At 48.5% G+C, this 144,179-nt stretch overlaps 2 protein-coding genes and 1 long non-coding RNA gene across 3 annotated transcripts; 2 read left to right on the top strand and 1 right to left on the bottom strand.

Moving 5' to 3' along the window:
• Positions 1 to 17,785: 17,785 nt before the first annotated feature.
• Positions 17,786 to 21,526, bottom strand: LOC143975725 (E3 ubiquitin/ISG15 ligase TRIM25-like). Its single transcript, XM_077478226.1, has one exon. The coding sequence runs from the start codon at positions 21,489 to 21,491 to the stop codon at positions 19,233 to 19,235; it is 2,259 nt and encodes a 752-aa protein (XP_077334352.1). The 5' UTR covers positions 21,492 to 21,526; the 3' UTR covers positions 17,786 to 19,232.
• A 14,913-nt stretch (positions 21,527 to 36,439) lies between these two features.
• Positions 36,440 to 95,604, top strand: LOC143975724 (uncharacterized). The gene is made up of 3 exons (XR_013272411.1): positions 36,440 to 36,552; positions 76,727 to 76,780; positions 95,546 to 95,604. It is a non-coding gene; the product is annotated as an uncharacterized LOC143975724 (long non-coding RNA).
• A 7,581-nt stretch (positions 95,605 to 103,185) lies between these two features.
• Positions 103,186 to 141,526, top strand: LOC143975723 (proteinase-activated receptor 1-like). Its single transcript, XM_077478225.1, has 6 exons — positions 103,186 to 103,200; positions 105,288 to 105,335; positions 112,950 to 112,967; positions 115,729 to 115,782; positions 124,424 to 124,477; positions 138,701 to 141,526. Coding segments are annotated over exons 2-6 (1,146 nt in total). The 5' UTR covers positions 103,186 to 103,200; positions 105,288 to 105,334; the 3' UTR covers positions 139,720 to 141,526.
• The last annotated feature ends 2,653 nt before the right edge of the window (positions 141,527 to 144,179 follow it).

Raw genomic sequence — 144,179 nt, 5'->3', positions numbered from 1 at the left:
AGCAATCGGAAAACAACAGTACAATAACTCAAAATAAAGGGGCGGGTGGGTGGGCAACTTCCACACTTGTGACCCACGCTTCCTGTTTCAGCTCCTCCCCCTCCTTATATGGCGCTCCGCCCTCTCCTCTCTCTCTCCTGCCGCTCCACCCCTCCCTCTTTCTACTCTGCAGTTTAACCCTATAAGGGGCTACCTAGCATTTGTCATGCCAGCCCTGCACCTACGTCTAGCCTGCGTTTCCGGGCTTCCCTTGACCTATGCATTCGGTAATTACCCCTTCCGTAAGTTTTCTTACCCATAACTGTATCAATACCATTTTACCTTTTCCCATTCCCAATAAATAGACCACACCGGAGTTTGGAGTATAAATTGGCCATAGCAGCCTTTTATTTAACCAGAACTTTAACCAAAATAAAATAAATAACTTTAATGTTATAATAGAAACATACTTATATACATATTGCAACAGCAATTACAACTCCCAGTCGTTTGGTCTTTGACGGTACCTCGGTTCCATTTAACGTTACTATTTTCCAAAACCAAAAACCCACTGCGGGACCAAATTTGTACCATACAAGGCCTCCGGTCGTTTAACAGCCCGGAGACAACCCCACCTTCCCGCAGTGTAACCAAACCCGTATCCCAGCCTACCCTTCCGCTGGGATACACCAAAAGGGGCACATACGACCTATGAGCCCCCCACACCGTTCCATCACCTAATTTGTTTTACCCCGTCAAAGACCAAAGACACCGCCACAGCCCGCAAGGATGACCCCTTAGCCTTAAGGGCCCCTCCACACCCGAAGAGCCCGCTCAATCCCCTCCTGCACCCCCAGAGTCCACAGGTCAGTACCCACCGCCGTGAGATGCACACCATCCCCCCTGAGGTACATACCCACATTTACCTCCAACTCCGTGTGCCGTATCACCAACCCCCCATTCCGGGACACAAACCTCCCCAGGGCCTTATTAACCTTAATTCTAGCCTTATTAATTCGAACCACAGAGCGAGCCATACGCCACGCGGTCCGTGCAACGATGTCCGACCAGATCACCACCATGCTCGGAAAATCTCTCCGAAGCATGAGAAAATCCCGTTTCACATCTGACACAATGTCCCTGGTAGACCGGGCCCCCAAATCGTTACCCCCCACATGCAGCACCAACACATCCGGGGGCCTATCAAGCCTGGCGTACCGAAGAAATTCCGGCACCACCCTGTTCCACTTAAGCCCAGGAATCCCCAACCAACGTACACTCGCCTCCCCCCGGGAAATCCCCAGCTGCCGTCCCTCCGGCCTGACATCTGCTCTCCTGGCACCCCAAAAAACATAGGAGTGCCCCAATATCCAGACGAGGCGTTCGCGACCTCCATCTGAAAGGAAAAACAAAAACACTAGAGCAACTATACCAATCCCAACCACGACCCCACCAAAACATCCACCCCCCCCCGCCTGCTCCAAAACATGAACCCAAACCCTGAACACCCCTTACGGCAGATGTGGTCGCACGTACGACCGAAAACGCCGAGATTCCCAGCGCCCAATCCGCTTGACCACCGCCTCGTCCAACCCGCACCTGGCCGCCTCAGTGGCTGCCCCGATGCGGAAGGAGTGGGAGGCGAACTGAGTGCAATCCAAACCCCCAGCCCGCAGACACCTCCGAAACACCGCCACAAATTGAAAACGGGACAAAAAGGTGCCGTCTTGATGCACCAGCAACGGGCCCGCCCCTTGCGGCCGAACCCCCAGGAACTCCGAAACCACCCTCACTGGGCATAACCCCGACCCCGGTAACTCAAACAACCATACATCCACCCCAATCCCAGTCTGATCTGTCTTGGACCTACGCAGCCGCAAACGCACCCTATCAGCCCCCAAGGTCACATCCTGACCCAACAAACCCCCCCCAACAGTCTTAGCAGGACTGACCAACTCCCCAACCCGAAAAGCCCCAAAGAAGGCCAACGAAAAAGCCGCTCGGAACAACCGCACCTCGTAACCCGAAGTGCACTGTTCCCCCAAGCGCCCGCAGACAACCTGTAGAACCTGGAAGGTCACCGGCCTCCGCATATCCCTCCGCGGATTGCCCTTCTTGTACCCCTTAACCGCCTGCTTGACCCAAAAATCCTTCGTGTGATCAACTTCCCCACGCAACTTAAACCCAAACGCCAGTGCCGCAAGCTTGCGCTCAATCAAGGACACCGACCCCGCGCGTTCCATCACCCTAGCCACAAAGCACAACACCAAAAGCCCCTGCTCACCACTCCCACCCAGCTCAGCGTCCGCTAGCCGTGTAAAATCCAACCATTCCTTCCATACTTTACAGTACGCCGCCCAGGTCGCCTTGCTCACCGACCTCCTGATCCAGTCCGTGGCGAGTCCAACGCAACCTCCCAGAGCCACCCCGGGCAGGGGATCCCATCTCTCGCCGCCTCCGGAGCCAACGCCCGAAACCTCTCCCACTGGAATCGAGATAAGGCATCAGCCACGTTATTGTCCACCCCAGGCACATGAACGGCATACAAAAATATGTTAGCCTGCAAACAGCGCAGCACCAGGTGGCGCAGCAGCCGGATCACCGGCTGCGAGGAAGCCGACATCCGATTGATCACCTGCACCACTCCCATGTTGTCACAGTGCAACCTGATCTTCAGATCCCTGCACGACCCCCCCCAAAGCTCCATCGCCAGCACCACCGGAAACAATTCCAGCAGCACCAGGTTCTTCGCATACCCCGCCTCCACCCACGACCTGGGCCACGCCTCTGCGCTCCACTGTCCCCGAAAAAAGGCCCCATAGCCCGCGGACCCCGCCGCATCCGTCACCAACTCCACGTCAAAATTACTCACCGGCCCTTTCATCCACACCGACCGTCCATTGAAGTCTTCCAAAAAAGTCTGCCAAATCCGCAAGTCCTCCCTAAGATCCCGTGTCAACCGAATGAAGTGGGTTGGAACCAGGACACCCGCCGTAGCCCCCGACAGCCGGCGGCAAAATATCCGCCCCATCGGAATGATCCGGCAGGCAAAATTTAACTTACCCAGGACCGACTGCAATTTCCGCAGTTGCACTTTCCGCACGCCGACCAACTCCCGCAGCTCCTGCCTCAGTCCCTCGACTTTGTCGTCCGGCAAGCGGCACTCCATAACCTCCGTGTCTATTTCAATGCCCAAAAAACTCAAGACCGTGGCCGGCCCCTCCGTTTTATCGGCCGCCAACGGCACCCCAAAGCGATCCGCAATGTGTTGCAATGTGGCCAAAAGGATCGCACACACATTGGAGGACGGGGGGCCCACGACAAGAAAGTCATCGAGGTAATGAATCACCGACGCCCAGCCCGACACATCGCGTACCACCCATTCCAAGAACGAACTAAACAGTTCAAACAAGGCACAGGACACGGAACAGCCCATGGGCAAGCACTTGTCCACGTAAAACCGTTCCTGCCAATAACACCCCAAGAGCCAAAAGCTCTCCGGGTGCACGGGCAACAGCCGAAACGCCGCCTCAATGTCAGACTTCGCCATAAGGGCCCCCTTACCGTACCGCCGCACCCAGCCTACCGCCGCATCGAACGACGTGTAAGAAACCGTGCAGGCCTCGGGATCGATAGCATCGTTCACCGACCCCCCTTTTGGGAAGGACAGATGATGGATAAGCCGGAACTTGTTGGGTTCCTTCTTAGGCACCACCCCCAACGGCGACACCACCAAGACCGGCAAAGGCTGCTCCACGAACGGTCCACACATCCTCCCCAAGGAAACCTCCTTAGCCAATTTGTCGCTGACCACCCCCGGATGCCGCAAGGCGGACCTCAAGTTCCTAGCCACCGGGGGAGCCACCTCCAGCGAACACGGAATCCGAAAACCCACCGCAAACCCCTCCCCCAGCACCCGCGCAGCCCCCTTGTCCGGATACCTATTTAGAAAAGGACGCATCCTTTCCACCCTCACCGGGGTTGCTCCCCTTGAACGCAGGGTCCCCAGTACGCTTGCCCCTCTTAAAACAACGGGAGAGGGAGTGAGTGCCTCCGCAACCGGAACACTCATGTTTAAATCGACAGGACCCCCCGAACTTGCAGGCCCCTTCGTTAAATTGCCAGCACACGCCCATCTTTTTTCCGGCCGGAAGTCCAGAGGCGGGGGTACCCCCGGCCCCCCCCTGAAAAAACTGCGAAGGCGTCCGCGCCGACGCCATCAACCGCATCCAAAGGCTGATATCCTTGTGGTCCCACCGAATATCAGGCCGCACCGCCCGCCGCTGCCGAAACTGCTCGTCGTACCGCAGCCAAGCCGTACCCCCATACACCCTATGCGCTTCCCCGATAGCGTCCATGTAACAAAACAGAGCCGAGCAGTGCTCCGGCGCCGTCTCGCCAATCACGCTGGCCAAAATGGCAAACGCCTGCAGCCCATTAGGGAAGGTCCGCGGTATCAGCCGATACCGCCTCTTCTCCTCATCGTCCTTCTTAGAGCTATCAGGCTTGACCCTGTCCAAATTGAACTTCTCCAGGGGAAGCAACGAAAAGATCTCCACATACTCACCCTTCTTGATCTTGTCCCTTACCTCCTGCTTGAGATGCGCCCCCAACGGCCCTTCATAACAGACATAAACCTCACACTTAGCCGCGTCGGCAAGCCGAACCAAATCCACCCGAGCCGCGGCCTCTTTCGCTGCCACCTCCTCCCCCGTACTTACCGAGGATGCTCCCGCCACCGGCGTTTCCTGTTGCGAACTTACCTCCACAGTCCCGGCCACCGGCGCCTGCAACCCTGAGGGCGAGCCCAAAGCCAGCGACCCGAATGCCCCATCCCCTGGCCCTAGTAAAGCACCCCCTCCCTGGGGCACCCCACCCCCCAAAAGTGAACCCGAACTGGACCCAGACCCCAGACCACCCACCCAAGGCGCCACCTGCGGGGGGCCCCCAGAAGCCCCGTCAGCAAACCTCTGCAGCAGATCCTTCAAACCCCCCAACAAAGCCTGCAACGATTCCTGGGTCCCGCCGGAGGCAGGCAACCCGCCCGCCTCCCGCGGCACCACCCCCGCGCGGCCCCACGCCCCGCTCCCAACCACTCCCCCTGACAGACACCCCACATCATCAGGCAAAACATTAGCATGAAAGTGAAGCCCCTTACCTGGCTGCGTGGGTCCCCTCCCGTCAGCCGACCCTCCGGAACCTCCAGCCGCCTCCACTCGACCAAGGACCTCCTCTTCGGAACCCGACAGCTCCCCCTCGGAGCGCACATCTGCCGCGGATGGCATAGGCGTCGCAGACCCTCCGGCCGCTGGGCAGCCCGGGGGTGTAGCAGCGTTGCTGGTAGACGCTCCGTCGTTGCAATAGGCCCGACCAACCATCCTGCCGAGCAAGGCACCCGCACTGCGCACCCGTGCGGGCCCCGTAGGCCTGTTCCCGTCCACCCTCATGGCTCCGCTTCCACTCCTCTCCGACCTGCCCGCCGCGTCTGGTAGCATACGCGCAGGTGTGGCTCTGGAACTCCTCCGCCGTGTCTCCCCGTGCGGCGGCAGCACCGCGGCCGCAAGGGGAACCGTGCTCCCTCCATCAACTGACCGCGCCGGTGGGGAGGGGGTGACCGCAGGCTCCAAACCCCCACTCCCCGAGCCCCGCCCATGAAAAGGATTCCGCCCGGACCCCCCCCTAGCCCCCGCAGATGACCGTTTCGCGGGGGGGGCCGGCGGGTCCGCTATCGGGCTCCTGGTAGGGCGCTGGACTCTGGTGGAGGGGCCAGGAGAGAAGCGCTCCGGAGGCCTGGACCGCCGAGCGCGTGGTGTGGCATCCCCCCCCTCTACAGGCCCCCCCGCCGCCGCACGTGTAATGGCCGCCACCTGCTCCTGCAGCCAGTCCGTCCCTCGCGCTCCCGCCGCCGCACGGAGCCGCTCAAAAAGCTCCTCCATGTCCCCCATTGTAGGCAATGTCCTCCCGAAGTCCCTGGCAGCCAAAATTAACACCCGTCCCGCCCGCAATGCCTCCGTGTAGCCCGCGCTGTACCTGTGCGTCCTTCCAGCCAGGCAACTTCCACACTTGTGACCCACGCTTCCTGTTTCAGCTCCTCCCCCTCCTTATATGGCGCTCCGCCCTCTCCTCTCTCTCTCCTGCCGCTCCACCCCTCCCTCTTTCTACTCTGCAGTTTAACCCTATAAGGGGCTACCTAGCATTTGTCATGCCAGCCCTGCACCTACGTCTAGCCTGCGTTTCCGGGCTTCCCTTTACAGACCCAATACTGATCAATGTTACCCCGCATACTCTCCTCCACCCTCTCATCTCGCAGCCAGCGGGGCGCAAGTCTCCAACCCCCTCTGCTCCCCCTCTCTCAAAGCTGCAGAATGACCTCTAGAGGGGAATGGTCTGATATCCCCGCATGGCAAGTACATTGCCGAGGCTACATATGGAAGCATAGCCGGGGAGCAAAAGGCCAGGTCCATTCTGGAGCCCGAGCGATGGACCGCAGACAGATGGGAGAAGCGCTGCACCTGTGGATTTTTCCACCTCAATGAGCTGCAAGGCCGTGGCTCAGTGTCCCAGATCTGGATCCGGCAGTCTGGTTGGGTTGGAGGTGTCTAGAGTCCGATCCAGTATGCCATTGAAATCACCCGCTAAGATAAGCCTCGCTACCGTATGAGCAGCCAACTTGTCACACACCGCATGAAGCACCGATGTTGGAAAAGGGGGCGGAACATATATGTTCACAAACGCAAACATCTGGGCCTCCACAGCCAATAGTAGTATGACAAATCCTCCCCCCGGATCTTGTTCAACCTGGCAATTAAGGGATCTGTTCAGAAGAATGGACACCCCCCTAGAATAATTAGAATATGTGGCGTGAAAGGACTGTCTCACCCATCTCCTGCGGAGGGCCAAGTGTCTGCTGCCCATCAGATGGGTCTCTTGGAGGAAGAGAATGTGCGGCTTGTGCGCCTGTAGATACTTAAACATTAGCGCTCTCTTATAACGACTATTAAGACCACGCACATTCCATGACTCCAATCTAAGCTCCATCTAGCAGATATATACATAACAGGGTAGCCCACCAGAGGAAGGGGGAGAGCAATCTGCTCTGCCCCCCTACCCCCCAGCCCGCCACCCCTCCAATAGGATAGGACACCCAACACCCACACATGGACAATATTACCTTCATATATATATAAGTAAGTAGTATCAAAGTATGATAATTCAGCAGCAAGCAAACAACCCCTGCCAACCCCCCAGAACTATTGGAACGGGTCAGCTTCATCCCTAAACAAAAAACCGGAACAGTCCGTGCCCAAAACTTAGCGCAGGGCAAGAAGAACTAGGTAGTTCAACCTCCCAATTACCTGGGAAGTGCGACTTACAGTACTGGAGCTGGAGACAGACTCGGGGAGAACAAGAAAAAGAGAACAAAAAAAGGGGGGAGGGGGGACAACGTCCACAGGTGTAAACCTTCTTCTAGTCTTCATTGCTCCGTTTACTCCAGGATGTAAAAAATAATGACAGTAGTTGGCAGGAGAACATTTATACCTATGGTAAAAAGGAAAGACCTCTCAGGACAAAATGCTGCACTAGGCGGGCACTATGAGCCACATCCAAGGGGAAGAGTTTACCGCAGGGTAGAGAACCAGGAGTCCGCCTCCTCCGGGGAGTCAAAGAACTTGGTGGTACCAGCGTGTACCACTCTTAGCCGGCTGGGGTATAACATACTGTAGGGCAGGCCCTTTTCTCTGAGGGGCCGACGGATGTCTTGAAAGGTTTTCCTCTTCTTCTGTAGATCTGCTGAAAAGTCAGGATAGAGGTGGATTTCTGCGTTTTCATACTTGAGATGGGGATTAGGGATGAGCTGAACACCCCCCTGTTCGGTTGGCACCAGAACCTGCGAACAGACCTAAACTTCGTGTGAACTTTAGAACCCTATTAAAGTCTATGGGACTCGAATGTTCACAATCTAAAGTGCTCATTTTAAAGGCTAATATGCAAGTTACTGTCCTAAAAAGTGTTTGGGGACCCGGGTCCTGCCCCAGGGGACATGGATCAATGCAAAAAAAAGTTTTAAAAACGGACGTTCATTCATTCATTGATTAAAAAAAAAAAAATCATGGGGGTTCCCCTAAATTCAATTACCAGGCCCTTCAGGTCTGACATGGATATTAAGGGGAACCCCGCATCAAATTAAAAAAAAAATTGACGTGGGGGTCCCCCTAAAAATCCATACCAGACTCTTTATCCGAGCACGCAACCTGGCGGGCCGCAGGAAAAGAGGGGGGACGAGAGAGCGCCCCCCCTCCTGAACCGTACCAGGGCACATGCCCTCAACATTGGGAGGATGCTTTGGGGGTCTGTGACCCCTCAAAGCACCATGTCCCCATGTTGATGAGGACAAGGGCCTCATCCTCACAAACCTGGCCGGTGGTTGTGAGGGTCTGCGGGCGGGGGGCTTATCAGAATCTGGAAGCCCCCTTTAACAAGGGTACCCCCAGATCCCAGCCCCCCCTGTTTGAAATGGTAAGGGGGTACAAAAGTACCCCTACCATTTCACAAAGAAAGTGTAAAAATGGTTAAATAAGACAAACACACTTTTGAAAAATTCCTTTATTAAAAATAAAAAAAGATTCCAGCGGTGCTAATCCACTCTTACCATCCAGCGACGGATCTCCGGGGTCCAGCGATGGATGATCATATCCAGCGACGGGGGATCTCTCAGTCCAGCGTTGTCCATACATCCTTCTTCTGTCTCCTCTGCGGAGACACTGCAGAGAGCCCAGCGCTGATGTTTCTTATATTAGGAGGGTGGGGCCACCTGTCACCTGACCCCGCCCCCTCTGACGCTGGTGAGGAAAGCTATGGGGTTCCCTAGTGACGTGTGGGTGACCCCACCCCCCTCTGATGTAACGCAGGTTTCCGTTACATCAGAGGGGGCGGGGTCACCCATACGTCATTAGGGAATCCCTGGCTCCCCTCACCAGCGTCAGAGGGGGCGGAGTCAGGTGATGGGTGGCCCCGCCCTCCTAATATAAGAAACGTCAGCGCTATTCCAATGCGCGTAGAATAATTGCACAAAGATGGCCGGCGGAGAGGGCCCCATTGGTGAGTGAATGGATCCAAGTCATCAGTGAATTAATATGGAAGGAGAAGACAGTATATGTAAAAAGGGGGAGTCTTAGAGAGTTCAAAACAATATGGAGGCCTTGGGGAAATGAGATGGGGGATCCTATAGATTAGAAATGAGTAGGAGAGAGATAAGATTAAAACTAAGAAAGGTAAGGTAGACTTTAATTTATGCCATGAGTAAATCTCCCAAAAACATATTAGAAAAATAGGTAATAAAGGAGAGAGGAAAGGAGGAAAGGGTAAGGAGAAGGCTGATCCGGTACCGTTTGGACTCTGATCTACCTGTGTATGACCCAGCTTGCCTAGACTACGCTTTGCCTGATTCTACTCTAGTATCCTCATCTGCAGCGGTGAACTACAAGTCCCAGCTGACCTGCTCTGCTTAGACCTGCTCATGGTATGCGCTCTTGTTCTTTGAACTCTTTGTATAATCAGCACACCTGAACTGTTACCTGTTATCTGCTCCTAGCCTGACATTATCCCGAGCCGTACATAAAGGGAAACCTATCATGAATCCTGAACAGGCTCCGTTGTTTACACAAGAACTTTGCCGTTTATCCCATCAAGCTCAGGAAATGGCCACAGAGCTCACCAAGGTGCAATCTCCTTCCACTACCACCGCTACAAAAACTCCATCGGAACCAAAAATCCCTTTGCCCGACCGGTTTTCCGGTGACCATAAAGGGTTTTGCAACTTTAAAAACAGCTGCAAATGATATTTGAAGTTGAGGCCATCCTCGTCTGGCCCTGAAACTCAGAGGGTTCAAATCATTATCTCTCTACTACAGGGTGACCCCCAGGCCTGGGCCTTCAACCTGGAACCAAACCATCCAGCCCTGCTAACAGTAGATGCCTTCTTTGAAGCCCTCGGGTTGCTATATGATGATCCGGATCATGCTGCTACTGCAGAATCCACCCTGCGTAACTTAAAGTGGGAGTCCGCCGGGAGTTCCGCCGTTTTTTCTTTTTTAAAAGCCAGCAGCTACAAATACTGCAGCTGCTGACTTTTAAAATAATGACACTTACCCGCCCAGCGCGCCCGCGATGTCGGCACCCGAAGCCGATCTCTCGATCGTCTCTCGGGTGCTGCCGCCGCCATCTTGGGTACGGGAATCAGGAAGTGGAGCCTTTTGGCTTCATTTCCCAGTTCCCTACTGCGCATGCGCGAGTCGCGCTGCGCAATAAGGATGGTTCCCGCTGTCCCTGGGATCCGTGTGTTTCCCAGCAGGCAGCGGGGGACCTTCGGAAAGGGGCGTGGATTCTGCAGAAAGGGGTGTAGATTCTGTGGAAAGGGGCGTAGCTTCTGCAGAATCTACGCCGGAAGTGGGTGCAGATACCTGTACTGTACAGGTACCTGCACCCCCCTCCCCCCTGAAAGGTGCCAATTTGGGGGAAGGGTTCCAATGAGCGGAAGGTCCACTTTAGGGTGGACCTCCGCTTTAAAACAAGGAACTACCACAGCTGAAATGTATTGTTTAGAGTTTGGCAGGTGGGCCCCGGAATCTGGCTGGAATGATGCCGCTCTCCGCAGCCAGTTTAGAATTGGCCTTTCAGATGCTATTAAAGACGCTCTGGTCAACTTCTCCTACCCAGCCTCACTGGAGGAGGCTATGTGTCTAGCCATTAGAATTGACCGCCGCCAGCGAGAGAGGAGGCGAGAACAAACAATGGCTGTGGGAAACTATATACCTTCCTTACCACCTGATTATTCCACCTCCAGTGCCAAATCTGAGGAAGAACCTATGCAGTTGGGCTCCACCCGGTTATCTGCCCAGGAACACAAACACCGGGGTAATATGGGACTCGGCTTATACTGTGGCCTGAAGGGTCATATGCTCCGTTTGTGCCCTACACGTCCGGGAAACGCCAGGACCTAGGTGATTGCGGGGAGGTCACCTTAGGTCTACTCTCATCTCCCCAGGGGGACAATCGTATACTTTTACCCGCTGTCATTCACTTTGGGACAGGGGCTCATGAACTGCTGGCCTTGGTGGATTCTGGAGCAGCTGAGAATGTTATTGATAAGACTCTGATCACCTCTTTGTCCCTGGAAACTCATGCTCTAGATTGCCCAGTCCGCCTGATCTCCGTGGATAATCGGCCTCTCTCACAAGACCTAGTGCTCCAATCCACCAACCCTTTCCAGTTACAATTGGGGGCTTTGCATTGGGAGAAGATTTCATGTCTTGTCATTGACTCTCCATCCACTCCTTTGATCCTAGGCCTTCCTTGGCTTCAGAAGCACAATCCTGTAATTGACTGGCCAACAGGAGATATTCTGGCTTGGTCCAATCAGTGTAAAAAGAGCTGCATCCAGCACCTTGTTCAACTTGCTACCTGTCAAGTGGGAATGGAACAGATTCCGCTTTGTTATAAGGACTTTCGGGATGTGTTTTCTAAAGGGATTGCTGACCCTTTACCTCCTCATCGCAGTTATGATTGTCCCATTGACCTCTTGCCTGACACTACACCTCCTCGAGGGAGAGTCTTTCCACTGTCTGAACCAGAGAATCTTGCTTTGCAAGAATACATCCAGGAAAACCTCGCTAAGGGTTTCATCCGTCCCTCCACTTCTCCCGCAGGAGCAGGAGGCTTCTTTGTCCCGAAGAAGGATGGAGGACTGCGACTTTGTGTTGATTACAGAGGTCTGAATAAAATAACTGTTCCCAATCGGTATTCTCTCCTCCTCATCACAGAGTTGTTCTCTCCAATCCAGGGAGCCAAAATCTTCTCCAAACTGGATTTAAGGGGAGCCTATAATCTGGTGCGAATCCGTGCGGGCGATGAATGGAAGACGGCCTTTAACACCAAGGATGGTCATTACCAATGTCTTGTCATGCCTTTCGGCCTCAGGAATGCACCAGCCGTCTTTTACAGAACTTCATGAATGACATTTTCCGGGACATGTTGGGTCTCTTCATGCTTGTATATTTAGGGGATATTTTGATATACTCTCCCAATCTTGAAACACATCAGAAGCATATCTGTTCGGTATTGGCCCGACTAAAGACTCATTCCCCAGCCTGAAAAATGTATTTTCCATGTTAAACAAGGGATACCTGTTGTGGAAAATGTTATATGTATTTTTATATGTATTGTCATAAGAGTCCTCCTGTGTTCATTCTCTAAAAGAGCTGACTGGGGCAGACTGACGCTGGGTGAGATCCGTTAGGTAGTGGAAAACCTCTTGGGATTGGGAAAAAGGTGTTTGTGGAGTGGGGGTATGTCCGCCAGCAAAAGGGTCCCTGTACACTGTACAGACGATGGTCTGGGGGCATATTCTTGCTCTGCAGGGATTGGTTGTAGGCGGATGTGCGCTCATTGTCTCTGCTGTGTCTGATCACCACATGGAGATGGGCAGCGCACATCTGTGGATAACCTTCCATCCACAAGGAGGTGTAGAATAATCCAGGTATACATTATTCTCTGGAACAATGTATATTAAGGATTTCTATCAGTGGAATTATAGTCATCATTCATTGGTTTTGTATGGTTTCCATCACTGAAAGCATTTAGTCAGTTTGTGTCACTGACTATATGAATGTAGACATGTCTGTGATTGGTTCCTTCTTCTGTATTGTATTGTCCTTATATGGGCATTCACATCCTGTGTTACTACTGTGAGGTCACAGCCTTTGTGGGAGGTGTTCAGCTGTTGGAGGCACACCCTCCAGGGCGTGGCTTCCTGTGGAAAGGTAAATAAAGTTTTGGTCGAGGTGCGAGGAGGGAAGAGATGATGACCGTTTGGAGAATGTAAGAATGCTGGTGATGGATCTTTACTGGGGAACCAGAGGGGTCTGGCTGAGGAGCAGTCAGGCTGAGATGGGGGTGTCGGTCACATTGGGGATGTCTGGTCATTGGGATGAATGGGTTGGAAGGTAAGCCTAAAGTATTATATCATTAAGATGGAAATGGGTGCTTATTGGAAGCACAGCAGTAGATGGCGCTGTGTGCATACAGCAAAATGACTATTACACCTTCTACCCTCTGATTATGGCCCATGGAGGAGACCGCAGATTTTATCTACTTTTCGGAGTAGTCGGGGCATGGAGGAGAGCCGGTCCTGAATCCCTTTGACTGGCTGGGAGTATCTACTGGGATTACGCAGCCAGGAAGCCCCCAGAACAGGGGTACATCTGAGGGGACGTTGTCTTACAGATTGTGGAGACCCACCTTCACCAGCCGGGGATAGAGAACTTTTCTTGCCCGGCTGCTCCTCCAGATCTGCTTAATGCAGCGTTTGCCCATTTTGCCCCGACTACCCCCATCTTTCTATTAGTAACTTTTTATACTATTTGGGCTGAAGATGTGCCGCTTTGTAACCTGGATCTGAGCTGGATCTTGGCGGGGCATTTAGAAATGGGGGGTGTGATGTACTTCATGTATCCGGGGCTGTGGAACTTTCTGGGCACCCCGGTGGGCATACCCTGGCTGATCAACATAACATAATGTAAATGAGTCTAGTCTGGCTTGTAAGAGTATTCCACACATTGTTGTTTGTGCTACTTAACCCTGTGTTGATGTTTATGGTAATGTGTATTAAATTGTTAGTGAGCTAGGAGCCGAAAAGTCTTATCTCTCAGTCAACTAGTCTGAGTGTTGATTTAGATAATTATTAGCTCATGTTAATTCTGTATCTGGCTACAGTTGTATTGTTAGAATAAATGATCAGGAGGGGGGACATCCCCTTCTACTGTATTGTAAATACTTGTCATTTTGGTTCTAGTAAATCAGTCCTTGTTGAGCAGCTAAGCAAGTGTCGTCTTGTTTTGTGCTTGTGAGCGGTATACACACTATGCTCTGTGTGTACATTGCTCTATCCTCTGTGTGTACATTGCTCTACACTCTGTGTGTACATTGCTCTATGTTTCGTGTGTGCATTGCTTTATGCTCTGTGTGTATGTTTCTCTATGTTCCGTGTATAAAAAAAAATAAACTGGTTTACAGAGTTCAACAGCTCAAGTTGAATTCATACAGTCCAAGGGCCCAGGGGAGAGACTTATCATTCTCCCTACCTGCTCTTTTCAGACAGCCCTGTGAGTTCCAGAAAGACAGCCTGAAATAAAGCGTATTCAGTTGTTCTTACTATTTAGTAAACCCGTCATTTTGTATGACTCCGGTGTTCTGGGCGCACTTTGTGTCACATGTTTTTTTTGGAAAACAATGATCGCATAAACTGTAAAAAAAAAAAAAGATATAAATGTTTAAAATGTACAAACTTGGCTTTATGGTACCGAGTTCTCTTCAAATGTTACTTTATACTACATAAGACATACTTATCATCTTCTCTTCTTTGCAGCCCCGGCCGCTACAGGAAAAGAAAATGGCGGAAACGTCCCAGTAGAAGAACGAGCCCCTCAGTCCAAAAGATCTTCTGTCTTATGAGACCGGAAATATTTTCTTTTTTTCTCCTGTTTTTTGGTAGGTTATTGATACATTCAAATATCATGCTAGACCCGGGTACTGTGAGGAATACTTTGAAATTTGTATAAAAAGATGACATTAAATATAATCCATATGTTTTCGCGGCCATTTTTTCGTGCGCCCGATCATCAACCATTTTCCCATCGTTTCCGAACGGTCAGGCTACACCCGCGGCCATTTTTTCGTGCGCCCGATCATCAACCATTTTCCCAAAGTCATCCCTCGACTAGAATTCATATGGGAGGTTTCTTTGAGCTACACCCGCGGCCATTTTCCGTGTGTCTGAATACTATAGCGGTGATTTATCAATGGCTGCTACTAGATTTAAATTTAAGTTCCCCTCGTATGTCTAACAGTAACATTATTAACCACTTGCTTACTGGACACTTAAACCCCCCTCCTGCCCAGACCAATTTTCAGCTTTCAGCGCTGATGCACTTTGAATGACAATTGCGCGGTTATACAACACTGTACCCAAATGAAATTTTTATCATTTTTTCCCCACAAATAGAGCTTTCTTTTGGTGGTATTTAATTACAGCTCTGAGTTTTATTTTTTGCTAAACAAACAAAAAAAGATGCAAAAAAAAAAAATCATGTTTAATAGTTTGTTATAAAATTTTGCAAACAGGTAATTTTTCCCCTTCATTGAAGTGCGGTGATGAGGCGGCACTGATAGGCTGCACTGGTGGGCACTGATGGGCTGCACTGGTGGGCACTGATAGGCTGCACTGGTGGGCACTGATAGGCTGCATTGGTGGGCACTGATGGGCTGCATTGGTGGGCACTGATGGGCTGCATTGGTGGGCACTGATAGGCTGCATTGGTGGGCACTGATAGGCTGCACTGGTGGGCACTGATAGGCATAGTTAAGGCGGCACTAATAGGCACAGATAAGGCGGCACCAATGGGCAAAGATGGGCACAGATAAGATGGCACAGATGGGTGGCACGGATGGGTGGCACTAAGAGGCACTGATAGGTACCACTGATAGATGGAACTGATGGGCACTGATAGGTGACTCTGATAGGTGGCACTGCTGGGCACTGATGGGCGGCACTGCTGGGCACTGGTAGATGACACTGATGGGCACGGATATGTGGCACTGGGGTGCAGCACCTTTGTTGAGGCAGATTGTGGGCACTGCTGGGTGGCACTGCTGGGTGCCACTATGGGCACTGCTGGGTGGCACTGACGGGGGGCACTTATTTTTTTATCATCTTTATTGATGAGGGGGCAGGTGGGCACTGGCAGAGGGCAGGTGGGCACTGGCAGGGCTGGCCGGTGATCGCCTTTTTTTTTTCTCCTCGAGCTGTCAGCGTGAGGAGGAATAATAGCCGATTACCGGCTCCGTTATATCACATGATCAGCTGTCATTGGCTGACAGCTGATCACGTGATAAGGGGTCGGGATCGATCCCTTGCACGGATCGGTGATCAGGCGAGTCTCATAGACTCGCCGATCACAGAGTGCGCTGTGCTCGCCCCTCAGGGGGCGCGCAGGCCGCTCGTGCACGGGACGACGTCAATAGAAACGGAGGTCCGCGCTGTAGCCGTCATTCGGCTATAGCGCGGGTCCCAAGTGGTTAAAAACCCAGCTCAAGGCAAGAGAGGGAGGGGGAGGGGAAGGGGGAAGGGGAGAGGGGGAGGGGAATTACGCCAAGAAAACTAGGTAAATGGCAAGTGTCTGCTTAGATGAAAATTGCCGTCTAATGCCTTAAAAATCGCACATAAATCACATAAATCACAAAATCCCAAATTTAAAAACAGAAAATAAAATTACTTAAAAAATGATATAAAAAGTATCAAAATTCCATTTTTTTACACAGGACTGCTAATCACTAGCAATATACCCCCCTAGGTCGGGGCAAACCTTTGTTGGCATTATGGGGGGGTCTATTGCAATGACTCGGTACTTTGTAGCTTGTTGTCATGGAAGAAATTTTATATTTAATCCCAATAATTGAAATATTAAAATTGGATATTATAAAACAGGATGACAATTCCAAGTTACCCGATTGGGGTCAGCTATGCCGGATGCCGGAAGTGATGTCCAAGGCAACACACATGTTTTATATATATGTTATTATATAATGTACACACATAGAATGTCAAAGTACAATAAGTACTGCAAGATGATTGAGTGAAATCCGATAACATCGACTAAAATCATTCCTACAAGTCAAGTGACTAAAATCGGAGATCAGCAGCTGCTAAAAATCACTGATAAAAGAGTTTAAATCAAAGTCTATATACAAGGCTTGGGGGGTAAATGTATCTAAAATAAATATCCACTTGGCTGAGTGTCCTCACTTCATGGCTCCCTCTCCAGTGTTTTTTATATGATTCTATACCCCAAAAGGTGAGGTGAGTGGGGTCCTTGTTATGGTGGGAGCTAAAATGTCTGGATACACTATGTTTATCGAAAACCACTAATGATGTTTTTTACATGCTCTTTTATCCTTACTCTCAAAGGCCTTTTTGTTCACCCGACATATTGTACTCTGTGTGTACAATGCTCTATACTCTGTGTGTACATTGCTCTATACTCTGTGTGTACATTGCTCTATACTCTGTGTGTACATTGCTCTATACTCTGTGTGTACATTGCTCTATACTCTGTGTGTACGTTGCTCTATACTCTGTGTGTACATTGCTCTATACTCTGTGTGTACATTGCTCTATACTCTGTGTGTACATTGCTCTATACTCTGTGTGTACATTGCTCTATCCTCTATACTCTGTGTGTACATTGCTCTATACTCTGTGTGTACATTGCTCTATACTCTGTGTGTACATTGCTCTATACTCTGTGTGTACATTGCTCTATACTCTGTGTGTACATTGCTCTATACTCCGTGTGTACATTGCTCTAAGTTCTGTGTGTACATTGCAATTCATCATACAGTCACTGGTTTGAAGAATGTGTAACCACTAGAGGTGAGATGTGGAACTGCACCAACCTCTCTGGTCTTGCACAGTACTGCAGAGCTCTGCCTCCTTTTACCCTGTAACCATTAGGAGCTCAGGATGGAGGGGTGTTTCCTGTACATTCTGTAGGGGGAGTATACAATGTATATATTATATGTTTGGTATAGGTGTGATATAAGTGTGTCTTATTTGTTAGTAATAATAACGTTATTTCACGCTCCGGATTTTGCTTGATACCACCACACACCCCTCCTCCACCCTTCCTGACAATCTGTGTTCTGGATGAAGGGACCGCACCGTCCTCTCTGCTGTCTTCTCTTCCCAATAAACTTTTCTTTGTAAAATAACAGATTTTTATTAAAATGTTCTGCAGATTTTCATTAATAACACATAGAAGTATTGGGGATAGAGATGATGATCAGATTACACATGGAAATACTGGGATGGGAACGTCAACATTTTACAGATGGAATCATTCACTGAAGAATTTGTACAAGCAGCACATCATTCATTACAAGAGACATTCATTTCTGTTATCTCTGAACACCTTATCAGCTTGTCCCACCTCCAGACCCCCAAATCCCTCATTGTAGAAGAAGGAGACCAACTGTCTCTATGTTCCCCAACAAGACCTTCCAAGGATCCCGAGAACAACAATTTCCTCTAATAACATCTTTCTGTAAAGTCCTTCTAGACAGAGAACCTGTTATTATATAAAGAACCTAACATTAGCATATAAGCACTTAGTCATGTCATCTCATCATTAGTAAATCATGTGATCCCTCCCATCATTCTATCTATATCCAATCATTAATCAATATTCCCATATACAGAGTCAAGGATTTCCACCTTCTGAGACTATATACCCCTCCCCGTCACCTGTCCACAATCCCCGCCCCCTCTACATCATATCCAATATGAACAAGGCTAGCGCTGGCTGTATTCATAGTGATAATCATCACAGCCAATCACAGTGAGGGGGAGGAGCAATCACAGACCCATGGATTGGTCATGTAAAGGAACCTGTGAGGACAGAAATGTAGGAATTCTCATTGAGGATATTAAAGTGTGTGTCTAGACAAATCCTATTGTTCTAGATTTGGATGGAGTGGGGGAGGATTAGAACCCCTGTCAAGTTTGTACTGCTATCCGGGGCTCCATCAGAGAGATTTCCCCTCACTTCCTGTCCTGGTGACAATATTTTATCAGACAGGAAATGAAGGGAAATCTACAACAAGGACACAGACAGTAAATAAGGTCTAATAGGGGTTGTATTCCTCCCCATCTCTACTAACGAAAAGGATTTCTATATCTGTTTGTGTTATTGTTGGAGAGTTCCCCTCACTTCCTGTCTGGTGTTGTCATTGACACAGGAAGTGAGGGAAGATCTCTAATGGAGCCCTGGATCTCAGTAAAAACCTAAAAGAGGTTCTAACCCTCCCCCACTCCATCCAATTTTTTTTGCTATAGATACACAGTGATGGTGGAGACCCCGGGGCCGTCACCCTGATCCTGGCTACACTATGTAGTGTGTCACTGACCCAGAACAAGCATGCAGCCAGTGAAGGCTGAACAATCTGACCTCCTGCATGCTTGTTCCTGGTCAGTGACACACTAGGTAGTGAAGTGAGGTTTAGGATGAAGATGACGGCCCCGGAACCTGCAGCTTTATAAATAAATCCCTCATGTTTCCTGTCCTCTGCTTCCTCCTATTGGATGAGTATTCCACCAATCACCAATCAGATCATCCACCTTGTGATGTCTCTGGGCAGATCTCTCACTGCTGATTCCCCCCACATATCTTTATACAACCTCCCCATACACATACCCCAGCATGGAGGGGCTCAGTGAAGGTGGTGGTGAAGGTGTGGAGATGTCGGATCGGGTCACACAGATCATAAAAGGAGATCCGCCCGGCCTCATAATCCAGATCTATCCCGACTCTCCCACTGGAGACACCGCCGGGTAATGGGGTCTTATTACTGTCATGTATCACTGAGAGATGATTATCAAACAACATCTCCCCCTCCAAACTCCAGGACTTCTTATTATATCCAATCCATGACTGACATCCTCTCCTGTCTATACTGGGGTAACACATCCCGACTATCCAGTACCTTGACCCCCCGACATCCACTTCCCAGTAATGTCTCCCTGAGGAGAACCTCTGACTGCTCATCACCTGACAATCCTCAAACCTCTCTGGTGTTTCTGGGAGATTCTGATGTGATGGTGTGAAGGATGCAGTTTTCCTGTCATCTGATATATGTAGATTATTACCAGCTGTCCTCACATCCAGTAATATGTCTGTAACCCCCGACACCCCCGATGTTTGCTGTAAAGCCCCAATATTTGGTCCTCCAGCCTGGAGGTGTGAGTGTTGTATGGTGGGGGAGGGTTGGGGAGGTCCCCTGGATGGTTGTATGTTGGGGGAGGGTTGGGGAGGTCCCCCGGATGGTTGTATGGTGGGGGAGGGTTGGGGAGGTCCCCCGGATGGTTGTATGGTGGGGGAGGGTTGGGGAGGTCCCCTGGATGGTTGTATGGTGGGGGAGGGTTGGGGAGGTCTCCTGGATGGCTGTATGGTGGGGGAGGGTTGGGGGGGTCCCCTGGATGGCTGTATGGTGGGGGAGGGTTGGGGAGGTCTCCTGGATGGCTGTATGGTGGGGGAGGGTTGGGGAGGTCCCCTGGATGGTTGTATGGTGGGGGAGGGTTGGGGAGGTCCCCTGGATGGTTGTATGGTGGGGGAGGGTTGGGGAGGTCCCCTGGATGGTTGTATGGTGGGGGAGGGTTGGGGAGGTCTCCTGGATGGTTGTATGGTGGGGGAGGGTTGGGGAGGTCCCCTGGATGGTTGTATGGTGGGGGAGGGTTGGGGAGGTCCCCTGGATGGTTGTATGGTGGGGGAGGGTTGGGGAGGTCCCCTGGATGGTTCAGCATTGATGTGACCTTCGCCCTTTGTAGTAGAATGTGGATAGACATGTGTGCCTGGACATTTCTCTACATTTACCCCAGACATGATATCAGATAAACCTGTGTGTAATGTGTGTGAGATCCCCCCCACATCCAGATCCCCCCCATCATGGAGGAGTCTATCATGTCTCTCTCTGTCCTCATCATCTCCATCCTCAGTATCACACAAGTCACCTGTGTCCGATTCCTGTAGGACAGTCAGTGGATCCGTCACGTTACACAGCTCCTCAATGTGACGCAACTTCCTGGACAGCTCCTCCTTCTTTATCTCCAGATCCTGGACCAGATCATTGATTATCCCGGAGATCCGCTCTGCCTGCCCGGAGATTTCCCTCAGGACTCTCTTCTCCAGGTCTTCCAGACGTCTCCTGAGGTCTCTGAACAGGACAGTGACTCTCTCTGTCTCATCATCTGCTTCTCCTTGTACTTTCCTCCCGTGTTCCTGCAGACTCTGGACTCTTTTCTCCATCTCCTCTCTCTCTGTCATCAGTTTCTGCAGAACATTCCTCAGTTTCTTCTTCTTCATCTCAGAGGCCTCATCCAGAGTCTCCACCTGGTGCCCCCGATGTTCTCCATCCAGCCTGCAGGACATACAGATACAGGTCTCATCCTCAGTGCAGTAATACTTCAGTAGTTCCTTATGGACGGAGCATTTCCTGTTCTCCAGGGAAGTGGTGGGGTCACATAAGACGTGTTCTGGTGACTTGCTGTGGACTCTCAGGTGATTGTCACACAGAGAAGCTTCACAATGCAGACAGGATATGACAGCAGGTACAGGAGTGTGAATACAGTGAGTACAGAAGACCCCGGACTCCTCCTGATCCGGATGGGTGGGCTGGAAATTCTCCACTATGTTACGTAGTTTCAGATTCCTCTGAAGGACGGGACGTTTCTGGAAGATTTGTCTACATTCAAGACAGGAATATCCTCCATACCCCTCCTGTGTATCCCACACACGACCAATACAGTCCCGGCAGAAGTTATGTCCACATTTCAGCATTACAGGATCTGTATAAATGTTCAGACAGACGGAACATTCCAGCTCCTTCCTCAGATTTGCAGACGCCATCGCTGAGAGCAGAAGAGAGAATGACAGTGCAATGGTGAAAGTCTCTGACACTCATTAACCAGTGTGACCAATTTGGTACATTCCGTCTCAGGGCGAGGCTGAGATTTATTCTTATATGGAAGAACACAGATAATACATGGGAGGATTCCTGACAATAATCTCCCTATCTGGGGACAATAAATGTAGTACTAATCCCCGAAGGAGCTGCTGAATTGTTCTGGGTTTACCGATTACATCCTCCAGCTCGTACTTGTTGTCCTTGTCTAGGGGTTCCCAGGGTTTCGTACTCGTTGTCCTTGTCTAGGGGTTCCCAGGGTTTCGTACTCGTTATCCTTGTCTAGGGGTTCCCAGGGTTTCGTACTCGTTATCCTTGTCTAGGGGTTCCCAGGGTTTCATACTCATTATCCTTGTCTAGGGGTTCCCAGGGTTTCGTGCTCGTTGTCTTTGTCTAGGGGTTCACAGGGTTTCGTGCTCGTTGTCTTTGTCTAGGGGTTCCCAGGGTTTCGTACTCGTTGTCCTTGTCTAGGGGTTCCCAGGGTTTCGTACTCCTTGTCCTTGTCTAGGGGTTCCCAGGGTTTCGTACTCGTTGTCCTTGTCTAGGGGTTCCCAGGGTTTCGTACTCGTTGTCCTTGTCTAGGGGTTCCCAGGGTTTCGTACTCGTTGTCCTTGTCTAGGGGTTCCCAGGGTTTCGTACTCGTTATCCTTGTCTAGGGGTTCCCAGGGTTTCATACTCATTATCCTTGTCTAGGGGTTCCCAGGGTTTCGTGCTCGTTGTCTTTGTCTAGGGGTTCACAGGGTTTCGTGCTCGTTGTCTTTGTCTAGGGGTTCCCAGGGTTTCGTACTCGTTGTACTTGTCTAGGGGTTCCCAGAGTTTCGTACTCGTTGTCCTTGTCTAAGGGTTCCCAGGGTTTCGTACTCGTTGTCCTTGTCTAGGGGTTCCCAGGGTTTCGTACTCGTTGTCGTTGACTAGGGGTTCCCAGGGTTTCGTACTCGTTGTCCTTGTCTAGGGGTTCCCAGGGTTTTGTACTCGTTGTCCTTGTCTAGGGGTTCCCAGGGTTTCGTACTCGTTGTCCTTGTCTAGAGGTTCCCAGGGTTTCGTACTCGTTGTCCTTGTCTAGGGGTTCCCAGGGTTTCGTACTCGTTGTCCTTGTCTAGGGGTTCCCAGGGTTTCGTACTCGTTGTCCTTGTCTAGGGGTTCCCAGGGTTTCGTACTCGTTGTCCTTATCTAGGGGTTCCCAGGGTTTCGTACTCGTTGTCCTTGTCTAGGGGTTCCCAGGGTTTCGTACTCGTTGTCCTTGTCTAGGGGTTCCCAGGGTTTCGTACTCATTGTCCTTGTCTAGGGGTTCCCAGCGTTTCGTACTCGTTGTCCTTGTCTAGGGGTTCCCAGGGTTTCGTACTCGTTGTCCTTGTCTAGGGGTTCCCAGGGTTTCGTACTCGTTGTCCTTGTTTAGAGGTTCCCAGGGTTTCGTACTCGTTGTCCTTGTCTAGGGGTTCCCAGGGTTTCGTACTCGTTATCCTTGTCTAGGGGTTCCCAGGGTTTCGTACTCGTTGTCCTTGTCTAGGGGTTCCCAGGGTTTCGTACTCGTTGTCCTTGTCTAGGGGTTCCCAGGGTTTCGTACTCGTTGTCCTTGTCTAGGGGTTCCCAGGGTTTCGTACTCGTTGTCCTTGTCTAGGGGTTCCCAGGGTTTCGTACTCATTGTCCTTGTCTAGGGGTTCCCAGGGTTTCGTACTCGTTGTCCTTGTCTAGGGGTTCCCAGGGTTTCGTACTCCTTGTCCTTGTCTAGGGGTTCCCAGGGTTTCGTACCCGTTGTCCTTGTCTAGGGGTTCCCAGGGTTTCGTACTCGTTGTCCTTGTCTAGGGGTTCCCAGGGTTTCGTACTCGTTGTCCTTGTCTAGGGGTTCCCAGGGTTTTGCACTCGTTGTCCTTGTCTAGGGGTTCCCAGGGTTTTGTACTCGTTGTCCTTGTCTAGGGGTTCCCAGGGTTTCGTACTCGTTGTCCTTGTCTAGGGGTTCCCAGGGTTTCGTACTCGTTGTCCTTGTCTAGGGGTTCCCAGGGTTTTGCACTCGTTGTCCTTGTCTAGGGGTTCCCAGGGTTTCGTACTCGTTGTCCTTGTCTAGGGGTTCCCAGGGTTTCGTACTCGCTGTCCTTGTCTAGGGGTTCCCAGAGTTGATAACCCAGTAACTGTAGAGACCGACACTTGGATTCCTTGTTAGGATTTTTATTTTGCATAAAACGATTGAACAAACTCAGTCTCTAAGTTGGGAGTAGGGGGTATCGGGGTATCGGGGTAAAGTTTAGCTCAGGTACTTGGAACTGCTGACTTCAATAAAAGTCTCTCTCTCTGTACACAATCCAGGGAACAGCAACTGGATTCTTTATCTGTTGGATAAATCCTTAAGTTTTGGGTTTAGCAGCCAACAGGTAATTGTGGCCTTTCATAGTCTCACACAAAGACTTGGTTGGAAACTTTGTTAGAACTGGAAAGATAGAAGTAGGAACTTTTCTTACTGTACCAGAATCTTTCAGCCGGTCCGGCGATACCGTAATAATTGTGGAGTTAATCGATGTCCATGGCAGCTCAGCTTCCAGGCTCTTACCGATCAGCCATCCTTGTTCGTGGCCCTCTTACTGAAGAGTCCTCCCCTGGTCGTGTGTAGAGTCGCTGGGCCTCTCCAAACCCGAGACGGCACCGGAACACCTTAGAATCCTCCTTCCAGTTACTGCGCCTCGAACTAGCAAGTTCTGAGGCTCGTAAAATGGATGGATCCTCACCCCAGGCCATGAGGGCGCCCGGGGGCTGGTCAGGAGGACCAGGACCACGGAGTCAGCAACAACTTCTGGACCCAGAACCACAGAACTTCGGCACCTTAAGTACCTTTTCCCGGATTACGCAGTGAGACAAACGCGCCCACTGATTGGCCCCCTGATAGAGATTGGTACCCAATGCGTCCAACCAGACTGCGTTCTATAGCCTCCCACAGGTGTACAACCCCACCTATGACCAGGCAGAACTTCTATAGAGCCCAGCAAACTGATGCCAAAGTACAGTTTAGCACAATTAACCCCAAAACTTACTACAGTTTTAAGCAAAAAACGAAATTTAAACACATAGAGCGTACTCGTTAGGAGTACCGGCGCTACATAAAGGACATGTAATAAGATGAGGGAACGTTGTGTCAGGAATTCTCCTTCATATCATTAGAACATTTCACAGACAAAGGAACACAAAGTTGATGTATTTGGCTGCAATAACACAAGTCATACGGATAGAGCCGGATTACCCACAAGGTGCCCCAGGCAGGTGCCCGAGGGAGTGGCAGCTTTCCAGGGACCGTCTATATCTTCCTCATTTCCCCTTAACTATCACTCTCAGATAATACGAGTGTAAAACATTTCACACCTCAATCAGGTGTAGCACTGACCCCCGAAGGATTTGATTTGGGCTTACCGTTATCTTCTTGACCTCGTGTATGTCTAGGGATTTCCCGAGGTAGATGGCCCAAGAACTGCAGAGACCGACACCAGATCCGCTTGAGGGATTTTTATGTGCAAGAAGGAATCAACAAAACACCGTCTCTCCAATAAGGGTTGGAGGGTTTAGGTGGAAAGTCCAGGTACTCTTGGAACTTAGTCAAATAGAAAAGAGTCTCTCACATTAGGAAATCCAGAGAATAGCCATTCACAACTGGATCCTCACCCTTATCGGATAGTCCTCCTCTCACCAGGCCAGCAGCCGATAGATTGCTCAGACAAAGCAAACACTTCAATAAAGTCTCTGCCACAGACTTGGTGTAGAACACTTGAATAACTGAAGTTTGTAGACAAACTTAGAGAACCCTCGTACGGTACCAGTATCTTGCAGCCGGTCCGGCGATACCATATGAGACCAGATTCACTTGGGGTCTTTCAACTATGCCTCCAGGTTCTTTCTGAGAAGCCAGCCTTCCATGTGGCCTTCTCCCGAACAGTCCTCCCCTGGATGCTTCTCCAGTTGCTGGGCCTCTCCACAAACTGAGACGGCACGGGACCACCTCCGAATCCTCCTTCCAGTTACTTTGCCTCGGGCCAGCCAGCCCTGAGACTCGGAATTGGGTGGATCCGCACCCCAGGCCATGAGAGCCATGGGGGCTGGTCAGGAGGACCAAACAGACAGAAAGCACTTCTGGACCGGAAACCCCCGAAGCGTGTGACGTCAGCACCTTAAGTGCCCTCTCCCGGAATGCACAGCAGGATGACACTCCCACTGGGCTGGTTCTGAGAAAGAATTTGCACTCAATGCACCTAACTGGACTGCGTTCTAACACCCGCCAGAGGTGACACCATTCACCTATGGTCAAGCAGAACACAATGCAATCCAGCTAGACTGGTACTGAGATCAGAATTTAGTGGGCGCATGCGCGAAGCTCAACGTGATGGACGTTCCTCACTAGAGCTCCGCACTCACCGTCGTATACCCGGGACTCGTTCTGCTTCCTAAAGCGAGATCCCAGCTTCACATCGACCGGGATTGCAGCGGGCTCCTCTCAGGCACATCCGGCGATGGTCCTCACCGGCCATCGAGGCAAAACAAAGCCAAAACCGATCAAGGAGGCGCTCGCCCGGGCCTCCTCCAAGATGGCGGCGAAAGCTCAGGCTCAGGCTCAAGCACAGCAACGAGCGCAGCAGCAGCAGTGTGACAGCCCCTCACATTCGGAGGATCAGCACAGCGATGAGGATGAGGAAAACACTCTAGCGCAAGATGACTCTCCTAACCTCTCCTCAGCAGGTATGTCACAGGCTGACTTCTTAATGCATATGGACACAATGCTAAAAAAGGCTCTTAAAGCGACCTCTGACCAGATTACCAATAAACTTACAAGGGAGATTAGGGAACTTGGACAGAGGACGGCTGATCTTGAGACCCGTGCTGATGATATGGAGTTAACACTCCGTGAACATGCACTAGAGCTTTCATCACTCCGTGAAGAAAACGCCATGTTGCTTTCCCGGTATGAGGACTCAGAGAATCGTTCCCGCAGGTCGAATCTGCGCCTCCGGGGAATACCAGAATCAGTTGATGACTTACATGCATTCACGCTTGCGTTGTTCCAAGAACTTTCGCCCTCAATTCCGGTGGAACGGTTGGAATTTGACAGAATTCACAGGGCCCTTACCCGTCGCCAAACGGACGGACCCCCACGAGATATAATTATCAAATTCCACTTTTTCAAAACAAAGGAACAACTTCTTGCTTCTGCCCGCAATAAGGATAGCCTCACCTTCCAGGGACATTCTTACCAATTATTTACTGACTTGGCCCCCCTTACTATTGCAAAACGACGCGCTATGAAGCCGCACTTGCAAATTCTCACTCAACAACAAATTAAATATACGTGGCGCTTCCCTTTCGCCTTACAGTTTTTTTATAAAGGTCAGCAACACGTTGCTTCAACTCCGGAAGCTCTGCAGAACTTATTGGAATCGCTACATCTGTCGCCTCCAGTTCAACCTCTGGACACAGTCCTCCCACGTACTCCAGCCCGACCAGGTCCATATCCTTATGCGGCTACACCCAAGAGGGGTCTACGTGACTTTCCGACTCCATCAGCAATCCGTAAGGGTACCCCCTTACGCCCTGAGGCTGCAAGTTATGTCAGTCCTAAAGTATTTGTACCCCGTTGAGTGGTTTATATCTGGACATGGCATCTCACCTGTCCTTTGGTGTGCTTCGGTATTTTGCCTTCTCCTGATATAGGGAGTTAACTTGACACATGTCCCCGTTGTTCTCTAGTTAATTGTAATCTGACTAAGGTTCTCTATTCCTAAAATAGTAACCAAATATGCCTATTTCCTCTTCCTCCCCCTCCCCCCTCCTTTCCCCTTTCCTCTTCTTTCCCAATCCCCCCTTCATTTTCCTCCCTTCCCCTCCATTCTCCCTTTTTCCCCTTCTTCCCTCCCCCTTCCCCCCTTACGCCTTTTCACCCCTTATGGGGAGCTTTATTGTGGTTGTTTTTATTATGCTATGTTATTTTTTGCATTTGTTCGATTATCACACCCATTTATATGTTATGGTTACTTGATGGTATGATACAACGATCTCAAACATGTTTTAACATATGTCCCGGTGTTCGGCGGAGAGCTGTCACTGCTCCCCCCTATAGTTTAGTACACCCTCTCCCTGATCTGATTTTGGGGCCAGGAAGACGGTGCACATTTCTGTCGGGCGTGTTTAGTCTGACGTGTTATAGTATGATGGTCCATGTATACGCCTTACATGCATTTTTCTTCTCCTTCTTCTCTTTCTCTGTCTGCTTCTCTGCTTTCTTTCTCTCTCTCTTTTCCTTTTATCTCCTTTGCTGGGCAGCCCGTGCGTCCCCGTGGGTATATCAGCCTATTCCTCCATTAAAAAGAACATGGCCCCCCTGAATGTTTTGTCACTCAATGTTAAAGGGTTAAACTCCCCTAACAAGAGAGTCAAGGCATTTCGCTCCTTTGCGGCTTTGCGGGCGAGCATAGTTGCGCTTCAAGAAACCCATTTTTCATCCCACAATACCCCTAGGTCATTTAGCTATAAATATCCACAAGTTTTCACCGCCTCAGCGACAACTAAACAAAGGGGTGTTCTTTTAGCTTTACATCGCTCGCTGCCCTTTACCCTTATCTCAGAGATTAAGGACCCAGAAGGCCGTTACATTATTTTAGTTGGCCTTCTACAAGACACGGAAGTCACTCTTGTGTCATATTATGCCCCAAATAGAAACCCAGTTCCCTTTTTTTCCCATCTTTTTCAAACAATTAAGGCCCACTCTAAGGGTACCCTGCTAGTGTGTGGTGACTCTAATTTGGTAATCCACCCCCATTTGGATAGATCACCTTATACTCCGGAGCATTCTTCAGTTTCCTCCCACTTTCGTACTTTATTGCAACAGGCCTCTCTCCTTGATTCCTGGAGAGAATGCAATCCGACAAAGAAAAATTTTACATTTTACTCCTACCCCCATAATTCATTTTCCAGGATAGATCATATATTCCTACCTGTGTCCTCTTCTCCCGTTCTGTTACAATCCCACATACACCCGATATCTTGGTCAGATCACTGTGCTGTTGTTACCTCAATCACTTCTCTGATCCCCCAATCTACCGATAGGACTTGGTGTTTTAGTGATAAACATCTGGCTAATCAGTCATTTTGCCTGGACATTCAAGTGGCCCTAACAGAATATATTCAATATAACGCTACCCCGGGTATATCCCCCATCCTCCTTTGGGAGGCGCATAAGCCAGTAATCCGAGGTAAATGTATCTCCATTTCTACACATCTTAAGCGGGATAAACTTCTCCAAATGCAGCGTTTAGAGGCCAGTTATAATAGGAATCTCTTTCAGTTTCAAGCTTCTCCAACAGCCGATAATAAGTTGGCCATGGAGAAGGCGAAATTAGAACTGGACCTGCTTCTGGCGGAAGCAGCCGATAAATCTATTCGTAGCTCTAAGCATTCTATTTATATGAAGGCCAACAAACCTGACACCTTTTTAGCCTTACGTCTTAGGAATCCAGAACGCTCCTTTAAACCGGTTCGGTTAAAAGTGGGTAAAAACAACCTAACTAGTAATCCAGTTAAAATAGTGTCTGAATTTAGTAAACAATTGGCTAAATTATATGAAGCTAATACCCCCTGTCCCAGAGAAGCTGCTGATTCCCTTTTCCGGAACCTACAGATTCCCTCTTTATCTAACCCTAATCGTGAAATTATGGAGGCTCCTATCACCTTACAGGAAATACTTTCTGCTATCCGTACATTGAAACCACATAAACGACCGGGCCCGGATGGCCTCTCTAATTCTTATTATAAAAAATTTGCGGATACTTTGGCACCGTTACTAGCTAACGCATTTAATTCTCTCCTGAAAGATGGCTCCTTTGGTAGAGACACGCTGACCGCAATCACCTCAATGATTCCCAAACCCAATAATGATAACACAATTTGGTCAAATTACAGGCCCATATCACTTCTCAATACCGATATAAAGTTATTAGCAAAGGTATTGGCCCTGCGCCTTAATAGATTTATTGGTAATTTAATCCACAAAGACCAAGTGGGATTTATCCCTAGGCGGCAAGCGAGTGACAATATCCGTCGAGTGGTTCTGTTGCAACATGTCGCCAGAACTCGTAAAATACCTATGCACCTGCTCTCACTAGACATTCGTAAAGCCTTTGATACATTATCCTGGTCATATTTGCAGTATGTGCTGCAGTTGTGGGGCTTTGGCCCGCATTTCTTACAGTGGGTCCAGGCCCTTTATGCTCATCCACAAGCATATGTTAAATACTCGGGCTTTACATCTCAGAGATTCCCTATTCAACGGGGAACTAGGCAAGGGTGCCCTCTTTCCCCGTTGATTTTTGCTCTTGCTATAGAGCCTTTAGCGGCTTTAATCAGAGCAGATCCCAATATCAAAGGTCTGGATGTCGCTTCAGTACCGCACAAGCTTTGTTTATTCGCTGATGACGCTCTATTGTTTATTACTTCACCTCACACCTCGCTCCCTAATCTTTGTCATATTTTAGATAAATTTGCTTTGATTTCGGGACTAGAAGTTAACCAGTCTAAATCACGGGCCCTCAACGTGTCTCTGCCATCGGAAATCTTCCAAAATTTGAGAGATAATTATCCCTTTCAATGGTCATCATCTTCTATTCCATACCTGGGTGTTAAACTAACTAGTGACCCAACCCAATTATATCAGACCAATTACCTTCCCGCATTACGTAATCTTTCATCACTTATGGCCTCATGGCAGCCACTCTGTGTTTCGTGGATGGGGAGGATCGCGGCCGTGAAAATGACTTTATTACCTAAACTACTGTATCTTTTTAGGGTACTCCCGGTCGCGATCCCCCCGTATTTCCATCGCGTTATGCAGAGTCGTATCTTCAAATATATCTGGGGTTCCACAAGACCCAGAGTCTCTAGACAGACTCTGTTTCGCCATAAACTGCAGGGAGGGTTGGGAGTACCCAATCTTCGGTTTTATTTTTATGCAGCACAATTAGCCCAAATGGCCCTTTATCACGCGACAGTTGAGTCGCCCTTGTGGGTCAGTCTTGAAGCTGTTGATGTTCATCCCCTACTTATATCCAACCTGCTGTGGTTGCCTCCACAGGCTAGGAAGTCGATTTGCAATCCTGTCACCCGTTTCTCACTGGGGTTGTGGGATAGACTGAAATCTGCCTATAAGTTACAATCATCTCACTCCCCTTTACTCTCCTTTCTCGGTCATCCACGGTTTATGCCCGCTTATTCGGATCCTGCCTTGTTCGATGCCTGGTCCCAACGGGGCTTAGCCAGAATATGTGACCTGGTATCGAATAACGCAATTATAAAGTTTCCGGTTCTTCAAGCCAAAACAAAACTCCCTCACAAGGAGTGTTTTCGATACCTCCAAATTGTTCATTTTGTTCAAATGCACACGAAGTCATGTGCAGACTTGGGCCACCTGTCCCCCTTTGAGTCAATTTGTAAAGCGGATCCACACTCCCCAGGAATCATATCATGCCTCTACTCTTACCTCTCCTCTAGCCTTAGCTCCCCTCTACTGTATGCTAATGCCTGGTCCTATGATCTTTCCCTAAATATCGATTCTGAGGAATGGGGCAGAGTCTGGTATAATACTAAGATCGCTACCCAGAACATAGTTGCGGCTGAGGCCAATTATAAAGTTTTAATGCGCTGGTACTTGGTGCCGGCTAGGATTTCTAGATTTGTGCCGGGCTACTCCCCAAATTGTTTCCGGGGATGTGATGCAGCTGGCACACATCTCCATATTTGGTGGACATGTCCGGTGGTGGCAGAGTTTTGGAAACATATTTTTAACATTTTATCCAGACTCTTCCAACATTCTCTATCTCCAGACCCAACGATTGCCCTTTTGAGTCTCATACCTAGCAGGTTTACCCGACATCGGACGCGGCTCTTTTTACAGATTATCACGGCCGCCAAACAGACCATTGCAAAAGCATGGAAAACCACAACCCTTAGCATCACTGAAGTGAAAAACCGGGTTACCCAGGCCATGATTCATAGTAAAATTGAAGCAATTATTTTAGATAAACTTCCACTCTATAGTAAGGTTTGGCAACCATGGGTAGACCACTTTTTGCCCCCAAATTTTGACCCCCAGCTTTTAGTACTGTAACTCGTATAGTAATCTTTGATCCCTCACCATGACCCGTGGGGACCTCGGGCTGTCAGCTGTTCTTTGCCTGTCCTTTTCTGTCCTGCTTCTCCCCTGTGCTCTCTTGCATTTTTCCCATTCCTCTACTGTACTTACCTCTGTTCTCTTTTCTGTTCTTCTCTCTCTCTATGGCTGGTTGACCTTACCGGTCTTTTTGTGTTTTCTTTTATGATTGCACTGTGGCAGGGTATTTCTCTTTGGTAAGATTTCGGTTCCCCAGTCTTGGGGGTGATTAACCCTGCTTGGGGACCTCCTGCTAGTGGGATCCCCATTATGATTTACCCTGGATCCAATGTGACTATTTCTAACCTAAACGTTCTGTTGGGGTTCTAATAGATCCTTGGTGTTTATATTTGGTAGTTATAACTCAATTGTTATTCTTGTACTGGAAGTGTTGCCTGCATCTTGATGTTATAGTACCTCTTTACTATGCGACCTTCTGTACTTGTGTACTGTTATCCTCTGTTATTTTTGTTATGTCAATAAAAATATTTGAAAAGAGATCAGAATTTAGTATAATTGAACCCAAAACCCAACTGCGGTTCCAGGAATATTAAATGACAAAACACACATAGCGCGTGCTCTTCAGGAGTCGGCGCTACACCGGGGTGGCAGCAGATGACTTCAACTCAATCAGTAGATCTGCAGTCTTGGCTGGGAGATCCTGACCAATGGAAGTCTTCCTCCTCAGTTGTCTATCCCATCTCCTCCAACCAGGTCCACATATCTTTAGTGATGGAGCCAATGTGCTGAAGGTTACAGGAGATGCTGATGAGGAGATGGAGCTGTGATTGTGGTTGGGTGATGGAGTGGTGTGACGATCGGCCCCTGTCGGTGGGGGATGGAATGTATCTGCCATTCAGGAGGGAACTGGGGGGTGGTGGAAGGTTTGTAGCAGGTTGGGGGGGTTAATCACTGACCACGCCTTGTTCCCCACCTGGGACAGTCAGTAATTGGTCTTCTCCTGAGTTATCGGGTTGGTGCTGAGAAAGGATACCAGCATGTTGTGAGGTAATATGTCTGCCGGGTCTATTTTACTACCAGGAGGCTTTACCACCTTCTGCCCGTCCTATAGCCGAAATATGGCTACAGTGTGGGCTTCCAGTGCCGGGAGGGCATCCATGGACGTCCTCCCATGACCACGCAGGCGGCACACTCTATGACCGTAGAGTCCTTCAGACTTAGCTGATCACAGATCTGGCAAAGGGCCAATGCCAGCGGCCCTTTACCATGTGATCAGCTGTCAGCCAATGAAAGCTAATCAAGGAAGTAAACAGAAGCCGGTTATCAGATTTTTCTGCTCACGCTGACAACACGAGGAGAAAAGAAGAAAGACAATAACCGGCTTCTGTTACAGGGACATCGGTCTCAACAGTGCCCACCAGTGCCGCAAATCAGTGCCCACCAGTGCCGCCAATCAGTGCCCACTAGTTCTGCCAATCAGTGCCACCAGTGCCGCCAATCAGTGCCCACCAGTGCCGCCAATCAGTGCCCACTAGTGCTGCCAATCAGTGCCCACCAGTGCTGCCAATCAGTACCCACCAGTGGCACCAATCAGTGCCCACCACTGCCACCAATCAGTGCTGCCAATCAGTGCCCACCAGTGGCACCAATCAGTGCACACCACTGCCACCAATCAGTGCTGCCAATCAGTACCCACCAGTGGCACCAATCAGTACTGCCAATCAGTGCCCACCAGTGGCACCAATCAGTGTCCCCCACTGCCACCAGTGCTGCCAATCAGTGCCCACCAGTGGCACCAATCAGTGCTGCCAATCTACTCACCAGTGGCACCAATCAGTGCTGCCAATCAGTGCCCACCACTGCCACCAATCAGTGCCCACCACTGCCACCAATCAGTGCTGCCAATCAGTGCACACCAGTGCTACCAATCAGTGCCCACTAGTGCCACCAATCAGTGCCGTCTCCTCAGTGAATGAAAAGAATGACTTATTTGCAAAATTTTAGAACAAACTATGACTTTTATTTTTGCCTCCATCATTATAACAGTTAATCTTGCTGCTTCCTGGATTAATGGTATAGCGATATCCATTTCTCCGCTTTCCGTTTTGGCCCTTGTCCTCTCCTGTAAGATACTAAGGGCAGCGGGTCTTTCCAAGATGGCCGCTACGCGATGATGGCGCGATTTGCGTCACTCGCGCATGCGCAGCACTCTGATTCAGGCTCTGCATAGGGCTTTCTTATAATATTTATAGTTTTTAATGTACAGTGGTGTGAAAAAGTGTTTGCCCCCTTCCTCATTTCCTGTTCCTTTGCATGTTTGTCACACTTAAGTGTTTCGGAACATCAAACCAATTTAAACAATAGTCAAGGACAACACAAGTAAACACAAAATGCAATTTGTAAATGAAGGTGTTTATTATTAAAGGTGAAAAAAAATCCAAACCATCATGGCCCTGTGTGAAAAAGTGATTGCCCCCTAAACCTAATAACTGGTTGGGCCACCCTTAGCAGCAACAACTGCAACCAAGCGTTTGCGATAACGTGCAATGAGGCTTTTACAGCGTCCTGGAGGAATTTTGGCCCACTCATCTTTGCAGAATTGTCCTAATTCAGTTACATTAGAGGGTTTTCGAGCATGAACGGCCTTTTTAAGGTCATACCACAACATCTCAATAGGATTCAGGTCAGGACTTTGGCTAGGCCACTCCAAAGTCTTCATTTTGTTTTTCTTCAGCCATTCGGTGGTGGACTTGCTGGTGTGTTTAGGATCATTGTCCTGCTGCAGAACCCAAGTTGGTTTCAGCTTGAGTACACCAACAGATGGTCGGACATTCTCCTTCAGGATCTCTTGGTAGACAGCAGAATTCATAGTTCCTTTTATCACGGCAAGTCTTCCAGGTCCTGAAGCAGCAAAACAGCCCCAGACCATCACACTACCACCACCATATTTTACTGTTGGTATAATGTTCTTTTTATGAAATGCAGTGTTCCTTCTACGCCAGATATACTTGGACACACACCTTCCAAAGAGTTCCACTTTTGTCTCATCGCTCCACAGAATGTTGTCCCAAAAGTCTTGGGGATCATCAAGATGTGTTGTGGAGAAATTGAGACAAGCTTTGATGTTCTTTTTGCTCAGCAGTGGTTTTCTCCTTGGAACTCTGCCATGCAGGCCATTTTTGCCCAGTCTTTTCCTGATGGTGGAGGCATGAACGCTGACCTTAACTGAGGCAAGTGAGGCCTGCAGTTCCTTGGACGTTGTTGTGGGGTCTTTTGTGACCTCTTGGATGAGTCGTCGCTGCGCTCTTGGGGTAATTTTGGGCGGCCGGCCACTCCTGGGAAGGTTCACCACTGTTCCATGTCTTCGCCATTTGTGGATAATGGCTCTCACTGTGGTTCGCTGGATTCCCAAAGCTTTGGAAATGGCTTTATAACCCTTTCCAGACTGATAGATCTCAATTACTTTCTTTCTCAATTGTTCCTGAATTTCTTTGGGTCTCGGCATGATGTGTAGCTTTTAAGGATCTTCTGGTGGACCTTACTGTGTCAAGCAGCTCCTATTTAAGTGATGCCTTGATTGTGAACAGGTGTGGCAATAATCAGGCCTGGGTGTGGCTAGAGAAATTGAACTCAGGTGTGGACAACCACAGTTATAGTATGTTTTAACAAGGGGGGCAATCACTTTTTCACACAGGGCCATGATGGTTTGGATTTTTTTTCACCTTTAATAATAAACACCTTCATTTACAAATTGCATTTTGTGTTTACTTGTGTTGTCCTTGACTATTGTTTAAATTGGTTTGATGTTCCGAAACACTTAAGTGTGACAAACATGCAAAGGAACAGGAAATGAGGAAGGGGGCAAACACTTTTTCACACCACTGTATGTTTTCATCATTGTACAGATAGGTTACCAATTTATAGCATAGATAGGTTCCCGCTATTTCAGTACCATTAAAAGGATGCTGATATTTTTAAGTTTAGTTGTTACTTATGTGATTATTATTGATTTTTTCTATCTTTTATTTTTTATATTTTTCCACAATTTTTAAGTGATATTTATCCAAAATGTTTTGTTGGCTGTGCTTTGCGGTGCGCGCATGTGCGGTGTGGGGGGGGGGGGTCGTATATTGATCCTTCTCTAAGAATCCATTTGAATCCGCTAGATATTATTTGTACTACTTAATTGTTAGGTTGTGATTGATACTTCTGCCAACCATGAGCGGATGCGGCCACATTTTCTTTCATTTTTTATTTTTACGGTTTGATTTAGATTGGTAGCCCCCTATGGTTTGATTACATTTACCCTTAACCAAGATGGCGGTTTTCCGTCTCACTTTCTGGAAATCGAAACTGAGGCTTGGTATTGTTTGGTTATAAAAGCGGTGTGCGTCAGGACGCCGCCCCGTCCCACCCCCCCGCAACGACGTCCTGTCAGCGACGAAGCGCGTAGGGAGGAGCAGCATCGCACTGTTACTCGGTAACACAAATTGCTAATCAGCCAATCACATGGCAGCCACTCAATTAATTTAGGCATCTAGAGGTGGTTTCTTTCTTTTTTTTTTTCTCTTTTTTTACGGTTTGATTTAGATTGGTAGCCCCCCTATGGTTTGATTACATTTACCCTTAACCAAGATGGCGGTTTTCCGTCTCACTTTCTGGAAATCGAAACTGAGGCTTGGTATTGTTTGGTTATAAAAGCGGTGTGCGTCAGGCCCCGTTCCCCCCCCCGCGATGACATCCTGTTAGTGACAAAACGCGTGGGAAGGAGGAGCGACGCACTGACGTCGCCGCTGCGCGCCCAGTCCCGGGAAGTATCGAGGCGTTTATCGAGAACGGCCGGCTCGACTGTTATATGCTATATGCGCATCTTTTAAAACGTAAGTGCGCAATTTGCTTTTATTATTTATAATATGCGTTATGGTTTTACACTATTGTGAGCGATTATCGTTTATATTTATGCAGACGGTGTGGGGGGCGCTCGCTGTATCTGGCCCGAATATCGGCGGTGATTGGGGGAGCCTGTCCACGCCAACACACCTTTCCAAGACCGTTGGCTGGGGGGGTAATAAGCCATCTGCATATTGTGGTCCCTTATAATAAGGAACGTCTACCATCTGGTAAGCGGCAGCATTTATTGAGGTGGAGGTGCTTTTCCACGTTTGGCGCACGTCTTTGGATTTTTTTATTTCACTTTTTGTTTCACCGTGGAAGAGCACACTTCTCTCTGAGACTTTTCTATGGACTTTAAATCTAATTATTATTATTTGTATTCAGTTATTTATTTATCTATTTAATTGTGGGTTGACTTATTATTTTTAGTGTTTAATCACCTGTGTATGTGGCTTTATTATTGCGCTATTGGCAAATATTAATCTTCACTATATTCACCGTTTATTATTGTCACGTCTTTGTGGCTAGATTTTGGTAAACAAATTTTTTTGCATATGGTTTAGTTATCATTATATATCTGAATCGTTTACTTTTTTGCACATGATTTTCATTGATTATTTGTGAGTAATTTGTGCACTTTATTTATGTATGAGGAGTCATATACTGTCATTTTAATATTCAGTTATTGCATATTGGTCAATCTTTAGCGCAGCCCACTCTTTTTTTGTCTTACCCCCCCACCCCTCCCCCATTACCCCTCCAATGTATAAACAAGAATTGCTGGTCCTCAGATCATCTGCTCCAGACAAATTCAATGCATACATGTACCCAGGGAGGGGATTACATACTTCATACAACATTACATGTATAATAGACCAGGCTGGAGAGAGAAGGAGGCACCAAAAATCATTTATGGATGGCTCTAAAATATGGAAATGAAAGCTGTTCCTAGTCTGGAAAACCCATAATGTATGCAAAACCTATATTATTGTCACCTTTCCCCCTACATCGTATTGTCATGGATGTGTAGAAGAAAGAGCACATGTGACGCAATGTGTATGTACAGATATCTCTCATCCTTCCTCATCGCCGGTCACTGTCACCTCTGACTGTCCGGTAGGACTATGCCGAGCTCTGCCTGCCTCCTCACAATCCTGTGCCTCCAGCTGGCACCCCCTATACAAGGTACCCTCCTCCTACAAACCAGTTCTTTAAAGGGTTTCTGGGTTACTATTTGGTATGGCTTTGAGGATCATTGATACAGGGAATATTTTTTTGGGCGCATGATGGGGTCATATGAAGAGTTCTGTGGGTGATGGGGTCATATGATGAGTTCTGTGGGTGATGGGGTCATATGATGAGTTCTGTGGGTGATGGGGTCATGTGATGAGTTCTGTGGGTGATGGGGTCATATGATGAGTTCTGTGGGTGATGGGGTCATATGATGGGTTCTGTGGGTGATGGGGTCATATGATGAGTTCTGTGGGTGATGGGGTCATATGATGAGTTCTGTGGGTGATGGAGTCATGTGATGAGTTCTGTGGGTGATGGGGTCATATGATGAGTTCTGTGGGTGATGGGGTCATGTCATGAGTTCTGTGGGTGATGGGGTCATATGATGAGTTCTGTGGGCGATGGGGTCATGTGATGAGTTCTGTGGGTGATGGGGTCATATGATGAGTTCTGTGGGTGATGGGGTCATATGATGAGTTCTGTGGGTGATGGGGTCATGTCATGAGTTCTGTGGGTGATGGGGTCATATGATGAGTTCTGTGGGTGATGGGGTCATATGATGGGTTCTGTGGGTGATGGGGTCATATGATGAGTTCTGTGGGTGATGGAGTCATGTGATGAGTTCTGTGGGTGATGGGGTCATATGATGAGTTCTGTGGGTGATGGGGTCATGTCATGAGTTCTGTGGGTGATGGGGTCATATGATGAGTTCTGTGGGCGATGGGGTCATGTGATGAGTTCTGTGGGTGATGGGGTCATATGATGAGTTCTGTGGGTGATGGGGTCATATGATGAGTTCTGTGGGTGATGGGGTCATATGATGAGTTCTGTGGGTGATGGGGTCATGTGATGAGTTCTGTGGGTGATGGGGTCATGTGATGAGTTCTATGGGTGATGGGGTCATATGAAGAGTTATGTGGGTGATGGGGTCATATGATGAGTTCTGTGGGTGATGGAGTCATATGAAGAGTTCTGTGGGTGATGGGGTCATATGATGAGTTCTGTGGGTGATGGGGTCATATGATGAGTTCTGTGGGTGATGGAGTCATGTGATGAGTTCTATGGGTGATGGGGTCATGTGATGAGTTCTATGGGTGATGGGGTCATGTGATGAGTTCTGTGGGTGATGGGGTCATGTGATGAGTTCTGTGGGTAATGGGGTCATGTGATGAGTACTGTGGGCGATGGGGTCATATGATGAGTTCTGTGAGCGATGGGGTCATGTGATGAGTTCTGTGGGTGATGGGGTCATGTGATGAGTTCTGTGAGCGATGGGGTCATGTGATGAGTTCTGTGGGTGATGGGGTCATGTGATGAGTTCTGTGGGCGATGGGGTCATGTGATGAGTTCTGTGGGTGATGGGGTCATATGATGAGTTCTGTGGGTGATGGGGTCATATGATGAGTTCTGTGGGTGATGGGGTCATGTGATGAGTTCTGTGGGTGATGGGGTCATGTGATGAGTTCTGTGGGTGATGGGGTCATGTGATGAGTTCTGTGGGTGATGGAGTCATATGATGAGTTCTGTGGGTGATGGGGTCATATGATGAGTTCTGTGGGTGATGGGGTCATGTGATGAGTTCTGTGGGTGATGGGGTCATGTGATGAGTTCTGTGGGTGATGGGGTCATGTGATGAGTTCTGTGGGTGATGGGGTCATATGATGAGTTCTGTGGGTGATGGGGTCATATGATGAGTTCTGTGGGTGATGGGGTCATATGATGAGTTCTGTGGGTGATGGAGTCATGTGATGAGTTCTGTGGGTGATGGGGTCATATGATGAGTTCTGTGGGTGATGGGGTCATATGATGAGTTCTGTGGGTGATGGAGTCATGTGATGAGTTCTGTGGGTGATGGGGTCATATGATGAGTTCTGTGGGTGATGGGGTCATGTGATGAGTTCTGTGGGTGATGGGGTCATATGATGAGTTCTGTGGGTGATGGGGTCATGTGATGAGTTCTGTGGGTGATGGGGTCATATGATGAGTTCTGTGGGTGATGGGGTCATGTGATGAGTTCTGTGGGTGATGGGGTCATGTGATGAGTTCTGTGGGTGATGGGGTCATGTGATGAGTTCTGTGGGTGATGGAGTCATATGATGAGTTCTGTGGGTGATGGGGTCATATGATGAGTTCTGTGGGTGATGGGGTCATGTGATGAGTTCTGTGGGTGATGGGGTCATGTGATGAGTTCTGTGGGTGATGGGGTCATGTGATGAGTTCTGTGGGTGATGGGGTCATATGATGAGTTCTGTGGGTGATGGGGTCATATGATGAGTTCTGTGGGTGATGGGGTCATATGATGAGTTCTGTGGGTGATGGAGTCATGTGATGAGTTCTGTGGGTGATGGGGTCATATGATGAGTTCTGTGGGTGATGGAGTCATGTGATGAGTTCTGTGGGTGATGGGGTCATGTGATGAGTTCTGTGGGTGATGGGGTCATGTGATGAGTTCTGTGGGTGATGGGGTCATATGATGAGTTCTGTGGGTGATGGGGTCATGTGATGAGTTCTGTGGGTGATGGGGTCATATGATGAGTTCTGTGGGTGATGGCAGTGGTGTAGTGTGGGCATGGGGACATCGCCCCGAGCACAAAATTTAGAAGTGCACAGTCCGAAGAGTGGGCCATCTTTAACGTGGGGCAAAAAGCCCCTTGTTATCACAGAGAGTGGAGAAAATGAGAAGAGGACACTGGATGGAAGGAGAAGAGGACACTGTAGAGAATGAGAAGAGGACACTGTAGGGAATGAGAAGAGGACACTGTAGGGAATGAGAAGAGGACACTGTAGGGAATGAGAAGAGGACACTGTAGGGAATGAGAAGAGGACACTGTAGGGAATGAGAAGAGGATACTGGATGGAATGAGAAGAGGACACTGTAGGGAATGAGAAGAGGACACTGTAGGGAATGAGAAGAGGACACTGTAGGGAATGAGAAGAGGACACTGTAGGGAATGAGAAGAGGACACTGTAGGGAATGAGAAGAGGACACTGGATGGAAGGAGAAGAGGACACTGTGGGGAATGAGAAGAGGACACTGTAGGGAATGAGAAGAGGACACTGTAGGGAATGAGAAGAGGACACTGTAGGGAATGAGAAGAGGATACTGGATGGAATGAGAAGAGGACACTGTAGGGAATGAGAAGAGGACACTGTAGGGAATGAGAAGAGGACACTGTAGGGAATGAGAAGAGGACACTGTAGGGAATGAGAAGAGGACACTGTAGGGAATGAGAAGAGGACACTGGAGGGAATGAGAAGAGGACACTGGAGGTAATGAGAAGAGGACACTGGAGGGAATGAGAAGAGGACACTGTAGGGAATGAGAAGAGGACACTGTAGGGAATGAGAAGAGGACACTGTAGGGAATGAGAAGAGGACACTGGAGGGAATGAGAAGAGGACACTGGAGGGAATGAGAAGAGGACACTGTAGGGAATGAGAAGAGGACACTGTAGGGAATGAGAAGAGGACACTGTAGGGAATGAGAAGAGGACACTGTAGGGAATGAGAAGAGGACACTGGAGGGAATGAGAAGAGGACACTGTAGGGAATGAGAAGAGGACACTGGAGGGAATGAGAAGAGGACACTGGAGGGAATGAGAAGAGGACACTGTAGGGAATGAGAAGAGGACACTGTAGGGAATGAGAAGAGGACACTGGAGGGAATGAGAAGAGGACACTGTAGGGAATGAGAAGAGGACACTGGAGGGAATGAGAAGAGGACACTGTAGGGAATGAGAAGAGGACACTGGAGGGAATGAGAAGAGGACACTGGAGGGAATGAGAAGAGGACACTGTAGGGAATGAGAAGAGGACACTGGAGGGAATGAGAAGAGGACACTGTAGGGAATGAGAAGAGGACACTGTGACGGATCCGATCCCTCACTCCGATTGAGTGCTTCCCTCAGTATATCCCGCTTCCACCAATCAGAGAGATATATTCTCATAGCTGCAATGAATACAAGTCCAGCCGAAAATAGCTTGTAGAATCTTGAACCCTTTATTGGACAGAATCCAGCCTTTTATACACATTTTACAGAAGGGGGTAGGTAATGAGGTAGGGCTGCTCATGGATACTCCCCCCTCCCCTCTAGCAACAACTTAAAATACAATTACATAATTAACATGTTAATTACCCCAGCACTTAAGGCAGCCTAGGTGACCAGACAGTCCGTCTCCGGAGGTCATGTGATCAGCTCTTTCAAGGATTGTGTATTCAGAATTAACAACCTAAGAATAGTCTTTACATATATCCAAGATACATTTTCTCACTCACCCTGTACTGTACCAGGATGGCACAGGGGGACTTATACATAAGAGTTGTATGGGGAGCTGAAACATGGGTTTCCCAACCTTTCCAAAGGGTTCTGGGTTCCATGTGCCCTCCCGTCACAGACACTGGAGGGAATAAAAAGAGGACACTGGAGGGAATGAGAAGAGGACACTGGAGGGAATGAGAAAAGAACACTGGAGGGAATGAAAAGAGGATACTGGAGGGAATGAGAAGAGGACACTGGAGGGAATGAGAAGAGGACACTGGGGGGAATGAGAAGAGGACACTGGAGGGAATGAGAAGAGAACACTGGAGGGAATGAGAAGAGGACACTGGAGGGAATGAGAAGAGGACACTGTAGGGAATGAGAAGAGGACACTGTAGGGAATGAGAAAAGGACACTGGAGGGGATGAGAAGAGGACACTGGAGGGAATGAGAAAAGAACACTGGAGGGAATGAAAAGAGGATACTGGAGGGAATGAGAAGAGGACACTGGAGGGAATGAGAAAAGAACACTGGAGGGAATGAAAAGAGGATACTGGAGGGAATGAGAAGAGGACACTGGAGGGAATGAGAAGAGGACACTGGGGGGAATGAGAAGAGGACACTGGAGGGAATGAGAAGAGAACACTGGAGGGAATGAGAAGAGGACACTGGAGGGAATGAGAAGAGGACACTGTAGGGAATGAGAAGAGGACACTGTAGGGAATGAGAAAAGGACACTGGAGGGGATGAGAAGAGGACACTGGAGGGAATGAGAAAAGAACACTGGAGGGAATGAAAAGAGGATACTGGAGGGAATGAGAAGAGGACACTGGAGGGAATGAGAAGAGGACACTGGGGGGAATGAGAAGAGGACACTGGAGGGAATGAGAAGAGAACACTGGAGGGAATGAGAAGAGGACACTGGAGGGAATGAGAAGAGGACACTGGAGGGAATGAGAAGAGGACACTGTAGGGAATGAGAAAAGGACACTGGAGGGAATGAGAAGAGGACACTGGAGGGAATGAGAAAAGAACACTGGAGGGAATGAAAAGAGGATACTGGAGGGAATGAGAAGAGGACACTGGAGGGAATGAGAAGAGGACACTGGGGGGAATGAGAAGAGGACACTGGAGGGAATGAGAAGAGAACACTGGAGGGAATGAGAAGAGGACACTGGAGGGAATGAGAAGAGGACACTGGAGGGAATGAAAAGAGGACACTGTAGGGAATGAGAAAAGGACACTGTAGGGAATGAGAAGAGGACACTGGAGGGGATGAGAAGAGGACACTGTAGGGAATGAAAAGATGACACTGGAGGGACTGAGAAGAGGACACTGGAGGGACTGAGAAGAGGACACTGGAGGGAATGAGAAGAGGACACTGGAGGGAATGAGAAGAGGACATTGGGGGGAAATGTGAAGGCACTTGAGGAAACGAGAAGAATCGTTGAAGGGAATTAGCAGAAGTCATTGGAGGGGATAAGAGGCAGACAATGAGGGGAATGAAAAGGCACTGGAGGAAATGAAAAGAAGACATGGAAGAAAGAGAGCAGAAGACACTGGGAAGAATAAGAATGTGGCACTGGGGGGGGGGGGGGGGGGATGATAAGAAGACATTGGAGAGAATTGAAAGAAGGCACTGGAGGGAATAAGAGGAAGGCACTGGAGGGAATGAGAATAAGACATGGAAGGGAATGAAAAGAAGACACTGGAGGAAATTAGTTGCAAACAATAGAGGGAATGAGAAGATGACATTGAAGGGAATGAGAAGCGCACACTTAAGGGGTGAGCAACAGGAATTTGAGGGAATAAGAAGCAGACACTGGAGGGAATGAGCAGCAGGTAATGGAGAGAATGAACAGCAGGCACTAGAAGGAATGAGCAGCAATCAACGAGATTGTGGGGTAACAATTTATCCCTGGAAAGGATTCTGGGTGACCCTGAGCAGGGCAGTGTAAGGATGGGTGACATTCCATCATGGGTCACCATGGAAGGAGCGGTGTCAGAAGGGAGGGGTGACCTTCCATCACAGGGTTGGTAGAGGAATGATCTGTCTCTGTAAGAGTTCTGGGTCAGTTTGAGCAGAGTGGTGTCAGGAGGAAGAGGTGACCTTCCAATACAGAGATTGTAGAGGAATGATCTGCCCCTGGATGGGTTCTGGGTCATCCTGAGTGTAGTAGTGTCAGGAGGAAGGGGTGACCTTCCATCACAATGATTGCAGAGGAATGATCTGCCCCTGGATGAGTTCTGGGTTGCTTTGAACTGAGTGGTGTCAGGAGGAAGAGGTGACCTTCCAATACAGAGATTGTAGAGGAATGATCTGGCCCTGGAAGGGTTCTGGGTCATCCTGAGTGTAGTAGTGTCAGGAGGAAGGGTTGACCTTCCATTACAGGGGTTGTAGAGGAATGATCTGCCCTTGGAAGTGTTCTGGATCACCCTGGGTGTAGTGGTTTCAGGAGGAAGGGGTGACCTTCCATCACAATGATTGCAGAGGAATGATCTGCCCCTGGATGGGTTCTGGGTCATCCTGAGTGTAGTAGTGTCAGGAGGAAGGGGTGACCTTCCATCACAGGGATTGTAGGAAAATGATCTACTCCTGGAAGGGTTCTGGGTCATCCTGAGCAGAGTGGTGTCAGGAGGCAGGGGTGACCTTCCATCACAGAGATTGTAAAGGAAGGATCTGCCCTCTGGAAGGGTTCTTAGTCACAGCCCTATACCCATTTATTCCCACCCATCCATGTAGAGACACTAGCGCTCACATATAGACTTTGCCACATTCAGTTAACAGGTGGCAATTAGGGATAAGCTTGGTGTTCGACTCGAACACTGGCTGTTCGCCTGTTCGGCAAATCCAGAACTTTGTGGGCCGTTTGCGCCATTTTTGTGTGCATTGCTGGCTCATGATTGGCCAAGCATGCACTGTGACCCCACATGCTTGGCCAATCACAGTGTCAGCAGCGAGGAGAGCCATAATTGACTACAGGCAGGATGCCTGTGGCCAATTATAGCTCAGGGGGGTTTAGTACACACCCCACATTATATAAGGCCGCCAGCACAGCGGCCTTGTGTAGTGTGTTGGTGTGCAGGGAGAGAGCAGGATAGGCAGGGACAGTGTCTTTTTGCTTGTGAACCTAGTGCTGTTACAGTGGGTGTTGTGTGCCTCCTGCACAGTATACACCCGAATCTACCACCTTATTGCTGGTGTTGTTCTGTTTCTTTAATACAGGCATCTGCAGCATTTACAGTGGGTGTTGTGTGCCTCCTGCACAGTGTACACCTGAAGCTACCCCCAATTGCTGCTGTTGTTCCGTTTCTACACCACAGGCATCTGGAGCAGTTACCGTCAGTGTATTGGGCCTCCTGCACAGTATACACCTGAAACTACCCCCAATTGCTGGTGTTTTCACCTCCCTGCAGGCCATTAGTATGTCTGGAAGGCCAACAAGGAGAGGCATCGTCATCATCAGCACGTGGCCATGGGACACGCTTGACCTTGTATTCGGCAGCTAGACGTTTTGCGGCGCAACATGACGAAGACTTGGTAGAGTGGATGACCAAGCCCTCCTCATACTTCTCATCCCCTCTCACCCAGGCTCAGGGTACTGGCAAAGCAGCTGCCAACGCGTCCTCTTCCCTCGTCTCAATGTCATCATCAGTGACTCCTTCCCTAGAGCCACCATGTCCTCCGAACTGTTTGAGCAGTGTTGGGTACATGCTCCAGGAGGATGCCCAGTGTTTTGTAGGCTCTGATGATGATACTCAGCTAGAGGAAGGCAGTAGCGTGAATGCAGAGAGAGGGGATGCTCAAGAAGGACAGCAATCTAGCAGTCATGTTCCACCAGCTGCAGCATACTGCCAGGTTTGCTCCAGTGATGAAGAGGGAGGGGATGATGAGGGCACTGACTCCACATGGGTGCCTGGTAGGAGAGAGGAGGAGGAGGAGGCACATCTCCAACGAGGCAGGATGCCCTCCGGGGGCCAGCTTAGGGGCAGCACACCGACTGAATCACACCGCAGAGCTCCGCCTATACAGGGCGCTGCCTCTGAGCGTTATTCCAAAAGTTCTTTGGTGTGGGCCTTTTTTGAGACGAGTGCATCAGATCGCACCGCTGCTATTTGCAACATATGTCTCAAGCGTATCTTGCGTGGCCAAAACATCAGCCACTTGGGCACCACATGCTTGACCAGACATATGTTGACCTGCCATGCAGCTCGTTGGCAAGCGTACCTCAAAGACCCACACCAAAGAACAAAGCGGACCTCTCCTTGCTCCTCATCAGCTGGGATCTCCAACCCCACTAGACCTTCAGTCCTCTCTGAAACCTGCTCTGAGAGGAATGAAGGTGTAGAATTAGGTGTGTCACAGCCAAGTGCTTGCGGGCACTCTGCTAGCAGTACACCCACGTCCGATTATAGCAGGCAAATGTCCCTGCCCCAGCTGCTGGACCGGCGAAAGAAGTTCACTCCCAGCCATCCACATGCCCAGTGGTTGAATGCTAGCTTGGCTAAATTGCTAGCACTTCAACTGCTGCCTTTTCAGTTGGTAGACTCGGCCCCCTTCCGTGAGTTTGTACAATGTGCGGTTCCTCAGTGGCAGGTCCCCAAACACCACTTTTTCTCACGGAAGGCGATTCTGGTTCTCTACCGGCATGTGGAAGGCAATGTCCTTGCCTCGCTGGACAGGGCAGTCAGCGGTAAGATGCATATTACCGCTGACTCATGGTCCAGCAGACATGGACAGGGACATTACCTGTCTTTCACGGCCCATTGGGTCACTCTTCTGGCAGCTGGGAAGGATGCAGGACAAGGTGCAGTAGTGTTGGAGGTTATTCCACCACCACGCCTCCAAAATGCTACTATTGGTTGTGACACACGTCTCTCCTCCACCCCCTCCTCTTCTTCTTCCTCCATGGCCTCTTCCAGTGCTCTGTCCTCGGAACCAGCGGGGGTGCTCTGTAGGCGTTCAAGGCAAAAAAATGGCATGCCGTGCTTGCGCTGGTGTGCTTGGGGGACATGAGCCAGGGGAGGTGGTTGACGCCATGCCAGCTTAGGCCAGGAATGGTGGTTTGTGACAATGGCACCAACCTCCTCTCCACCCTCCGACAGGGACAACTGACCCATGTGCCCTGTGTGGCTCACGTCCTTAACCTGGTGGTGCAGTGTTTCTTGGGCAGGTAGCCGGGCTTACAGAATGTCCTGAGGCAGGCCAGGAAAGTCTGTGTGCATTTCTGCCGATCATATAATGCCAGTGCTCGGCTGGCTGAGCTCCAAAAGGAGTTGAACCTGCCCAAGAACCGCCTTATATGTGACATGCCCACCAGGTGGAACTCAACGTTAGCCATGCTGCAGTGGCCGCACAAGCAGCAGAGGGCCATCAATGAGTACCTGTGCGACTACGGCGCCAGGACAGGTTCAGAGGACCTCGGTTTTTTCACCACGCCAGTGGGGCATGATCACGGATGCATGCACTGTCCTGTCACCATTTGAGGAGGCCACAAGGATGGTGAGCAGTGACAGTGCATGCATCAGTGACATTGTACCTCTTGTCCACCTCTTGGAGCATACGCTGCATGGAATAATGGACAGGGCACTTGAGGCAGGAAGAGGAGGACTTCCTTGCCTCTCAAAGCCCCCTTTATTCAGACAGTGTTCCTGCTGTCCCACCCATCACACAGAAAGAGGAGGAGGAGGAGGATTGTGTCAGGATGGAGGTGGAGGCTGGCACTCAGCAGCAGCAGCAGCAGTCTTGTAGGGATGATTTACAGTTCCAAGAAACCCGTGGACTTGTACGTGGCTGGGAGGAGGTAGCTGCGGATCATGTTGTCCTTAGTGACCCAGAGGACTCCTGACCGAATGCCCCAGCTAACCTACACTGCATGGCCTTCCTGATCCTGCAAAGCCTGCGGAAGGATCCTCGTATTCTTCAGATCAAGGATTACTGGCTGGCCACTCTTCTTGATCCACAGTACAAGGGTAAGGTTGCCGACCTTATCTTTCCATCGCAGAGGGAGCAGAGGCTGAGACATCTCCGGGAGGCCTTGCAGAAAGGTCTGTGCAACGCGTTCCCAAAGACTGGAAGGTTACAAACTCCTGGTCCTGGACAACGTGTTGCTGAGGCTTCGGTCAGAAGGAGCAGTGGAGAAAGCGGCCGTCTGACCGATGCGTTCAGACAATTTTTTAGTCCGCAGCCCCAAGGTATGATCGGTTCCAGCAACCATCGCCAGCGTCTGATTGACATGGTGCAGGAATACCTAGGGACAAGATCAGACTTGGACACCTTTCCCACCAAAAATCCTCTGGTTTACTGGGTCTTGAGGATGGTTCACTGGCCAGAGCTTGCACAGTATGCAATTGAGCTACTGGCCTGTCCTGCATCCAGCGTTCTTTCGGAACACACATTCAGTGCTGCTGGAGGCTTTGTAACCGATCACAGGGTGTGCCTGTCCACTGACTCGGTTGATCGACTGACCTTCATAAAGATGAATCAGTCTTGGATCACCACCAGCTACCAAGCACCTGAAGCTGATGTAACTGAATAATTTTTTTTGAAATGTCACATCCCTTCAAGACTGCCTATGCTGATGCTGAGTGACTGTCCTGTTATGCTGACTGACTATCCTCTTTCATCCTCAATGATCCTGCTGATACCTTGGAAGAACATTTTTGGTTCTGGGCGCTGCCACCAGTGGCTAAGGCCCAATTTTTCAGCTCCTGCTTAACAGGGGCGTGTAATTACAATTTTTGATGCAATGCTTTGCAGCAGGGCTCATTCCTGCACTACAACTAGAGTATCTGGGAGAGGTTGCAGTGTTGTGGCACCAGCACTAGTGCCTAAGGCCCAATTTTTCAGCACCTGTTTAAGAGGGACATGTAATTACAATTTTTGATGCAATACTGTGCACCGCCTGTATACTGCTGTTCTGAGTATATAGGGCCTGGGGGCCCCACACCTTTCCTTTTTTTAATTTGGGTACAGAGTTCCCCTTAATATCCGTACTCAAAGGGGCTGGTAATGGGTAGGGGGGGCTACTACCTATGCCATTTTTCTCAATGATTTTCATCCATATTGCCGGAACCAGACATTACATTAAAACCGCAAGCAGTTTTAAATGACTTTTTTTCTGTTAAATGTCATTTTGTGCAGGGACTGTTCTAAACATCGGACTATAGACACCTCCCCACCAGGCATAATATTTAAAGGAATATTTCACTTTTTTTCACTTTAATCGTCATTAAAATCAGTGCTGCCAAAAAACAGGCGTTTTAAAAAAAAAAAAATGGCATTGATCCATGTCCCCTGGGGCAGGAGCCAGGTCCCCAAACACTTTTTAGGACAGTATCTTGCATATTAGCCATTAAAATTAGCACTTTTGATTTTGAACGTTCGAGTCCCATAGACTTTAATGGGGTTCTAAAGTTCGTACTAATTTTCGGTCCGATTGAAGGTTCTGGTGCGAACCGAACCGGGGGGTGTTCGCCTTATCCCTAGTGGCAATCTAAAGCCCCGCACACACGGGCAAAATGTCGGAAGACGTTGTGTCTGTGTGTATGTCCGTCTGTTGGGCATGCATGTTGGAAAACCAGTAGCTGATAGGAGTTTTCTGGTGGGGGGAGGGGTTACCCCTTGTCAGAACACAATAGTTCAGCGAAGGAGATCGCTGAACTAACCTCGCATGATTAGTACAGCTGCTCCGACCAGAGCTGTCAGTTTTTCCTTCATGCAGCCTGCTGATTTGCACGAAAAAACATTGTAGTGTGTACTAGGCTTTAGGCTATGACAGAAATCTTCGGTTAGGTGAGCTTAAAGTCACCAGCTGTCATTTACGATCAAGTATTTCCTGTTCCATTCCCACTTCAGTTGAACCGTTTGAAGTGACATTCTAAGAAGTCCATAAATTATACTACCAAATGGCCAGAGAAGAGGCAGAATCCCAGAGCTGAGTTTATGGTGTTCTTTTATGACCCCTGTTCTCAGATATCATAGAGTCATACTGTATGTTAAATGTTCTCTTATCATGTTATATGTTAACCACTTCAGCTCCGGACCAATAAACACCTTAAGGACCAGAGGTCTTTTTGCAATTTCTCACTGCGCTGCTTTAACTGGTAATTGCGCGGTCATGCAATATTGCACCCAAACGAAATTTGCGTCCTTTTCTTCCCACAAATAGAGCTTTCTTTTGATGGTATTTGATTGCCTCTGCGATTTTTTTTTTTTGCGATATAAATGGAAAAAGAGCGAAAATTTTGAAAAAAAAGATATTTTCTTCTTTTTGTTATAAGAAAAATCGAATAAACTAAATTTTAGTCATACATTGAGGGCAAAATGTATTCAGCCACATGTCTTTAGTAAAAAAAATGTCAATAAGCGTATATTTTTTGGTTTGCGCAAAAGTTATAGCGTCTACAAACTAGAGGACATTTTCTGGAATTTACACAGCTTTTAATTTATGACTGCCGATCTCAATTCTTGAGGTGCTAAAATGGCAGGGCAGTACAAATCCCCCCCAAATGACCCCATTTTGGAAAGTAGACACCCCAAGGAAATTGCTGATGGGTATGTTGAGCCCATTGAATATTTATTTTTTTTGTCCTAAGGGATTGAATAATGACAAAAAAAAAAAAAAAAAAAATTTTACAAAAAGTTGTCACTAAATGATATATTGCTCACACATGCCATGGTTATATGTGGAATTGCACCCCAAAATATATTCCGCTACTTCTCCCGAGTATGGGGATACCACATGTGTGGGACTTTTTGGGAGTCTAGTCGCGCACGGCACCCCGAAAACCAATCACCACCTTCAGGATTTCTAAGGGTGCAAATTTTTGATTTAACTCCTCACTACCTATCACAGTTTCGAAGGCCATAAAATGCCAAAATAGCACAAAACCCCCCAAAATGACCCCATTTTGGAAAGTAGACACCCCAAGCTATTTACTGAGAGGCATGTTGAGTCCATGGAATATTTTATATTTTGTCACAAGTTGCGGGAATATTACAAACTTTTTTTTTTTTGCACCAAGTTGTCACTAAATGATATATTGCTCACACATGCTATGGGCATATGTGAAATGACACCCCAAAATACATTCTGCTGCTTCTCCTGAGTACGGGGATACCACATGTGTGGGACTTTTTGGGAGTCTAGTCGCGCACGGCACCCCGAAAACCAATCACCACCTTCAGGATTTCTAAGGGTGCAAATTTTTGATTTAACTCCTCACTACCTATCACAGTTTCGAAGGCCATAAAATGCCAAAATAGCACAAAACCCCCCCAAATGACCCCATTTTGGAAAGTAGACACCCCAAGCTATTTACTGAGAGGCATGTTGAGTCCATGGAATATTTTATATTTTGCCAAAAGTTGCGGGAATATTACAAACTTTTTTTTTTTTGCACAAAGTTGTCACTAAATGATATATTGCTCACACATGCTATGGGCAGAAGTCAAATTACACCCCAAAATAAATTCTGCTGCTTCTCCCGAGTACGGGGATACCACATGTGGGGGACTTTTTGGGAGCCTAGCCCCGTACGGGACCCCGAAAACCAAGCACTGCCTTCCGGATTTGAATATAAAATGCTACCAAAAAACCTGTTAGCGATGGCAGGGATCAGGCCTGACTCTGCGATCGCTGCAGTTATGTGTTTAGTGTTTTGTAAGTGACAGTGATCGATCGATACTGCACTTGGGTGGGCTGGGCAGAGGGGCAAAACGCAGGTGCCAGCAGGTATCTGGGCTGATCCCGCTAACAATGCGTTTTTTTGGAACCCTAAACTGCTGGGGACGCTAGTATAGATCTGATCAGATCAGATATTGATCTGTTCAGATTCTATACCACTACGGGAGGTGTATGCTTTGCGTGTGGGTGTTAGCGGTACTGGCACTAACCTAGCGCTGCCTGGGGCGACGCAGACCCTGACCCTAAAACCTAATTGATATCACCCGCCGGGTGATCAGGGGGTTAAACCTTTATTGGGTAATAAATGGTGGGTGCCCTGATGCTATAAAAAACAAACTAACCAGAGTCACCCGTAACACTTATACGGTGATCAGTGGTGAAAGGGTTAACTAGGGGCAATCAGGGGGTTCAAATTTTTATTAGGTAGTATATGGGGGTCCCTGGCGCTATATAAAAACCTGACGGGGAACCTAAATAACTAACTGGCTAACCAGCGTCACCAGTGACACTTATACTGTGATCGCTGGTGAAAGGGGGTGAAAGGGTTAACTAGCAGCAATCAGGGGGTTAAAACCATTATTGGGTAGTATATCGGGGTACCTAGCGCTATAAAAACCTGGCGGTGAACCTAAAAAAATAACTAGCTACCTAGCGACTGTAGCGACACTAATGCAGCGATCAGAAAAACGATCGCTTAGTGACACTGGCAAAAGGGGGTGAAAGGGTTAACTAGCGGCAATCAGGGGGTTAAAACCATTATTGGGTAGTATATCGGGGTACCTAGCGATATAAAAACCTGGCGGTGAACCTAAAAAAATAACTAGCTACCTAGCGACTGTAGCGACACTAATGCAGCGATCAGAAAAACGATCGCTTAGTGACACTGGCAAAAGGGGGTGAAAGGGTTAACTAGCGGCAATCAGGGGGTTAAAACCATTATTGGGTAGTATATCGGGGTACCTAGCGATATAAAAACCTGGCGGTGAACCTAAAAAAATAACTAGCTACCTAGCGACACATGCAGCGATCAGAAAAATGATCGCTTAGTGACACTGGCAAAAGGGGGTGAAAGGGTTAACTAGCGGCAATCAGGGGGTTAAAACCATTATTGGGTAGTATATCGGGGTACCTAGCGCTATAAAAACCTGGCGGTGAACCTAAAAAAATAACTAGCTACCTAGCGACTGTAGCGACACTAATGCAGCGATCAGAAAAACGATCGCTTAGTGACACTGGCAAAAGGGGGTGAAAGGGTTAACTAGCGGCAATCAGGGGGTTAAAACCATTATTGGGTAGTATATCGGGGTACCTAGCGATATAAAAACCTGGCGGTGAACCTAAAAAAATAACTAGCTACCTAGCGACACATGCAGCGATCAGAAAAATGATCGCTTAGTGACACTGGCAAAAGGGGGTGAAAGGGTTAACTCTAGGGGCAATCAGGGGGTTAAATCTTTATTGGGGGGTGGTAGGGGGCTACCCTGGACCTAACACTAACTGTCCTGACAGTTTTTACTGTCACAACTGACACTGAATGCATTGATCAGTAAAGAAATGATCAATGCAATCAGTGACACTGTGACTGGGGGGGGAGGGGAGGCGGGGGGGATCGGGGGGCAATCGGGGGGGGATCGGGGGGGTTTATGTGCCTGTGTGTACCTACATGTCAGTGTAGTGTTGGTGCACACTTACTATTAGTCTTCTCCTCGTAGTCCGGTCAAAAAGACCACCCCGAGGAGAATGACATCACTTCCTCCTTCCTGTGTAAACAATACACAGTGGGAGGAAGCTTCTCATTGGCCAGGAGCGATCCAGAGGGGGTGGCCGAAAACGAACGGCCATCCCCTCATCACGGAGCGCTCCTGGAGCGAACCGGACCGCCGTAACCAGCGGGAGGGGGTCCGATCGGACCCCCCACCCGCTGGAAGGCAATCACGTACATCTACGTGATTGTGCCTGCCTGTGCCATTGTGTTGACGTACATTGGCAATACGGCGGTCCTGAAGTGGTTAAACACGTGTTATATGTGAAAAGTCACATTAATAATGTCTATCATTATTGTAATCTGAAGGTAAAAATCATTGTAGGCCTCATATTTCCACATCACCCTGGAAGGGTTCTGGGTCACCATGAATGGAGTGGTGTCAGGAGGAAGGGGTGGCCTTCCATCACAGAGATCGTAGAGGAATGATCTGCCTCTGGAAGGGTTCTGGGTCACTCAGGAGTGGAGTGGTGTCAGGAGGGAGGGGTGACCTTCCATCACAGAGATCGTAGAGGAATGATCTGCCCCTGGAAGGGTTCTGGGGCATCCCGAGCAGAGTGGTGTCAGAAGGAAGAGGTGACCTTCCATCACAGAGATTGTAGAGGAAGGATCTGCCCCTGGAGGGGTTCTGGGTAATCCTGAGTGGAGTGGTGTCAGGAGGAAGGGGTGACCTTCCATCACAGAGATTGTAGAGGAATGATCTGCCCCTGGAAGGGTTCTGGGTCACCCTGAGTGTAGTGGTGTCAGAAGGAAATAGGTCAGTTGTAACTCGTCACCAGCTGTTATTTATGATCGAGAAGTTCCTGTTCCATTCCCACCTCAGTTGAACCCTTTGAAGTGACATTCTACACTAGGGGTGTCCAAACTTTTTTGAAAGGGGGCCAGATTTGATGAAGTGAGCGTGCGTGAGGGCCGACCATTTTCTCTGACATTTTTTGAACCATTAAAATTCGGTCTAAGTGTGTTTGTTCGAGCGCCAATACACGGCCCGAGAAGAATTCTCTTGCCTTTGTGGCTGTGTGGTGAAGAGATGAGCTTGGGCGTGTTATTTGGTTATACCGTATTTATTGGCATATAACACGCACCTTCACTTTAAGAGGGAAGTTTCCAGAAAAAAAAACAGCGGTCGGTTCGCGGCAAACTTTGCTCATTTGTAATTTGCCAAACCAGTGGACTTCTGGCGCTGTTCGCGGCAGCCATATTTGTTTACATTGTGAAGAACTTTGACCCATGATACATCCATCATGGGGTACAGGACAGCCAATTGAGACATTTCAGCACATGGACACTTGGACATTCCCCCTAACTTATAAATAGACCTGATCTGGCGGCCATTTTACATTCTGTCTTTTGTCAGTGTAGGGACAGGACGCTGTGTGGAGCAGGGACAGTCAGTTTAATCACTAGCTATTACTATTAGGTCCACAAAAGTCCTTTTAAGGACTGGTATAGGTGTACAGTATATAGGGTTGTAATACACTTATAATATACTTTCTTTCAAATATAGAAAGCATATTATAGTGCACTGCATGCAGTGCTGCTGACCGATTCTGCAGCTGTCGTTTCTCAGTGTAGGGAGGGACAGTTTGGTTTTTGGAGCAGGTACAGTCTGCAATTCACTAGCTACTATTAGGTCCACAAAGGTCCCTTTAAGGACTGGTATAGGTGTACTATTTGGTGTGCAGTATATAGGGGTGTAATACATGTATAAAATACTTGCACATATAGAAAGCATAGTATAATGCATTTCCACTGTGCAGCATTGTGACTGCTGAGCGGTTCTGCAGCGATACTACAAAGAGTGACAAACGCAATTAGAAAAAAGTATTATAACTGGTGTGATAGACCAGTGGCCCCCAAAACGACAGATTGAAGCGGGGCGTTATATACCTTCTTCCACATACATACTGCACTCTCTAGAGACTTTTGTCACAGGGTCATTTAAAAAATGACAGGCAGAGGAAGAGGCAGGCCCTTCCGCAGGGGTGGTAGGGGTAGGGCAGGAGCAACAGGCCTGAGCAAAAGTGGGAAGTTGCAGAAGGTGCATTCAATTACTTTAAAGGACGCACCAGACTTGGTTGAGTGGCTCACTCAGCCTTACTCTTCTGCACCCTCCTCATCCTCTCGATCTGCACCCTCTTCTTCACTCTCTGCTGTGTGCACCCCCAAAGACACTACCACCAACAACACCACCACCACCACATACCTTCCGCTTGAGTCACAGGAATTATTTTCTGATCCATATCAAGAGGACATTTCTGATGCGCAGCCACTCTTGGTATTGGATCAGGAAGAGGAGGCAGCAACAACCGCTACTCAGCAGTCTGACGACAGTACCCAGATCAGCCCAAGGAGGAGGTTGGTCCCTGGTGTTGCTGCCTACTCCGAGATCTCTACTTATAGCGGTGGGGAAGGGGACGTTGATGATGACGTGTCTAGTGATGTCACGTGGGTGCCCACAAGAGAGGAAGAGGAGGGGAGTTCAGAGGGAGATATGGACCAGCAGATAGGGAGGAGAAGCAGGAATAACTTACATTGCACAGGAGGGACAAAGCAGACTGCAAATGTATCAGGAGCGAGCCATCGACCATGTACGGTCACATCTGGCACTCCCAGGACACCGGCACATGGCTCCGAAAGTGTGGGCTTTTTTTAACGTGTCCGCTGCTGACAATAGCGTTGCCATCTGCAGCCTTTGCAGTAAACGCATTAGTCGCGGTAAGCCCAACACTCACCTAGGGACGACCGCCTTAAGAAGGCACATGAGCAGCCATCACCGAGCCCAGTGGGAGCAACGGAACACACAAAGCCACACTGCAGGCTCTCACCGTCCAGCCTCGTCTTCTACTTCTCCTTCTCCTCTCTCCTCACAATTGTCCTCCACTCCACCTTCCGTCACACCAAGCTCACGTTTTTCTGCAAAAATGCAGGCTTCCGTGGGCCTAATGTTCGAGCGTAAAAAAATGATGACGCCGGATAACTCTCTTGCCCAACGGTTGACGGCTGGCTTGTCAGAACTCATAGCCCGCCAACTACTGCCATATAAACTGGTGGACTCGGAGGCCTTTCGAAAATTTGTGGCCATTGGAACACCCCAATGGAAGGTCCCAGGAAGGAAGTATTTCTCACAGAAGGGCATCCCAGAGCTATATGGCCATGTTCAGCGGCAAGTGAATGTATATCTGGCACACAGTGTCGTGCCAAGATACATCTGACCACAGACACGTGGTCTAGCAAACACGGGCAGGGAAGGTATATCACTTTTACTGCCCACTGTGTGAACCTTCTGATGGCCGTCAAGCATGTAACCCGTGGCACCCGTGTAGATTTGATTTTACTGCCACAGATTGCATGCAGGCCTGGCCCTTCTTCTCCTCCTCCTCCTACTTCATCCTCCTCCCTCTCCTCCTTGGCTGACTCCTCCTTTTCCGCTGCTAGTGTCTCTTCCTCTGTGCCGCCCAAGATCCCCAGAACCTATTCGACGGTGAGACGTTGCCATGCTGTGCTGCCTCTGTTGTGCCTGGAAGCCAAGAGCCACACTGGCCCAGGGCTCCTTTCAGCTTTGCGTTCACAGGCAGATCAGTGGCTAACACCGCTCAATTTGACAGTTGGTAAAGTGATGTGTGACAACGGTGCCAATCTGCTTAGCACATTGAAACAGGGCAAAATGACGCACGTGCCATGCATGGCACACGTCTTAAACTTGGTCGTGCAGCGATTCAAATACCCTGGGGTCCAGGACATCTTGCGGCAGGCAAGTAAAATCTCGGCCCATTTCAGAAGATCTTACACGACCATGGCTCGCCTTGCTGACATTCAGCGGCGACACAATCTGCCGGTCAGACGTCTTATTTGCGATTGCCCAACGCGATGGAACTCAACCTTCTATATGCTTGATAGGCTGCTGCAGCAGAAACGTGCAGTTAACGTCTACCTGTATGAACTCTGCGGCAGAACAGGTTCTGGGGAGCTTGTTTTTTTTTCACCGCGCCAGTGGCTGCTCATGCGCGATGCATGCAGACTTCTGCGGCCATTTGAGGAGATCACCAAACTGGTCAGTCGCAGCCATGGCGCCATCAGTGACATGGTACCTTATGCCTTCTTTATGGAGCGTGCATTGCATCGTGTCATTGATCAAGCTGTGGAGGAGCAGGAGCGGGAAGATGAGGAAGTCGCAATGCTGGATGAATTCCCAGGGGGGGCTACTCTATCTGAGACAAGTCAACAACAGTAGTCTAAAGAGGAGTCAGAGGAGGATGGTGCCGGGGCGGATGAGGAGGAGCAAGAAGAGCATGCTTTAAACTTTCTGGAATCCCTGTTGTTGTCCGTGGATGGGGAGAGGAGAATGAAGAGGACGACATTATCCTGGATGATGAGCAGAAGCCAGGCCACCACACCGCTTCCAGTTCAGTGCAAATGGGGGCCTTCATGCTCCAGTGTTTTAATAGGGACCCCTGTATAAAAAGCATAAAGGTCAAGGACCAGTACTGGATGGCAACGTACTTAGACCCCCGGTACAAACACAAAATGGCGAAAATGTTACCGCCGTCGCAGAGGGCTGTCAGAATGCAGCACTTTGAGAAATGCTGCATTCTGCTTTTGCGTGCGCTGGCAGAGGAGGCATTCCCACTCCCAGAGAAAGAGTTGTGGGTACCAATCCAACAGCGCCTGGATTGCAATGGAACTGTTGGCTTGCCCCTCGCCCAGTGTCCTGTCCGAAAGGACGTTCAGCGCAGCAGGGGGGATCGTGACCGATAAGCACACTAGCCTAGCTCACGACAGTGTTGACTACCTCACATTTATAAAAATGAATGAGGCATGGATCTTGGAGGAATTCAACACATGTGACCAGTAGACCATGTATATGCATAACTCTATAAACGATTTATTTAATCGAGCACATGGACCTTTTTTCTACCCTTGGCTCACTTGTATAAAAAAAGCACACCGTAACAATATGCCCGTACCCTCCTGTTTTAAGAGGTTGAGCGGTGTCACATTTTTGGGTCCCGCAGCAAGTTGCTTGTATCAGTGCTGGTGTCAGTGCTCTTTATCTCGGTGCTGGTGTCAGTGCTCTCTATCACGGTGCTGGTGTCAGTGCTCTCACGGTGCTGTGTCAGTGCTCTCTATCACGGTGCTGGTGTCAGTGCTCTCTATCTCGGTGCTGGTGTCAGTGCTCTCTATCACGGTGCTGGTGTCAGTGCTCTCTATCTCGGTGCTGGTGTCAGTGCTCAGTCTCTATCACTGTGCTGGTGTCAGTGCTCAGTCTCTATCATGGTGCTGGTTTCAGACAGTGAGGGAGATAGCAGTGGAGAAGCCAATCAGCAGGCAGTGCCAGCACCATGGCTGAGGATCAGCACTGGACTGGCACCTCCGGACCACCGCAGTGGAGGCCTGCATAGGTGAGGGTAAGGGCCGGGCAGAGGGAGGGGCTCAAGCACAGGTTGGCACACTGGGACACTGGCACAGGACTGCGCTGCCCTGACTGTAGAACTGATCATCTCCTGGACCACCTTCATAGCCTGGCCTGACCTTGCCTCTCCTCCTTGGCCTTCATGCTCTCCTGAATTGTCAAAATTTCACAGATAAAAAAAGAATGCTTGTAGTTGTTGATCCCAGATTCACTTCATACATGTGTTATGTCAGTGGCCATGTGGTGGGACTATGTGTGCACAGATAGTAAGTATTTTGTGGCTGAAAATATGACCTGGTGGTTTTTAAGGTTCGTCTGCCATTAAAGTCAATGGGGCCTGCCGCGAACCTTGCGGTTCACAAACTTTTGGTCGGGTTCGCAAAACGTCTCGTTGGAAGTTCGTCCATCACTACTCACCATTGCCATGAGTGCAGCATCCACCATTGCCAGGAATGCAGCCCCTCATCATTGCCAGGAATTCTGCCCCACATCATTGCCAAGAATGCAGTCCCCCATAATTGCCAAGAATGCAGCCCCCTCATCATTGCCAAGACTACAGCCCTCATCATTACTAGAAATACAGCCCCCCCATCATTGCCAAGAATGCAGCCTCCAGATCATTGCCAAGAATGCAGTCCCCATCATTGCTAAGAATGCCGCCCCCGTCATTTACAGGAATTTAGCCCCCCATCATTGCCAAGAATGCAGCCTCCATCATAGCCAAGAATGCAGCCCCCATCATTGCCAAGAATGCAGCCCACCATCATTGCCATTAATTCAGCCCCCCTGTCATTGCCAAGAATGCAGCCCCCATCATTTCCAGGAATTTAGCCCCCCATCATTGCCAAAAATGCAGCCCCCATCATTGCCAAGAATGCAGTCCCCATCATTTCTAAGAATGCAGCCCCCCATCATTGCCAAGAATGCAGCCCATCATCATTGTCAAGAATGCAACCCCCCATCATTGCCAGGAATTCAGCCCCCATCATTGCCAGGAATGCAGCCCCCCATCATTGCCAGGAATTCAGCCCCCCATCATTGCCAAGAATGCAGCCCATCATCATTGTCAAGAATGCAGCCCCCCATCATTGCCAGGAATTCAGCCCCCATCATTGCCAGGAATGCAGCCCCCCATCATTGCCAGGAATGCAGCCCCCCATCATTGCCAGGAATTCAGCCCCCATCATTGCTAAGAATGCAGCCCCCCATCATTGCCAGGAATTCAGCCCCCATCATTGCCAGGAATGCAGCCCCCCATCATTGCCAGGAATTCAGCCCCCCATCATTGCCAGGAATTCAGCCCCCATCATTGCCAAGAATGCAGCCCCCCATCTTTGCCAAGAATGCAGCCCCCTATCATTGCCAGGAATGCAGCCCCCCATCATTGCCAGGAATTCAGCCCCCATCATTGCCCAGAATGCAGCCCCCCATCATTGCCAAGAATGCAGCCCCCCATCATTGCCAGGAATTCAGCCCCCATCATTGCCAGGAATGCAGCCCCCCATCATTTACAGGAAAGCAGCCCCCCATCATTGCCAAGAATGCAGCCCCCATCATTGCCAAGAATGCAGCCCCCATCATTGCCAAGAATGCAGCCCCCCATCATTGCCAGGAATTCAGTCCGCCATCATTGCCAAGAATGCAGCCCCCCATCATTGCCAAGAATGCAGCCCCCCATTATTGCCAGGAATGCAGCCCCCATCATTGCCAAGAATGCAACCCCCCGTCATTTACAGGAATTTAGCCCCCCATCATTGCCAAGAATGCAGCCCCCCATCATTGCCAAGAATGCAGCCCCCCATCTTTACCAAGAATGCAGCCCCCTATCATTGCCAGGAATTCAGCCCCCATCTTTGCCAAGAATGCAGCCCCCCATAATTTCCAGGAATTCAGCCCCCATCATTGCCAAGAATGCAGCCTCCCCATCATTGCCAAGAATGCAGCCCCCCATCTTTACGAGGAATTCAGCCCCCATCATTGCCAAGAATGCAGCCTCCCCATCATTGCCAAGAATGCAGCCTCCCCATCATTGCCAAGAATGCAGCCCCCCATTATATCCAGGAATTCAGCCCTCATCATTGCCAAGAATGTAGCCTCCATCATTGCCAGGAATGCAACCCCCCATCATTGCCAGGAATTCAGCCCCCCATCATTGGCAAGAATGCAGTCCCCCATCCCTTCCAAGAATGCAGCCCCCCATCATTGCAAGGAATTCAGCCCCCATCATTGCCAGGAATTCAGCCCCCCATCATTGCCAAGAATGCAGACCCCCATCATTGCCAGGAATGCAGCCCCCCATCATTGCCAGGAATGCAGACTCACCATCATTGCCAGGAATGCAGCCCCCCATCATTGCCAGCAATGCAGCCCCCCATCATTCCCAGGAATTCAGCCCCCCATCATTGGCAAGAATGCAGTCCCCCATCATTGCCAGGAATTCAGTCCCCATCATTGCCAGGAATGCAGCCCCCCATCATTGCCAGGAACTCAGCCCCCATCTTTGCCAAGAATGCAGTCCCCCATAATTTCCAGGAATGCAGCCCCCATCATTGGCAAGAATGCAGCCCCCATAATTTCCAAGAATACAGCCCCCAATCATTGCCAAGAATGCAGCCCCCCATCATTGCCAGGAATTCAGCCCCCATCATTGCCAGGAATGCAGCCCCCCATCATTGCCAAGAATGCAGCCCCCCCATCATTCGCAGGAATTCAGCCCCCATCATTGCCAGGAATGCAGCCCCCCATCATTGCCAGGAATTCAGCCCCCATCATTGCCAAGAATGCAGCCCCCCATCATTGCCAGGAATTCAGCCCCCATCATTGCCAAGAATGCAGCCCCCCATCATTGCCAGGAATTCAGCCCCCATCATTGCCAGGAATGCAGCCCCCCATCATTGCCAAGAATGCAGCCCCCCATCATTGCCAGGAATTCAGCGCCCATCATTGCCAGGAATGCAGCCCCCCATCATTGCCAAGAATGCAGCCCCCCATCATTGCCAGGAATTCAGCCCCCATCATTGCCAGGAATGCAGCCCCCCATCATTGCCAAGAATGCAGCCCCCCATCATTGCCAGGAATTCAGCCCCCATCATTGCCAGGAATGCAGCCCCCCATCATTGCCAGGAATTCAGCCCCCATCATTGCCAAGAATGCAGCCCCCCATCATTGCCAAGAATGCAGCCCCCATCTTTACCAAGAATGCAGCCCCCATCATTGCCGGGAATTAAGCCCCATATTTGCCAAGAATGCAGCCCCCCATCATTACCAGGAATTCCCTGGTAATGATGGGGGGGCTGCCCAGATCTTTTGTAGACCTAGCTACACCCCTGCTCTCATGGATGTCAGGAGTGTAGTGCAGCACTGGGGCGCTGGTCCTACTGGTATGCAGTCCTCAGCCAACAAGTAGAAGGGTTACCTGTGCCAGGGGGATCACAGCACTCTCCAGTAGAAGTGTTTTGACCTTTGCGACAGTAGGCCAAGTGTTCCCAGAGACCATCTGGGGGGATCCATAGTGGAGAAGGATCTGGGGGGATCCATAGTGGAGAAGGATTGCGGTTTCCAAAGTGAGCAAAGTCCTTTCCTGTATTAAGAGAGGTATGGACTCCAGAGAGAGAGATATCATTTTGCCCCTGTACAAATCATTAGTAAGACCTCATCTGGAATATGCAGTTCAGTTTTGGGCACCAGTTCTCAAAAAGGGATATCAGGGGACTGGAGAAAGTTCAGAGAAGGGCAACCAAACTGATAAGAGGCATGGAGGAGCTCAGCTATGAGGAAAGTTTAGAGGAACTGAATTTATTCACTCTTGATTCGACTTGAACAACGGTTGTCCGCACGTTCGGTGAATACCGAACGTTATGGGCCGTTCGCGCCAAATTCGTGTGGCGCTCACGGCCCACAATGCACTATGCCATTGCAGTGCATTGCTGGCTCATGATTGGCCAAGCATGCACTGTGACCCCACATGCTTGGCCAATCACGGCGCCGGCAGCGAGGAGAGCCATGATTGGCCACATTCTGCCTGTGGCCAATCATAGCTCAGGCTGTGTCATACACGCCCCACACTATATAAGGCCGCCAGCGTGGCGGCCTTTTGTGGTGTGTTGGCGTCTGTAGGAGTTAGTGGGTGTTCTCTGTGTACCTTTAACACAGTACACACCGATCGTTATCGGCCGATTTTGCGTTCTTGCTCTTCTGTAATTGACCTGTTAGCAATCTGCAGGAATTTGTGGCTGTTGTCTGCGTGCCCTGACCGCAGTATACACCATTATATCCACCTATATAGCTAGCTATATTGCTCTTCTGTAATAGAGCTTGCAGTCAGTTGTAGGAAATTGTGCGTGTTGTCTGCGTGTCCTGACCGCACTATACACCGATATATCCACCTATATAGCTCTTCTCTAATTGAGCCATCTGCCATCTGCAGGAGTTAGTGGGTGTTGTGTGCCTCCAGCACAATATACACTACCCAATTGCTGGTTTTCCCATCTCCCTTCAGGCCATTACCATGTCTGGAAGGCCAACAAGGAGAGGCAGACAGGCGCGAGCCGATAAAAGAGGGTAAGCAGGCTCTGTGTCTAGAGACAACAGTGCTGGTCGTGGACGCGGTGCATTGTCATCAGCACGTGGCCATGGGACACGCTTGTCCTTATTTTCGGCAGCTGGACATGTTGAGCTGCATCATGCCGAAGACTTGGTAGACTGGATGACCAAGCCCTCTTCATCCTCCTCATCCTCTCTCACCCAGTCTCAGGGTAGTAGCAAAGCAGCTGCCAACGCATCATCTTCCCTCGTCTCAATGTCATCATCAGTGACTCCTTCCCTAGACCCACCACGTCCTCCTGAGAAGTCTCCTGAACTCTTTGAGCACAGTGTTGGGTACATGCTCCAGGAGGATGCCCAGTGTTTTGTAGGCTCTGATGATGATACTCAGCTAGAGGAAGGCAGTAGCGTGAATGCAGAGAGAGGGGATGCTCAAGAAGGACAGCAATCTGACAGTCATGTTCCACAAGCTGCAGCATACTGCCAGGTTTGCTACAGCGATGAAGAGGGAGGGGATGATGAGGGCACTGACTCCACATGGGTGCCTGGTAGGAGGGAGGAGGAAGCACATGTTCAACGAGGCAGGATTCCCTCCGGGGGCCAGCTTACGGGCAGCACACCGACTGAATCACACCGCAGAGCTCCGCCTGTGCAGGGCGCTGCCTCTGCGCGTTATTCTAAAAGTTCTTTGGTGTGGGCCTTTTTTGAGACGAGTGCATCAGATCGCACCGCTGCTATTTGCAACATATGTCTCAAGCGTATCTCGCGTGGCCAAAACATCAGCCGCTTGGGCACCACATGCTTGACCAGACATATGTTGACCTGCCATGCAGCTCGTTGGCAAGCGTACCTCAAACACCCACATCAAAGAACAAAGCGGACCTCTCCTTGCTCCTCATCAGCTGGCATCTCCAACCCCACTAGACCTTCAGTACTCTCTGAAACCTGCTCTGAGAGGAATGAAGGTGTAGAATTAGGTGTGTCACAGCCAAGTGCTTCCGGGCACTCTGCTAGCAGTACACCCACGTCCGATTATAGCAGGCAAATGTCCCTGCCCCAGCTGCTGGACCGGCGGAAGAAGTTCAATCCCAGCCATCCACATGCCCAGCGGTTGAATGCTAGCTTGGCTAAATTGCTAGCACTTCAACTGCTGCCTTTTCAGTTGGTAGACTCAGCCCCCTTCCATGTGTTTGTACAATGTGCGGTTCCTCAGTGGCAGGTCCCCAAATGTCACTTTTTTCTCACGGAAGGCGATTCCGGCTCTCTACCGGCATGTGGAAGGCAATGTCCTTGCCTCGCTGGACAGGGCAGTCAGCGGTAAGGTGCATATTACCGCTGACTCATGGTCCAGCAGGCATGGACAGGGACATTACCTGTCTTTCACGGCCCATTGGGTCACTCTTCTGGCAGCTGGGAAGGATGCAGGACAAGGTGCAGTAGTGTTGGAGGTTGTTCCGCCACCACGCCTCCAAAATGCTACTATTGGTTGTGACACACCTCTCTCCTCCACCCCCTCCTCTTCTTCTTCCTCCATGGCCTCTTCCAGTGCTCTGTCCTCAGAACCAGCGGTGCTCCGTAGGCGTTCCAGGGGCTACGCAAGTACGCAGGCAAAACGATGCCATGCCGTGCTTGCGCTGGTTTGTTTAGGGGACAGGAGCCAGACTGGGGCAGATATTTTGTCAGCTCTGCAGGGGCAGGCCGAGAGGTGGTTGACGCCACGCCGGCTTAAGCCAGGAATGGTGGATTGCGACAATGGCACCAACCTCCTCTCCACCCTCCGACAGGGACAACTGACCCATGTGCCCTGTGTAGCTCACGTCCTTAACCTGGTGGTGCAGCGGTTCTTGGGCAGGTACCCGGGCTTACAGGATGTACTGAAGCAGGCCAGGAAAGTCTGTGTGCATTTCCGCCGATCATTTAATGCCTGTGCTCGGCTGGCTGAGCTCCAAAAGGAGTTGAACCTGCCCAAGAACTGCCTTATATGTGACATGCCCACCAGGTGGAACTCGACGTTGGCCATGCTGCACACACAGCAGAAGGCCATCAATGAGTACCTGTGCGACTACGGCACCAGGACAGGGTCAGGGGAGCTTGGTTTTCTCTCACCACGCCAGTGGGGCATGATCAGGAATGCATGCACTGTCCTGTCACCGTTTGAGGAGGCCACAAGGATGGTGAGCAGTGACAGTGCATGCATCAGTGACACTGTACCTCTTGTCCACCTCTTGGAGCATACGCTGCATGGAATAATGGACAGGGCACTTGAGGCAGAAAAGAGGCAGGAAGAGGAGGACTTCCTTGCCTTTCAAGGCCCCCTTTATCCAGACAGTTTTCCTGCTGTCCCACCCATCACACAGGAAGAGGAGGAGGAGGAGGAGGATGATTGTGTCAGCATGGAGGTGGAGGCTGGCACTCAGCATCAGCAGCAGCAGTCTTGTAGGGATGATTTACAGTCCCAAGAAACCTGTGGACTTGTACGTGGCTGGGATCATGTTGTCCTTAGTGAAACCAGAGGACTCCGGACCGAATGCCTCAGCTAACCTACGCTGAATGGCCTCCCTGATCCTGCAAAGACTGCGGAAGGATCCTCCTATTCTTCGGATCAAGGAGAGGGACCATTACTGGCTGGCCACTCTCCTTGATCCACGGTACAAGGGTAAGGTTGCCGACCTTATCTTGTCATTGGAGAGGGAGCAGAGGATGAGACATCTCCGGGAGGCCTTGCAGAAAGGTCTGTGCAACGCGTTCCCAGAGACTGGGAGGTTACAAACTCCTGGTCCTGGGCAACGTGTTGCTGAGGCATCGGTCAGAAGGAGCGGTGGAGAAGGTGGCCGTCTGACCGATGCGTTCAGACAGTTTTTTAGTCCGCAGCCCCAAGGTATGATCGGTTCCAGCAACCATCGCCAGCGTCTGATTTACATGGTGCAGGAATACATAGGGGCAAGGTCAGACTTGGACACCTTTCCCACTGAAAATCCTCTGGCTTACTGGGTCTTGAGGATGGCTCACTGGCCAGAGCTTGCACAGTATGCAATTGAGCTACTGGCCTGTCCTGCATCCAGCATTCTTTCAGAACGCACATTCAGTGCTGCTGGAGGCTTTGTTATCGATCACAGGGTGCGCCTGTCCACCGACTCAGTTGATCGACTGACCTTCATAAAGAAGAAAAGATGAATCAGTCTTGGATCACCCACAGCTACCAAGCACCTGAATCTGATGTAACCGAATATTTTTTTTTGAAATACCACATCCCTTCAAGACTGCCTATGCTGATGCTGAGTGACTGTCCTGTTATGTTGATTGTCTATCCTCTTCCTCCTCCACTGATATGTTGGAAGAACATTTTTGGTTCTGGGTGATGCCACCAGCCCAATTTTTAAGCCCCTCTTTAACAGGGGCGTTTAATTACAATTCTTGATATAATCGTTCACAGCAGGGCGCTCCAGCGCCCACCAAGAGTCACTTTCAGGGCTTACAATGTTGTGGCAAAACCAACACCTTGTTCCGCCATTTCTGCAGAGCATATAGGGCAGGCCCCTACTTTCAAACATCCAACTTACAAACATCTCCTACTTGCAAACGGAAGGAGACAACAGCAAGTGAGATGAAAAAAGACGGATGGCAAAACAAATTATACAGAGGTGATAACCCTTCCCTATGTTTTCCAAAAAGCTTAAAAATAGATTTTTTGACTGGAGCTACACTTTAAAAATGTACCAGTTGAAAATTACACACAGATTCAACTTAACACAACAAACCTACACAGTCCCTGTCTTGTTTGCACCGCCTGTATACTGCTGTTCTGAGTATGTAGTTCCTGGGGGTCTTTCCTTTTTTTAATATGGGTACGGGGTTCCCCTTAATATGCGTACAAGACCCAAATAGGCTGGTAATGGGCAGGGAGGGCTACACATGCCATTTTTCTCAATGGTTTTCAACCATATTGCAGGAACCAGATATAACATTAAAACCGCAAGCAGTTTTAAATGGTGTTATTTCCGTTTAATGTCATTTTGTGCAGGGACTGTTCTAAACACGGGAAACACGTGGCACTTCACAGGCATACTACAGACACCCCCCAGGCACCATATTTAAAGGAATAGTTCACTTTTTTTTTTCACTTTAATCGTCATTAAAATCAGTGCTCCAGCCAAAACGGCCATTTTTAAAAACATTTTAGGCATTGACCCATGTCCCCTGGGGCAGGAGCCAGGTCCCCAAACCCTTTTTAGGACAGTATCTTGCATATTAGCCGTTAAAATTAGCACTTTTCATTTCGAACGTTCGAGTCCCATAGACTTCAATGGGGTTCTAAAGTTCACACGAATTTTCGATCCGTTCGAAGGTTCTGGTGTGAACCGAACCGGGGGGTGTTTGGCTCATCCCTAGTCAAGAGCAATGACACAACCAATCAACCCGTCCCTGGAAACCAGGGTGCTAGTTCTTGTCCTGGACTCTGAACTCTCCTTTCGGCCTCACATCCAATCACTTTCCAAAGCTTGCCGCCTCAACCTCTGCAACATCTTCAAAATACGCCCCTTTATAACCAAATTCACCACAAAGCTCCTAAATCACTCCCTGGTTATCTCCCGCCTAGACTACTGCAACTCCCTCCTCATTGGATTAACTCAACATAGGCTCCTCCCCCTTCAGTGCATAATGAATGTTACTACCAGGCTCACCCACCTTACAAACCACTCAGTGTCCACCACCCCTCTCTACCAATCCCTCCACTGGCCTCCATTCAGTGTCCTCCACCCCTCTCTACCAATCCCTCCACTGGTCTCAATTCAGTGTCCTCCACCCCTCTCTACCAATCCCTCCACTGGCCTCCATTCAGTGTCCTCCACCCCTCTCTACCAATCCTTCCACTGGTCTCTGCTCAGTCCCACCCACTGCTCTCTACCAATCCCTCCACTGGTCTCCGCTCAGTCCGACCCACTGCTCTCTACCAATCCCTCCACTGGTCTCCAGTAGGGATGAGCCGAACACCCCCCGGTTCGGTTCGCACCAGAACTTTCGAACGGACCCCAAATTCGAACGAACGTTAGAACCCCATTGAAGTCTATGGGACTCGAACGTTCGAAATGAAAAGTGCTAATTTTAACGGCTAATATGCAAGATACTGTCCTAAAAAGGGTTTGGGGACCTGGCTCCTGCCCCAGGGGACATGGGTCAATGCCTAAAATGTTTTTAAAAATGTCCGTTTTGGCGGGAGCACTGATTTTAATGACGATTAAAGTGAAAAAAAAGTGAAATATTCCTTTAAATATGGTGCCTGGGGGGTGTCTGTAGTATGCCTGTGAAGTGCCACGTGTTTCCCGTGTTTAGAACAGTCCCTGCACAAAATGACATTTAACGGAAATAACATCATTTAAAACTGCTTGCGGTTTTAATGTTATATCTGGTTCCTGCAATATGGTTGAAAATCATTCAGAAAAATGGCATGGGTAGCCCTCCCTGCCCATTACCAGCCCCTTTGGGTCTTGTACGGATATTAAGGGGAACCCCGTACCCATATTAAAAAAAGGAAAGGCGTGTGGCCCCCAGGCCCTATATACTCAGAACAGCAGTATACAGGCGGTGCAAACAAGACAGGGACTGTGTAGGTTTGTTGTGTTAAGTTTAAACTGTTTGTAATTTTCAACTGGTACATTTTTAAAGTGTAGCTCCAGTCAAAAAAACGATTTTTAAGCTTTTTGGAAAACATAGGGAAGGGTTATCACCCCTGTATAATTTGTTTTGTCGTCCATCTTTTTTCATCTCACTTGCTGTTGTCTCCTTCCGTTTGCAAGTAGGAGATGTTTGTAAGTTGGATGTTTGAAAGTAGGGGCCTGCCCTATATGCTCTGCAGAAATGGCGGAACAAGGTGTTGGTTTTGCCACAACATTGTAAGCCCTGAAAGTGACTCTTGGTGGGCGCTGGAGCGCCCTGCTGTGAACGATTATATCAAGAATTGTAATTACATGCCATTGTTGAACAGTGGTAGAAAAATTGACCTTTGGTGGTTGTGGTGCTGGTGCCACAACACTATAAGTCCTCACCGTTACTCTGGGTGGGCACAGGAAGGGGCCCTCCTGTGAAATATTATATCAAGAATTGTAATTATATGTCCCTGTTAAACAGGGACAGAAAAATTGGGCCTTAGGCACTGGTGCTGGTGCCACCACACTGCAACCTCTCCCATATACTCTTGTTTGATTGCAGGAATTAGCCCTGCTGCAAAGCATTGCATCAAAAATTGTACTTAAACGCCCCTGTTAAACAGGGGCAGAAAAATTGGGCTGATGGCATCACCCAGAACCAGAAATGTTCTTCCAACATATCAGCGGAGGAGGAAGAGGATAGACAATCAACATAACAGGACAGTCACTCAGCATCAGCATAGGCAGTCTGGAAGGGATGTGATATTTCAAAAAAAATTATTCGGTTACATCAGCTTCAGGTGCTTGGTAGCTGTGGGTGATCCAAGACTGATTCATCTTGATGAAGGTCAGTCGATCAACTGATTCGGTGGACAGGCGCACCCTGTGATCGGTAACAAAGCCACCAGCAGCACTGAAGGTGCGTTCCGAAAGAACGCTGGATGCAGGACAGGCCAGTAGCTCAATTGCATACTATGCAAGCTCTGGCCAGTGATCCATCCTCAAGACCCAGTAAGCCAGAGGTTTTTCGGTGGGAAAGGTGTCCAAGTCTGACCTTGCCCCTAGGTATTCCTGCACCATGTAAATGAGACGCTGGCGATGGTTGCTGGAACTGATCATACCTTGGGGCTGCGGACTAAAAAATTGTCTGAAAGCATCAGTCAGACGGCCACCTTCTCCACCGCTCCTCCTGACCGATGTGTCAGCAACACTTTGTCCAGGACCAGGAGTTTGTAACCTCCCAGTCTCTGGGAACGCGTTGCACAGACCTTTCTGCAAGGCCTCCCGGAGATGTCTCATCCTCTGCTCCCTCTGCGATGGCAAGATTAGGTCGGCAACCTTACCCTTGTACCGTGGATCAAGGAGAGTGGCCAGCCAGTAATGGTCCTTCTCCTTGATCCGAAGAATACGAGGATCCTTCCGCAGGCTTTGCAGGATCAGGGAGGCCATGCAGCGTAGGTTAGCTGAGGCATTCGGTCCGGAGTCCTCTGGGTCACTAAGGACAACATGATCCGCAGCTACCTCCTCCCAGCCACGTACAAGTCCACGGGTTTCTTGGGACTGTAAATCATCCCTATAAGACTGCTGATGCTGAGTGCCAGCCTCCACCTCCATGCTGACACAATCATCCTCCTCCTCCTCTTCCTCCTCCTCATCCTCTTCCTGTGTGATGGGTGGCACAGCAGGAACACTGTCTGGATAAAGGGGGCCTTGAGAGGCAAGGAAGTCCTCCTCTTCCTGCCTCTGTTCTGCCTCAAGTGCCCTGTCCATTATTCCACGCAGCGTATGCTCCAAGAGGTGGACAAGAGGTACAGTGTCACTGATGCATGCACTGTCACTGCTCACCATCCTTGTGGCCTCCTCAAACGGTGACAGGACAGTGCATGCATCCCTGATCATGCCCCACTGGCGTGGTGAGAAAAAACCAAGCTCCCCTGACCCTGTCCTGGTGCCGTAGTCGCACAGGTACTCATTGATGGCCCTCTGCTGCGTGTGCAGCCGCTGCAGCATGGCCAATGTTGAGTTCCATCTGGTGGGCATGTCACATATAAGGCGGTTCTTGGGCAGGTTCAACTCCTTTTGGAGCTCAGCCAGCCGAGCACAGGCATTAAATGACCGTCGGAAATGCACACAGACTTTCCTGGCCTGCTTCAGGACATCATGTAAGCCGGGGTACCTGCCCAAGAACTGCTGCACCACCAGGTTAAGGACGTGAGCTACACAGGGCACATGGGTCAGTTGTCCCTGTCGGAGGGCGGAGAGGAGGTTGGTGCCATTGTCGCAAACCACCATTCCTGGCTTAAGCTGGCGTGGCGTCAACCACCTCTCGGCCTGCCCCTGCAGAGCTGACAAAACATCCGCCCCCAGTGTGGCTCCTGTCCCCCAAACAAACCAGCGCAATTACGGCATGGCATCGTTTTGCCTGCGTACTTGCGTAGCCCCTGGAACGTCTACGGAGCACCGCTGGTTCTGAGGACAGAGCACTGGAAGAGGCCATGGAGGAAGAAGAGGAGGGGGTGGAGGAGAGAGGTGTGTCACAACCAATAGTAGCATTTTGGAGGCGTGGTGGCGGAACAACCTCCAACACTACTGCACCTTGTCCTGCATCCTTCCCAGCTGCCAGAAGAGTGACCCAATGGGCCGTGAAAGACAGGTAACGTCCCTGTCCATGCCTGCTGGACCATGAGTCAGCGGTAATATGCACCTTACCGCTGACCGCCCTGTCCAGCGAGGCAAGGACATTGCCTTCCACATGCCGGTAGAGAGCCGGAATCGCCTTCCGTGAGAAAAAGTGGCGTTTGGGGACCTGCCACTGAGGAACCACACATTCTACAAACTCACGGAAGGGGGCAGAGTCTACCAACTGAAAAGGCAGCAGTTGAAGTGCTAGCAATTTAGCCAAGCTAGCATTCAACCGCTGGGCATGTGGATGGCTGGGAGTGAACTTCTTCCGCCGGTCCAGCAGCTGGGGCAGGGACATTTGCCTGCTATAATCGGACGTGGGTGTACTGCTAGCAGAGTGCCCGGAAGCACTTGGCTGTGACACACCTAATTCTACACCTTCATTCCTCTCAGAGCAGGTTTCAGAGAGGACTGAAGGTCTAGTGGGGTTGGAGATGCCAGCTGATGAGGAGCAAGGAGAGGTCCACTTTGTTCTTTGGTGTGGGTCTTTAAGGTACGCTTGCCAACGAGCTGCATGGCAGGTCAACATATGTCTGGTCAAGCATGTGGTGCCCAAGCGGCTGATGTTTTGGCCACGCGAGATACGCTTGAGACATATGTTGCAAATAGCAGCGGTGCGATCTGATGCACTCGTCTCAAAAAAGGCCCACACCAAAGAACTTTTAGAATAACGCGCAGAGGCAGCGCCCTGTATAGGCAGAGCTCTGCGGTGTGATTCAGTCGGTGTGCTGCCCCTAAGCTGGCCCCCGGAGGGCATCCTGCCTCGTTGGACATGTGCCTCCTCCTCCTCCTCCTCCCTCCTTCCAGGCACCCACATGGAGTCAGTGACCTCATCATCCCCTCCCTCTTCATCGCTGGAGCAAACCTGGTAGTATGCTGCAGGTTGTGGAACATGACTGAAGATTGCTGTCCTTCTTGAGCATCCCCTCTCTCTGCGCTCACGCTACTGCCTTCCTCTAGCTGAGTGTCATCATCAGAGCCCACAAAACACTGGGCATCCTCCTGGAGCATGTACCCAACACTGTGCTCAAAGAGTTCAGGAGACTCCTCAGGAGGACGTGGTGGGTCTAGGGAAGGAGTCACTGATGATGACATTGAGAGGAGGGAAGACGATGCGTTGGCAGCTGCTTTGCGACTACCCTGAGACTGGGTGAGAGAGGATGAGGAGGATGAAGAGGGCTTGGTCATCCACTCTACCAAGTCGTTGGCATGTTGCGGTTCAACATGTCCAGCTGCCGAAAAGAAGGACAAGCATGTCCCATGGCCACGTGCTGATGACAATGCACCGCGTCCACGACCAGCACTGTTGTCTCTAGACACAGAGCCTGCTTGCCCTCTTTTATGGGCTCGCGCCTGTCTGCCTCTCCTTGTTGGCCTTCCAGACATGGTAATGGCCTGAAGGGAGTTGGTTAAAAAAGCAGTTGGGCAGTGTATATTGTGCTGGAGGCACACAACACCCACTAACTCCTGCAGATGCCTTTATTATAGAACACCAGATATAAAGGGGTATATACAGATGTATACTGTGCTGTGCTGGAGGCACACACAACTTCCAATAACTCCTGCAGATGGCAAGTGGGCTCAAATAGAGAAGAGCTATGTAGGTGGATATAGCGGTGTGTACTGGGTACAGAGCACGCAGACAGCACGCACTATCTCCTAACACTACTGACTGCAAGCTCTATTATAAAAGATAGATCACTAGCTATATAGGTGAGGTGAATATAGCGGTGTATACTGCGGTCAGGGCACACAGACAACAACCACTACAGAAGAGCAAGATCGAAAATCGGCCGAAAACGATCGGTGTGTACTGTGTTGAAGGTACACAGAACACCCACTGCTTCAGACGCCAACACACTACACGAGGCCGCTGCGATGGCGGCCTTATATAGTGTGGGGCGTGTACTACACAGCCTGAGCTATGATTGGCCACAGGCATCCTGCCTGTGGCCAATCATGGCTCTCCTCGCTGCTGGCGCTGCGATTGGCCAAGCATGCGGGGTCACAGTGCATGCTTGGCCAATCATGAGCCAGCAATGCACTGTGCCATCGCAGTGCATTGTGGGCCGTGAGCGCCACGCGAATTTGACGCGAACGGACCAAAGTGTTCGGATTTCGCCGAACGGACGAACAGCCAATGTTCGACTCGAACACGAAGCTCATCCCTAGTCTCCACTTAGTGCCTACCACTCCTCTCTGCCAATCCCTCCACTGGCCTCTGCACAGTGTCCTCCACCCCTCTCTGCCAATCCCTCCATTGGCTGCCACTCACTCAACATATTAAATTCAAAATACTAACAATAATTTACAAAGCCACCCACAGCTCGACCCCCAGCTACAGCACTAAGCTAGTCTCAAAATACCAACCCAATCGCTCTCTTCACTCCCCTCCTGCTCTCTACCTTCCTTGTTACCTTCTCCTATGCTGGCCTCCTGGACTTCTCCCGAGCCTCTTTCACTCTCCAGAACTCCCTACCCCAATCCGTCAGACTATCTCCAACACTATCTACTTTTGGACGATCCCTGAAAACTTTTCTCTTCAGAAAAGCCTATCCTGCCCCATCCTAACAACTGTACTTTTATTTTCTCCATCCCCCGCAGTTATTTCCTTTTCTCTCTATTGACCCTCCCTTTTAGATTGTAAGCTCTAACGATCGGGGCCCGCTGATTCCTCCAGTATTGAATTGTATTGTAACTGTACTGTCTTCCCTCGTGTTGTAAAGCACTGTGCAAACTGTTGGCGCTCTATAAATCCTGTATAATAATAATAATGACCATGGGATATATACTGGGATTTATATACTGGGATTTATATGGAATATATACTGGGATTTATATAGGATATATCTTGGGATTTATATGAGATAAATATATATATACTGGGATTTATATGCTGGGATTTATATGGAATATATACTGGGATTTATATAGGATATATCTTGGGATTTATATGAGATAAATATATATATACTGGGATTTATATGCTGGGATTTATATAGGATATATACTGGGATTTGTATACTGGAATATATATAGGATATATACTGGGATTTATATACCGGTACTGGGATTTATATGGTATATATACTGGGATTTATATGGGATATATACTGGGATTTATATACTAGGATTTATAAGGGATATATACTGGGATTTATATGACATATATACTGGGATTTATATACTGGTACTGGGATTTATATGGGATATATACTGGGATTTATATGGGATATATACTGGGATTTATATACCAGTACTGGGATTTATATGGGATATATACTGGGATTTATATGGGATATATACTGGTATTTATAAGGGATATATACTGGGATTTATATGACATATATACTGGGATTTATATACCGGTACTGGGATTTATATGGGATATATACTGGGATTTATATACTGGAATATATATAGGATATATACTGGGATTTATATACTAGGATTTATATGGGATAAATACTGGGATTTATATGGGATATATACTGGGATTTATATACTGGAATATATATATATATATATATATATATATATATATATATATATATATATATATATATATATATATATAGGATATATACTGGGATTTATATAAGATATATACTGGGATTTATATACTGGGATTTATATACTGGAATATATATAGGATATATACTGGGATTTATGTACTGGGATTTATATGAGATATATACTGGGATTTATATAGGATATATACTGGGATATACATGAGATATATACTGGAATTTATATGGATTATATACTGGGATTTATATGGGATATATACTGGGATTTATATACTGGGATGTATATAGGATATATACTGGGATGTATATATGATATATACTGGGATTTATATACTGGGATGTATATAGGATATATACTGGGATGTATATAGGATATATACTGGGATTTATATGGAATATATATTGGGATTTATATGGGATATATACTTTGATTTATATACTGGGATGTATATAGGATATATACTGGGACTTATATGGGATATATACTGGGATTTATATAGGATATATATTGGGATATATATGGGATATATACTTGGGGATATACTGGGATTTCTATGGTATATATACTGGGATATATATAGGATATATACTGGGATTTATATGGGCTATATACTGGGATTTATATGAGATATATACTGGGATTTATATACTGGGATGTATATAGGATATATACTGGGATTTATATGGGATATATACTGGGGGATATACTGGGATTTCTATGGGATATATACTGGGATATATATATGATATATACTGGGATATATATAGGATATATACTGGGATTTCTATGGGATATATACTGGGATTTATGCAGCTATAGACAATATACTGGTAATGGTGGGGATCTTATGGTGTGATTGTGATAGTGTGGTGGACAATCTGGCACTAACAGACACTGACTAGAAGGGAAACAAATATTACGATCAGTGATAATACTATACATTGTACTAATGACACTGGCTGGGAAGGGGTTAGCATCAGGGGGGATCTTGGGGTTCATTGTGTTCCTAACATGTGTATTGTGGGTAATATGTGCTGCTCTTACTCACAGATCTGGCTGCTCTTTTCTCCCTGGAGTGGATTTTAGGGAGAAGAAGCAGCCAGATTGCTGTCTGTGTACAGAGCTCTGTGTGTTTGTAAACACAGAACTCTGCACTGTGATTGGACACAGCCGATCAGCAGGTATACAGCCAAATTCATTGGCTGAAACTTGCTGACAAACTCGTGCCAGACCTGAGAACAGGCGGCGATGTACGGGTATGTCACCTCGCCAATAGCTGTCGCCCGCGGTAAATGTACTGTGGGTGAGGGGCAAGTGGTTTAAAATCAATTATATCCAACAAAAGGGGAAATGTTGTGTTTGAATCCTGAGAATGAACTAAATTCTAATTGGTTTTCTCTTTGCAGGTGATCCCGGATCTGACCCGTCTGTAGATGAAGGATCATTAGAAGGTGGTTCTGGTGAGTGTCGTATTGCGGACACTTTTCTGTTCTATTTCTACACATTCCAGGTTTAGGTGGAAATATCTCCATGTAGATTAGGTGGGGCTCCCTCCATAACTGTCATGGCCTCTGTAATTCTATTGGTGTTCCTCATCATTCCATCCAATAGGATTCTCAGATCCCCAATACCGCAATATCGCAGCAGATGGGGCAGTGAAATTTACTGGCTACAGTCTACAGCTGGTGGTGTACTGCTAGCAGATGTGCTGCAAGGTCCTGGGACACCCTGTGCTATACCATCATCCCTGTCAGTGGAGGCTGCTGAGAGGTCATGACTTGGTATAGTGGGGGGCAGACTGAAGTGGGTAAGGTGGAGGAGGAGAAACAGATATGTGCACCTTGGCAACAACTTGGCAATACGCTGTGGCTTGGGGAACATGAATGCCAATTTGTCTACCAGTGTTCCTCCCTCTCTTGAGTGGGCCCAAACCCTTTCATGAATTGAACCCAAACATCTTCACAATCACCCTACCAAACATACAGTAAATTCAGTCGAACTTACTTGCAACTTTTCTCGCTGGGGGGTTTCCTTTTGGGTTCCAGAGGGTTGAAATCCTTAGCGTATGTAGACATCTTTTTTGAAGGAGGACCTTTGACCTCCGAGGTCGCCTTACTGTTTTGTTATGGGAATGAAGCACTCAACATGCTGGGGTTGTGTGCAGGGTGGGCGGGGTTGTGTGCAGGGTGGCTGGGGTTGTGTGCAGGGTGGGTGGAGTTGTGTGCAGGGTGGTTGGGGTTGTGTGCAGGGTGGGCAGAGTTGCATGCAGGGTGGTTGGGGTTGTGTGCAGGGTGGTTGGGGTTGTGTGCAGGGTGGGCGGAGTTGCGTGCAGGGTGGTTGGGGTTGCATGCAGGGTGGTTGAGGTTGTGTGCAGGGTGGGCGAGGTTGTGTGCAGGGTGGTTGGGGTTGTGTGCAGGGTGGGCGAGGTTGTGTGCAGGGTGGTTAGGGTTGTGTGCAGGGTGGTTGGGGTTGCGTGCAGGGTGGTTGGGGTTGCGTGCAGGGTGGTTGGGGTTGCGTGCAGGGTGGTTGGGGTTGCGTGCAGGTTGGGTGGGGTTGCGTGCAGGGTGGGCGGGGTTGTGTGCAGGGTGGTTGGGGTTGAGTGCAGGGTGGGCGGGGTTGTGTGCAGGGTGGTTAGGGTTGTGTGCAGGGTGGGCGGGGTTGCGTGCAGGGTGGTTGGGGTTGCGTGCAGGGTGGTTGGGGTTGTGTGCAGGGTGGGCGGGGTTGTGTGCAAGGTGGGCGGAGTTGCGTGCAGGGTGGTTGGGGTTGTGTGCAGGGTGGTTGGGGTTGTGTGCAGGGTGGCTGGGGTTGTGTGCAGGGTGGGCGGGGTTGTGTGCTGGGTGGTTGGGGTTGTGTGCTGGGTGGGTGGGGTTGTGTGCAGGGTGGTTGGGGTTGTGTGCAGGGTGGTTGGGGTTGTGTGCAGGGTGGGTGGGGTTGTGTGCAGGGTGGTTGGGGTTGTGTGCAGGGTGGTTGGGGTTGTGTGCAAGGTGGGCGGGGTTGTGTGCAGGGTGGTTGGGGTTGTGTGCAGGGTGGTTGGGGTTGTGTGCAGGGTGGGCGGGGTTGTGTGCAGGGTGGTTGGGGTTGCGTGCAGGGTGGGGGGGGTTGTGTGCAGGGTGGGCTGGGTTGTGTGCAGGGTGGTTGGGGTTGTGTGCAGGGTGGGTGGGGTTGTGTGCAGGGTGGTTAGGGTTGTGTGCAGGGTGGTCGGGGTTGCGTGCAGGGTGGTTGGGGTTGCGTGCAGGGTGGTTGGGGTTGTGTGCAGGGTGGGCGGAGTTGCGTGCAGGGTGGTTGGGGTTGTGTGCAGGGTGGTTGGGGTTCTGTGCAGGGTGGCTGGGGTTGTGTGCAGGGTGGGCGGGGTTGTGTGCTGGGTGGTTGGGGTTGTGTGCAGGGTGGTTGGGGTTGTGTGCAGGGTGGGCGGGTTGTGTGCAGGGTGGGCGGGGTTGTGTGCAGGGTGGTTGGGGTTGTGTGCAGGGTGGTTGGGGTTGTGTGCAGGGTGGGTGGGGTTGTGTGCAGGGTGGTTGGGGTTGTGTGCAGGGTGGTTGGGGTTGTGTGCAGGGTGGTTGGGGTTGTGTGCAGGGTGGGCGGGTTGTGTGCAAGGTGGGCGGGGTTGTGTGCAGGGTGGTTGGGGTTGTGTGCAGGGTGGTTGGGGTTGTGTGCAGGGTGGTTGGGGTTGTGTGCAGGGTGGGCGGGGTTGTGTGCAGGGTGGGCGGGGTTGTGTGCAGGGTGGTTGGGGTTATGTGCAGGGTGGGCGGGGTTGTGTGCAGGGTGGGCTGGGTTGTGTGCAGGGTGGTTGGGGTTGTGTGCAGGGTGGGCGGGGTTGTGTGCACGGTGGGTGGGGTTTTGTGCAGGGTGGGTGGGGTTGTGTGCAGAGTGGGTGGAGTTGTGTGCAGGGTAGTTGGGGTTGTGTGCAGGGTGGGCAGAGTTGCATGCAGGGTGGTTGGGGTTGTGTGCAGGGTGGTTGGGGTTGTGTGCAGGGTGGTTGGGGTTGTGTGCAGGGTGGGCGGGGTTGTGTGCAGGGTGGGCGGAGTTGCGTGCAGGGTGGTTGGGGTTGTGTGCAGGGTGGTTGGGGTTGCGTGCAGGGTGGGCGGGGTTTGCGTGCAGGGTGGTTGGGGTTGTGTGCAGGGTGGGCGGGGTTGTGTGCAGGGTGGGCGGGGTTGCGTGCAGGGTGGTTGGGGTTGCGTGCAGGGTGGTTGGGGTTGTGTGCAGGATGGGTGGGGTTGTGTGCAGGGTGGTTGGGGTTGTGTGCAGGGTGGGCGGGGTTGTGTGCAGGGTGGTTAGGGTTGTGTGCAGGGTGGGCGGGGTTGCGTGCAGGGTGGTTGGGGTTGCGTGCAGGGTGGTTGGGGTTGTGTGCAGGGTGGTTGGGGTTGTGTGCAGGGTGGGCGGGGTTGTGTGCAGGGTGGGCGGAGTTGCGTGCAGGGTGGTTGGGGTTGTGTGCAGGGTGGCTGGGGTTGTGTGCAGGGTGGTTGGGGTTGTGTGCTGGGTGGTTGGGGTTGTGTGCTGGGTGGGTGGGGTTGTGTGCAGGGTGGTTGGGGTTGTGTGCTGGGTGGGTGGGGTTGTGTGCAGGGTGGGTGGGGTTGTGTGCAGGGTGGTTGGGGTTGTGTGCAGGGTGGGCAGGTTGTGTGCAAGGTGGGCGGGGTTGTGTGCAAGGTGGGCGGGGTTGTGTGCTGGGTGGGTGGGGTTGTGTGCAGGGTGGTTGGGGTTGTGTGCAGGGTGGTTGGGGTTGTGTGCAGGGTGGGCAGGTTGTGTGCAAGGTGGGCGGGGTTGTGTGCAGGGTGGTTGGGGTTGTGTGCAGGGTGGTTGGGGTTGTGTGCAGGGTGGTTGGGGTTATGTGCAGGGTGGGCGGGGTTGTGTGCAGGGTGGTTGGGGTTGTGTGCAGGGTGGGCGAGGTTGTGTGCAGGGTGGTTGGGGTTGTGTGCTGGGTGGTTGGGGTTATGTGCAGGGTGGTTGGGGTTGTGTGCAGGGTGGGCGGGTTGTGTGCAAGGTGGGCGGGGTTATGTGCAGGGTGGTTGGGGTTCTGTGCAGGGTGGCTGGGGTTGTGTGCAGGGTGGGCGGGGTTGTGTGCTGGGTGGTTGGGGTTGTGTGCAGGGTGGTTGGGGTTGTGTGCAGGGTGGTTGGGGTTGTGTGCAGGGTGGGTGGGGTTGTGTGCAGGGTGGTTGGGGTTGTGTGCAGGGTGGTTGGGGTTGTGTGCAGGGTGGTTGGGGTTGTGTGCAGGGTGGGCGGGTTGTGTGCAAGGTGGGCGGGGTTGTGTGCAGGGTGGTTGGGGTTGTGTGCAGGGTGGTTGGGGTTGTGTGCAGGGTGGTTGGGGTTGTGTGCAGGGTGGTTGGGGTTGTGTGCAGGGTGGGAGGGGTTGTGTGCAGGGTGGGCGGGGTTGTGTGCAGGGTGGTTGGGGTTATGTGCAGGGTGGGCGGGGTTGTGTGCAGGGTGGGCTGGGTTGTGTGCAGGGTGGTTGGGGTTGTGTGCAGGGTGGGCGGGGTTGTGTGCACGGTGGGTGGGGTTGTGTGCAGGGTGGGTGGGGTTGTGTGCAGAGTGGGTGGAGTTGTGTGCAGGGTAGTTGGGGTTGTGTGCAGGGTGGTTGGGGTTGTGTGCAGGGTGGTTGGGGTTGTGTGCAGGGTGGGCGGAGTTGCGTGCAGGGTGGTTGGGGTTGTGTGCAGGGTGGTTGGGGTTGCGTGCAGGGTGGGCGGGGTTTGCGTGCAGGGTGGTTGGGGTTGTGTGCAGGGTGGGCGGGGTTGCGTGCAGGGTGGTTGGGGTTGCGTGCAGGGTGGTTGGGGTTGTGTGCAGGATGGGTGGGGTTGTGTGCAGGGTGGGCGGGGTTGTGTGCAGGGTGGTTGGGGTTGTGTGCAGGGTGGGCGGGGTTGTGTGCAGGGTGGTTAGGGTTGTGTGCAGGGTGGGCGGGGTTGCGTGCAGGGTGGTTGGGGTTGCGTGCAGGGTGGTTGGGGTTGTGTGCAGGGTGGGCGGGGTTGTGTGCAGGGTGGGCGGAGTTGCGTGCAGGGTGGTTGGGGTTGCGTGCAGGGTGGTTGGGGTTGTGTGCTGGGTGGTTGGGGTTGTGTGCTGGGTGGGTGGGGTTGTGTGCAGGGTGGTTGGGGTTGTGTGCTGGGTGGGTGGGGTTGTGTGCAGGGTGGGTGGGGTTGTGTGCAGGGTGGTTGGGGTTGTGTGCAGGGTGGTTGGGGTTGTGTGCAGGGTGGGCGGGTTGTGTGCATGATGGGCGGGGTTGTGTGCAGGGTGGTTGGGGTTGTGTGCAGGGTGGTTGGGGTTATGTGCAGGGTGGGCGGGGTTGTGTGCAGGGTGGTTGGGGTTGTGTGCAGGGTGGTTGGGGTTGTGTGCAGGGTGGTTGGGGTTGTGTGCTGGGTGGTTGGGGTTGTGTGCAGGGTGGTTGGGGTTGTGTGCAGGGTGGTTGGGGTTGTGTGCAGGGTGGGCGGGTTGTGTGCAAGGTGGGCGGGGTTGTGTGCAGGGTGGTTGGGGTTGTGTGCAGGGTGGTTGGGGTTGTGTGCTGGGTGGTTGGGGTTGTGTGCAGGGTGGGCGGGGTTGTGTGCAGGGTGGTTGGGGTTGTGTGCAGGGTGGGCGAGGTTGTGTGCAGGGTGGTTGGGGTTATGTGCAGGGTGGGCGGGGTTGTGTGCAGGGTGGGCTGGGTTGTGTGCAGGGTGGTTGGGGTTGTGTGCAGGATGGGCGAGGTTGTTTGCACGGTGGGCGGGGTTGTGTGCAGGGTGGGTGGGGTTGGGATTTGTTTTACGGTTTCCTACAATGTGCTACTTATGTGTATTGATTTCTTAGTGCTATACAGTGGGGAAAATATGTATTTGACCCCCTGCAGATTGTGTAAGTTTGCCCACATACAAAGAAATTAAGTACATTTTTATCATAGGTGTATTTTATATGATAGAGGTTTGCTGTAAGAGCATATTAAATAAGGGCATTAGCCAATGCATCCCGTTGAAAAATAAATTTAAAAGAGTGAACAAAAGTCCTGCATGGCTTAACTCCAATGTAAATATGCATATAAAAGCAAAGGAGAAGGCCTTCAAAAAAAATACAAGGTTGAGGGATCATCATCAGCATTCAGACTTTACAAAGAATGCAACAAGACATGTAAGGGTGCAATAAGGGCGGCTAAGATAGAACACGCAAGACACATAGTGGAGGAGTGAAAAAAAAAAACTAAGAAATTCTTTAAGTATGTAAACAGTAAAAAAGGGAGGACAGACCATATTGGCCCCATAAAGAATGAGGAAGGACATCTGGTTACAAAGGATGGGGAGATGGTGAAGGTATTGAATTTATTCTTCTCTTCAGTCTTCACAAGGGAATCGGGGGCTTCAGTAACCAAAACTGCAGTGTTTATCCTCAGGACACATCACAGGAAGCCCCTCCATGGTTATCAGAGGACAGAATTAAAATTAGACTTGGGAAACCTAACATTAATAAATCACCCTGACCAGATGGTTTGCACCCGAGGGTACTTAGGGAACTCAGTCAAGTAATTGCCAGACCATTGTTCCTAATTTTTACTGACTGGAATGGTACCAGCTGATTGGAGAAAAGCCAATGTAGCACCAATATTTAAAAAGGGCCCAAAATACATCCCTGGGAATTACAGACCAGTCAGCCCAACATCAATAATATGTAAACTCTTGGAGGGGATGATAAGGGACTATATACAAGATTTTAGTAATGGGAATGTTATCATTATCAGTAATCAGCATGGATTCATGAAGAATCGTTCTTACAAAACCAATCTATTAACCTGCTATGAGGAGGTGAGTTGCCATCTAGATAAAGGAAGGCCCGTAGACGTGGTGTATCTAGATAAAGGAAGGTCCATAGATGTGGTGTATCTGGATAAAGGAAGGCCCGTAGACGTGGTGTATCTAGATAAAGGAAGGCTCGTAGACGTGGTGTATCTAGATAAAGGAAGGCCCGTAGATGTGGTGTATCTAGATAAAGGAAGGCCCGTAGACATGGTGTATCTGGATAAAGGAAGGCATGTAGACGTGGTGTATCTGGATAAAGGAAGGCCCGTAGATGTGGTGTATCTGGATAAAGGAAGGTCCATAGATGTGGTGTATCTGGATAAAGGAAGGTCCGTAGATGTGGTGTATCTGGATAAAGGAAGGCCCGTAGACGTGGTGTATCTGGATAAAGGAAGGCCCGTAGATGTGGTGTATCTAGATAAAGGAAGGCCCGTAGACGTGGTGTATCTGGATAAAGGAAGGCCCGTAGACGTGGTGTATCTAGATAAAGGAAGGCCCGTTGGCATGGACCATAGGGTGAGTACATGGATGGAAAACTGGCTACAAGGGTACGTTCAGAGGGGGGTGATAAATGGGGAGTACTCGGAATGGTCGGGGGAGGGTAGTGGGGTCCCCCAGGGTTCTGTGCTGGGTCCAATCCTGTTTAATTTGTTCATAGATGACCTGGAGGAGGGGGATGGGGGAAACAGTCCAATCTCTGTATTTGCGGATGATACTAAGCTAAGCAGGGCAATAATTTCTCCGCAGGATGTGGAAACCTTCCAAGAAGATCTGAACAAATGAATGGGGGGAGGGGCAACTACATGGCAAATGATGTTTAATGTGGAAAAAATTAAAATAATGTTTTTGGGTGGAAAAAATCTGAATGCAATCTATAGACTGGGGGGAGGGGAACCTCTGGGGAGATCTAGGATGGAGAAGGACCTGGGGGGAGGGGAACCTCTGGGGGGATCTAGGAAGGAGAAGGACCTGGGGGGAGGAGAACCTCTGGGGGGATGTAGGATGGAGGAGGACCTGGGGGGAGGAGAACCTCTGGGGGGGATCTAGGATGGAGAAGGACCTGGGGGGAGGGGAACCTCTGGGGGGGATCTAGGATGGAGGAGGACCTGGGGGGAGGAGAACCTCTGGGGGGGATCTAAGATGGAGGAGGACCTGGGGGGAGAACCTCTGGGGGGATCTAGGGTGGAGGAGGACCTGGGGGGGAACCTCTGGGGGGGGTCTAGGATGGAGAAGGACCTGGGGGGAGGGGAACCTCTGGGGGGATCTAGGAAGGAGAAGGACCTGGGGGGAGGGGAACCTCTGGGGGGATCTAGGAAGGAGAAGGACCTGGGGGGAGGGGAACCTCTGGGGGGATCTAGGAAGGAGAAGGACCTGGGGGGAGGGGAACCTCTGGGAGGATGTAGGATGGAGGAGGACCTGGGGGGAGGGGAACCTCTGGGGGGGGATGGAGGATGGAGGAGGACCTGGGGGGGGGAACCTCTGGGGGGATGTAGGGTGGAGAAGGACCTGGGGGGAGGGGAACCTCTGGGGGGATGTAGGGTGGAGGAGGACCTGGGGGGAGGGGAACCTCTGGGGGGATGTAGGATGGAGAAGGACCTGGGGGGAGGGGAACCTCTGGGGGGATCTAGGATGGAGGAGGTACTGGGGGTCCTAGTAGATGATGGGCTCAGCAATGCCAAGCTGCTGCTAACAAAGCAAACAGAATATTGGCATTAAAAAGGGATCAACTCCAGAGATAAAAGGATAATTCTCCCCTCTACAAGACTCTGGTCCGGCCGCACCTGGAGTATACTGTCCAGTTCTGGGCTCCAGTCCTCAGGAAGGATGTACTGGAAATGGAGCGACTACAAAGAAGGGCAACAAAGATAATAAAGGATGGTATAGTAGAAACTATTAGATAATCACCTGAATGACCCCAACACACAGGATATACAATGTAACACTGACATATAATCACACACAGAGGATGGACTTGTGTCCTTTTTCAACCTCACCTACTAAGTGTAACTATGGAAGAAGATCAACCAAAAATCCAGTAAAATCACACGATACAAATGTTATAAATGAAGTTGCAGTTCAGTGAGTAAAATAAGTATTTGATCCCCAAACAAGAACCGACTTACAGTGAGGGAAAAAAGTATTTGATCGGCTGCTGATTTTGTCGGTTTGCCCCACTGACAAAGAAACGATCGTCTATCATTTTATTGGCCGGTTTATTATAACAGTGAGAAAAAGAATACCAACAGAAATATCCAGAAAAAAAGCATTTAAAAAAAAAAAACGTATAAATTGATTTGCATTTTAATGAGTGAAATAAGTATTTGATCCCCTTCACAAAACACGACGTAGTAGTTGGTGGAGAAACCCTTGTTGGCGATCACAGAGGTCAGACGTTTCTTGGAGTTGGCCTCCAGGTTCGCACATCTCAGGAGGGATTTTGTCCACTTTGCAGATCATCTCCAAGTCATGAAGGTTTCCAGGCTGACGTTTGGTAACTCACATATTTTCTATGGGATTAAGGTCTAGAGATTGGCTAGGCCACTCCAGGACCTTCATGTGCTTCTTCTTGAGCCACTCCTTTGTTGCCTTGGTGTTTTGGGTTATTGTCATGCTGGAATATCCATACATGACCCTTTTTTAATGCCCTGGCTGAGGGAAGGAGGTTCTCACCCAAGACTTGATGGTACATGGGCCCGTCCATCGTCCCTTGGATGTGGTGAAGTTATCCTGTCCCCTTAGCAGAAAAACCCCCAAAGCATAATCTTTTCCCCTCCATGTATGACGGTGGGGGATGGTGTTCTTGGGGTCATAGGTCCTCCATGTATGACGGTGGGGGATGGTGTTCTTGGGGTCATAGGTCCTCCATGTATGATGGTGGGGGATGGTGTTCTTGGGGTCATAGGTCCTCCATGTATGATGGTGGGGGATGGTGTACTTGGGGGTCATAGGTCCTCCATGTATGACGGTGGGGGATGGTGTTCTTGGGGTCATAGGACCTCCATGTATGACGGTGGGGGATGGTGTTCTTGGGGTCATAGGACCTCCATGTATGACGGTGGGGGATGGTGTTCTTGGGGTCATAGGACCTCCATGTATGACGGTGGGGGATGGTGTTCTTGGGGTCATAGGTCCTCCATGTATGATGGTGGGGGATGGTGTACTTGGGGGTCATAGGTCCTCCATGTATGACGGTGGGGGATGGTGTTCTTGGGGTCATAGGACCTCCATGTATGATGGTGGGGGATGGTGTTCTTGGGGTCATAGGTCCTCCATGTATGACGGTGGGGGATGGTGTCCTTGGGGTCATAGATCCTCCATGTATGATGGTGGGGGATGGTGTTCTTGGGGTCATAGGTCCTCCATGTATGATGGTGGGGGATGGTGTTCTTGGGGTCATAGGTCCTCCATGTATGATGGTGGGGGATGGTGTTCTTGGGGTCATAGGACCTCCATGTATGACGGTGGGGGATGGTGTTCTTGGGGTCATAGGACCTCCATGTATGATGGTGGGGGATGGTGTTCTTGGGGTCATAGGACCTCCATGTATGACGGTGGGGGATGGTGTTCTTGGGGTCATAGGTCCTCCATGTATGATGGTGGGGGATGGTGTTCTTGGGGTCATAGGTCCTCCATGTATGACGGTGGGGGATGGTGTTCTTGGGGTCATAGGTCCTCCATGTATGATGGGGGGGGGTGGTGTTCTTGGGGTCATAGGCTGCATTCCTCCTCCTCCTCCAAACACAGTGAGTTGAGTTGATGCCAAAGAGTTTGATTTTGTTCTCCTCTGACCACAAAACTTTCCCCCGGTTCTCCTCGGAATCATTCAGATGTTCATTATCAGACTTCAGACGGGCTGTACATGTGATTTCCTGAGCGGGGGGACCTGTACATGTGATTTCCTGAGCGGGGGGGACCTGTACATGTGATTTCCTGAGCGGGGGGACCTGTACATGTGATTTCCTGAGCGGGGGGACCTTGCTGGGGCTGTAGGATTTCAGTCCATCACAGCGTAGTGAGTTACCGATTGTTCTCTTGGTGACTATGGTCCCAGCTGAGATCATTGACAAGATTCTCTTGTGTAGTTCTGGCCTAATTCCTCACCGTTCTCCTGATCATTGAAACTCCATGAGATCTTCCATGGAGCCCCAGACCGAGGGAGACTGACCGTTATTTTGTGTTTCTTCCATTTGTGAATAATAATCCCACCAACTGTTGTCTCCTCTCACCAAGCTGCTTGGCGATGGTCTTGTAGCCCATTCCAGCCTTGTGTAGGTCTCCAATCTTCTCCCCGACATCCTTGGGCAGCTCTTTGGTCTCCATGGTGGAGAGATTGGAATCTGAATGCTTCTGTGGACAGGCGTCTTTTATACAGGTAACAAGCTGAGATTAGGAGCACTCCCTTCAAGAGAGAAGAGTTCTCCTAATCTCAGCTTGTTACCTGTATGGAAGACAAAATATAGGCAATATATGAAAATGAATAAATTAAAAATGTGGACGTTAAAATAAACAGAAAGCAGAGTAAGGCGGGGGGGGGGGATGCTGGAGGAACATCAAGCTTTATTGATAAATGCATTGATGTCGCACTCAACATTCATACCGTGTGGAGAATATGATTTGACTTCCTATATCCAGTAGGCTTCGATTATGGATACACCCCATTTAGCTGAACCTCCCTGCCAAGGAGAAATGAATCGATCTATTGCCAAGTACCTGTTGGGTCCTTCTGGTGAAAGTGAGCACAGCGTTTAACAACACTGTGTTTCTTTTTTCCCCAACCTTATATTGGAAATTTGCTGGTTAAGCCTTGCTGAGAAACGTTGTGTGGTCCTTCCTACATAATGTTTCCCACAAGGACAAGTGATTAGATATACAATATTAGTTGTAGCGCACGTGATGAACGGTTTGATGGGATGAGATCTGTGAGTGACATTTGATGTAAAAGAGATCATTTTCTTTCTCCCGAGTGTATTATGGAGACAGACATTGCCTGGGTAATAACCCTTCAAATTAGGAAAGAACGTGGGCCGAGAAGGGCGATTAATGATATTGGGAGCAATCTGCATCTGGGGTGATGGAGCCCCTCTGTACATTACATCCGCCTTGTCTGGTAACAACGGCCCAATCATATTGTCATTCTTCAGTTCCTTTCAATGTTTACTGAAAATATGTGTAATTTCTCGATGTTGCATAGAGAAGGACGTGAAGAGCGACCATTTAGAATCCTTTCATTGTCTACTACTTCTAGACTGAGGATTGTTCTGAAAAAGGTTCCCTTTCCGTCCAATTCTCGTACTCTGTGTATTTCTTGGTCGAGGTCAGATTGGAGATAACCCTGAGAAATGTATCTCTGACCAGAGATGTCTGTATCTCACAATCCTGAATGTTGGTACAGTTATGTCGCAGCCTGAAAAACTGACTACGTGAAACAGAACGTAACCAGGTTCGGTGGTGACAGCTGTCATCAGGAGTGAGTTCCTATCCGTTGGTTTAAAATAGGTACTTGTAATTAGTTGATTACCTGAAAAATGAAAAAAAAAATGAATTTCTGTAGAGCTAGCTTCAAATGATAGCACAATACCTCTGTTATTATTGTTAAGAGTGGCCATATATAATTCAAGGGCTTCCAAAGAAGGAGGACGTCGTCTATATAACGTGCCTAGAGAACTATCTCCGATCTCTTGTGGGCATAAACGGCATCCTCCTCCTATTTGGCCATAAATAAATTGGCCAAACTGAGGGCAAATTTAGCCCCCATAGCCACCCCTTTCTCTTGGAGGTAAAATTAGCTATTAAACCAAAAATAATTGTGGCTTCTGACAAAGGATATCAGTTCCATAATAAACAATTTCTGGTTATCGCAGCCTCATAAACTGACTACGTGAAACAGAACGTAACCAGGTTCGGTGGTGACAGCTGTCATCAGGAATGGGTTCCTATCAGTTGGTTTAAAATATGTACTTGCAATTAGTTGATTACCTGTTACTTTAACCACTTGCTTACTGGGCACTTAAACCCCCCTCCTGCCCAGACCAATTTTCAGCTTTCAGCGCTGATGCACTTTGAATGACAATTACGCGGTCATACAACACTGTACCCAAATGACATTTTTATCATTTTTTTCCACAAATAGAGCTTTCTTTTGGTGGTATTTAGTTACAGCTCGGAGTTTTATTTTTTGCTAAACAAACAAAAAAAGATGCAAAAAAAAAAAATCATGTTTAATAGTTTGTTATAAAATTTTGCAAACAGGTCATTTTTCACCTTCATTGAAATGCGCTGATGAGGCGGCACTGGTGGGCACTGATGGGCGGCACTGGTGGGCACTGATGGGCGGCACTGGTGGGCACTGATGGGCGGCACTGGTGGGCACTAATAGGCACAGTTAAGGCGACACTAATAGGCACAGATAAGGTGGCACCGATAGGCACAGATAAGGCAGTACTGATGGGCACAGATAAGGCGGCACTGATGGGCACTGATAGGTGGCACGGATGGGTGGCATGGATGGGTGTCATGGATGGGTGGCACTAAGGGGCACTGATAGGTACCACTGATGGAAGGGACTGATGGGCACTGATAGGTGGCACTGATAGGTGGCTCTGATAGGTGGCTCTGCTGGGCACTGATGGGCGGCACTGATGGGCACTGGTAGATGACACTGATGGGCACGGATATGTGGCACTGAGGTGCAGCAATGTTGTTGAGGCAGATTGTGGGCACTGATAGGTGGCACTGTCGGCACTGTGGGTACTGATTTATGGCACTGTGGGCACTGATGTATGGCACTGCTGGGTGGCATTATGGGCACTGATGGGTGGCACTGCTGGGTGGCACTTTATTAATGCTCTGGGGGTTACTGGCAGGGGGCAGGTGGGCACTGATACACTGGCCGTGATCGGGACTGATGCCCCGATCACGGCCGCCGGTGACAGCGCGAGGAGGAAAAATAGCCAATTACCGTCTCTGTTTTGTCACATGATCAGCTGTCATTGGCTGACAGCTGATCACGTGGTAAGGGGTCGGGATCGACCCCTTGCTCGGATAGGTGATCAGGCGAGTCTCATTGACTTGCCGATCACAGAGCGCGCCGCGCGCGCCCCTCAGGGGGCGCGCAGGCCGTTCGTGCACGGGACGACGTCAATAGACGTAGTCCCGGCAAAGGAGGTCCGCGCTGTAGCCGTCAATCGGCTATAGCGCGGATCTCAAAAGGTTAATAACCAGATCCAAAAAATGAATTTCTGTAGAGCTAGCTTCAAATGATAGCACAATACCTCTGTCATCATTGTTAAGAGTGGCCATATATAATTCAAGGGCTTCCAAAGAAGGAGGATGTCGTCTATATAACGTGCCCAGAGAACTGTCTCCGATCTTTTGTGGGCATAAACGGTATCCTCCTCCTATTTGGCCATAAATAAATTGGCCAAACCGAGGGCAAATTTAGCCCCCATAGCCACCCCTTTCTCTTGGAGGTAAAATTAGCTATTAAACCAAAAATAATTGTGGCTTGTGACAAAGGATATCAGTTCCATAATAAACAATTTCTGGTTATGAGGAAGAGATGAATCTTGAAATAAAGAATATTCAACTGCTTCAAATCCAAGTTGGTGAGATACAGGCATAGAGGGACGCCATGTCAGTTGTAACTAGTAGGCAACCCTCAGTAACCTCAATACTGGTGTCAGGGCTGGCTTAGCCCTTCCTCCTCTGGGCTGGCCGCTCAGCTGTTGGCTAATTGCCAGCTCTCTTCTCTTTCCACAGTTACCAGCTGTTCCCGATGATGCTCGTCTGACCTGCCTATTTAAAGCCTTCCAGCTCACTCTTTCTTTTGCCTTCGCGTTGGTCACATCACTAGGAACCATCTCCTGCTTTTTGTTTTAAGACTGGCTTGCTGACATCCCTCCTGGCTTCTATCCCACTTGCAGTTACTCTCCTTTGATCCCTGACGTCTGGCCTGGCTGATTACCCGATCTGGTTAATGAACTTTGGACTGGCTGACTACCCGATCTGGTTAATGAACTTTGGACTGGCTGACTACCCGATCTGGCTACTGGACTCTGGCTATGCTTGACTACGCTTTTTTCTATTTACCTTTTTCTATTTATTAATAAACAAGTGTGATTTGATTGTACTTCTGTCTCAGTCTGCTTCATGGTTCCTGACAACTGGACAACAATTGGATGGTGTCTTTAGTGTCCTTCAAGTAAGAAAGTATTTGTTTGACTAGAGGTTGTAGGTAGAAGTCAATATATCTGCCTGTTCTTGAGGTGACTGAATCGATCCCACTGACGATGGGACGCCCAGGTGGTTTAGTGGCATGCTTTTGTATCTTTGGAAGATAGTAGATGGTAGGTAAACGGGGAGCCAGTGGAACTAAAAAAAAGCATACTCTTATTTTATTTAGAAGGGAATTGGAAAGACGCTGCTCGGCAATAATCCCCAAATCTCTTTTGAATCGATTGGTGGGATCACAGGATAATTGATTGCCTATAGCTTTGCTGCAGGGTGGGGGGTTCACATCATGTTGCACCCACCTTTCTGGCTAGTGAGAATGGACCAATAAGGTGGGCTGCGTCCAACTGTCAGTGTGGAACGTGTTTGCGTAGTTTTCGCTTTGAATCCAGTGACAGGCGATCATTAAAGCGAGGCGTGGAGCGCCCACGTAATTTCTGCCTTTCAATCTGCTGGTTTGGGAGGTGTGGAGTGCATGACGTCACGTCCGCCTCTCTATCCACTAACGACAAACATTGGGAGCGAGACGGGGAACGCACAACGGCGCCATCTTCTGGTTACCGCGGAAGCAGTCCCAGCTGTCCCCTATGACCATTTTTAGGCAAATCCTTCAGTGGTGAGTCTCTCTCTCTCTCTCTCTCTCTCTCTCTCTCTCTCTCTCTCTCTCTATATATATATATATATATATATATATATATATATATATATAAAAAATCACAGCGACTGCACACGATACTCACACCCCAGATGATGTCCGTTGGGACGAAACGCATTGGGTCACGTTCGTGGCAAACACTTTTTACCTTCCAAAGTACAAGCTGGTTTTTATCAGGGGAAAAAAAATCAGAAGCTTAGCGGGAAATTACAACTCCTAAGTTGGCAAAGGGTATTCTTTTGGTGGTATTTGATCACCTCTACGGTTTTTATTTTTTGCGCTATAAACAAAAAAAGAGTGACAATTTTGAAAAAAAAAAAAAACATTTTTTTTACTTTCTGCTTCATAACATCCAATAAATTTCTTCATCAATTTAGTACAATGTGTATTTCACTACATATTTTTGGCAAAAAAAAAATCCCAGTAAGCGTCTATTGATTGGTTTGCGAAAAAGTTATAGTGTCTACAAACTATGGGGTATTTACTAGAATTTTTTTTGCGGCGAACAAATCAGACACTAACTGACACTATTTTTGGTGACCAGTGACACTAATACAGTGATCATTGCAAAAAATATGCACTGTCACTGTACAAATGAAGGGGAAGGAGTGAACATCAGGGGGCGATCAAAGGGCTACATGTGTTCCCTGGGAGTGCTTACTAACTGTGTGGGGGAGGGGCTTGTACTGTGGGAATGCAGAGATCCGTGTTCCTGCTTAGCAGAAACACAGGATAACTACGTCCCTTCTCACAGAACGGCAATCTGCCTTGTTTATGTAGACAGACCGGACCTGCTGATTGGCTCCCCCTGTGTCCAGTCACAGCGGTAAAGGGTCGCTGGTGATGCGCATGCGCACCCCAGACTAAGAGCTAGAAATCACATACCTGTACATGATTTCACACAGGAGAGCCGCCCTTCCGCAGTATATGTGTGTGGGGCGGTCCGGAAGTGGTTAACCCCTTGCTTACTAGGCACATATACCCCCTTCCTGTCCAGACCAATTTTCAGCTTTCAGCGCTGTCACACTTTGAACAACAATTACTCAGTCATGTAACACTGTACTCATAGGACATTTTTATAATTTTCTCAAATAGAGCTTTCTTTTGGTGGTATTTAATCACCATGGTGGCACTGATGAGGCAGCACTGATGGGCACTGATAGTTGGCACTGGTGGGCACTGATCAGGAGGCACCGATGATGAGGCACTGATGGGCACTGATTGGCAGCACTGGTTACCGGTTTTATTCTTTTCTTGCCAGCGTCATTGTTTGACAGCTGATCATGTGGTAAAAGGCCTGCTGTGATTGGCCCTTTACCCTGCATTGTGATCAGCCTTGTCCTAAGAACTCAGTGATCACAGCGTGTGTTGGAGGCGAGGGCGGAGCGAGAACGCGGGGGGGGGGGGGTGTACATGGAAGCCCTCCTGGCATTTGAGGTCCATGCTGTGGCCCTCTTTCGGCCAAAAGACAGTCGCTGGGAAGCCTCCCATAGAAGCAGAGTTTTTTTCTATTTTTTGGGTCCGTCGGGTGGCATGATTGAAGATAGATGGACATCGCGGGACACTTTTTTTTCTATTTTAATAAAGGAATTGTCAAAAACTGTGTATTGTGGATTTTACTTTTTGACCCTTTTTTTGGTGAATGGGTAGGGGTACAATGTACCTGATACCCATTCACATGGGGGGGGGGCAGAAACTGTGAGCCCCCTTGTTAAAGGGGGCTCCCAGATTCCGATAAAACCCCCACCCTGCAGACCCCGACAACCAATGGCCAGGATTGTCGGGAAGAGGTTCTTGTCCCTATCAATATGGGGACAAGGTGCTTTGGGGGGGCCACATAGCACCCTCCCCATGTTGAGGGCATATGGCCTGGTACGGTTCAGGAGGGGGGGCTGCTTGCTCCCCTCTATTCTGTCCTCAAGGCTGCTTGCTTTGAGTCTGGTATGGATTTGAAGGGGAACCCACGTCAATTTTTTTAGATTTTGGTGTAGAGTTCCCTTTAAAATCCATACCAGACCCAAAGTGCCTGGTATGGACTGGGGGGGACCCACGCCAATTTTTTCCTTGAATTTTATCTATATTCTTGGGAGACAGCAATACATTACAGGCACAAGCAAGTTTAAATTCCATTTTTTCCTTTAGATATGTATTTGCTGCGGCATGTTCTATTCAGCGCACAGATGCTCCACATTACAGGCAGACTAAGGGGACCCCCAGGCATGAAATGTAAAGGAATATTTCATTTGTATTGTTTCACTATACGCATTAAAATCACTGCTCCTGAAAAAACTGCAATTTTTAAAACAGTTTTTTGCATTGATCCATGTCCCCTGGGGCAGGACCCGGGTCCCCAAACACTTTTTATGGCAATAACTTGCATATAAGCCTTTAAAATTAGCACTTTTGATTTTTTATGTTCATGTCCCATAGACTTTAATAGGGTTTGCATTTTCGCTCAAATGTTTTTTTACCTGTTCGCATGTTCTGGTGCAAACCCAACCAGGGGTGGGGGGGGGGTGTTCGGACCATCCCTATTGTTAGAGTAATATGATCAGGGGGGATGTCCTCCTGTGGGGTATAAAGTATGTGTCTGAGTTTAAATAAACAGTCATTCCTTTGGTTTTATCCCCACATCTTGTCTGTGTACGATGATTGGGGTAACAAAGGCTGGTATTGGCGTTCGGTCTTCTCAGAATGGTTTGGAGTGCAGGAGGCGCTGTTTGGTGGAAGGAAGCACCTAATCGGGGTGCCAATCGGTTCTGTCACAGTGGGATACTCCAAGCTCCCCCTTAGCTCTTCAGAACACTCTGGTCAACATTTCAGCCTCCAGGCCTCCCACCCAAGGCCACGTGGCAGCAGGTGGTAAAGGAGGGCACAGCACCCCCTCCTCAACTGGACTCTCCTCTCCAGGAAAAGACACACTTCCTGTGTGTTCACTGAATATAAATACCACTCCCAGCATGCATAGGGGCCGCTATGCCTGAAATTGGCTGGGAGGCCATCCATATTCATGCCGCCAATCTGCATGGGTCACCTATTCATCCAGAACTTTCCAAGGTTGTCTAGATACAGAGGAGCCAATGCAGAAGCAGCAACATTGTGAAGCACAGAGGACTTCCTTACTAAACAATGTAGCTCTCCTGTTAGCCCCTGTACACACGGTCGGAGATTCCGACAACCAAATCCGTCGGATTTTGTCTGACGGATTTTGATCCGAAACTGTTGCATACACACGGTCGGACAAAGTTGTCGGAAAATCCGACGTGATGACGTTATTTCGTTACGATGGGACTACGTTCAGGCTAGTAGCCAATAGCTTTGGTGTAGGAATTTGATCTGAGCATGCGTGGCACTTTTGTCCGATCGGAATTCTCTACACATGATCGGAGTATGTCCGATCGGAGCATTTTGTCTGAAAATTTTACGGACAAGTTGGAAAACTTGGTCCATCGGATACTCCGATGGAAACAGTCCGATGGAGACCACACACAGTCTGAATATACGACAAAATGGTCCAATCGGACACATTCCGTTGGAATATACGACCGTGTGTACAAGGGCTTAGGCAGGAGACTGAATTCTAAATGATTTTCTCTTTGCAGGTCCTCCCGTTTCTGAGCCATCTGAAGATATACCATTGAAATCAGTTGGTGGTGATGGTGAGTATCATATTGTAGACTCTCCTGTTCTATTTCTACACATTCCAGGTTTAGGTGGAAATATCTCCATGTAAATTAGGTGGGGCTCCCTCCATATCTGACATGGCTTCTGTAATTCTATTGGTGTTCATCATTATACCATCCAATAGGATTCTCAGATGCCAAATACCTTCTCATTGTGTCCATGCCGTGTCCCTGGAGAGATCATTGTCCAGGGAGTAATGTGGGGGGGTGGGGGCCTCCACCTTCCATCCAGATTTGAGCTGGGATTTATCCGATCAGTAGAATTCTTTGGGGACTTGGACTATATACACTCCGGTATATACACACACTTTCATCTTCTACCTCCAGCACAATCTTGATAGCAGAACAACAACTCCCAGACCAACTAGCACAAGTTTTCAGACCCAGCACAGTCTCAGCTGAATTTGGCTGAATGCCCTTTGCAGGCAGGGACTGCGGGCCCCAATTTTGTAGCAAAAAAAGATAGAAGTCTTTGGTGCTGGCTGTCCTGTCTGTGGCTACTGCTCCCAGTACCACCTCTTCAGTCACTGCCAGCCCACCTGGCTGCAGCTGCCCCTTTCTCCTGCCCATGCCACCACAGTCCTCCTGCCTGGCTCCACATCCATCCCAGACTGCTCCATCCCAGTCCTCTCAGGCGTGCCTCCCAGTCCTCCTGACTGTGCTTCACTCACCAGCCCTCTTGGCTGTTCCTTTTCCTCCTGAAGACTTTGCCTACCAGTGCTCTCTCCTTGGTTCAGTGCCTCCTAGCCAGGACCCCCCACCATTGGTTTTGAAGAGGGTCTTGTCTGCACCCAAGCCGAGGGCCGAAAGACTTTGCCTTGCAGTGTTATCCCGATGTCCTCTCCTTGGTTCGGTGTCTCCTGGTCAGGAACCCCCCCTCGTGGGTTTTGAAGAGGGTCTTGTCCACACCCAAGCCAAGGGCCAAAAGACTTTGCCTGGCAGTGTTATCCCGATGTCCTCTCTTTTATTCCGTGCCTCCTGGCCAGGAGATTTGGGTTTTGATGAGGGCCAGGGCCAAGGTAAGACTGGGGAGCTCCCTCCATGGCCACCGACAGCCTAGCACTCCATCTCCAGCTTCCACTCGAACATACTCCTCCCCAACAACCCAGAGTATTTGAGGGGGCCTGCCCCCCTGTCACCCCACGTTGGGGATTGGTCAGGCTCTCAGAATACTCCAGGCGGTTCCACCTTATTTTCCCTCCCAGTCCCCATCCGCTCTTCTCAACCTTTAACTCTCTGATTCTTCCCCCACCCCTCTACCCACTAACTCACTCACTGCCCAAGAGATGCCAATCACTTCAAAGACAAGATTGATGCAATTCACGAGGACACCTCCACTGTGTGTACATCTTCCCCACCCAACACACCTGTCCTAACAGCACAGTCAACACTCCTATTTTAAACTGGCTACTACAGAAGAGGTTACAAAACTTTTCTCAGTTGACCACCCAACCAATTGTTCCCTCACAACTACTCCTGTCACCCTCTTCTTCTATCCTATGCTCCCTCACTCACATCGTCAATCGTTCCCTCTCTAGTGGCACCTTCCCTTCCCCTCTAACGCATGTGCTGATCACCCCCATACTTAAAAAGCCCTCACTGGACCCCACCAACCGGAACAGCTTAAGACCCATCTCATTGCTCCCGTTCTCCTCTAAACTTCTAGAAGGTTTAGTCTACAACTGTTTTGGCACCTACCTCAGTGAAAATAACCTTCATCACCCCTTACAGTCAGGCATTCTCTCGCAGCATTCCACAGAAACTGCATTACCAAAACTCGCTAACGATTTACTAACTGCTAAAACCATCGGCTACGACTCCGTACTCCAAATACTTGACCTCTCTGCGGCCTTTGATACTGCTGACCACTCGCTCCTTCTCAATAAACTCCATTCCCTTGGCCTCCAAGATTCTGCTCTATCTTAGTTCACCTCCTACATATCACAGCGCTTCTTCAGTGTCACCTACAACTCTGTCACCTCCTCTCCATTGCCCCTTTCTGTGGGGGTCCCCCAAGGCTCTGTTCTTGGACCCCTTCTCTTCTCTATCCACACCTCCTCCCTTGGTCACTTGATAACCGCCCATGGCTTCCAGTACCACTTATACGTGTAGCGCACTCCTCCCCTGGGAACTGCAAAATAGTTTATTACCTTTTCGTCAGTTAGCCCCGTTTCTTCCTTCCCCGTGCAATTTACACACCAGACGACTGTAAAGTTGATAATGCTTTATTCTGGGGTATTACAATGAATGCTGAAGAAAATGGTATGAGATGCCCCATTAATTTATCATATTGGTATGTTACATCTTTTCTCCTGGTGACTTCCTCCTGTACTTATACTTTGGCTCAGTTAGAACTTAACACTTCCGATATGGACTGACCAGCATCACTCTGAATAATGCATTGAGTCCGACGACAAAGTCACAGGCCATACTGCCTATTTCCATGACCCTTGCTGTCTTTCCTCCGTCAAGTATTTGTGTGTCACTGCAGTCCTTGGACATACAATGTGTTCACGGAATAGCACTTCTGGGTTGCACTCCCTCTGCTCACTCCCAATCAACAGTCTATATTACTCACAGAAAGCCGATTCTCAGGTTCCTCCATCCACTTGACTCCCACTTCTTCCTCCGTTTAGGTCCCGGTGTATCCCCACATGGGACGCCCGGTCTTTGTTAGATCTTTACATGGTTGCAACTTCTCCAGGGACCAGTTGTGGGTCCCCGGGACACCCACTCCTCCGGGTATCCAGCTCTGGGGTCTCTGAACCCCCAGGCCTTCCAAGTTCCGCCCGGAGGCTCCAAGGTCTCTGAACCCCCAGGCCTTCCAAGTTCCGCCCGGAGGCTCCTAGGTCTCTGAACCCCCAGGCCTTCCAACTTCTGCCCGGAGGCTCCAAGGTCTCTGAACCCCCAGGCCTTCCAACTTCTGCCCGGAGGCTCCGGGGTCTCTGAACCCCCAGGCCTTCCAAGTTCTGCCCGGAGGCTCCAAGGTCTCTAAACCCCCAGGCCTTCCAATTTCTGCCCGGAGGCCCCGGGGTCTCTGGACCCCCAGGCCTTCCAAGTTCCGCCCGGAGGCTCCAAGGTCTCTGAACCCCCAGGCCTTCCAAGTTCCGCCCGGAGGCTCCTAGGTCTCTGAACCCCCAGGCCTTCCAACTTCTGCCCGGAGGCTCCAAGGTCTCTGAACCCCCAGGCCTTCCAACTTCTGCCCGGAGGCTCCGGGGTCTCTGAACCCCCAGGCCTTCCAAGTTCTGCCCGGAGGCTCCAAGGTCTCTAAACCCCCAGGCCTTCCAATTTCTGCCCGGAGGCTCCGGGGTCTCTGGACCCCCAGGCCTTCCAAGTTCCGCCCGGAGGCTCCAAGGTCTCTGAACCCCCAGGCCTTCCAACTTCCGCCCGGAGGCTCCAAGGTCTCTGAACCCCCAGGCCTTCCAAGTTCCGTCTGGAGGCTCTAAGGTCTCTGAACCCCCAGGCCTTCCAACTTCCGCCCGGAGGCTCCAAGGTCTCTGAACCCCCAGGCCTTCCAAGTTCCGCCTGGAGGCTCCAAGGTCTCTGAACCCCCAGGCCTTCCAACTTCCGCCCGGAGGCTCCAAGGTCTCTGAACCCCCAGGTCTTCCAACTTCCGCCTGGAGGCTTCGGGGTCTCTGATCCCCTGGCCCTCTGGCCCTCCTCCTCTCCTTTCTCAAAACTTTCAGCCTCCCTTGAGCATGTGACTCCCCCTTTTTTATATGAGAGACCCCCATTGACCAAGGAAATTAACCATTGGTCCATTCTCTCACATGGGTTTCCTGCCACTCAGACCTCAGTCCTGCCCACTGTCCAGCAGAGGAGATATCCCCAACTTCAAGTGTATAATAAACAAACTAGGCCCCGAAAATATACCTGTACTCACCTATACTCACAAAAACCCAATCTATTCCCCTATCTAAACATGGGGTCCGCTACATACGCCAATGACACCCAAATCTATCCGTCTACTCCTCACCTCACCCTTTCACTCTCCTCTCACAATGACATAACTGACATATCAGCCTGGATGTCCCACCACTTCCTTAAACTAAATCTCTTCAAATCCCACCTGGTAATCCCCCCCCCCCCCCCACCACCCACCCTTCCCCCCCTCCATGACTTTTCCATCAAAATCAATAATGCAACCATCAATTCCTCCTTCATGTCAGGGTCCTCGGTGTAATCCTAGACTCTGACCTGTCCTTTTAGCCCCAAATCCAATCATTGTCAAAACTTTGTAGAATTCACCTCCATAACATCTCTAGAATTCTCCCCTTTATAACAAATGAAACCCCCGAGATCCTCATTCCCTCCCCCGTTATCTCTCACCTGGACTATTGCAACTCCCTTCTCATTGGCCGGCCTCTACATAGACTATTATCTCTTCAGTCTATCATGAATGCTACTGGCAGACTTATCCACCTTACCAACCGCTCAGCGTCTGCCAACCCTCTCCTCCAATCCCTACACTGGCTCCCAATCAGTGTCCACCACCCCTCTCCTCCAATCCCTACACTGGCTCCCAATCAGTGTCCGCCAACCCTCTCCTCCAATCCCTACACTGGCTCCCAATCAGTGTCCACCACCCCTCTCCTCCAATCCCTACACTGGCTCCCAATCAGTGTCCTCTACCCCTCTTCTCCAATCCCTACCCTGGCTCCCAATCAGTGTCCTCCAACCCTCTCCTCCATTCCCTACACTGGCTCCCAATCAGTGTCTGCCAACCCTCTCCTCCATTCCCTACACTGGCTCCCAATCAGTGTCCACCACCCCTCTCCTCCAATCCCTACACTGGCTCCCAATCAGTGTCCTCCAACCCTCTCCTCCAATCCCTACACTGGCTCCCAATCAGTGTCGGCCAACCCTCTCCTCCAATCCCTACACTGGCTCCCGATCAGTGTCTGCCAACCCTCTCCTCCAATCCCTACACTGACTCCCAATCAGTGTCTGCCAACCCTCTCCACCAATCCCTACACTGGCTCCCAATCAGTGTCGGCCAACCCTCTCCTCCAATCCCTACACTGGCTCCCGATTGGCCAGCAAATTGAATTCAAAATACTAACCACAACATACAAAGTCATTCACAACTCTGCCCCGAGCTACATCACTGATCTTGTGTCCAAATATCACCCAAACCGTCCTCTCCGCTCCTCTCAAGACCTCCTACTCTCACACTCCCTCGTCTCTTCCTCCCATGCTCATCTCCAGGACTTCTCCAGAGCCTCTCCCATCCTCCGGAACTCTCCACCTCAACCTGTCCGGCTATCTCCTACTCTAGCTGCCTTCAGGTGATCCCAGAAAACTCATCTCTTCAGGGAAGCCGATCACATCTCCAACGAATCTTCTACCACTTCCCCACAGCTACAACCTTGTGTACCTCCTGCCCCACCCTATTAGAGTGTAAGCTCTTCTGACCAGGGCCCTCTTAATCCTCTTTTATTTTATTGTATTATATCTGTATTGTCTCCTATTTGTTTTGTATTGTGTAAACTGTTGGCGCTATGTAAATTCTGTATATTAATAAAAAAAAATCCTTCTGGAAGCTTCCAGCAAGGTCGAGAAGTGGGGGGGGGGGGGAGAGCTCAGTGATGCGGCCTTTGAGTCATCCAGCTCTCTCTGGAACTCTGCCAACCCAGGAATAAACACAGACAGGCTTGGCCACCAGCCAAACTTGCACAAATTTACCTACACTACCCCCAAAAATCAATTTACACTTCTAGTACACTAGGGGGCGCTCCATCTGTTATCCATCCTCCTCATAGAGTTCTCACTGTACAATAGACCAGGAACTTCCCTCCACCGACTCCAGATACAGAAGTCTGTGTATTTCTTACCCAGGTCCTTCCTAAGGCCGGTGAATGACGGGATTCTGGTAGTTCGATGATTTGATTTGTTTCTTTTACTCCATCTTCCATTTTCTGTGCCGCCCAATCATTTTTATTTTTGGCTTCTGATCCTTTACTATGGATCTTGCTGAGGGCTGTTCATAGCAAATATGTGGGGGCATTGATGAGTAAAGGGGCATCATATCTGAGATCTCATATAATGTGTCTCCAGTCTAGGACTGGCCCCGGAATATTATGTGTGGCCCTTTGGTGAGGTCAGGGGCCCCCTAGAACTTTGACCACCACTGATATAGATGGTCCTCAGATTAGACAACAAATCAGAGCTATGGACACCATAAGGGCCCATTGACAAAAATCATATCTTCTATCATGTGATCACAGTGATCTGGGATCTGATTGGTTGTTGGGGTTCAGGTCACATGGTACATCCTCATTACTCTGTATAAAGTAACTTTTATATCAATGGAAGATCAAAGATAACTCTGTGTCTTCTCTTCTCTTATTATCAGTTACCAAGACCCTTCCAGGTAAGGAGCTTCATTATTAAATGTATTTTTATGTTTTCATCTTTCTGTATCAAAAATATCACTTAAAGTGGAACTCCAGCCAAAGTTTTCTTGTTTCTTGGGTGGAGTGTGGAAAGGTAAGTGTCTGTGTAGAGAAGATCCCCGGTCTGCTGTCACAGAAATGATCGGGTGGGGGGGGTAGGTGTTTTACGAGAAGGCCTGACTCGCAAGTCTCCACTCTAATTCATCCCAAAGGTGTTCTATGGGGTTGAGGTCAGGACACCGTGCAGGCCAGTTAAGTTCTTCCACCCCAAACTCTCTCAATCCATGTCTTTATGGACCTTGCTTTGTGCACTGGTGAGCAGTCATGATGGAACAGGAAGGGGCCGTCCCCAAACTGTTCCCACAAAGTTGGGAGCATGAAAGTGTCCAAAATGTCTTGGTATGCTGACGCCTTAAGAGTTCCCTTCACTGGAACTAAGGGGCCAAACCCAACCCCTGAAAAGCAACCCCCACACCATAATCTCCCCTCCACTCCCACTCCATAATCCCCCCTCCATCCCCACACCATAATCCCCTTCCATCCTCCCCCCCCACACCATAATCCCCCCCCCCCCACACCATAATCTCCCCTCCAACCCCCACACCATAATCCCCTTCCATCCTCCCCCCCCACACCATAATCCCCTCTCCCCCCACTCCATAATCTCCCCTCCACCCCCCACACCATAATCCCCCCACACCATAATCTCCCCTCCACCCCCCACACCATAATCCCCCCTCTTCCCACTCCATAACCCCCCCTCCACCCGCACTCCATAACACCCCCCCCCCCGCCCAAATGATTTGGACCAGTGCACAAAGCAAGGTCCATGAAGACATGGATGAGTGAGTTTGGGGTGGAAGAACTTGACTGGCCTTCAACGTGTGGCCCTTTGGTGATGTCAGGGGTCCTCTAGTTCAAGAACTTTGACCACCACTGATATAGATGGTCCTCAGTATATACATCAAATCAGAGGTATGAACACCATAAGAGCTCATTGACAAAAATTATATCTTCTATCATGTGACCACAGTGAGCTGAGATCTAATTGGTTTTTGGGGTTCAGGTCACATGGTACATCCTTATTATTCTGTATAAAGTAACTTTTATATCAATGGAAGATCAAATCTAACTCTGTGTCTTCTTTTCTCTTATTCTCAGTTACCAAGGCCCTTCCAGGTAAGGAGCTTCATTATTAAATGCAGTTTTATGTTTCCATCTTTCTGTACTAAAAATGTCACCTAAAGTGGAACTCCAGCCAAAGTTTTCTGTCACAGTACTACTTACAGCGAACCCACAGGCAAGCAGGTGACACGGGATCCCCCAGGGCGTGGAATCTAAGAGCCAGCCGGTGTTCTGCCAGGGACCCTCTCATGAAGGTTTGGACTTAGCTGCGTGCTGACCCCAGGTCACGACCCCCGGGTTCACCCTGCTCGCTAGGGAAGTACCAGAAGACACTGTAGACAAGGATGGAAGGATGAAGCAAGGAAAGCCAGGTAGTGAGCCAAGGTCAGGGCGGGCTGCAGACAACGTAATCAGAACAAGCCGGGTCGGTACACAAAAGATCAGATCACGAGAAGACAGGTAAACAGGTTACACAGGGGAGCCTCAGAAACAAACTTTGCTCAAGCAACCAGTAGCAGGTTTGAAAGGGGTTTAAATAGAAAAGCACATGAGGGCTGGACAGGAAGTAGCAGGAAGGAATCATATATTAGGCAACAGTTGAAGGGCATCGTCACCCATAGCTGCAGAGTGCACAGAGCTGAACACCAGACAGTGGAACAACAGATGCCAGCCGACCCACTGCAATAAAGGTGAGACACAGATCAACTCCGCAGCTGATCTGTGACATTTTCTTGTTTCCTGGATGGACGGTGGAAAGGTGTCGGTGTGAAGAAGATCCCCGGTCTGCTGTCACAGGCCTTCTCGTCCAACATCAGTGCATGACCTCACAAATGTTGTCCTGGAAGAATGGTCAAACCTTCCCATAGACACCCTCCTAAACCTTGTGGACGGCCTTCCCAGAAGAGGTGAAGCTGTTATAGCTGCAAAGGGTTGGCCAACTCAATATTGAACCCTCCGGACTATAAGACTGGGGCATCATTAAAGGTTGTGTGCGTAAAGACGGGCATTCCAATACTTTTGACCACATAGTGTCTACATCTTCGTTCTTCCTCCAGCACATGCTTGCAGAACCCAACCGGATTACTGTGTAGAGATCTGACAGTCACTCAGTCAGATTAAGGGCAATGGCCCATTCCAGGCAGGAGCCCGAGGCCCCTTGGTTGTATAGCAAGAAATACAATGTCCAGCTTGTACTATTCCTCCTGTGGCTACTGCTCCCAGCACCACCTCTCCAGGCACTGCCAACCCACCTGGCTGCAGCTGCCCCTTTCACCAGCCCTCCAGGCTCTCTTCTCCCCACAGTCCCCCAGAGTGACTCTCACCTGCCCACCCGGCTGTCTCTCAGGAGATCTCCCAGAAGTATATGTACATGCGGCAGTCGGCAAGTGGTTAAAGGAGACAATTCATAAGAAACTTAAAAATTCTTTAGCAGTCTCCACTTACCTTTCCCGCCGCGGGGATTTCTGTGGTAAAACCAACAGACCCAATCTTCACCCCTTATGGAGGGATCCATTAAAAAAAAAAAAAAATGAAGGAACTGGGGCTCCCTTTTTTATCGGGGGATCCTGAACGCGTAATAGCACCCTGCCAGAAAAAAATTATGGCTGAAAAAAAAAAAAGCACTGGATCCCGGGGTCTAGCTCTCTAGAAAGAGAAGCGATACGGCTGAATTTCCAAAAAAAAAAAAAAAAATGCGTCCAAATTTTAGTTTGGAACGAAACAAATCGCACGTGTCTAGTGGGTGAGGGGCAAGTGGTTTAGGGCCGGTTCACACTGCAGGCGATGCGAGGCGACACCGACTTGCCTCGCCGCGACCTGCCGCGACCTCAGCGGCAACTTGCAGATGACTTCTGTATAGAAGTCAATGCAAGTCGCCCCGAGGTCGCCCGAAAGTAGTACAGGAACCTTTTTTCTGAGTCGGAGCGACTCGAGTCGCTCCTCTCAGAACGGTTCCATTGTACAGAACGGGGGCGACTTGCGGGAGCGAGGCGAGGCGAGTCGTGTTGCCTCGCATCGCCCGCAGTGTGAACCGGCCCTTAAGATAAATTATTCTAAACAAATGTGACGGAGGAAATGTTGTGTTTGTGTGTAAAGATGAATCCTGAGAATCAACTCCGTTCTAAATGATTTTCTCTTTGCAGATCCTCCCGAATATGACCCGTATTATGGTGATATTCCACCTGACAACAGTGAGTATCATATTGTAGACTCTCCTGTTCTATTTCTACACATTCCAGGTTTAGGTGGAAATATCTCCATGTAAATTAGGTGGGGCTCCCTCCATAACTGTCATGGCCTCTGTAATTCGATTGGTGTTCCTCATCATTCCATCCAATTAGATTCTCAGATCCCCAATACCTTCTCATTGTGTCCATGCCATGCCCCTGGAGAGGAGATCATTGTCCAGGGAGTAATGTGGGGGGATGGGAGCCTCCACCGCTCCACCTTCCATCCAGGTCTGAGCTGGGATTTATCCCGGAGTTATCTATAGAAAGGAGATCAGGAGGTCCCATTATATATCTCCACTAAACCCGCCCCCAGAGCGTACTGATCACATGACCCAACACCTCCAGTGAGTGAGAGCTTTGCTTCCAGTTCCTGCTCTTCTCTGAACGGGATTGGTTGCTACAAATGGCTGTAGACTTCTATTGACCTGATTGGTGGATGTGAACAGGAGCCGAGAGCTGCCCCTGCCCACTGGTATACACTATTTTATATTTATTAGGCTAAAAAAAGAAATCTATATTTTTTTGATTATATTTTTTTAGTTCTGAACATCGGGAAAGAAAATATATTGTATATATAAAGCATCATTCATTTCCTTTATACTGCAAAGTAAGGTTTTGTTGGAGGAATTCACCCCCCTCCCTTCTCACAGCTAATCTACATACACATCCCATAATACCCAAGGCAGACAGACGCAATAGAACAATGGAATACAGCCACACCCCAAATGACCCAGCACAGAGCACACCATAGTATGAGACTATATATATATATACAGTATCTGACAAAAGTAAGTACACCCCTCAGTGACATTTGTGTAAATATTTCCTTCTCTCCTTTCATGTGACAACACTGAAGAAATGACACTTGTCTACAATGTAAAGTAGTGAGTGTACAGCTTGTATAACAGTGTAAATTTCCTGTCCCCTCAAAATAACTCAACACACAGCCATTAATGTCTAAACCGCCGGCAACAAAAGTCAGAAAATCTCCAGATTGAGCCCAAAGTGTGAATATTTTGTGTGGCCGCCATTATTTTCCAGCACTGCCTTAACCCTCTTGGGCATGGAGGTCACCAGAGCTTCACAGGTCACCACTGGAGTCCTCTTCCCCTCCCCCATGATGACATCACGGAGCTGGTGGATGTTGGAGACCTTCCCCTCCTCCACCTTCCGTTTGAGGATGTCCCACAGATGACCAATAGGGTTTAGGTCTGGAGACATGCTTGGCCAGTCCATCACCTTTACCCTCAGCTTCTTTAGCAAGGCAGTGGTGGTGTTGGGGGTGTGTTTGGGGTGGTTATCATGTTGGAATACTGCCCTGCGGCCCAGTCTCTGAAGGGAGGGGATCATGCTCTGCTTCAGTATGTCACAGTACATGTTGGCATTCATGGTCCCCTCAATGATCTGTAGCCCCCCAATGCCGGCAGCACTCATGCAGCCCCAGACCATGACACCCCCACCACCATGCCTGACTGTAGACAAGACACACTTGTCTTTGTCCTCCTCACCTGGTTGCCCCCCCACACACGCCTGACACCATCTGACACCAAATACCTTTATCTTGGTCTCATCAGACCACAGGACATGGTTCCAGTAATCCATCTCCTTAGTCTGCTTGTCTTCAGCAAACTGTTTGTGGTCTTTCTTGTGCATCATCTTTAGAAGAGGCTTCCTTCTGGGACGACAGCCATGCAGACCAATTTGATGCAGTGTGCGGCGTATGGTCTGAGCACTGACAGGCTGACCCCCCACCCCTACAACCTCTGCAGCAATGCTGGCAGCACTCATACGTCTATTTCCCAAAGACAACCTCTGGATATGACGCTGATCACGTGACCTCAACTTCTTTGGTGGACCATGGCGAGGCCTGTTCTGAGGGGAACCTGTCCTGTTATACCGCTGTATGGTCTTGGCCACCGTGCTGCAGCTCAATTTCAGGGTCTTGGCAATCTTCTTATAGCCTAGGCCATCTTTATGTAGAGCAACAATTCTTATCTTCAGATCCTCAGAGAGTTCTTTGCCATGAGGTGCCATGTTGTACTTCCAGTGACCAGTATGAGAGAGTGAGAGTTATTGTGTTGAGTTATTTTGAGGGGATAGGAAATTTACGCTGTTATACAAGCTGTACACTCACTACTTTACATTGTAAACAAGTGTAATTTCTTCAGTGTTGTCACATGAAAAGATTTACAAAAATGTGAGGGGTGCACTAACTTTTGTGAGATACTGTGTATATATACATACACACACACGCACAACATTCCAGTGTGGTTGTACAGTGAGTCCGATTAGTATAGATCAGACTGGGGTTCTCGGTCACCCTGTGCCCCATTAGAGACACAAGGCGACTTAGACATAGGAGGTGCATGAGGAGCTGAAACAACCTCTCCAAGGGATTCTAGGTTCCACGGACCTCCACACCCAAAGTGACTCCCGTCACAGTAACACATTAGATGTTAACAATGATCGGATGTACGAGGGTCACTTTAAGACATTGATGGGCCCAGGGAAAATATTTTTTGGATGGGTCAAAAGCCTTTCATGAATTTGCAGTAAACCTTTAATGAGTGGGCCAAAAACCCTTTCATGAGTTGAACCCAAACATCTTCACCATCACCCCACAAAAATATAAATTCCCTCCGAAAGACAAAATTCTCCCCAAACGAAAATGTGATTATTGACTTTTTTATTTACCCTATTTTTGGTGTTTATAGAGCAGTTATTCTCCCCCTGTCTGCTCCTGAAGAACATGAAATATTATCCATGAAACGCGTAGATCTGTACAAATCCAATCCTATACCACCACTTGGCAAATCCTGAGAAAGTTATAGGTGGTATTGCCACCAAGGTGCTGTGTTGTCTGGTAATTAATGGCTGAATTTGGCAATTGGGGGTGTGTTTGGCCTTGTTTGATTTTAATGTGTCATGTGATTTACATGTAACTGATGGAACTATACAATCAAATATTTGTCATTTTATAACACATTGATGTGTGACTTGTGCCTCAAAAATCCAATTTTTTCCTTTTTTTTTGCTTGAGATGTTATGTTAGGGATGTGGCACTTTTATCTGAGCCCAGACATCACATACTTTATAGAATATTGGGGACGTTCTGTATCAGTAAATGCTCCAACATTCCGGATCCTCCTCATCCCGTCTAGTGGGAGCGCTAATATTTTTCCAGCCGGGTCCCTATTGTATTGTGTCTGTAAACTTTACTAGCTCCGGTGACCATCTCGCTACATGCATTTCTCTTCACCTTCCTCCCTTATAAAATTCATACTAGGCCCTTTGATTTGGGTATGGATTTTAAGGGGTTCCACACTCAAAATAACACAAAAATCACGAGGTCCCCCCCAAGAAAAATACATACCAGACCCTTAAACTGGGTGAAAAAAATATAAATTGTTTACAAAAACAAAGACGGTTTATGACAAGTCCTTTAATTAAAAAAAAAGTCCCACAATGTCAATCTACAACGTCCAGCAATGTAGATCCATCTCAATCATCATGCCAATCACTTGCCCAAAGAAAAAAATACCATCCAGTGAGACACGTCTCGATCATTCTCAAAAAAATATAAAGTCCCTCAAAATTTCCATACCAAACCCTTATCTGAGCATGCAGCCTGGCTCGCTAGAGAAGGTGGAGATGATCCCCCAGTAGGGATGAGCTTCGTGTTCGAGTCGAACGCACGTTCGACTCGAACATTGGCTGTTCGGCCGTTCGGCGAATTCCGAACGTTTGGGCCGTTCGCGTCAAAATTCGAGTGACGCGCGCGCGGACCACAATGCACTGCGTTGGCGCAGTGCATTGCTGCCCGATGATTGGCCAAGCATGCACTGTGACCCCGCATGCTTGGCCAATCGCAGCGCCGGCAGCGAGGAGAGCCATGATTGGCCACAGGCATCCTGCCTGTGGCCAATCATAGCTCAGGCTGTGTAGTGCACGCCCCACACTATATAAGGCCGCCTTTGAGGCGGCTTCGTGTAGTGTGTTACTTAGCATCTGAAGCAGTGGGTGTTCTGTGTACCTTCAACACAGTACACACCAATCGTTTTTGGCTGATTTCCTATCTTGCTGCTGTGTAGTGGTTGTTGTCTGTGCCCTGACTGCAGTATACACCACTATATTCACCTCACCTATATAGCTAGTGATCTAGCTTTAACCACTTAACAACTGCCCATTGCCGATTAACGGCTTCAGGGCGGTTGTTTAACTCAGAGAGGCCGTTAATTAACGGCCTCCCAGAATTCTGCTCTCGCGTGCCCCGAGGTGTGCGCACTCGAGAGCATCCGTGACCGCCGGGTCCATAGGACCCGGTGCATCACGGTAAACGGCCGCTCATAGCGGCCGTTTACCACGTGATTGCTCCGTCAAATGACGGAGTGATCACTTGGAAACAAACCGGCGTCATGTTATGACGCCTGTTCCTACCTCCCCTTTCTGTACCGATCGGTACAGCGGAGGGGAAAGAGATCGGTGTCAGCAGCGATGTGGGCTGCATCTGCAGTGCCCACATCGCTGCTCACCGAATTTAACCCCTCAATTCCCTGCCAATACTCTGCAATACCAGTGCATACTCTGCAGTACCCTGCCATTACTCTGCAGTACCCCGCCATTACTCTGCAGTACCCCGCCATTACTCTGCAGTGCAGTACCCCGCCATTACTCTGCAGTGCAGTACCCCGCCATTACTCTGCAGTGCAGTACCCTGCCATTACTCTGTAGTGCAGTACCCCGCCATTACTCTGCAGTACCCCGCCATTACTCTGCAGTGCAGTACCCCGCCATTACTCTGCAGTACCCCGCCATTACTCTGCAGTGCAGTACCCTGCCATTACTCTGCAGTGCAGTACCCTGCCATTACTCTGCAGTACCCCGCCATTACTCTGCAGTGCAGTACCCCGCCATTACTCTGCAGTACCCCGCCATTACTCTGCAGTGCAGTACCCCGCCATTACTCTGCAGTGCAGTACCCTGCCATTACTCTGTAGTACCCCGCCATTACTCTGCAGTGCAGTACCCCGCCATTACTCTGCAGTACCCCGCCATTACTCTGCAGTGCAGTACCCCGCCATTACTCTGCAGTGCAGTACCCCGCCATTACTCTGCAGTGCAGTACCCCGCCATTACTCTGCAGTGCAGTACCCCGCCATTACTCTGCAGTGCAGTACCCCGCCATTACTCTGCAGTGCAGTACCCCGCCATTACTCTGTGTGCCACACATGTGAGGTATCGCCGAGAATGTTAGAGCGAGAGCAATAATTCTAGTCCTAGACCTCCTCTGCAACTCAAAACATGTAACCAGTAAAAAAAATATTTAAAGCGTCGCCTATGGGGATTTTTTAAGTAGCGACGTTTGGCGCCATTCCACGGGCATGTGCAATTTTGAAGAGTGACATGTTTGATATCTATTTACTCAGCATAACTTCATCTTTCACTTTATGCAAACATTGGGCTAACAAGTGGTTAATAATAGAGCTTGCAGTCAGTAGTGTTAGGAGATAGTGCGTGCTGTCTGCGTGCTCTGTACCCAGTACATACCGCTATAATATAGGGCAGGCCCCTACTTTCAAACATCCAACTTACAAACATCTCCTACTTGCAAACGGAAGGAGACAACAGCAAGTGAGATGAAAAAAGATGGACGACAAAACAAATTATACAGGGGTGATAACCCTTCCCTATGTTTTCCAAAAAGCTTAAAGATAGTTTTTTTGACTGGAGCTACACTTTAAAAATGTACCGGTTGAAAATGACAAACAGATTCAACTTAACACAACAAACCTACACAGTCCCTGTCTTGTTTGCACCGCCTGTATACTGCTGTTCTGAGTATATAGGGCCTGGGGGCCACACGCATTTCCTTTTTTTAATATGGGTACGGGGTTCCCCTTAATATGCGTACAAGACCCAAATAGGCTGGTAATGGGCAGGGAGGGCTACCCATGCCATGTTTCTCAATGATTTTCAACCATATTACAGGAACCAGATATAACATTAAAACCGCAAGCAGTTTTAAATGGTGTTATTTCCGTTAAATGTCATTTTGTGCAGGGACTGTTCTAAACACGGGAAACACGTGGCACTTCACAGGCATACTATAGACACCCCCCAGGCACCATATTTAAAGGAATACTTCACTTTTTTTTTTCACTTTAATCGTCATTAAAATCAGTGCTCCCGCCAAAACGGTAGTTTTTAAAACTTTTTTTTGCAGTGACCCATGTCCCCTGGGGCAGGAGGCAGGTCGCCAAACCCTTTTTAGCACACTATCTTGCATATTAGCCGTTAAAATGAACACTTTCCAATTCGAACGTTCGAGTCCCATAGACTTCAATGGGGTTCTAACGTTCGTACCGAACGCGGGGGTCGTTCGCAAGTTCTGGTGCGAACCGAACCGGGGGGTGTTCGGCTCATCCCTATCCCCCAGGCAGAGCACCTTCTCCCCATGTGGATGAAGTAAAAGGCTTCTTCCCCATAACCTTGACCTGGTGGTTGTGGGGGTCTGGGAATCTTGAAGCTACCTTTAACAATAAGGGTCATCCAGATACTGCCCCCCCCCCCCCCCATGTGAATAAGTTATGGGGTACATAGTAAACATTCATTCACAAAAAATTGTAAAGGGAAAACAAAAGCACAGGGACAGTTTTGGACAAGGCCTTTATTAAAGAAAAGACAAGTTGCACGGTGTAGATCCATGATGCCCAGCACCCTCTGTAAGAAAATTCCCAAAACTCCATGGCGCCACTCGCCGAATGCCAGCTCCAAAAGATGTCATCAGCAATATGAAGGCAAGAACGGAGATAGTATTGACATAACTACCTCAATATGCCCATGTGACCATATTTAGGCAATGGTATCACCCCTCTGATCATTGCCTATGTATTTATGAGATGAGGGATAACCGGCCATGAAAATGAATAAGCCATGTGATGTCAGTGGTTGGTAGGGATGGGGTGGGTACAAGCACCGGCTGCTTCCTTAGCAACCAGAAGCTGTCACATTGGTCCATGTCAGACACCCTAAGTAATTGCCACTGAACCCACCCCCCAGTCCCATTGTGGTAAACAATGCAGTTAAAGGACTGTGCCGAGTCAGCAAGATAAACTGACCAACCCACAGGTTTGTTCTCCATGTTTGTGTTGTCCAATCACACTCTAGAGCTGCTTTTCTTACCCTGGAATATTATTATTCTGCTTCTGAAGGACAACAAAGCAGTTTTCTTATCAGATGTTAAAGGCCTCCTAGTTCAAGAACTTTGACCACCACTGATATAGATGGTCCTCAGATTATACATCAAATCAGAGGTATGAACACCATAAGAGCTCATTAACAAAAATCATATCTTCTATCATGTGACCACAGTGATCTGATTGGTTACTGCGGCTCAGATCACATGGTATAACCTTGGCCTAGTGGTTGTGTGGGTCTGGGAGCGGGTCTGATTGGTTGCTGATTGGTTGTTGAGGCTCAGATCACATGGTACATCCTCATTATTCTATATAAAATAACTTTTATATCAATGGAAGATCAAACCTAACTCTGTATCTTCTCTTCTCTTATTTTCAGTGACCATGATCTATAGAGGTAAGGAGCTTCATTATTAAATGTCTTTTTATGTTTCCATCATTCTGTCATCAAAATGTCTTCCATCATCCTCCAGTACAGCTCTGTGATCTCTCTTCCATCATCCTCCAGTACAGCTCTGTGATCTCTCTTCCATCATCCTCCAGTACAGCTCTGTGATCTCTCTTCCATCACCCTCCAGTACAGCTCTGTGATCTCTCTTCCATCACCCTCCAGTATAGCTCTGTGATCTCTCTTCTATCATCCTCCAGTACAGCTCTGTGATCTCTCTTCCATCACCCTCCAGTACAGCTCTGAGATCTCTTCCATCATCCTCCAGTATAGCTCTGTGATCTCTTCTCCATCATCCTCCAGTACAGCTCTGTGATCTCTCTTCCATCATCCTCCAGTACAGCTCTGTGATCTCTCCTCCATCATCCTCCAGTACAGCTCTGTGATCTCTCTTCTATCATCCTCCATTACAGCTCTGTGATCTCTTCCATCATCCTCCAGTACAGCTCTGTGATCTTTCTTCTATCATCTTCCAGTACAGCTCTGTGATCTCTTCTATCATCTTCCAGTACAGCTCTGTGATCTCTTCTATCATCTTCCAGTACAGCTCTGTGATCTCTCTTCTATCATCCTCCAGTACAGCTCTGTGATCTCTCTTCTATCATCCTCCATTACAGCTCTGTGATCTCTCTTCCATCATCCTCCAGTACAGCTCTGTGATCTCTTCTATCATCTTCCAGTACAGCTCTGTGATCTCTCTTCTATCATCCTCCAGTACAGCTCTGTGATCTCTTCTATCATCCTCCAGTACAGCTCTGTGATCTCTTCTATCATCTTCCAGTACAGCTCTGTGATCTCTCTTCTATCATCCTCCAGTACAGCTCTGTGATCTCTTCTATCATCCTCCAGTACAGCTCTGTGATCTCTCTTCTATCATCCTCCAGTACAGCTCTGTGATCTCTCTTCCATCATCCTCCAGTACAGCTCTGTGATCTCTCTTCCATCATCCTCCAGTACAGCTCTGTGATCTCTCACCCATCATCCTCCAGTACAGTTCTGTGATCTCTTCCATCATCCTCCAGTACAGCTCTGTGATCTCTCTTCTATCATCCTCTAGTACAGCTCTGTGATCTCTCTTCTATCATCCTCCAGTACAGTTCTGTGATCTCTTCCATCATCCTCCAGTACAGTTCTGTGATCTCTTCCATCATCCTCCAGTACAGCTCTGTGATCTCTATTCTATCATCCTCCAGTACATCTATGTGATCTCTCTTCCATCATCCTCCAGTACAGCTCTGTGATCTCTTTTCCATCATCCTCCATTACAGCTCTGTGATCTCTCTTCTATCATCCTCCAGTACAGCTCTGTGATCTCTCTTCCATCATCCTCCAGTACAGCTCTGTGATCTCTCTTCCATCATCCTCCAGTACAGCTCTGTGATCTCTCACCCATCATCCTCCAGTACAGTTCTGTGATCTCTTCCATCATCCTCCAGTACAGCTCTGTGATCTCTCTTCTATCATCCTCCAGTACAGCTCTGTAATCTCTCTTCTATCATCCTCCAGTACAGCTCTGTGATCTCTCTCCCATCATCCTCCAGTACAGCTCTGTGATCTCTCTTCCATCATCCTCCAGTACAGCTCTGTGACCTCTTCCATCATCCTCCAATACAGCTCTGTGATCTATCTTCCATCCTCCAGTACAGCTCTGTGATCTCTCCTCCATCATCCACCAGTACAACTCTGTAATCTCTCTTCCATCATCCTCCAGTACAGCTCTGTGATCTCTCTTCCATCATCCTCCAGTACAGCTCTGTGATCTCTCTTCCATCATCCTCCATTACAGCTCTGTGATCTCTCTTCTATCATCCTCCAGTACAGCTCTGTGATCTCTCTTCCATCATCCTCCATTACAGCTCTGTGATCTCTCTTCCATCATCCTCCAGTACAGCTCTGTGATCTCTCTTCCATCATCCTCCATTACAGCTCTGTGATCTCTCTTCTATCATCCTCTAGTACAGCTCTGTGATCTCTTCTATCATATTCCAGTACAGCTCTGTGATCTCTTCCATCATCCTCCATTACAGCTCTGTGATCTCTCTTCTATCATCCTCTAGTACAGCTCTGTGATCTCTTCTATCATCCTCCAGTACAGCTCTGTGATCTCTTCTATCATCCTCCAGTACAGCTCTGTGATCTCTCTTCTATCATCCTCCAGTACAGCTCTGTGATCTCTTCTATCATTCTCCAGTGCAGCTCTGTGATCTCTTCCATCATCCTCCAGTACAGCTCTGTGAGCTCTCTTCCATCATCCTCCAGTACAGCTCTGTGATCTCTCTTCTATCATCCTCCAGTACAGCTCTGGGATCTCTTCCATCATCCTCCAGTACAGCTCTGTGATCTCTCTTCCATCATCCTCCAGTACAGCTCTGTGATCTCTCTTCCATCATCCTCCAGTATTTACATAATGCATTCTCACATCAGTCAGTTCCCTTATGTAGCTTACCACCTAAGGCTCTTCTTTTACCAGCACATGCTATTTCCAGAGCAGAAGTGCTAACCACCACGTCTCTATGATGCTTCCCTGTGATATACACTGACATCCATCACCACATACTACACAATATATACAATGTGAGATCTGTAGAAAGTTTCCAGACACAGCGAGAATGTTCTGTTATGTTATTTCCTGTCCATGTGTTGTATTTTTTTGAAGAACCTCACATAAAATGTTCTCACTGATTTCTGGTTTTGATTTATGTTCTTGTAGATGATCCCGGGGTCAGTTACACATTACAGGAGGCAAAGTCCCTCGGGATTGTGGGTAAATACCTTATTATATTATTGTATGATGAATATGTATCCAATCAGCCTTCATTAAACTCGCCTCACATATCAGGGCAAGGAGGTGGAGGCATCTCATGGGCTTGTATTAACCTTTGTACTTTGGAGGGCACAACATCTGTTCTCTGTTATACATTCATATATACATACATTCTGTTCTAGTAGGACGGACACTGGGGAAACCAAAGGCACAGCTGGGCCTGGTGCCTATGACCCTACAGGCCCTACACCAACTGAGTAAGCCCAGGTTGACCAAATGTCCTCAGGAGCTTGGACTTCTTTGTCCAAATTTGCTGGATCAGCATAATGAAGTTTTTCTTCACACTCTTCTGTGATCATCAATAAACATCTGCTGGTGATGTCATACTGGACTCTCAGGAACGGACATCTGTTGGGGCACTTTATTGCCCTGGCAGCTGTCCAAGAGCCATCCCAGTCCCTTATCCAAGCATACAGTTCAACAGGCCAGATAAATGGGGGGGGGCTTGCCGCTCCCTCCTGGACCATACCAGGCCAAATGCTTTGTTGCACAGGGGGGGGGGGGGGGCGAGCCGCTCCCTCCTGGACCATACCAGGCCAAATTCTTTGTGTCATGGGGGGCTCCTGCCGAAGCACCTTGTCCCTATGTTGACAGGAACAAGGGCCTCTTCCCCGCAACCCTGACTCTGCGGTTGTGGCGATCGGCGAGCCTTCAATGGCCCCCTATGTGAATGAGTATGGGGCCCCACTGGGGCACCCCACCCCCATGCTTACCTATCATCTGACTAAAGAGACTAACCCAATGACAGGTAGACATGGAAGTGGGGTCATCCGGTGACATCACCGGGTAACCCCATTCCCATGTTTCCCTGTCATTCCTCTGTGTCCCTGGACAGGACCTATCGTGTCCAGCAGGAGGTAGGTTCTTTTTTTTGTGTGGGTGGGCATTTTTTTGTATTTTGTCAAATAAAGGTCTTGTCAAAATCTGTGTGTATGTGACCACCTTTTTGGTGAATGAGTAGGGCTACATTGTAGCCCTACTCATTTCTCATGAGGGGGCCAGGATCTGGGGGTCCCCCTTGGTAAACCCCCTGCCCGCAGACCTCCACAGCCACCGGGCCAGGGGGTTGTGGGGAAGAGGCCCTTGTCCCCATCAACGTGAGGACAAGGTGCTTTGGGGGGTGTTGAGGGCATGTGGCCCGGTACGGTTTAGGAGAGGGGGAGCTCGCTCATCTCCCCTTTTTCTGGCCCATTGGGCTGCATGTTTGAATAAAGGTCTGATATTGATTTCGGGGTGGATCCTACTCCATTTTTTAAAAATATTTTTGCCATATCGTTTCCCTTAAAACCTATACCAGATCCAAAGTGCCTAGTACGAATTGGGGGGACCCCCAAGCTGTTTTTTTTTTAACTGCCCCGTTGTTTGCTTACATTCTGCTGTCAGCGGGGAATCCAGAGTCATGGTCGTTAAGGATGCCAGCGGCCGCCCACTCCTTAGCCACGGCTATTATTCAAATGATTTCAGATCATTTACCTCGTTCCAATGCTTCAAACATCCAAATGAAACAAATATATTTTGTTATTTTTTCATTATCTATCGGGATTCATTGAAATTTGTTACTATTAGGCCGCGTACACACGGGCGGACTGTTCGCCCAACTTTGTTTGTCAAACAGTTTCGGCAAACAGTCCGCTCAAAATTAGCATGAACGGACATGGCCACACACGGCACTTTTTGAGCAGACTGTTTCAGCGAACTGTTTGCCAAACAGTTCGCTCAACTTTTGAAATGAACGGACTCGCCCACGTAAGGCGGAGGCAAATCCGCCCATTTCGAGCGCGTGTACAGGTAGGCGGGGCCCGCGAAGGAGACGTCGCGGGCTCCGCCGCCTGGAATGGACTTAAAGGGGAACCCAAACACCGAAAAAAATCGGCGTGGGGTCCCCCCAAAGTCCACAACAGACCCTTGTCCGAGCACGCTACCCGGCCGGCCAGGAAAGGGGGGGCGAGCGAGCGCGCCCCCCCTCCTGAGCCGTACCAGGCCGCGTGCCCTCAACATGGGGGGGTGCCTTGGGGAAGGGGGGGCCACGCGGCCCCCCCACCCCAAAGCACCTTGTCCCCATGTTGATGAGGACAAGGGCCTCTTCCCGACAACCCTGGCCGTTGGTTGTCGGGGTCTGTGGGCGGGGGGCTTATCGGAATCCGGGAGCCCCCTTTAAGAAGGGGGCCCACGGATACCGGCCCCCCACCCTATGTGAATGAGTATGGGGTACAATGTACCCCTACCCATTCACCTGTGAAATAAAGTACAAAAAAAACACAACACAGAGAAAAAATATTTTATTGCACAGCTCCGGGGGTCTTCCGTCTTCGGGGGTCTTCTCGCCGGACTCCTCCGCTATCTTCGTGTAGCTCTTTTACTAGCGGAGGAGCCCGGCTTTCTCCCTCCCCGCCGCCGGCCTCTTCTCCCGACTTCGGGGGTCTTGTCCCCCTCTTCGGTTCTTCTGCCGGGCCACCGCGCCTTCTTGTAGCTCTTTTGCAGGCGGTGGCCCGGTCTTCTGTCGCCGCTGCCTTCCGTTCTTCTGTCGCCGCCTTCGGTTCTTCTGCCGGGCCTGTTCTTCTTCTTCTTCCCCAGGAGATGTTGACACGTCGCTCTCTCCGGCCGGAATGCCAGAGCCGCGCTGTGCGGTCACTTATATAGTGACAATGGGGCGGTGTCACATGGTATATGTCACATGGGTTGGTCACATGGGTTGATGTCTCATGGGGACTATGACATCGTAAGGGGGCGGGGTCACCATGTGACCAACCCATGTGACATATACCATGTGACACCGCTCCCATTGTCACTATATAAGTGACCGCACAGCGCGGCTCTGGCATTCCGGCCGGAGAGAGCGACGTGTCAACATCTCCTGGGGAAGAAGAAGAAGAACAAGAAGAAGAAGAAGAACGGAAGGCGGCGACAGCGACAGCGGCGACAGAAGACCGGGCCACCGCCTGTAAAAGAGCTACAAGAAGGCGCGGTGGCCCGGCAGAAGAACCGAAGAGGGGGACAAGACCCCCGAAGTCGGGAGAAGAGGCCGGCGGCGGGGAGGGAGAAAGCCGGGCTCCACCGCTAGTAAAAGAGCTACACGAAGATAGCGGAGGAGTCCGGCGAGAAGACCCCCGAAGACGGAAGACCCCCGGAGCTGTGCAATAAAATATTTTTTCTCTGTGTTGTGTTTTTTTTTGTACTTTATTTCACAGGTGAATGGGTAGGGGTACATTGTACCCCATACTCATTCACATAGGGTGGGGGGCCGGTATCCAGGGGCCCCCTTCTTAAAGGGGGCTCCCGGATTCCGATAAGCCCCCCGCCCGCAGACCCCGACAACCAACGGCCAGGGTTGTCGGGAAGAGGCCCTTGTCCTCATCAACATGGGGACAAGGTGCTTTGGGGTGGGGGGGCCGCGCGGCCCCCCCTTCCCCAAGGCACCCCCCCATGTTGAGGGCACGCGGCCTGGTACGGCTCAGGAGGGGGGGCGCGCTCGCTCGCCCCCCTTTCCTGGCCAGCCGGGTAGCGTGCTCGGACAAGGGTCTGTTGTGGACTTTGGGGGAACCCCCACGCCGATTTTTTTCGGCGTTGGGGTTCCCCTTTAAGCCCATTCCAGGCGGCGGAGCCCGCGACGCCTACCTTCACACGCGCTCGAAATGAGCAGACTTTCCTCCGAGCGGGAACAGTTTGCTCATTTCGAAAGTAGCCTACACACGGGCGGACTGTTCGCTCAAACACAGTTTCAGCGGACAGTTTTTCGGAATTTCCGAAAGACTTTGTCCGTCAAACTGTCCGCTGAAACTGTCCGCTGAAAGCCCACACACGAGCGGACTGTCCGCCCAAACACTGTTCAGCGGACAAGGTTGGGCGAACAGTCCGCCCGTGTGTACGCGGCCTTAGAATTAGAAAATTCAGATACGTCAGAATCTCCGTATAATGAAACATTTCATCTGGACTTCCATTCGGAGCAAAAGGAACCGCACATGTCTAAGATTCAGCCCAGCAGCCAATAAGCAGCTTAATCTGGCCATAGACTGATTGAAGTTTGATTGGTTGGGTGATGAGTGTGTGGCCGCCCCTGTTTGATTGACTTCTGCAGAATGGAGAAGTTGGAAAACTATTTTCATTCAATGGCTGTAGCCACCGATCAGTGTATTCTGACAGCAGCGGGGAGCCAGCGGGGAGGGGGGACTTCTCTATCCACTTTTCTGTGCCCACTGGGCGGAAAGGAACTCACAGAGTATGGCTGTCACACTTACCCCTAACGCAGGTGGTCAGGTATAGCTGGCTTCTGTGTTCTTCACCTACAGCGTCCTTTCCCATAAGGCAAGGAGGCCTACTGGTATTCTGTTGCCCCCAGGACTTATACACAATGCTATAGTGCCTGGCCACCCCGCTGGGGCAGGGGTGAACTGAGCACAGAAAAAGACAGGTACTTGCGGTTGGTAGACAGGCAGAGTGGTTGAATGACAGTCCAGATAACAGCCCGGCAAGGTTCAGAGTAGTCAGGGTCCAATATGTAGTCAAAAGGCAGGCAGCGTTCAGAGAATAGTCGATATGTGATCCGAGGTCATAAACAGGGGAATCCAAACAACAGAGCAGACAAAGAGGGAGCTTGGAGCACGTGTTACACAGGATGTCACAAGCAAGAGACTGCAGGCTTGGCTGGCTTAAATCAGGTTCGGTCTCCACCCAGAGATTGGCTACATCAATCACCTTGCAGGTGGATAGGGAAATGCTTCATAGCCAAAACCAGGATACTGGATCCAGCAGCTATGACGGGGCAGGAGCGCTACAAGATCCTGACAATGGCCAGCTTAAGTGTCATAATGGGACTCAAGGTATGAAGATTCATACCAGGAGTCAATATGCAGCTTAGCGTAATATTGAACCCACACATACATAGCATCACCCCAATATCCACTACCGAGTTTAGTGTAATAATGAACCCCCAAATACATAGCATCACCCCAATATCCAACACCTAGCTCTGTGTAATACCAAACCCCCACATACATAGCATCACCCCAATATCCAATACCTAGCTTAGTGTAATACTGAACCCCCAGATACATAGCATCACCCCAATATCCACTACCTAGCTTAGTGTAATACTGAACCCCCAGATACATAGCATCACCCCAATATCCAACACCTAGCTATGTGTAATACCAAACCCCCACATACATAGCATCACCCCAATATCCAATACCTAGCTTAGTGTAATACTGAACCCCCGGATACATAGCATCACCCCAACATCCAATACCTAGCTTAGTGTAATACTGAACCCCCACATACATAGCATCACCCCAACATCCAATACCTAGCTTAGTGTAATACTGAAGCCCCACATACATAGCATCACCCCAATATCCAACACCTAGCTCGGTGTAATACCAAACCCCCACATACATAGCATCACCCCAATATCCAATACCTAGCTTAGTGTAATACTGAACCCCCGGATACATAGCATCACCCCAATATCCAATACCTAGCTTAGTGTAATACTGAACCCCCGGATACATAGCATCACCCCAACATCCAATACCTAGCTTAGTGTAATACTGAACCCCCAGATACATAGCATCACCCCAACATCCAATACCTAGCTTAGTGTAATACTGAACCCCCACATACATAGCATCACCCCAACATCCAATACCTAGCTTAGTATAACACTGAACCCCCAGATACATAGCATCACCCCAATATCCAATACCTAGCTTAGTGCAATACTGAACCCCCAAACAACAGAGCAGACAAAGAGGGAGCTTGGAGCACGTGTTACACAGGCTGTCACAAGCAAGAGACTGCAGGCTTGGCTGGCTTAAATCAGGTTTGGTCTCCACCCAGAGATTGGCTACATCAATCACCTTGCAGGTGGACAGGGAAATGCATCATAGCCAAAACCAGGATACTGGATCCAGCAGCTATGATGGGGCAGGAGTGCTACAAGATCCTGACAATGGCCAGCTTAAGTGTCATAATTGGACTCAAGGTATGAAGATTCATGCCAGGAGTCAATATGCAGCTTAGCGTAATACTGAACCCCCAGATACATAGCATCACCCCAATATCCAATACCTAGCTTAGTGTAATACTGAACCCCCGGATACATAGCATCACCCCAACATCCAATACCTAGCTTAGTGTAATACTGAACCCCCAGATACACTGAGCTAGGTATTGGATATTGGGATGATGCTATGTATCTGGGGGTTCAGGCAGGGACCTCGGGCCCCTTGGTCGTTTAGCAAAAAGTCCAGTGTCCAGCTTTCATCACACCTGTGGCTATTGATTTCAGCACCACCTCTTAAGGCGCTGCCAGCCCTCCTGGCTGCAGCAGCCCCTTTCACTAGCCCTCCTGGCTAACTTCTCCCCAGTCCTCCAGACTGACTCTCAGGAGATCATCCATAAGTGCTGACCTGTTCCTTCTGTCCTCTCCTTGCTCCCGTGCCTCCAGGAAGGGTATCCTCTGTGTGTTTTAGGGGGAATATTCCAGCACCCGAGCCCAGGCCTGAGGTCACCCCCCCCCCAGACTAGGGGGCACCTTCAAGGACCACTGACAGCCTCCTCAGCACTCCAATCCCAATCTTCCACCTGCCTGCCCTTTGCTGGCATGACTCATGCTTATTTATGAGGTAGCTTGCCCCCTTCCAGTCCTCTTGGGATTGGCTGAGGACCTCGCAAATACGCCAAACAGCTCCATCTAGTCTTTACCCACTATGTCCAGAGCATTCTCTAATGTTCCAGAGAACAGGGGGGGCACCAAAGAAGCTGCTTGCCGAGTCATCCAGCCTCCCTGAGTCACTCAACCCTGACCCAGATTCACATCCAAGTCTGGCTCTCAGCCAAGCCAATTTTCCTACACTAACAACCTATTTACATCTAGCACACTAGAGGGTACTACACTAATAACAGCACTTAATACAACTTATTACCTAATGGACCCTCCCGGCACGGAGGGACTTTGATTGTTTTCCCTCTCTACCTACAACTATGGGCTGCTTCCCCAGCCCCAAATTTTAGCCTTTTGTTTCCAAAGCAAGACTGTGCCACTGCCACAAGGTTTGTTTAGGTATTACCCACATGGATACGGCAAGACAGAAAAAAAAAGTCCTTACGATACTGAGGGAAATATCCCACTTCTGACACCAGGAAATCTGTTAGGTACGATAACCAACTATCGAGTCTATCTGTCCATCCATCCTGGTGTTGGTTCCATCCAGGGCCGTCTTTAAGGCAGGGAAAAAGGGGCAGCTGTCCTGGGCCCTGTCATTGTTGTGGGGCCCAAAGCAGCTGCCTCATACTTGCCAACTATCCCAGTTTACATTCCCTTGTCCCTTGAGGTTTTAGTCCTGTGCTGTGTCCTGATATCTCAGTGTGAAATGCTGCTACTAATGCTGCTCAGCTCTGCCCTATTGTGTACGGATGACTCACCTGCAGACTCTGTGTTTACATGTAAATAACCGGCATTCATATGTAAATAGCTGAGGCCAGCGGCATTGATTTGTAAATAAAGGTGGCATTCATATATATTATGCCCCCTGCTGTGAGGAGAAGATATGCTGTAACCTAAAGCAACCAGTGAGCAGTATTACTGTACAGTAATCTCTAGCAACCAATCAACAAGCAGAAATCATGTGCTGTAACCTCTAGCAACTAATCAGTGAGCCTTAATGTGTGTTGTAACCTCTAGCAACCAGTCAGTAAGCAGTAATGATATGCTGTAACCTCTGGCAATTGCAATCGCTGTCTGATCTAGCTGCTATTTATTGTATGTCTCAGAGAAGGTGGAGAGCGAAATTGCATGGGGGGGGAGGGGGGCTCCAAGAAAATTTTTGCCCAGGGCCCAATTAATATTAAAGACGGCCCTGGTTCCATCGAGCGCTCTGGAATAAAGATCTCACAGCACCAGGGTATCGATCGATATTCACAATTTTACTGAGTGGAGGATGACTTTACAAAGAGAGGAGAGGGGCGGTAACTGGAGTAAAACCAATCACAAGAAAACATCACATTATTGCCTTCAAACCAAAAGAGGAAGAACGCCGTGGTTATATGTTGAACAGACAACATTAGAAAATTAGGAAGTTCAGTTTTCTTACTTATTGCAAAAAAAACAAAAAACAGTTAAGACATTAAGGCAAGGCGTAGCTCACATCCTGACTCCATGATTGTGGGTAGCTAAGCAGGAAATAAAAGCTATACAAATTTACTTGTACAAAAGCAACTTATACAAACCATTGTTAAAGAAGTACTCCAACACCTACCAGCATATCTTTTGAATCTGGGAGGAAACCCACACAAGCACAGGGAGAACATGAAAACTCCATGCAGACAGTGTCAATTCAAACCAAGGTCCCCAGTGCTGCAAGGCAGAAGTTCTAACCACCAAGTCTCTATGATGCTTCCTGTGATATACACTGAAATCCATCACCACATACTACACAATATATACAATGTGCAATGACTGTGGTATGTTTCCAGACACACCGAGAATGTTCTGCTTATTTCCTGACCGTGTGTTGTATTGTATCTGAAGAACTACACATACAAGGTTCTCACTGAATTCTGGTTTTCTATTATGTTCTTGTAGCAGAAGATGGGCTCATACAGACATCAGATATGATCAACTTCATGGAGATCTCAGGTAAAGACATCATTATTCTGTTTATTATATTATTTTATGATGAATATCCAATCGGCCATTGTTAAACTCATCTCACATAGCAGGAAAAGGAGGTGGAGGCATCTGACGGGCTTTCCAGTCTATAATGTGATCTTGGACTTGTATAAACCTTTATAGATTGGAGGACACAATGTCTGGTCTCTGGTGTACATTGTGCTCTAGGAGGACGGACACTGGGGAAAACCCAATGCAAAGCTGGTCCTGGTGCCTATAACCCGGCACATACTGGGTAAGCACAGGTCGCCCAAATGTTTTTAAGAGGTTGGACACTGGGGAAAACCAAAGGCACGGCTGGTCCTGGTGCCTATAACCCGGGCACATAGTGGGTAAGCCCAGGTTGACCGAATGTTCTCAGGACTGGTTGGACTTCTTCGTCCAAATTTGCTGGATCAGCACAATGAAGTTAAAGGTTTCTTCACATTCTTCTATGATCAGCGATAAACATCTGCTGGTGGTGCAATACTGGACTGTCAGGAATGGGCAGCTACTGGAGCCCTTTATTACTCTGGCAGATGTCCATTCCCAGTTGAGGTAGGGAGCTGTGTGGTGCGCCACATCACATGGATCCCTTTTTTGTAGAAACTTTATATGACCAAACATATACTTCATTTATGACAGTGTACAACAATGCAATGCTCTGCGCTGTTGTACACTGCCATGCGATTCAGTACGGTGGTTATCGAGGTTTTCCTGTAAAGTCTCCCGCTGTGAAGTTATCACCCTGCTTAGCTCTGTGTCATCAGCAAACACTAATTGAACAGATTGGACAATTTATTCCAACCTCTACATCATTTATGAATAAATTAAACAGGATTGCTCCTCAGACAGAGCCCCGGGGGGTATCCCTCTTATAACTCCAGGCCATTCTGAAGCTATTTATCACCACCCATTGGGCACGCCATTTTTTTTATCCAGGTATATACACTATCATCAATGTCAACAGACCTCAATTTGTGGATGAAGAATTTATGGGGTACCGTGCCAAATTCTTTGGTGAAGTCTAGATACACCACGTCCACCGGCCTTTCCTTATCCAGACTACATCTCCCTTCCTAATAGAATTTTAACAGATTGGTTTGGGAAAAATGATCTTCCATAAATCCATGCTGATTACTAGTAATGATGCTGTTTTTTATCAGTAAGTTCTTGTATATAGTCCCTTATACCCTCCAATAGTTTACATACTATTGATGTTAGGCCGACTGGCCTGTATTTTCCTGGCATGTATCTCTGCTCTTTTTTTTTTTTTTTTATATTGGTACCACATTAGCTTTTTGCCAATCAGCTGGTACCATGCCAGTCAGTATACTTTCCTTAACCACTTGCCGACCGCCCGCCGTTGTTATACGTTGGCTGTTTGAAGTGGAATATCGTTGTTATGGCAGCAGCTAGCTACCATAACCCCGGTATCCACTTCTTCAGCGGGGGGGGGGGGGGGGGGGGGCTTTCAGATAAAAGTGGTCTCAGCGGTGGATTCACTTTATTTGGTGGCGGGCCCCCCTCCCTCCCGCCACGTCTGGTGCCCTCCGCCGCTTACCGGAGCCACCAGCAGCGGTGGAGGCGATTGGATCTTGCCCCCTCTATTGTTTGGAACCGAATGAGGGGAAGATGGCCCCCACCTGGCTCTATACCATTGCAGGGCGGAAACTACGTCAAAACGTCACTTTCTCCCATAGCTCTTAAAGGGACATTATATATATATATTTTATTATTGCATTTTAGTGTAAATATGATATCTGGGGTCTTTTTTTTTACCCCAGATCTCATATTTAAGAGTTCCTGTCATGCTTTTTTCTATTACAAGGGATGTTTACATTCCTTGTAACAGGAATAAATGCGACACCATTTTTTAAAATAAAAAGAACAGTGTAAAAATAAAAAATGAAAATGAAAATAAATAATAAAAAAAATTCAAGCGCGCCCCGTCCCACCGAGCTCGCGCGCAGAAGCAAACACATACATGAGTAGCACCCGCACATGTAACCGGTGTTCAAACCACACATGTGAGGTATAACCGCAATCGGTAGAGCGAGAGCAATAATTCTAGCCCTAGACCTCCTCTGTAACTCAAAGCACGCAACCTGTGGAATTTTTTAAACATCACCTATGGAGACTTTTAAGGGTAAAAGTTTGTCGCCATTCCAGGAGCAGGCGCAATTTTGAAGCGTGACACGTTGGGTATCAATTTACTTGTTGTAACATTATCTTTAACAATATTAAAAAAAAAAATGGCTAACTTTACTTTTCTTATTTTTTAATCCAAAAAATTGTATTTTTTTTCCAATAAAAGTACGCTTGTAAGACCGCTGCACAAATACGATGTGACATAATGCATTGCAACGACCGCCATTTTATTCTCTAGGGCAGCGATGGCGAACCTTGGCACCCCACATGTTTTGGAACTACATTTCCCATAATGCTCCACTACACCTCTGAAAAAAAAAAAATACAGAAATACACCCTGCAAGACAAAGGCATAATGAGCTAGTATAGCATACTAGCTCATTATGAATTACTTACCTGAGATCAAAGCCACCGCATTGGCCCTCGTTCGCCTTCTCCGACGCCGTCATCCATCCCGAGTGACTTCCGGGTATCGCGGCTCCATTGATGTGACTGGCTGGAGCCGTGATGATGTCACTCCCGCGCATGCGCGCTGGTGCCGCCACTATCGGCACGCTCAGTGCGCCTGCGCCCGATGTCTACGGCGCATGTGGCATAGACATCGGTGCCGCTATTTCTGCAAATATCTCCTAAACCTTTTAGGTTTGGGAGATATTTCTTGCACCTACGGATAAGCCTTAATCTAGGCTTACCTGTAGGTTAAAGTGGTTGTAAGGGGTTTACAGCCACTTTAAAGAAAACTTAGGTGCCCAGACCGTTCGGCACCCAGCCCACCTACCTTGGATATACAAAGTACATTACACATTAATATAAACATAAACACATAACATCCCACAATGGTTCCATAACAAGGTAACCTGGACACAATATTAATAACATCTCCAAGAGATGGTGAGAAAGACAGAAACAATAGGTGACTCAACAATGGGGGTGCACACCTAGGAGGCGCACAATGGGAGAGACATACTTAACAATAAACACATAACACCTCAATAAACAGACTATATCAGGAGACCCCAGAATCAGGTCGGTTTGAGAGGATCATAGTAACATCTGCTCTGAGTCTCACAGTCTAACGCAGTCATTTGCTGGTTTGGGCACAAAGGACCCAAATCATGGTGTTTCAGGGAGACATGGGCCCAAATCCGAAGCAAGACCTCTCCAGGCACACATCTCCCAAAGAGTGGTGTTCCTTTATGTGACGGGAGTCACTGTTGGGCGCAGGGTGACCAAGAAAAGAATGAACCCCGAGAATATGATTGGATTACGTCAAATGGGACAGTAATATTCATTAACAATATCTCTCAAGAATATATGGAAAGACTATTCTTGGGTTGTTTGATTCTGAACTCAGCATGTTGGTTGAGAGAGCTGATCACATTGGCCTCTAGAACTGGATAGGAGCCGGACAGTCTACTCCTACTATAGTTTGTTGCCTACTAGGCTGAGGAGGGTAGATCACTGTTTGTATTGTTAAATGTAATTAGCTTCTGCTATTGTGTGAAAGTGTCCTGTGTTTATACTTATGATAGTGTTGATTGTGTCTTCTGAGCTAAAAGACGCAAGTCTGTCCTAAAGGTCATGTCTCTGAGTCACCTAGTCTGGGTAAATGATTTAGTAAATTAGCTCATGTTAATTAGGTTTCTGGTTACGGGTGTATTGTTAGAGTAATATGAGCAGACTTGTAATTTTGGTTCTAATAAAGAGCCTGATTCCTGTTTGACCCTCCATACAGAGCCTCATCTCATACTTGGGGGAAGAATTATTCGTATGGGTTTCTTGTTTGGCTGATTGGAGTGTTCGGTAGCTGCCTTTGTGTTTGAAAATGGAATGTCCTAAACGGCTTTAACCCCTTTCATACTCGGGGTGCCGTTATACCTTAAAAGCCAGGGCCCATAGTCAGTAAGCAAGAGGCAACCTTGCAGTCCCCTCCAAAAGCCCCTGTCCTGGTTGGGCCTGTCACACGATTATCACATTAAAAAAAAAACTATGATTATTTTTACTGATTTCATCTTTGCATCTCTTGTGGTCTCTTTTTGCCGTCCTGATTGCGCTCTTACATTTTTGAGTGCATTCTTTTTAGTGCTGGAAAGTTGATGGTGCCCCCTTATATTTTTTATTTTTGTTTACAAACGATTTTTATTATAGATAAGGTCAAAGTACAAAAAGTTGACAGTAGAATGAATTGTACAAGTAAAGATATAAAATGATAATCCAATATTGCTTATTTGATAACATTTCCAGTGACAGAATTCACACATCAGAATAGGAATCACAAAGGTATTAGTAGAAAAGGGTTTGTGTATATGCTTAAAAAAAAAAAATGACAGTGGTGAAATTACAACAATAATGAGGTTTCCCATATCGTCCATTTATTTTGGTAAATATGCATAGTGTCATACAACATGTGGTGTATTCTCTCTGACAGCTTAACCACTTACAGACCGGACCATTTTGCTGGTCAAAGACCAGACCACTTTTTGCGATTCGGCACTGCGTCCCTTTAACTGACAATTGCGCGGTTATGCGACGTGGCTCCCAAACAAAATTGACGTCCCTTTTTCCCCACAAATAGAGCTTTCTTTTGGTGGTATTTGATCACCTCTGCGGTTTTTATTTTTTGCGCTATAAACAAAAATAGAGCGACAATTTTGAAAAAAAAACGCATTATTTTTTACTTTTTGTTGTAATAAATATCCCCCAAAAATATATAAAAAAACATTTTTTTCCCTCAGTTTAGGCCGATACGTATTCTTCTACATATTTTTGGTAAAAAAAAAAAATTGCAATAAGCGATTATTGATTGGTTTGCGCAAAAGTTATAGCGTTTACAAAATAGGGATAGTTTTAAAGCATTTTTATTAATAATTTTTTATTTATTTATTTTTTTTACTAGTAATGGCGGCGATCTGCAATTTTTATTGTGACTGCGACATTGTGGCGGACACATCGGACATTTTTGACACATTTTTGGGACCATTGTCATTTATACAGCAATCACTGCTATATAAATGCAGTGATTCCTGTGTAAATGACACTGGCAGTGAAGGGGTTAACCAGTGGGTGGCAGTGTAGGGGTTAAGTGTTCCTAGGGGTGTGTTACTAACTGTGGGGGGGGGTTGGGCTTTCATTTAGTGAACGCTGATCTCTGCTCCAATCACATGGAGCAGAGATCAGCGTCACTAGTTGCTAGGCAGAATGGAGAAATGTTGTTTACAACAGCGTTTCTTCATTCGGCCGCTCCGTGAGACGATCGCGGGGATGCCCGCGGCGATCGAGTCCGCGGGTCCCACGACCGGACTCACGGGGGCCCCGACCAGCGCGGGAGCGCGCCGCCGGCGCGCTCCCGATGGCAGGGCGGCAAATTTAAAGGGACATACATGTACGCCCATTTGCCTGCCCGTGCCATTCTGTCGACGTACATTATCGTGCGCTGGTCGGCAAGTGGTTAATATTGGCCATACGGTTAAGAACCTGGGGCCATGGAACAACTGATGAGCGCCAGTTGAATGCAATGGTCCAGTGGATGGAGCTAAACAAAGTATGTATTAGTCTGGAGCTTGCATGTGGGATGTCTTGTATGGGGAAGAATAAAAGGCACATTTAGGGAGTTAGAGGGACTGTTCTACCTGAGATACGTTCAGTCATCAGCTTGGCATTGTGCCAAATTTTCTTGAGGGGGCAGTCCCAGAAGATGTGAAGCAATGTCCCATGTGTGGGGCAACCTCTGAAACAAAGTGGGGATGTTGAAGGGTAGAAAGAATTGAGTTTGGAGGGGGTAAGATACCACCTATAGAGCAGTTTAGTGGCAGATTCTCTGACAGTGGTAGTTTTGGAAGATTTGTGTAAGTTTTCAAATATGGTATCCCATTGTTCGGGGGAGAATGAAATGTATAAGTCTGATTCCCATTTGAGCATGGGGTGTGATTTATCAGGCATATTGAATTCATTCAAATGTTTATAGATTTTGGATATTAATCCTTTATCTCGTGGGGAGGAAATACAAATCTGCTCAAATTGTGAGGGGGGGAGGGGGTGTGAAAGGTCAGTATTTTTGGTAGAATTGTTTTATCTTCCCATACATTACTTGTTCTGTAGGAGCAAGGTTGTATTTTAACTGTAGATCAGAGAAGGAGTAAAATATATTGTTATGTATAAAAGCATTTAGGTTCGTTAGATTATGTTGTTTCCACATAGATAATGAATTATGGAGATAATCTGACGGAATGAAGTGAGGGTCTCCCAGAAAAGGAAGCTAGTGGTGGGGTGACAGAGGACAAGTTGAATTTGGTATTTTGTCTGTTCCACAATTGTAAAGTATGTGTTAGGCTTGTGCAATTCGTTTCGTAACGAATCGAAATTCGGCCAAATTTTGCATCTTTCGGACATTCGGATGCATCTGAATGTCCGAAAAAAAAAATAACAAATTACAGCGAATACGAAAGAAATATAACAAATGAATTCGAATGAATTCGACACGATTCGAAATTATTTCAACCGCATTCGAAATTATTTCAACCACATTCGAAAATATTTTGTGACCCGAATTTAGGGCCATGTATCTCGGGGTCACTTGGTGCTAGAAAATTTGGATATGTTGTAGTGTTAGTACTATTGTGTTTGCATACCAAATTTGGAGTTTCTAGCTATAAGTGACCCCGAGATATGTGGCCCCAAAATCGGGTCGCAAAATGTTATTAGTTATTAGAGCAGAGAATGACATTTTGCGATCCGAATTTGGGGCCACATATCTCAGGGTCACTTATAGCTAGAAACCCCAAATTTGGTATACAAACACAATAATACTAGCACTACAACATATCCAAATTTGGAGTTTCTAGCACTAAGTGACCCCGAGATACATGGCCCTAAAGTCGGGTCACAAAATATTTTCGAATGTGGTTGAAATAACGTCGAATCATGTTGAAATCATTTCGAATCCGGTAGAAATATTTTCGAATTTGGTTGAAATATTTTCGAATGTGGCCGATTTTTCGAATTCGGTAGAAAACTAAACGAAATCCGAAAACGAATTTAAGGAAGTTAACGAATATAACTAAACGAAATTAAGGAATTAACGAATTAAAACGAAACGAAACTAAACAATTTTTTTCCTTTTGCACATGTCTAGAATGTGTCACAGTAATATTCAATGGCCTTATTTTCTGAGGCGAGACGGTCTTGGACCACAGTAGTCCTTGTAGATGGTATGGGAGGACCGATTGTTCTTCGAACAGGAGCCATGGGATTTGAGAGGAAGAAGCATACCATTGTGCAAGTTGAGTAAGTCTGGCTGACAGATAGTATATCCAAAGATTAGGTGTGCCAAGACCTCCCTTCAATTGGGGCCTAAACATTAAGGAGTAACTGAATCTTGTTTTTTTTGTTTAGCTCTTTGGAGGGAGTCTAATGTGTTTTTAGGCACCGGGAGAGGAAGGGCTCTAAAACGGAATAGTAGTTTGGGTAATATAACCATTTTTGTAGCCACTATTCTACCAGAGAATGAAATTTGGTATGATGACCATGTTTTTCATTAGGTTTTTGATGTTGTTAAATATTGGAGGGAAATTAGCATGAAATAGTGATTTGTAAGAGGGTGTGATATGGATACCTAGGTATTTAAATGCGTTAGGACACCAGATGAAAGGGAATTTGTCTTTAAGTGTTGTAATCGTGTTTGATGGAATATTAATAGGAAGGGCAGAACATTTAGACAAATTTACACTTAGGCCGGTCAGGTCATGAAAAATATCCAGTTTTTTGGTCAGATTCGGTAAGGAGATGAATGGATCTGTTAGATATAGAAGGACGTCGTCAGCATAAAGGCTAAGTTTAAATTCCCTGGACCCTTTAGTGTACACTTTAATATCTGTATTGTTTCTAATCGCGCAAGCGAGGGGCTCTATTGCAAGGGCAAAGAGGAGCAGGGAAAGTGGGCATCCTTGTCTAGTACCCTTGCTCAAGGGGAAGAAGTCAGAGTTGGAACCGAGTAGTTTGATGCGTGTTTGTGGGTTGTGGTATAAAGCTTTAAAACCATGAACAAATTCTCTGTTAATACCGAATTTAGGGAGTAAAATGTCCAAATATGACCAGCTAACGCTGTCAAAGGCTTTGTGGATGTCAAGGCTGAGAAGAAGTGTGGGAGTAGAGTTTTGGTTAGAGTCTTGGATGATGTTTGTGGTCAGTCTTATATTATCCGTTATCTGTCTGTCAGGGATGAATCCTGTCTGGTCTGGGTTAATTAATGGAGGGATAACTGCGGCCAGTCTATCGGCTAACAGATGGCCGAATATTTTGAGATCATTGTCAATGACTGAAATGGGGCGATAGTTTTGTGGGACGGAATAGTCTTTGTTTGGTTTGGGAAGAAGGGACATGTTCGCTAAGAGCATTTCTGATGGGAATTGATTTCCTTGTAGAATGTGATTATAAAGTTTTGTTAGGTGTGGGGTTAATGTGGAGGCAAATTTTTTTATAATACGATGAGGAATAACCATCAGGGCCTGGAGCAGTGGAGGTTTTTAAGGAAGTAATGATTCTATTGACTTCTAAATCTGTACAGGGTGCGTTGAGCATCTCTATTTGCTGCCTACATAAGGAGGGTAGAGTAATATCATTAAGCCAGTTCAGAGAGGATTGTTTGGGTAGAGAAGGAGGGGTGGAGAGGAGCTTCTTATAGAAGTCTAAAAATATGCTGATAACTTCTTTAGTGTGGGATACTAAGTTACCTGAAGAGTTGCGAAGTTTATAGGTGTGAGGGGGTTTTGTAGTTTGATTTAATTTCCTGGCAAGTTGAAGTTGGCCGCACAAGGTCGGAGTTGCTATTAAGCAGAAATCTTGCTTTAGACCATCTAAGGGCTTTTTCAGTGTCTTATGTAAGTAACAAGTCTAAGGCTGTGCGTTTTTCTTGTATTTGGTTGAAGAGATCACTAGAAGGGTTTTGGTTGTTTCGGTGATACAAGATATCTAAATCTTCGGTAAGAGATCTTATATCAGCTAGTTTAGTTTTGTTTTTGGTTGAGGTGATTTTTATCAAGTGGCCTCTCATGACTGCCTTATGTGCCATCCAAAAGGTTGTGGGCAACGTGTCCGGGGATATATTAAGTGCAAAGTATTGTTCAAGGTGTGAAAGGATTTCTTGCGTGATTGTTGGGTCAGCCAATAGGGAATTGTTTATTCGCCATTTGTGTGTTGTAGTAGATAGGCCTATATGTGCCTGTAGGATATTAAAGGAAACTATATGATGGTCGGACCAAGGACAAGGGTGGATCTCAGCCTTTGAGGAGTTAGCCAACAATATTGGGGTACAGAAAATATAGTCAAGACGTGCATAACTATCGTGTGGGTGAGAATAAAAAGTATAGGCTTTGATGCCAACATTATGTGCTCTCCAGGTATCTACTAGTTGGTGGGTATGTAATGCACGATTTAGAGATGTGGGGAAGGCTTTAGAGGATGGAACTACTTTGCTTCTATCAAGTGCTGAGTGCGCGGCTAGATTAAAGTCACCACCCACAATTAGATGTGTGGAGTGAAATCTATCCAAAGTGTCAAAAAATTTAGAAAAAAAAGCTTGTTTGTGCATCATTAGGGGCATATACTGAGGCTATAGTAATTGAGTGACCTTCTATTGAACCCCTCAAGATCAAATATCGGCTATCAGGGTCTTCAAACACTCTTTGGATTTCAAATACAACAGAATTCTTTACGAAGATTGCAACACCTCTAGATTTGGTATTAAACGTTGTGCAATAGAATTGGCTATAACAATTGTCAAAAAATGTCGGATGCTTATCAGATGAAAAATGAGTTTCCTGCAACAAGATAATGTCTGTCCCCAATCGCTTGTAGTGTCAGAATGCCTTCTTCCTCTTTTGAGGAGAATTAATGCCCTGGGCATTGTGACATATCACCCTAAGACCAGGGCAGGACTTAGGGTGGTGGGGGTCCCTGGGCTTGAGTCACTTTCGGGTCCTACCTTCTATACATTACCGTATTTATCGGCGTATAACATGTGCCAGCATATAACACGCACCCCAAGTTCAGGAGGGAATTTTAAGGAAAAAAAAGTACATTTAAACGCCCATCAATGCAGCCTTATCAGTGTCCATCTGCAGCCTTGTCCAGTGTCATTTTAGGCCTTGTCATTGCAGTCTTGAAGATAAAAAATGGTGCCATCGAGATACAGAGTCCTCTTGGTGGCTCTCGGAGGCTCTCGGGTCCTCTCCCAGCCCTGAGTGGAGAGTAGCCGAGTGCACTCGGCTTGGATCACAGTCACACGCAGTCCCTGTGTTATGTCCATAATAGGGTGGAACTGGGCATGACTGTGAGCCGAGCCGAGTACACTCGGCTATGTATCTTGACGGTGCCCCCTTTTGGGTGGGGCCCATGGGCTTGAGCCCAGTCAAAACACAATGGTAAGTCCTGCCCTGCCTAAGACCCATTGGACAGATGGTGAGAGACTATAATGGATATAGGGTGAAAGGAAAGGCTCACAATGCCCAGGGCATAGCCCGCATCCACCAAAATCATCAGCCCAGAAGGCCTTAGGATTACATTAGGACCCGAGAGAAAGAGTAAAATGGTATATTTAATGATGTAAAGTGATCTGTCATTAGTATACAACATCATTAAGTATAATGAACCTAGAAATGAGATTACTATGGTTGACCTTTTTTTAAGAAAAAAACATGTGATAACAATTACTGCAAGATAGGGAGTCAGGGTGAACAATACTACCTGACCAAAGAACATTTTGAAGCGGACAAATATGTTCAGAACTCATAAGGGGAGCCCAATCTACACAAGTGATAGATATCATGATCATGTGCGCAAAAATTAATGTGAACCGAACCATAGGCTGGGAACCCCAGATGAGTAGGGTGACAAACTAACTGAGACGGAACAGACCAGCCTCAGCGAAGATTCTGTATTTCAAGAAGGTATAGACGTACATTGCATCAAAAAATAGAAAAATGAGGAAGTATATAACCTCATATAAACAGGAGATATATAAAAAATAACGATAGGTAACCCCAAGGAGGGGTGCAACAGATGTTTGCTTTTAACTGCTAAATTACCTTGCCTCATTGCAAAAATACAATACACTATTATATATATATATTTTTTTTATTTTAATTTTTTTCTCTGTTTCCTTTATCCCCCCCCCACTTCTAGGTCAGGTAGAGAAAGTAGAACACTCTAAAAAAAATTCTGTTAGAGATTATTCCTTTTCTTAGATGCATTCAGGGAGGGAGGAGTGTAAGGCAATTGAAGAAGAGAGACAGCTTAATCAAGCTTCCAGATTTCTAAAAGATTGTCGCCATCTTCTTTGGTCTCAACGTGTTGCAGAGGTAGCCCAGATTGGTGAGGCATGAAGAGTAGGAGGCCTAGCGTCCGTAGCTGCGTCCAGAAGCCCCAACTTTACCATGAGTTCTTTTCCTTCTGAGACATTAACAAAAGTGTAAGTGGTGCCATTATGGGGCACTGTAAGTTTAAAGGGAAAACCCCATCTTTATCTTATGTGCGCCGACTGTAGGACCGAGGTTATTTCCTTCATTTTATGTCTTCTTTCCCGTGTGGCCTGGGAAATGTCCGGAAATATTTGAATTTTAGTACCATCTAATTCAATGTTGTGCATGTTTCTGGAGGCTCTTAGTATGTTTTCTTTTGTGATGAAGTCCTTCATGCATAGTATGATATCTCGAGGTGGCTTGTCCGGTGGTGGCTTGGGACGTAAGGCCCTATGGATTCTATCACAGCCAAATGAAGGCGGTGGTACTTCTGGAAGGAGGATTTGAAACAATTTGGATACCGCCGGCATTAGATCTGAGACTAATTCAGGAATACTGCGAATCCTAAGGTCGTTCCTGCGGTTGCGGTTATCCAGATCCTCAACTTGTGATTGCAGATATGAGCAGTTTTCTGCTAGGAGCTCAAAGTCTTTCCTAAGGTCGTTATGAGCCAGGGATAGCTCATCGTGTTTAGTTTCAAGAACATCTGTACGCCCCCCTAGGGAGGCTATCTCTTGTGTGAGTGTGCTTGTTGTTTTTTGGAGCTCAGATTGGATTTTGTCTGCAAGTCTTTCATAAATCTTAGTTAGGCTGGCATCTAGGTCAGCTTTTGTAATCTGCACAGAGTGTTCACTATTGTTTTGAGTGGAAGCATTCTCTTGAAGGGGGGTTCCTGCTGAGACAGGAGAACGCTCGGCCCTTGAGGTGCCTGCTCCTTTTTGAGCCATTTTCTTCTGCTCCTTGTTGCGCAGAGGATATGAGGTTGAAGAGTGTTGCTGTGAGTGGCGATGGGGTGCCTTCTTGCCCGCGACGGCACGCACTGCGTTGATCTGCAGGAGAGGTAATTAAAGCGGCGTTGAAACCCCTTGTAGAGAGTGTAGAATCTTCGCTGAACTGGTGGGGTAGTCAGATTGTGTAGCTGATCTGCATCTTGTCCAGTATGCGTCCCCCTTTGGCTGGGGGTGGGGATGGCGATGGATTGGCTGCCCGGAGCTAACAGCAAACAGGTCCGCCGCCATTCACGTCAGGACACGCCCCCCCCCTTATATTTTTTTAAAGGACAGTTTTTTCTCTTTAATGTGCCTTTTACACTAGAGTGTAAGCCTTACACCAGGTTTAGCCTTACTTCTTTTATATTTGTTGCCCAATGGAATACACTGGCTAATGTCAAAGCATATACTGGGCATTTGATTTGCCTAATGTCCCATCTCCTAGAGCCAAAGCATGCACCCAGATATCTGCAGTGCAGCTTGATTTGCCTAGTGTCCAACCTCCTAGAGCTAAAATCTATATCCAGAGGTCTACTGCACCTTTTGGTTTGCTTAGTGCCAACCTCCTAGAGGCAAAACATCTATCCAGAGACCCGCTGTACCTTTGGGTTTACCTTGTGTCCTACCTCCTAGAGCCAAACCCTATACCCAGAGATCAGCTGTGCCTTTTGGTTTGCCTGGTGTCCAACCTCCTACAGCCAAATCATATACCCAGAGATCTGCTGTGTCTTGTGGTTTGCTCAGGGTGACGGGAGGGCCCGTGGAACCAAGAATCCCTTGGAAAGGTTGGGAAACCCTTGTTTCAGCTCCCCATGCACCTCTTATGTCCATCCTGGCACAGGGTGACTGAGAAAATATATCTTGGATTACTTAAAATGGGACAGTAATATTTATTCACAATATCTGCCAGGATATGTGTAATGACTATCCTTGTTTTGTTTGACTCCTGCTATTGTGAGAAGGTGTCCTGTGTTTATACTAATGTGTGAAGCTCGGTGACAACAAGTCTGACCTGTAGTGAAATCTTGATTAATCACAACAATGTTCAGGAGGGCACGGAGTCAGCTGCTTTAAGGGATTAGTTAATTAGCGCATGTTAATTCTGGTTACAGGTGTATCGTTAGAGTAATATGAGCAGGAGGGGGTCCTCCTCTTCTACTGTATATCAGACTTGTATTTTGGTTCTAATAAAACAGTCCATGTTCAGCAACTAAACAAGTATCGTCTTGTTTTGTGCTTGTGAGTGGTTGGAATATCTGATATCTATATTCAGACTGTGAAGAAGCGGTATATGACGAAAGCAGTCAAGCGGAGTGTAGGGACGTTTTGTTACATTGGTGGCAGCATTGGGTCCAGCCTCCCAGAGCCAAAGAATATACCCAGAGATCTGCTGGGCCTTTATGTTTGCCTAGTGCCCAACTTCCTAAAGCTGAAACATATTGCCTAGTGTCCAACCTTCTAGAGTGAAATGATATACCCAGAGATCTGCTGGGCCTTTTTGTTTGCCTAGTGTCCAACCTCCTAGAGCTGAAACATATACCCAGAGATCTGCTGGGCCTTTTGATTTGTCTAGTGTCCAACCTTCTAGAGCCAAAGCACATACCCAGAGATCTGCTGTGTCCTTCCTCTTACATTGGAATCATCAGCAGATTTGGGGGCACCTAACATTAAGGGGACACACAAGAGATCGCCAGCTGTTCTCCTGTTTGATGTAATGTACTAAATGCTGCAAAATGTTTTTCGTACAATAACTTCAGCTCATATATTGATGTTTTTAGGTAATGAAACTACGGGGAACTCAACCATAACAATCAAGGTCTACACACTGAAATTAAAGTTTATAAATGAATTTAAAGCGTATATGAACAGCTGGTGGGTGACGAAGCTTGTGCCCTCCATCTATACCGTGGTTCTCCTCGTGGCTCTTCCTCTCAATATAATGGCGATCATCGTGTTCCTGGTGAAGGTGAAGGTGAAGAAGCCAGCAGTGGTGTACCTGCTGAACCTAGCCGCTGCTGATGTTCTCTTTGTTAGTATTCTTCCTTTCCACATTGTGTACCGATTCTCAGGAAATAACTGGCTGATGGGGGAAGGGATGTGCCGATTTATCACTGCGGCATATTCCTGTAACATGCGTGGATCCATCCTGCTGATGACGAGTATGAGTGTAGACCGGTTCCTGGCTCTGGTCTACCCAGTCCAGTCCCTTCCCTGGCGCACAATGAGAAGATCCTGGCTGGTGTGTTGCGGCATCTGGGTGATATCGATGGTCAGCACCGTGCCGATTCTCATAGCGCAACAAACCCGACACTTTCCCAGCCTAAATATTACAACTTGTTATGATGTTCAGGATGCCGACGTGGCTGAAAATTCTCATATTTACGTCTATTTCCCCATTTATATGGCAGTTTTATATCTCTTACCTTTAATTAGTACAACCTTCTGTTACATTAGAATCATCCGCACTCTCAGTGCACCGAGCATGGGAGGCGCTCAGAAGAGATCCCGAGCCGTCCTCCTGACTGTGGTTGTGTTGTGTGTGTTTGTCTTCTGCTTTGGCCCAGCCAATGTTATTTGGTTCATTTTTTTCCTGCAGGTCTCTAATGATGGCAGTAACTTCCTGTACGTCGTCTACATCGTCAGTGTCAGTGTGAGCAGTGTCAGTTGTTGTCTGGATCCTCTGATCTATTACTTTGCATCCTCGCAGTGGCAGAGACACATCTACAGCCTGCTGGGATGTAAGAGAGGACAGACTCCACTTGTAAACCCCACAAACGAGACACTAGAAACCACCTGAAACTCCCAGGCTTGTAAACTGAGTGGATAATATTTCTGCCTTCCTTGTTCCTTCCCTCCTGAAGTTACCATAGAGATCAATAGCACACAACCATTAGTCCCTCCACGCATGCCTGGGTGCTTCCTAGACTCTGATCTCTCCTTCAGACATCATATCCAGTCACTGGCTAAATATTGCCCCCTTCATCTCCATAACATTTCCAAAATGTGCCCCTTTTTAACTAATGACACCACAAAACAGCTTATTCATCTCTTGCCTTGACTACTGCAACTCTCTTCTTCTTGGTCTTCCTCTACACAGATGACCCCCCATGTAGTCTACCATGAATGCTGCTGCCAGACTCATCCGCCTTACTCACTGATCTGTAACCGCTGGCCGACTCTGACAATTCCTCCATTAGCTTCCAGTAGACCAGTGCATGAAATACAAAATACGAACTATTACCTACAAAGCCATCCACAACTCTACCCCCAGCTACATCACCAACCTCATCTCAAGATATCGCCAAAATCATCCATTCCTTCCAAGACCTCTACCTCTCTCATCACCCCCCCCCCTTCCCATGCTCCCCTACAGACATCTCCAGAACCCCCCATCCTCTGGAACTATGGACTATGTCCAGTCATCTCCAGCCCTGTCTGTTTTTAGATGACCCTTAAAAAGGTAATTTATTCAGAGAAGCCTTCCCCACCTCCATCTAAGAATTGTATGTTGATGACCTCCATCAGTTCATCACCTACAGGTTTTACCTTTTGTACCACCTCTCCCTCCCCTGTAAGCTCCTTGAGCAAGGCATTTGTAATCCTCCTGTATTGTTGGCGCTATATACATCCTGTGTAATAATAATAACTTTATGAGGAGGAACCTCTGCAGAAATGTAATCCCTTTTGTAACGGATCTCCATCCTCAACAGGACAATGTCCGCCATAAATGCTTCCCCCGTCCGGTACCACGCGATCCAAGGCCCTTTTAGCCCACCCAGTCACTACCCGTAACTCAGTGTAGGGTGAAAAACATCAGATTCTTTCTTTAAACACATGTAACCACAGATATACAACTCAGAGACACTCCCCCCCCCCCCTGGATTCAGGGCAGGGTAAACTGTCCAATCTCAATAGACACACAGGTCAGGTGTATTCAAACTACTCATCAGTAAACAGTCTTATCATCAGGAAGGGGCTGCTGGAGGAGTCCCCTCCTCCACCACATAGACATACATCCCATAATATATTTTTCTCCCAAGGCCGACAGACATAACAGAACAATGGAATACAACCACACCCCAAAGTGACTCCCGTCCCGGTGACACTTGGCACACACACTTGTAGGGCTGGTGCTGGGGTACAGTAGGGCAATCAGGGGAAGTAGGGTCCCCATGACGCCTTTTATTAAGAAAAATATTCATATAGGTTTTACTAATGGTTCAATATTCAATGCTTACAGTATATACTTGGTGTTGGGTTCTTTATATAACAGGTTTGTTATTTTCTAGAAATTAGTTTGCAAATAGATGTTGTTAGAATGTCCATAGACTGTCTTGTTATAATGTCTTAGGACCGCGTTGTTGCGCAGTGTGTAGGGAGGTTTGTCTCCTAATATTGTACAGAGAGACGTTTCGCAGTCCGCCTCGTGGTCATGCTTCCAAAACAACAGAAATGAATGTCTCTTGTCATTGTTATATGTGTTACTTGTGAAAACTCCTCAGTGAATGTCTTAAAATGTAAAATGATCTATTTTGGGAATTCATACGTTGTGACTGTCCTGGATTAGAGATTAAAACTGGCACGTTGACTGTGTCCAACCTCCATAGGTGTGTTCTAATTTCTCTACTTTATCATTTTTTTTCTTTCTAACTTTTCTCTTCTAAATAAACTTTCATGTCTGATCAGAGGTTGTTTAGCATTTTTTTAGGGGTTTATAAGAAATGACCCTCCCCCAAACAGGATTTTACACTAATTGGGTGAAATGTGCAGCGCTTATGTCATCATATAAACCATAAGAAATTACCGTATATACTCGAGTATAGGCCGACCCGAATATAAGCCGAGGCCCCCAATTTACCCCCAAAAAACTGGGAAACTTATTGACTCGTGTATAAGCCGAGGGTGAGACATGCCTGTCCATCCCTGTGTGTCCATCCATCCCTGTGTGTGTGTCCATCCATCCCTGTGTGTGTGTCCATCCATCCCTGTGTGTGTGTGTGTGTCCATCCATCCCTGTGTGTGTGTGTCCATCCATCCCTGTGTGTGTGTCCATCCATCCCTGTGTGTGTGTGTCCATCCATCCCTGTGTGTGTGTGTCCATCCATCCCTGTGTGTGTGTGTCCATCCATCCCTGTGTGTGTGTCCATCCATCCCTGTGTGTGTGTGTCCATCCATCCCTGTGTGTGTGTGTGTCCATCCATCCCTGTGTGTGTGTGTGTCCATCCATCCCTGTGTGTGTGTGTGTCCATCCATCCCTGTGTGTGTGTGTCCATCCATCCCTGTGTGTGTGTGTCCATCCATCCCTGTGTGTGTGTGTCCATCCATCCCTGTGTGTGTGTGTGTCCATCCATCCCTGTGTGTGTGTGTCCATCCATCCCTGTGTGTGTGTGTCCATCCATCCCTGTGTGTGTGTGTGTCCATCCATCCCTGTGTGTGTGTGTGTGTCCATCCATCCCTGTGTGTGTGTGTCCATCCATCCCTGTGTGTGTGTGTCCATCCATCCCTGTGTGTGTGTGTCCATCCATCCCTGTGTGTGTATGTCCATCCATCCCTGTGTGTGTGTGTGTCCATCCATCCCTGTGTGTGTGTGTGTCCATCCATCCCTGTGTGTGTGTGTCCAGTAGTAGGCAAGTTCAGGTTAGACCAAGTAATTAGGAGGCTGCAATAAGAGATAGCAGCCTTAGACTAAACGAGCTAGTAGCAATGTTTTGCTAAAACGCTCGCCAGTAAACGAAAAAGCCCCCAATAGATCACTTCACAGTGGATGTGGGATATATGTGCACATCTGAGGGTCAGGTAGTCAAAAGACAGGATGGTGCTTGGGTCCTCCTGCAGCAGGCGTCCATGCACAGTGTAGGAAGTTCCGCCATTGGGGGGGGGTCAAAACACCCTGCTAGTGCCAGGCAGTGGGTTGTTCACAAGGCGGGTCAGCTACAAGGGCAGAGGTGGTGAGGGGGGGAAACAGAAAATGACATCTTGCTGACCTTTCCACAGACGGTGCCTGGGATCTTCTCCTTGATGCCCGGATCGCCGCTCTTCTCGTCTGACAGACGGCGTCGGCGCCTCGGCGGCCATTCCACTGTTCAAAAGCCACGCCTCCGTCTGTGATAGGCGGAACACTCAATTTCCCAGCAGTCTGTGTTCCGCCTATCACGGACATCCTCTCATCCTCGTCCGTAGTATGAGGATGAGCGGATGTCCGTGATAGGCGGACCACTGACTGCTGGGAAATTGAGTGTTCTGCCTATCACAGACAGGGAGGCGCGGCTTTTGAATTGTAGAATGGCCGCCGTCTGTCTGCTCGACACGCTGATCGGGCAGGCAGACAGCGATGACTCGAGTATAAGCCGAGGGGGGCACTTTCAGCCTCAAAAAAGAGGCTGAAAATCTCGGCTTATACTCGAGTATATACGGTATATAAGTACAAAAAACGTGAATAATTATGAGCTCAAAAATACTCCAAGGAGTCCTCTATTATGACATGTGATGTCTATAAATAGAGGAACTTGGACATGTGATGTCAAAAAAAGTCAGTGACAAACTTCAATCATGAGTGATGATAATCCTCAACCACATGTGGATATGATATAGTGACAGTCTTTAACTTCAAATATAAATGATGTGATAACAGTTGATAGAAGATCCACCACCAAAGACACCAGAAGCTGCTCACCATAGGGACTGAACTCAAGGTGTACACCTAGTGAGTCCATCAAGCTTTGTGGTATAATATGCCAAGGGGATCAGATGCTCTATCCAGATATGACCTCCAGATGGACCTCCGAACAGATGTAAGGTATGGATGGACTCAGTAGATATAGGCAGTCAGCCCCACAATTTTTTTAGATTTAAGTTTTTTATTGGGTTAAAAGAGGGTAGGATTTCACAAAACAGCACCAACTGGGCATACCCGGGCAAAGTGCATAAAGTAATTTGCAGTACAAATAAACAAGCAAATAGACAATGTCAATTAACCACTTCAGCTCCGGACCAAATTTTAGTCATACATTGAGGGCAAAATTTATTCAGCCACATGTCTTTAGTAAAAAAAATGTCAATAAGCGAATATTTTTTGGTTTGCGCAAAAGTTATAGCGTCTACAAACTAGAGTACATTTTCTGGAATTTACACAGCTTTTAATTTATGACTGCCGATCTCATTTCTTGAGGTGCTAAAATGGCAGGGCAGTACAAATCCCCCCCAAATGACCCCATTTTGGAAAGTAGACACCCCAAGGAAATTGCTGATGGGTATGTT

The sequence above is a fragment of the Lithobates pipiens genome, unplaced genomic scaffold, assembly GCF_037356315.1.
Source record: "Lithobates pipiens isolate NorthernLeopardFrog02 unplaced genomic scaffold, aLitPip1_a1.2 Scaffold_13, whole genome shotgun sequence".
NCBI lineage: Eukaryota > Metazoa > Chordata > Amphibia > Anura > Ranidae > Lithobates > Lithobates pipiens.
Note: the sequence above shows the minus strand (reverse complement) of the source record. Positions and strands in the feature narration are given on the sequence as shown.

What these genes read in the sequence shown, in the direction of transcription:
- LOC143975725 (XM_077478226.1), bottom strand. Translation starts at nt 21,491, where the DNA reads ATGGCGTCTGCAAATCTGAGGAAGGAGCTGGAATGTTCCGTCTGTCTG.
- LOC143975723 (XM_077478225.1), top strand. An exon ending in AAAGTCCCTCGGGATTGTGG is followed by an intron (nt 115,783 to 124,423) that starts GTAAATACCTTA and finishes ATGTTCTTGTAG; the next exon opens with CAGAAGATGGGCTCATACAG. An exon ending in CAACTTCATGGAGATCTCAG is followed by an intron (nt 124,478 to 138,700) that starts GTAAAGACATCA and finishes TGATGTTTTTAG; the next exon opens with GTAATGAAACTACGGGGAAC.